General features: G+C 47.2%; 1 protein-coding gene and 1 pseudogene across 2 annotated transcripts; one reads left to right on the top strand and one right to left on the bottom strand.

Moving 5' to 3' along the window:
- Nucleotides 1-30,056: 30,056 nt before the first annotated feature.
- SCN11A (sodium voltage-gated channel alpha subunit 11) lies at nucleotides 30,057-97,083 on the bottom strand (the record flags this gene model as incomplete). Its single annotated transcript, XM_080934699.1, has 26 exons — nucleotides 30,057-31,087; nucleotides 34,012-34,282; nucleotides 35,406-35,506; nucleotides 41,035-41,176; nucleotides 43,726-43,779; nucleotides 44,996-45,265; nucleotides 45,671-45,772; nucleotides 49,221-49,394; nucleotides 54,291-54,445; nucleotides 55,302-55,416; nucleotides 56,912-57,016; nucleotides 58,388-58,783; nucleotides 62,858-63,211; nucleotides 65,076-65,255; nucleotides 66,706-66,944; nucleotides 68,374-68,503; nucleotides 77,280-77,453; nucleotides 78,333-78,530; nucleotides 79,511-79,652; nucleotides 81,613-81,679; nucleotides 82,888-83,061; nucleotides 85,768-85,862; nucleotides 87,726-87,854; nucleotides 92,287-92,371; nucleotides 93,651-93,771; nucleotides 96,817-97,083. The coding sequence occupies 26 exons, from the start codon at nucleotides 97,081-97,083 to the stop codon at nucleotides 30,057-30,059; spliced, it is 5,271 nt and encodes a 1,756-aa protein (XP_080790825.1).
- Nucleotides 88,486-89,842, top strand: LOC308434264 (regulator of nonsense transcripts 3B-like; annotated as a pseudogene). Its single transcript has one exon. The product of its transcript is annotated as a regulator of nonsense transcripts 3B-like (transcript).
- Nucleotides 97,084-139,079: the final 41,996 nt, after the last annotated feature.

The raw sequence follows: 139,079 nt of genomic DNA on the forward strand, positions 1-139,079 counted from the left end.
GGTAGATAGACAGGCAGACAGATAGATAGATAGATAGATGATAGATAGGAATAGAGAGATAGATATTAGTTTCCCCATTTGACCACATGCTGTGGTTGAAGAAGATTTTATAATTGGGCAAACAGGGTTGAGAGTATATGGAAGCTGTGGTGTTTTTGTAAACTTTTGTGAATTTCAAATTATGTCATAGTAAAGAGTCAAGTCTATTTTAGTTTGTTTTTTTAATATCAGTTCTGGAGATATGGCTTAGTGGCTAAGAGCACTGGCTGCTCTTTGCAGAGGACCTGTGTTCTATTCTCAGCATCCACATGGCACATATACAGACATGCATACAGTTAAAACACTCACACACACAAAATAAACAAACATCTGGGAAAGTCAAACTGGGCATGGTGGCTCAGATCTGTGTGTCGGGGGAAGGGTTGGGGAGGCAAGACGATTTGCTTCAAATCCAAGATCAACTTGGGCTGTAGTGTGAGACCCTGTCTCAAAAGACAAAACCATTCAAAGAATTTACTAAAAACATCATGGTTTTAAAATGCCAGGGCAAAGTGGAAGCTGGTAGAAAGGTCAAGGCACATCGAGTGGAGAAAGCAGAGGCTCATAATTGCTCTTGGCACTGCTGTTATTTTTAGTGTGTGTGCAAGTGTACATGTGTGTATGCATGTACATGTGTGTGTCATGTTGATGTCTCAAGTTCTACCCTAGGTCCCAAGGTTCTGTTGCTTGGGAGATGCTGTGTGTCATGCTAACAGACCCTCTTCCCCAGAGAAGCCTGCTGACTGGGGTTGAATCTTGGGCAGGGCATTTTGTTCAGCTGCCCCATTAGCAATCCCACCAGGGGAGAAAGGAGCAAAGGAGGCATCTCTTCAGTGCTCCCATGATGTCTGGTCTTGGGATGGGGGCACCTGTGGGTGCTGGTGAGACTGTTAGAGGTGGGAAGGAGGCCATTTCTGGAGTGTTCAGACCCCTGCTGTTGGGAGACTGGGCCAGCCACTAGCTGATGCTGTTGGCCGTGTGTGATGGCAATTATTCTAAAGCCTCTCCAGCACATCACTAGCTACCATTCCTCTCACCACCCTTCCAAAAGAACAAAGGACTCTCAAGGTTATCAAAGAGCACCCCCTGTCCCTCCCCGACAGCCTTCTCTCTGGAGCTTCTAACTTGAACTGCCAGGATCCTCCTGATTACATCATCTCTCCATCTCAGGCCACCACTATGACGAGGTCACAATATAACTTAAAGGAGCTGCTAACAGGCCTCCCCACAGTGCTCTCCACTCAGCAACTAGAATGTTCTCTATGAAAGCTTATGTCTGATCATGACGTGCCTCTCCAAGCACCCTTGTCTGTCCATTGCTGCTACAGTGAAGTTCCCGAGGCCCCGGGTGGTTTCAAACTCTGTCTCTATGAGTCTGGCACAAAGCTCTCACTTCTACACCCCGAAGGTCGCAGCACTTCCAGGTGCTCAGGTACCCCATACTCTTGCAACTAGAAGCTTTCTCGGACATTGCTCTTCCTTCTTCTCTCCCCGCTCACCTGCTCATTTTGACCCATCCTTTCGCAGACTAGACATCGCTCCCTCGAGAATACCTTCTCTGTGTCTCCACATTGATGGAGGCTGGATCTATTTGCTTCCTGATGCTGTGATAAACACTGTGGCCAAGGCAGCTCGGGGAGGAAAGGGTTTACTTCGATTACAGTTTACAAACCGTCATGGAGGGAAGTCAGGGGGGAACTCAAGGCAGGAACCCAGAGACAGGACCTGGAGGAGACTCTGAAGGGACACTGCTTACCGGCTAGCTTCCCCAGGGCTGCTTGGCCTGCTCTCTTATATGATGTAGTACACCTGCCCAGGGGCACGCCATCCCAGGTGGGCAAAGCCCTCCTACATCAATTGTTAATCAAGAAAATGTGCATAGGCTTGAGCACAGGTCACATGGAGGCATCTTCTCAATTGAGGTTCCTCTTCCCAGATGACTCCAGCTTGTGTTGTCAAGTTGACGAAACAAAAACAAGCAAACAAACAGAACTTATTGCAGATGGATTCTATACCCTCATGCAATTTCACGTGTCTACTTGCTCCATATGTGTACAAGGAGCTCACAATGGGGAGGCACAGCCACTAACCATGACAGTACCAGTGGTATCTCCTTTGATACAGCAAGTGATTGCAACTAGAGAACCGCTTCTCCAGCCTGGATGCTTGGAGTCCCGTGGCAAACCACATTCTCCATGACTGAACTTATGCGGCTATTCTTGGGCTTCCCGGCAGGATTTTATTGTTTTACCAAATAAAAAAGGGAGTTTTGAGAAGAAGACACAGAAACGGGTGCTTAACTCACACTGGTTATAAAAAACTCTTCGGCCACTTGTATCTTTGCGTCTTTGCTAGTTTCCCCACAGGTGACTCTGATAGCTGTCAGTGAGAGGCTACTGTTTCTGTCTTGATTAATGTTGTCAGCTTGATGGGATCTGGGGTCATGGAAAAGGCAAGCCTCTGGGCGTTTCTGGGAGGGAGTTTCTAGACTGTGTGAAATGAGGTTGGGAAGACACATCCTGAATCCTAGCATCCCACATCGTAGGAGCTCAGATGGAATAAAAAGAGGCTTCTTAGTGTCTGAGACAGGACTTGCTAGGCAGACCAAACTGGCTTGAATTCAGGGTTGTCTTGTCCCAGCCTTCCAGTGCTTGGATTACAGGAATGTGCTACTGTGCACAGATTATCTTATTCTTGTGTGCATGAATGTATATAAGTGAGTATGCTCATGCAGGTGTACATGTATATGAGTGTGCATTCATGTGTGTGTTCACGCATGACAGCCAAAGATAATATCAGCTGTCATTTCTCGGGAGCCATTTACATCTCCTCCTCCTCCTCTTCCTCATCCTCCTCATCCTCCTCCTCTTTCACATCCTCATCCTCCTCCTCATCATCCTCTTCTTCCTGCTCCTCCTTTTCCTCCTTCTCCTTCTCCTCTTTCTACAGCATTGGGTTATTTTTTTGGCGGGAGGAGACAGGATCTCTCCATATAGCCCTTGTTGACCTAGAACTCTCTATGTAGACTAGGCTAGCCTCAAACTCTCTACATAGACCAGGCTAGCCTCAAACGCACGGAGAACTGCCTGCTTCTGCCTCTCAAGAGCTGGAGTTAAATGCATGCCTCCCCACAGCACAGTTCACTTTCTTTTAGAGGTATTCCCATGACCTGAAATTCAAATACATAAGCCCAATGGAACAACCATCTCTACCACCCTAGAACTGGGATTACAGTGTGCGCCATCGTGCCTGAACTTTTCGGTGAGTTTTAGGGGTCAAACTCAGGTAGGGTATTTGATGAGGAGCCGGCAGATTGAATGGCCTTCATCCCCTCTGTGGGGAAGCAGGAACAGGGAGGTTGAGAAGCTTCACCAGTGATGACAAACCGTGAGTACTAGCAGGGACAAGGATGCAAAACCTCTTGTCCCGAAGCTCCAGACACCGAGCATTTCCTACTTGTGACACTCACCTCCTTCCCAGCAGTACCTGGTCTAAGAAACTGTAGCAGCGGTCAGAGTCAGAAAGAGAGACTCGTAGCCAACGTCTCTGCCTCTCTGCTTGCCCCACTCCTTGGAGCCTCTGACCCATCTCTGTGCCTGCTGTATATTCTGGACACAGGCTGAGAAGGTGGGGAGGAGCCCCGGGGGAGTGTGTACTTAGAGAGCCTGGCCTCTGTCAGAACTCTAAACACCAGAGAAAGGCCAGCAGTTTGGTTTCCATGACAACCTGCCCACCCCGCCCCTGCAGCTGCAGCCCCTCACAGGCCTTGTGGTGGATGCTATGCGTGCCCTGAGCTGGCCCTGTGCCTGCATCAGCCCCCACTGGGTTCTAGGGATATGGCAGGAGGGAGGGAGTTTGGATGCTCCTCTCTCAGAGTTGGAGCTTTGCTGGTTACAGTTCCCATGGGGACAGCTGTGGGCGCGTGCTACCTGTGATCAGATGCCTGAATTCAAGCTGCCCCACAATTTCACCAGCTCTGCTCGGCCCCAGAGAAGAAAGTCTGAGTCTGGAGTGCTTCCTTCCATACCCTAATTAAAGGGCGGTTTCAGCACTTGGAGCTAATCTTCTGGCTCTCTGGTTTTATCACACCCTATCTGTGCTAGGCTCCCTTGGCAACAGGATGACTAAGGCATCTCCATCTTTATCACAGGTCACTTTCTTGTCAAGAGCAACTTAAGGTTTGCATAAGTTTGAGGACATAGCCCATCACAGCGGGGATGCCATGACCAGGGAGTGTGAGGGGCCTGGTCACATTGTGCTCCTGTCAGGAAGCCGAGAGAGATAAATGTTGCCGCTCAGCTCACTTACTTGTTTCTTACTCTTTCAGGACCCCAACCTACGGAGTGGCACCATTCTCGTCTAGAGTGGGAGTTCCCTACCTCAATCGACTCAATCTAGAAACTCCTTCAGAAGCAGGCCTGGAGGTTTTCCTCCTGGATAATTTCAGAGCCTGTTAAGTTGATAATCTTAGCTGTCACGCTGCCCTTAAGAACTGCTGAGGAAGAGCTGGGCTGTTATTAATAATTACAGTGTAGCATGGCCCAGCATCAGAGCAGCTCAGAGATGGAGACTACGCAGGACTCCCTCACTCTGGGAAAACTTCAGTGATGAAGGGGACGCTGCAGAGGAGGGAGACCCTGCAGAACTAGAAGGGCATGCTGTAAGGACCACAGAGTTTGGGATGGAACCTGCCTGGGGCTGGCCGGGGCCTGAGCTGTCCATCAGACTCTGAAGAGGTAGAGCTACATCCCACGGGACAAGAGAGGTGAGTGGAGTATGTGGTAGTACACAGAATCTCTGCTCTCAGGAAGCTGAGGCAGGAGGACTGTGAGTGTGAGACTCACTCTCTAAACAACAGCATGGCAGACAACAACGGGTGTGTCACCCTGTGTGGAAGGAAGTACTCATGCTCCGAGAGGCTACATTTAAGAAGAAGGGAAAGAGCAGAAGGACCAGGGGCCACTGGCTGACACATGCTTCACTCCTGCTGCAGGAGACTGGTTCTTGAGGAATGTTCAAAGCTGAAGGGAAGTAGGGAGTGTCTTTGGTTCGGATCCGGGTGACACGATTGAGGGAGGCAGGCCTCAGGGAGTCTGGATAAACCCACAGAGAGCTCTAGAGCTGAAAGTCCTGCCAGCCAGTGTTGGCCTGTTTGGGGTGCAATGGCCAGGAGGAGTCACCAGGTACAGAGCAATGCTGGGCAGACATGACTGAGGTCTAACAGGCATGACCTAGGCAGCCATCGAGCCCAGATGGTCCCTGGAAAACCGACAGCCCCAGTGTGCCTTCAGGACCCTCAGGGCTGATCTGTGAGTCTTTCACTGAGTCTACATTCATCGTTTAGACTGTGAACCCTGAAAGGACCTTATTGCCTTGTTGGCTGTGGGACTCTCATGAATGGAAAGTGAGTGGGTTTGAATGAAGCAGTCTAGGTGCCAGCTCCTAAACTCCAGAGTGTGACCTCTTATGGGGTCACTCAACTGAACACGGGGAGGGTCACCAAAGGGTTGACAACAGTGAAGGGTTTTTGAATGCTCGGCCCCATTAAATTAATTCAGAATCAAAGGCCAAGACTCTAAGGTTCTCCTGGAATCATTCTGCCATGTTCTGTCCTGTGACTTCACTGCAGCCTTGCTCCTGACCATACACCCGTGTGCACCTTGCTCTGCTCACGCATGCCAGAAGTCACGAATGCTGTCCCAAACCTCAGCTAAGGCTCAAAGATATTCTCTCTTATGGCCTGCAGTGTTTTCCCTGTACGTATGAGTTCCTCATCTCTCACAGAAACAATGGTTTCATTATAGAAAACCGAGTTTTCATGCTTTCCTTCCATTGGTCCCCAGTATGTGAGCATGGAGTTTGTACAGCTTTACACTGTCCTGTGCCTTTAAGAACCACTGTTTGATGGCTGACTTGAGTTTCATTATAAAAAAAAAAAATTTCTTCAGTGAACTTGGGCTAGCCCTAAACATATGTCTACCATTTATGCCATGAATTGATGCAGAAACAGTATTCTCAGAATTGGTGATTATACATAGAAAATATCAATCCATTCTAAAAAGCATTGCAGAGGCCTCTCTGTGTCCTCAGTACAGAACATCTGGCCAAGATTTAATTCTCACGCAAAAATAAACAAGCTCATTCACCTCGTCTGTGTGTGTGTTTTCTTTCGTTTTTAATAAATGGTAATTTATGTGTATACCAAAGGATTGTTTAAAGTAAGTGTATGATTTGATATCAGCAAATCTTTGGTTCGTAAATCTATTTTAGACACCTGTGTATCATCAAGATTTGTCAGATATAAAGAGATTGTGAGTGGAGAAAATTTAAGAAGCCCTACTCCAGAAAGTCCTCTCAAGCTTGGGTCTACGCTCTAAAGTCAAGAGGCTGTAATAACAGCAAAAGAAAAGAAATTGCAAGGTTGGTACCGCCCATGGGAAGGGCATGGATTCCAGCCTTTGGCAGCATCTCACGGAACTATTAGCTTCTTTTATAGGAGAGAAGGCCAGGCTCAGAGATGTTGTGTGCCATGCTGGAGTGCATGGTGCCTGCTGACAGAAGTTCTGGCTTCCATGTCCAGCCCCTGTGAGTTATCTTCACCGAGCACCCTCCGCTGTGGTATCAATTGGCTTCTGACTGGGCCCTACCCTTGTAGGAAGACAGGGAAGATGAAGGGAGCTAGGGAAATGGCCTGGTTGTCATCTGCTTGCCTTGCAAGTGTGATGACTCAAGCTCAATACCCTAGTGGGGAAAGGGATACTTAAATCCCAGCGTTGGGGAGATAAAGACAGGCAGGTCTCTGGGCCTTGCTGGTCAGGCAGTCTAGCCGATTCAGTGACCTTCAAGCCAATGAGAGACCCTGTCTCAAAAAAAGGCGGGGAGTAACTGAGGCCTGACACCCTAAGTTAATCTATGGCTTCCACATATGTGCACCTGCATGATGCATACACACACACACACACACACACACACACACATATACACATACCTTCATATATGTGTATATACAAAGTAAGAACAGGTCACTCAGAAAGCCTTCTAGGGATGAAGTACCCTTCCCCCAATGCTCAGAGTCCAGGAAGTCTAGGCTCCTGTCACCTTGGGGTCAATGCATGTTGGAAAAGATGGTCTTTGAGTGGCTGAGGATGTAACTTGAACGGTAGAGTACTCTCAAGCTCCACAATCATTCTGCAGTTCTGTATAACGTGGGCCTGGTGTCTCATCCTGTTACCTTAGCACTCTGGAGAGAGACAGGAGGATAGCTGCTATCATCCTTGACTCCGGAGGAGGTTCAAAGCCAGCCTGGGTTACATGACTTTGCCTCAAGAACAAAGCCAAAGACAAGCTTGAGTCTTGGAAACTGCATCCATGTGGGTTCAAAGCAGAATCCCACTCGGTGAGTGGACAGGTTCTGAGAACCGTGAGGTTTACTTGGGATCATCTCCCTCCTTGGTCTATATCTTCTTCCCCTGTAAATCCCACTGTGAGGTGAACTCTCTCCTGTCTGCCAGGCACCGAGAACTTCTGGCTTCACTGTAAAAGCAGGTGCTACCTTTCCAGTTCTACAAAAGAGAAAGCAGTCTAAACCATGCAGCCATCACAAAGCAAATCTGTGCGCAGAACTCCATCCGCACAGCCCCTGGTGTAGACAGATTGACAAGGGGGTCTGGATATGGTGACAGGGCCACAGAGGACATAGCTTTTCAGGCTCCAGCAAGAAGAAGGGAGAAGCTGCCCAGAACTGGAGGGCTTCTGAAGTTGCAAACAAGGGTTCTTCCCTCCCCATGGGGCATTTTGCTGGAGGTGGCTAGCCTGGAGAGATGTCTCTGGAGTCTTAGAGAGTAAAGTCTGGATGACAGAGAGCTATGACTCAGGAGATCTGCCCTCTCCTGTCTGGGTCTCAGGATTCCTCAATGCAGGCAGCAAGCGTGACCTCTAAGGACCCCATGGTGTTTGGAACTGAAACAGTTGTTATTAGAACTGAGGTGCTTGCTGGTGGATTATCTCTGGGCCCCACTCCAAGGACCTGCCTGACTCAGGAGGCCAGATTTTGGGGGGATTCCCCTTTCCCAGTGCAGTAACACTGGGCTCCTGACCCATTTCCCAAGGGGTTCACTGGCTGCCTCTCCTGCCCTGGTCACCCAGCTTTTCTTGTCTCTGATATCTAAGACTCTCCACTCCCTCACTCGGGGCCAAAATGGCCTTTCGCTCTAGGAATCACAAGAGAGAGAGTGGGCACCACTGAGCACGTGCTCTCTCTCTCTCTCTCTCTCTCTCTCTCTCTCTCTCTCTCTGTGTGTGTGTGTGTGTGTGTGTGTGTGTAAGAGAGAGAGAGAGAGAGAGAGAGAGAGAGAGAGAGAGAGAGAGAGATCAACCTTGAATTTTATACCTTGGGCATTGTCTATCTTGGGTTTTTGTTGTTTTGTTTTTGAAGGGTCTTTGGCTGGCCTGGATTAGGCCAGGCTGGCTGGTCAGCAAACCCCAGGAGTCAACCAGAATCACCTTGGGATTACAAACCCACACAACCAAATCCAGCTTTTCCTAACACCAGGTCTGCACATTTATCAGACAAGCAGGAGTTATCTCCCCAGCCCTGGGTGGATGGTTTTTGTTTGTTGGTTTGTTTTAGTTCCAAGTTTACAGATACAAACCCAGAGCTCAGAAAGGGTTTCAGCCATGAGGCTACAAAACTTACAAATGCTGGAGTCAGTACCAAACCCTGGAGTTTAGCTGAGACCTTAGAGACAGACACAGAAGCACCGAAGGACTTACGTTAAACCCTCCAGGACCTTGGATGGTCATTGTTCTGTGGGAAGGTAGAGATGATATTCGTTTGGGATGCCTGTGGCTCTGTGGAGAGCAGATTCATTGATTTAGCCCCTAGTCCAAGCTCCTGGGAAAAGAGGGCTGATGGAATTAAAGAGATGCTGAGGGGTCACTGGGACAGGATGGATCAACTTCTCCTGCTGGGGTTCAGACAGAGACAGACCAAGTTCACAGAGGTATGAGCTGGCAGAACTCAGGAAGAAAAAGCCCCTTTGCAAGGACTGGCTGGGAACCCGGTATTATGCTCATCGGAATACTAAAAGAGATAAGTTTTGTTGTTATCCAAGCTCCCCAATACAATTGCCTGGGAAGTGGGCGGTGTCAGGAAGAAAAGCTACACACATTACGATCGTTTAAAATAGATTCATATTCTTTTAGATGGCAATTGTTTTGGAGTCATAATTGATCCCTGTTTCTATCCTTTCAAAGTATGAGGGAGGAAATAGTGAAAGAAACAACACCTAAGCCAGAGCCCCACCATGGAATCTAAAGCTGCTGCCTTCCAAACAATAGCACTTTTTTGTATAGAGCTTGGCTCTAAGGAAGCTGCCCCTCCGGGTGTGGATGCTGTCTTTGCAAGCTGGAGGGAGCGGCTTTCATAAAAGAAGACATTTAGGATGTCTACCCTCTCAGTTCTGAGCAGGAAGAAAGCTCAGAGTGGGCTGAAGGAAATGAGCAAGAGCGTGCCCTAAGAGCTGTGGCATGCCCAGGAGAGCTGGGAATCGGAACGCAACCGAATCTAAATGGACAAAGGAAATACACAGTGGATGTTAATGGAGATTTCAATCTAAGATGAAATTTGAGTACAAGGAACATTTCAATATAATATATATTTAATTGAAATGAACCACACACATCTTAAACCAGAAATGATGTTGCAGTTCCACGCAGGAGGAGAGCTGGTCGGCAGTCTTCCTTCTTCTCCCTCCATGACGTTTGTTTCACAGAGGATTGTTAACGCAAATATTTGTTGTATTAACGGTTTGATTAAGTGTATGAATGAAACTGAAATCAGTAGAGAAAGGTTTGACATATATAGTTTGAGGGGACGGGGGGGGGGGGAGGTAGCTCAGAGGGTAAGAACGTTGGCCTGAGCAAGTACAAGGTTAGGTCATCAGCTAAGCATGGCTGTATGAATCTGTGGCTCCAACACTGAGAGGGTGACTTCCTGCAGAGCAGAGAAACAGTGAGCTCTGGCTTCAGTGAGAGACCCTGCCTCAAGGGAACATGGTGAAAAGGGGAGTACCAACCTCCTCCCCTGGCCCCCATGCACTTGTACATGCCTAGAACACACACATACATTCACACACACACACTCACTCACACAGAATGTGCCTTAAATTATGCAATTAATTTCCTGTGCTTTCTAGGTTTGCCCACAGTGGAGACACATGACTTTGACGGTTGGAATAGATTGAAAGATGGGTGTGGAGGAAGAGTTCTGGGGGAAAAAAAAAAAGAATTTCCTGGAAGGGAGTTGGGGAGGCGCACGCTCTCTGGGTCAGGGACATTTCCCCGGAGCCAAGAATAAACCATGAAGGGGCAGCTGAAGGAGGATGCCAGTGACAAGACTGGGCTGCCACCAGGTGCGACCCGACTCCTTCTGAATAAGAAACTGTGGCAGACAAGGCAGCCATATTAATATTTATTGCACAGAACTTCTCTCTCTCTCTTTCTCTCTGTTTCTGTGTTTGTGTGCGTGTGAGAGAGAGAGAGAGAGACTGTGCTATGCAGAGCGTACATGAAGCAGATTTGGCCCCTCCCAGCACATTAGCTGCTACAATTGACCACAAAATAGAGGGTTTTTTCTCCTTTCACCTTAGCTCCACCAATCATTCACTTATACAACTAGGCTACATGTGTACACAATGGTGTACTGGTTAACTAAGCTATACTGTGTACACAATGGTATACGGGTTAACTAAGTTATACTGTGTACACAGTGGTGTATGGGTTAACTAAGCTACATTGTATGGGGCTATTGTGCACCGATTAACTATGTGCTACATTGTATGGGATTCTACTTTTTAATCCATATTTGGACCTCACCATTTCATATGTATCATGTTTAGATCTGTTCTTTTAGTAGATTATAAACTGAGGCACTAGTTTGGGCTGTGAGTGGCACCTTGGGAGTGACGGGTCCTCCGTTGCTAGCTATTGATTTGACTTTTGTGGGTGTGAAGAAAATAATTCACAATTGAGCTAACCTGAAGCATAGATCACAGAATCATGCCAAAGTATTTACTATATATAGAGTTTATGGGACTTTTTACTTTTTTCTACACTTTAATGGTGTGTGTGTGTGTGTGTGTGTGTGTGTGTGTGTGTGTGTGTGTGCCAGAGTACCCTGGTATACATGTAGGGGTCAGAGAACAACTTGCAGGAGTCGACTTTCCCCTTCTGCCATGTGAGTATCACAGATCAAACTCAAGTTGCTAGGCCTGGTGACAAATACTTTTACTGGCTGGGCCACTTGCCAGTCCTCAGGGGACTTTTACATTAGAGAGTCAGAGAGATTGATGGGGGAATAAATGGGATGCTGATTTTGAGAAGATCTGTATTATTAAGAATTTCAAGTCAAAATTTTCATTATTTATTTTTAAAAACTCCAGGGAGGGTGCACTGGTGGCCTCCCCCTGTGAGTCCAGAGCTAACTGTCCATGTGACTGTAAGGATGCAATGCTGGGATGGGAGTGGGGACCAAGGGCAGCCGGAGGAAAAGTGCACATAATGGGACTGCAATGACCTCAGAGATGCACTGGTCAGACATGATGGGAGCACAGGGGGCGTTCTCCATCACTTCTCTGTGCTTCCTGGCACTCAGCAGGTAATCCATATAAATATTTCCCTTAGACCTGGGGTGAGAAGGGGTGGCCAGGGTCCCGGATGAGTCCATATGGGACGTGTGAGGGAGAGGGTGGTTTCGGGTTGGAATCTGAAGTGTCCCCGAAAGTCTCACACATTGAAGGCTTTGTCCCCAGCCTGTGGTTCTATATTAAGAGGTGGTACCCAGAGTGAGGAAGTTAGGTTATTGTGGATGTGCCCTGGAAGGGAACACTAAGACACTGGCCTCCCTCATTGCTTTCTGGTTGTCTGGAGGTGGAGGAGATGTTTTTTCTACAACATGCATGACACAAGTCCTTAACAACAGGCTCGTGCAACTGTGGACTGAAACCATAGCCAGAATAAACCCCTTCTCTCTCACACTGCCCCTGTCAGTTGCGGATAGGTCATAAGATTGGGGAACGAGGCATCGAAAGAAGCCAATGAGCAGAAACACTGGAAATTCCTGCCCACTGAGGTTACATGCATCAGGCAGAGCATCGCAGGAAAGGTGAGCCGTGCACAGTATATGTAAGTGACCCATAAAAGGACATGGCTCTCCTGTCCTAGGGCCTTTGGGTTTCCACCTCTTTGACCCACTTCTCTTCTTGATAAGCTGCCCCTGTTTCTACCCACTATCATGTATGTGGTTGGATTCTTTGTCCTGAGACACCAGAGCCTAGAAATCCCAGCAGGTACCCCCTGTGTTTTATAACATGTCCCAGTAGCAGGAAACCGAACAACACAAGTAAGAATGTCTCCCAGAATCCCCTAGAGGAATGTCCCCAGAAAAGCTCCTGCCGCCTACCAGGAGCCACTCTGTTAACCACAGCTCACAAAATGAGACCGGAAGGGGCAGCTGGAGGGAAATTGTCTGACTACAGGCCATCAAGTGTATCTTACTTCCCAGGTCCTGACCTGGGCTGACAGCAGGAGAGGTGGCCATGGGTTTCAGGCAGCAGGAGTCACTTTCAGGAAGATTAGGACAAGAAGCTTCCTGAAGCTAGTTCTTCCCCTGGGAGCTACGTCCTGAACTAAGCCCAAAGCAACCTCAGTGGTCAGCTACAGAGAGGGAGAGGACAGTGGCCCTGATCAGATCGTATGAAGGTAGGTTATGGTGAAAGCCCACGTGCCCACCTTCACCTAAGCTCCCACTGCAGCTCCAGATACACTCAATTCTCTGGCTGGCATCTATTCGCTTGTTTGTCCGTTTGCTCGTAGGTAGAGTCTGAGATTGGCCTCAAACTCTCTATGTAGCAGAGACTGGCCTGGAATTCCTGAGCCCTCCGCAGGCCCACACTCTTGTGCCTGGCACTCAGCATCCTGAGAAGACATTGCCTCCACTGAGTAAGGCTTAGGCAGACACAGTGATGTACTTTGTCCAGAAGAGGGCCAGGTGAGATGCTGACTATGCCTGTGCTCTGAGCACATGGGAAGTTCTTGGGGAATCTTCTCAGGTACCTGACTCATGGCTCCCCCTGAAGTTGCACCCCAGGCTGTTTTGCAGTATCTCCTGACTTCTTGACAATTAAGGCACGGAGCCCTCCTTCCAGGGCTGAGTCCAGGAGCTCCTCGAGGAACCAGGGCTGCCCTTCTCTCTTCTTTGTACCCCACCCAACCCTTCAAAGTCTAGCAAAAGTGCACCAAGTGCACTAAATATTTGATACATCTTCACAGTGTTCAATACTCAGGGCTATTTGCTTATGACGCTTGGCTACCTCACAGATCAATCTCATTATCGCCTTCGATTTTATATGATTAGAGCCTTAGAGGAATGAGGAGTGGGGCCAAGGCCACCCACTAACTGTCTGCCTCCGTGTCTGCCCAGAGAGAGCCACACCCTGGAGCCACCGAGCACCCACAGACCAGCACAACCAGCTCCAGCTCAGCCGGTCTGTTTCTGGTCTTGAATCCAACTTCAACCCCGTGATTTCATTCTGAGAATAGATTTATACAGAAGGAGATTTTGGATCCCCCTTCAAGGTGTGTGACATGATGTGTGTCAGTTCAGAAGTACCCACAACGCCTTGAGGGAGAAGCTGAGAGGCTCAACAAACACTCAGGTGTCCTTTCTCTCAGACGACCCCCAAGCCACACTGCTTTCAGGCCTCACGCGCATCCCTTTCCGCCGTCGTCACTTTCTGTTCTACCAGAGCTGAACCCTCACATCGGCATCCCAGGCTGCAAGAAAGAGAGATGAGGAAAGCAAGACTTTAAGGTGCACAGACTAATGAATTTGTCTCATTTGAATTTTTAAACTGGGGATGCACGCCAAATATGTTTTGGTGGTCAGAGGTCAGAGGTTGATTTTCTCCTTTTACTGGGTGGGTCCTGGGATTGAACTCACTTGGCTTGGTGGCAAGTGCTATCTTGCTTGGCCATTGCTTGTTCTTTTAAAAGACTTCACGGAGCCTTATCTGGTGATGTCTATTTATGCTTTATAGCTGAAGCTTGTCGCATAAAAGTCTAAACTCAAGGCAGAATAGAAAGTAAAAAATAAGGTTGTTTCAATGCCTCCAATAAAATCAGGTTCGTGTTATTGTGTGTATATGTGTGTATGTGTGTGAGTGTATACGTGAGTGCAAGTGTGTTTATGTGTGAGTGTGTGTGAATGTGTATGTGTGTATATGTGAGTGTGTGCATGTGAGTACATACATGTGATGGTGTGTATGTGTGAGTGTGTGTATGTGTGTGTGTATGTGAGTGCATGTGTGAGTATGTGTTTATGTGTATGTATGCACAGGTACATGGGAATTCTATGCCACACATGTAGAGGTCCAAGAGCAAAACCCAAATGTCAGTCCTTGACTTTTGCCTTGTCTGAGCCCGGGTTCTTCTTCGTTGTTGGTTTCTGTGCTTCGTCATAAGCTTCCGGATCCCTGAGACCACAGGCACACGCCACCCTGTCTCACTTTGACATAGATTCTGGAGGTTGAAGTCAAGTCCTCCTGCTCAAGAGTCAGGCGCTTTGCCCACTGACCCATCTCTCCAGCTCCAGGAGTCTTTTAAGAGGTACAGGAAGGAAACTGTCTCAGTTGGAGTTTGCACTACTGCAGTAAAACACCATGGCCAAAAGCAAGATGGGGAGGAAAGGTGTATTTTTGCTTTACTGTACCGCATCAGTCCATCATCCAGGAGAGTCAGGACAGGAACCTGGGGGTGGGAACTAAAGCAGAGACCATGGAGGGGTGCTGCTTCACCGGCTTGCTCATCTGATTTCTTACAGCACCCAGGACCACCAGCCCAGGGATGGTACAACCCACAGTATGCTCGACCCTCAAACATTAATCAGTAGTCTTTTCTGAAGAGAAATAGAGGAGAGGCAGTGGATTTAGAGGAAGGAAGGAACTGAGGAAAGAAGGAGGAGGGAGGCTGTGGTAGGGATGTGTTGTGTGGAAGAATAAAATTTCTAAAGTTAAGAAAAAAGAAAACATTCCACAGACTTGCCTCCAGCCTTACCCAATGGAGACATTGTCTTAATTGTGGCTCAGTCTTCTCAGATAACTCCAGTATGAGCCAAATTGACAAAAGCCAGACAACAGGATAGGAGAGACTATGGAGTCTGATTCCCTGCCACCATTCATAGCTTTGCTCACGAGTGTCGGGCTTGTTCTTTGGAGCATTTCACAGAGACTAAGCTGTAGTCCCTTCTGCCATAGGAGACCTAGAGGGCTGCCAGTCTCTGCTTTTAGGCCTTTCTCCCACAGCAGCTGATGTGTTTATAAAAAGATAAGGGGGAGGGAGATATGTTCTATGGAGGTGTGGTGAGGTAAGGAGAAAGGGGGTGCCTATACTGAGGCATCCCTTCCTCCTGAGGGACCAGCCAACCACATGACAGTACAGAATAGAGTTTATTCATGGGGAAGGGAGTTAAGAGGGTAGTAGAGACAGACAGACAGACAGAGAATAGGTCAGCCATGAGCACGTGGAGAGGGGAGAAAGGAATGGGGAGAGAGGGAGAGCAAGAAGGGAAGAACAAGAATAAGAAAGAGAGAACAAGAGAGAGGGAGGGACCCCCTTTTATAGTGCATCAGCCATACCTGGCTGTTGTCAGGTAACTGTGGGACAGAACTTAGACAAAATGCTAACAACAGCCTTCCAGCAAAGCCAAGGTGGTACAGGAGAATAAACTTTGGCAGTGCCCGGACTTTCTGTCCCCAGGTCACCAAGCCTGCATTGATTATGTTTATCATAGTTGGTGTTGCTGTCACAGTCAGGTCAAAAGATAAAAACCTATTTCCTCACTGCTGGAAGTTCACAGTTGGATGTGAACCCCTGTGGGGGCACTAAAAAAAAAAAAAAAAAGGCAAAGGGCAGAGAATAGCTCAGCCAGTGGGTACCAGTTTGGAATGAGTTTGAGTCCCCAGCACATACAAAAGTAATCAGACATGGTGTATGCTATGAGCTGTGATACACACACACACACACACACACACACACACACACACAGAGAGAGAGAGAGAGAGAGAGAGAGAGAGAGATGCAGGGTCACAATCATCCCTCTGTATCTCTGTGTCTGTCTGTCTGTCTCTCATGTTTCATTTTTTTGTTTGTTTTCTTTTGTTGTTGTTGTTGTTGTTTTTATGAAGGCAGGGTCTCTCAGTATAACAGGCCTGGCTGTCTGGAAACTTGCTCAATAGACCAAGCTGGCCTTGAACTGGAAAAGGTCGGATTGCTTCAGTCCCCTAAGTGCTGGATTAAGGATGTGAACGCCATTGTCCGCGTTCTGCCTCTGTAACATTGTTGCACTGTTGCCAAACGTCAACCCGAGTTTGGAAGGGTCAGGGCTGTGAGCCACACCAGTATGATCCTCTAAGGATCTTGCCACCCCATGGGGTCCTTGCACCTTTGGGCAGCTGCAGTCTCAGACAGCTGTGGCAATGCTGTCCCTCTGACACCACAGCAGTAAGGCATCAGACTGCGTTTGCATTTTCTCAAGCTCCTGGGAGACTCCAGCATGCAGGGAAGCCTGAGAAGAGCTTACCTGAGGGCTGTGGAGCCCACGGCGGTTATGAAAAAGATAAAGAGGAAAAGGGATATACCCGGATTAGGTAGGAGGTAGGTAAAGTTGACAAAGCAGCTATTCCCAGGTATCTGTGCAGTGATATAAAGATTGCTTTCCAGATCCTCGGAGCTCAAGCGAGGTAGAATGATCCCCCTTTGCACCTCAGTAATTGGCAGGTTTGTGGACTTGGGGGCTGCAAGAAGGGCAAGCCATTGGGCTGGTACCACGGCCATCCGTGCCAGGTTTTTGGGTTGGGTTCCACACACACCCGGCCTGTCCCTGCTGCTAGCTAGATACTTGGAGACAGTGAGGGACCCTGAGGGCTTTGACAGCCCCACACCCTCCTTACAGCTTCCCCCTCCGGCCTGGGGATAAGGCTAGGCCAAGTTCCGTTCTCCACCCACAGGAACATTCTTGAGTAAAGAAATCCTCAGAATGTACTGACTGACCCTCTAAAAAGCCCCAGGTGGAGTTCAAATGTGTGTCATATGCTTGCAAGCCAATAGGTTCAAAGGTCAACATGCTTAACCAACAAGTATAAACTGTAACCTTGCTGATGTAACCTGTACCCCTAAAAAGTATAAAAACTGCTTGTTATAGCCATTTGGGGTCACCTTCCAGTCACTCACCACAAGGGGTTGATTGAGGGGTGACCCCTGCCTTCTGATTGCTTACTTCTCTGTATGTTTGGCGTGCATGTGCATATGTGCACTGTGTGTACAAGGTACCATGGGGGCTAGAAATGGGTATCAGATTCCTCCAGAACTCACAGACAGTTGTGAGATATCGTGTAGGTGCTGGGAACTGAACCCGGGGCCTCTGGAAGAACAGCCAGTGCTCTCCAGCCCCTTTCTTATTAAAACCTAAACCTCCCTCATATCAAGAACCCAAAGATGGAGTTGGAGGTTACCTGACCTCATTATTTATTGATTTTTCCCCCACTGTAGAACACTGAAGAACTCTGCCTCTCTCTGTGACTTTAATCAGCCTGTCAAGAATGGTGGCTGAGGCTGGCCTGTTGGGCCACCAGGGCCCAGGCTCTGACACTAGAAGACCTGGTCACAATTTTGCTGAACTTCCTGCTATAGAAGATTCATTCATTTAAAAAAAATAAGAAAGAAAGAAAATCCTTTAAAACCATTTGATACTTGGAGCTAAATAAAACTACGCTCCAGCTCCAAGTGAACTCATAATGGAGTCTAATTTTAAAAAGAAGCCAATTAATAGCTTTGTAAATATAAAAGGAAAGATCTCTTCCCCCTCAACTTCTTGACCAGAAGGCCCCAGAAGTTAGTGCTGCAAAAAATGTCAGATTTTGCTCTAAAGAATGGCAGGATGTCTGGGAGGAAATGACAGGAAATGACTCACGGAGGGCACCGGGAGACTGCTTGGCTTCACAAAGGGGCCCCCTGTGTAGTAATGCCTGGCTGCTGGCATCAGGCAAAGGCGGGAGGAATGTGTCCCGCCTACAGGAGGGGACATTGCCATCTTCTCCTGGCAGGGCTGCTCCATTGGGGGTTGGGGGGTGGAGGGCTGGCGGTGTGTTGGCTGGCGGTGTGTTGGCTGGCAGAACCAGAACGGCACCTCAGGATTTGGTGCTTCTATTATTTACAAGACAGAATAGCTGACCTCTTGGGGGCGAGGGGTTCTCTTGGCTCCAGTTTGAAGGCCCAATCCAACAAAGTAAGGCAAGGGTGGCAGCAAAAGCTGGAGGAGGCAGTGGGTCACATGACACCCATAGTCAGGAGGCAGAGAGCCTGTTCTCAGCCACGTTCTCCTTTGTAGTCAAATCCAGGAACCCAGCCCAGGAGGTGGTGCCCACCACAATTAACTCGAGACTCCCCAGCTCAATTAAACTAATCAAGATAATCCGTGAGGGGGAGGGCTGGGGGTGGGGCTGGAGTGATGGCTGGGAAGTTACTGCTCTTTCTGAGGACCTGAGTTCTGTTCTCAGCAGGGTCCATAACCATTCATAACCCTCGCCCTGAGGGATTCACGCCCTCTTCTGACCTCCACAGGCTCCAGCACGCACGTGGCACACCGACGTGCCACATACGTGTAACATTAATGAGTAATATTTTAAGAGGTAACCCCTCACAGATGTACCCAGAGGCTGTCTTCTCAGTGACTCTAGATCCTGTCAAGCTGTTTACTTCAACCACCACAGTGTCTCTTACATGTAATGGTCAGTCAGAAGACAGTGGCACTGGTCAGGGGACAACATGTCACCCCCGTGATGTTCTTTTAGGCTCCTGTGTAGGTTCCCTGTGATGGGTTAGGTGAGTTTGTTGCAGAGAAGACCCTGCAAAGACAATTTCCTCCCTGATTTCTTATGAACTAACTCAGGTCTGAATCATACGTGGTTGTGTATGAAGTCTAGAGATCAACTGTAGGAGTTGTTCCTCAGACACCACCTACCTTAGTTTTTTAACAGTCTCTCTCATTGGGCTGGAGCCCTCCAAGTAAGCTCAGCTGACCAGTCACTGGCCCCTAGGGACCCACCTGTCCCTGCCCACCCGGCACTAAAATTGGGGGTCCGTGTCACTCCAGCTTGCTCGTTAGGTTTTGTTGCTGTCGTTTTTGTTGTTATTTTCACATGAGTTCTTGATATCAAACTCAGGGCCGGGGCCTCACTCTCCCATGGCAAACCCTTTGCACACTGAGGACCTCCCCAGCCCAGCCTTAATCTTAGTCCGAAATCTCACTTTCTCCCTGGCCTCCCTGGACTTCCCTCTTCTGGTTCCCTCCTCGGTCCTGGGGCTGCTGCCTGTGTGAGGCAGTGGCTCTTTCCAGACCTAGGTATTTCAGGGATGGATGAGAAGAGACTCAGTCACCACTGAGGCACCAAGAGAGCAGTGATGGTTGACAGCTTCAGCCTCCCTCTATGCTTGCTGGTGGTATTATTTTTGAGAAGTTCCAGAAAGTTGGGCAGGTGGGGCCAAGAAGGTAGAGGCGGGTCACCAGGGGCTGCCCTTGAAGGTGACATCAGCCCCTGGTTCTCATCTTCCTCTCTCCCTCCTGCCTGTAGTAAACAGCTGTCCCCACCACCACACATCCCAGCAGCCACAGTGTTCCACCCAAATAAAACGGAGCCAAACAACCGTGGCCCGAATCTTCTTGGACTTGCGAGCCCTGATAACTCCTTCCTCCCTTGAGCCGTCTGTACCAATTATTTCGATCAGAGAAACAAAAGCTAAATGACCCAACTGAGTTCCTTCCATGAAGGCTGCAGCCCCGTGCTGTGTTAGCAAGCAGGATCCTCCTCGGGTGATCCACAAAACAAAATTTGACTACACAGGTATCCACACAGCTCTGGTTAGACGTCCACAGCTGCGTAAGGAAGTGCCCAGTGTTCAGCAGCTGAAAACAATAAAGGCTTATGACCGCTCGAAGCCTCTGAGAGGTGAGGATCTGAGAACGTCTTGGCCACGGGCCGTGGCTCAGGGCATCTCCCAAGACTGTAGTCAGGCTGATTGTAGAGACATCAGGCAAGCATCAAAAGACTGCAGGTCTTTCTCCAGTTATTCAAGGAACTGTTAGCAAGCTGCCATTACTTGCTGCTCAGGATCAGATGTGTCTGTGTTTAGGCTTGGGGCTCTCTGTAGAGCTGTTCATAGCCTGGTGACCTGAGCCAAGAGAAAGCCAGCCAGCAGGTATCCAAGGCAGAAGCCACAGTCTTTCTGTACATGTGTCTGTGCACATACGTGGGGCATGTGTGTGAATGAGCAGGCCTACATACATGTGTATGCACGCTCTTCAGAGGCCAATAAAACAAAACCTTTGAATGTTGTGCTATGGTTTTTTTCACTCACTAGTTCATTCATTCATTCATTTGTTTGTTTGTTTTGTTTTTGAGACTAGCCTAGAACTGGCCAAGTAGTCTAAGCCAGCTAACCAGAGCTGCCTCCCGGTTCTGCAGCTTGAAGGAACACGGCTGCCACTGAACACAGAAGCACAGCCAGCCGTGGGGAAGAGGCATTGGGAAGCACCTGACCACAGTGGGTTCCTGCTGGGCCTCCTGCTGCCTAGACCCAACGGGAAATCAGGCAGCAAGCAGGGCGAGCAAGGTGATACGATCTGAACAGGACTCTCTACAGACAGACATGAAGAGGGACAGGGGTGGGTCTGAGATGAGGGTGCAGTGGTTGGTGGCCTCTGAGCCTAAGTGTTCTCTCCTGACACATCCATGTTCAACAGAACTTGGGATCCCACAACAGAAGGTTCACCTGGCCATACCCTCATCAGCCTCCTGTCTCCCCTTTGGCTTCAAGGACCCTAGCAGCCTGTCTGTGACCAGTGCCCATAAAGCAGGTTCTTTTTTCCTGACTCAGAAAAGTCACCCATTTAGATTTGAGATGGGTCTTTCCAGATCACCGTGTGTTACCTGTGGGCCAGCATGTTCCCTGCTCCACCTTCACGTGACTGTGTGCCTGTTCAAGTATGTGCCTGTGTTTGTATGTGCCTGTGCTTGTGTGTGGCTCTTCATTCCTGTACATATATGTGCCTGTGCATGTGTGTGCCTGTGTTTGTGTGTGCCTGTGCATGTGTGTGTTTCTGTGCTTGTGTGTTTCTGTGCATGTGTGTGCCTGTGCTTGTGTGTTCCTATGCATGTGTGTGCCTGTGCATGTGTGTGGCTGTGCTTCTGTGTTCCTGTGCTTGTGTGTACCTGTTCTTGTATGTGCCTTCACACGTGTGTACCTTTATGTGTGTGTGCCTGTACATGTGTGTGCCTGTACATGTGTGTGCCTGTGCTTGTGTGTTTTTGTGCTTGTGTGTGCCTGTACATGTGTGTGGCTGTGCTTGTGTGTTTTTGTGCTTGTGTGTACCTGCACACATGTGTACTTTTATATGTGTGTGCCTGTGCACATGTGTGTCCTTGTGCACATGTGTGCCTGTGAAGTACAGGTCAAAGATTGATGTCAGGTGCCATCCTTCATGGCTCTTCTACCTTGTTCATTCACACAGGGTCTCGCAATCAAACCCGTAGCTTGCTCATGCAGCTAGTCTGGGTTTCTAGTTTACTCTGTTAATCCAATCCCCACCTTCTGAGGCTGGCATTGCTGGGAGGCTGCCACACTCACCAGGCATTTACATGGCTTCGGGAGATCGAACTCAGTTCTTCATGCTGGCTTGGCTCTTTCATTTTGGGGTTTAACATACTTTTTAGGGTACTAGGGGCCTATGGTGGGGTACTTTCTCATGTCCTCAGACTGATCTTTTTTTCACAACCCAGAATAACTATAAAATAAATGTAGTCAGCAACTGAAGCTTCTAGAGACTGAGTGAGAGTTGCCTCGGGAAGAGAAAAGGAGTGGATAGGAAACTCCAGGGAATGAAGAGATGCAGGACAGAAACTGCCAACCATGTGAATGGGGAAGCCATTCCTGGGCCCTGCCTGAGCACGTGAGGCCAGCATGGAACACCTGAAGCTGCTAAAGAAAGGTCTATGCTTGGAGGTGAAGTCAGATACGACCCTGAAAAAAATGGCCACATCTCTGTCACTTGTTCTTAATTTTGCATAATCCTTTGCATGCTGGTTAGAGCAGGTTTATTCTCCAAATGGCCAGAGTCCTCCCAGGATGTCTTTTTTTAGCCCCTGTGGTCGATGGTGCTTTTGCCTTCTACATTCCCCTCACAGACTTGGTGTGTCCAGAGACAGAGCTTGTGAAGATGAACAGATGAAGCCCAAGAATATCAACCACAATCAATGCTTGCGATTTTTACAAATGTCGAACCAGGCCCAGAAAGGGGATGTTCTTACTCAAGGTTTTACAGTAGATTGACAGGAAGAAAGAGATCTACCTGGCCTGCCTCTTAGAGAAAGGCAGGGAAGTCAGTAGAAGTCTGGGAGAGATGCTCACTGCAGGCCCCGGTAGCTCAGAGAGGAGCTAGAGCACTGATGAGCATGCTTAAGTGTAATGGACTCTCAGGCATTAAACTTTTACCAGAATGAGCTCACATGGTCTATGGGGAGAGAGAAAGTGCCTCTACCCCTTAGGGTACCTCTTGGGTGCAGAAAGCCTACAACAGCTACTGATAGAGGCTTCTTCTGGGAGGGAGGGAGGGAGGGCGAGGTCCCTGGAGAGGCCATAGGAAGGATACAGAGTGCTCAGTGGTCATGTTTTCTCACCAGTTCTGAGTGGATCCAGGGGCTGCGTAGCCAGCAGCTCTCAAGCAGCACGAGAAACACAGAGAGAAAAGATGGAGGGATCTCATCCCTGCCTTGAATCCACTCCTTCCCTCACCTCACTCACTCCTCAGTCTGTTCCCATATCCAAGTCACGACCTGTCTCTGGGTACCAGAACCCTGAATCTGCGTGATGAGGAGCTTAGACAGGGTGAGCCCTGTTTTCTAAGATCCAGCATTTCCTAACAGGGCTATCCTTGTTCTCACATAATAATGCCTGCAGACATGAAGAACCTCTCTACTCCCTTGGGCATCCTTCCTTGATGTGTTTTTCAGGCATGGAGGGTTAGCAGTCTACCTGTAACAGCAGCCAACTTTCCCTTCAGATTTCAATGAAAGAAGAGATCCAGAGGCCTGGGGAGATGACCACTGAGAGCTAGATTTTCAAAATAGGCTCCTTACGCTAGGTATGGCAGTGACAGTAAGCCCAGAGTTGGAGCAGTGGAGACAGACGGATCCCAAAGGTCTGCTGGCCAGCCAATCTAGGCCAAATGGATGCATGCACACACATATGCATGCTCCTTTAAGTTAAACTGCACATAGTTAAATAGTACATCTGAAGCTGAGTGTGGTAGTATACATTCATAATCCTGCTCTCAAGAGACAGAGGCATATAAACTCAGGCCATAGTGAACCCCCAACTGAAAGCAAACACAAAGTTACAACTTGACAAACTAGAAACTTGCCTCTTTACTTGTGAAGCTGGTACCACAGTCAAGATGGAGATTATACACATCCCTAAAAGTTTCCTCATAGAACATTTTTGTCCCTCTTTCAACCTTGTTCTTCCCCAGATCATGACTAGGTTGCTTTATATCATTATAGCTTGGTTTATATTTTCTAAAATTCTGTGTAAGACCATTTTGTTGTTTTATCTGTCACTTTCTATAAATCTCTTGAGACTACTTGTTAGCCCATTGTCTTGCTTGTTGAATGGGCATACCACAATGTATTTACCCTTTCCTCTGTTGATGGATGTTCTACTCAGGTTTTGACTGTTTAAAACTAAGCTGTTTCTACCTGAAGTACAAAACTTTGTGGGCATATGCTCTCATTTCTGTTAGGAACTGTCCAGTGGAATGGCTTTAGGCTTTCCTTGGTCAGTGTACATTTAACTTATGAGAAATAAGGAAGCTGTTTTCCATATGGACCACTTTCCAGCCCCATCTCCAGTGTTGTGGGGCAGTTTCAGTCACTCACTGTTCTGAGAAACAACAATTAGGTCAGATTTTATTTCTCCCCATCCCTCTTTCTCTTCCCTATTCGATTCCTCTCTCTTGCTTCTTCCTTTCCCTTCTTCTATTTTCTTCTCTTGACCTTTCTTCCCATTTAGATGAAGTCCAATTTATCAATTTTCCTTCATTAATTAGGGCTTTGTGTATCTTTGAAACTTTTGCCAACTCAAGATCACTAAGATTTCTGGTTTTCCACGGATGTTTCTCTTTCTTTCTTTTTTAAAAAGATGCATTTATTTTATGTATGTAAGTACACCATAGCTATCTTCAGACATACCAGAAGAGGGTACCAGATCCCATTACAGGTGGTTATGAGGCACCATGTGGTTGCTCAGGCCCTCTGGAAGAGCAGCCAGTGCTCTTAACTGCTGATCCATCTCTCCAGCCCCCCACAGACATCTCACACTGCTGCTGTCTATGGTCCACCTGGTGACAAGGCCTATGTGTAATAAGAGGGGGATCTCATTATGTATCCCAGATTGGCTTTGAACTTGTAATCAACTTGGCTGCTTCACTCCTCCAAGACAGAATTACAAAAGTGTGCTGCCCACCTAGTGCATTTTGGTATAGGTGTATACAACTACTCTTAAGCCAGTTGTGTGTTTATTTTTAAGGATCATTTCATTCTGTATACATATGTGCATCTCTGTGTGGGTAAACACACATGAGTTCAGGGCACGAGAAAGCCAAGAAGAGGGTATCATACTCTCTGGAGCTGAAGTTCCCAGTGCTTATAAGCTGCCCAACTTGCACGCTGTGAACCCCACTCGGGTCCTCTATGTACTCTTAACTGCCAAGCCTTCTCTCCAGCGCAAGTTATCTACTCCAAACTATTAATTTATGGTGGAAAACTATCTGGAAGTCTGACGAGGGTTCCTGAGTAAATTGAGTGTGAGGCACTCAAGTAACTCGGTTCCATAAATGATTGTGAAACACCAGAACTCAGCAAATGAAGGGAAAGACAAGACATGACTTGATGTTGTGCTGGCCCTGAAACTCTTCCAGGGTGACTGGAATTGGAGGGCTGATGGGGCAGATGAAGGGAGGCTAAATTAAGACTCACAAAGATGTGTCAAGGTGCCACCACTGTCTGACCAGCAAAACAGCATTCTACTGCCCAAGACTATAGCTGTGAGTCAGTGAGTGGTGATCTTGCCTAAGGGGCACAAGCCCTGGGTTCAGTCCCCAGCATTGCATTAACTGACATGGCCATGTGGCCTTCGATGAGCCTCAGTTACCTCATCTAGAAGAGAAAGACTAAAGACAATTTCTGTCTAATGGAGCTTTGGTGAAAACCCAGCCAGGTGTCAGGGATGGCATGGTGATGACCTCGCCCAGAACGAGCTCTCGGTAAATGTTAGCTCTCCCTCCTCGTAGCTGCTTTGATTACTCCTTGTGTGTGAGGGACAGGATTGCCCACTGAATGACCCCAGAGGTTCTATCCTGGTTGCCAGGCAACAGGCTACCTGAGCACGCTCTCTCCTCCTCCATCAAGAGGGAGATTGTGTGGGACTTGAACTTTTCCTAAGGTCTGGGGTGCTTGAAGCTGACATTCCAGGGCTGTTCCTGGCATAGCTGGCTCCTGAGCCTGGCTATTTATAAGGCAAATGCTTATCCTTGCCCTGTAAGGCACACAGACGAAAGGGCATGACTTTTGGTGCTTGGTGGGAGGGGCAGGGACATGGGGTTCTGACGCTCACACAACAGGTTGTGGTGTTGACCTTCAGCAGCCAGCCTACACCCTAAACTGGGTCCGCACTACCTCTCCAGGTCATGTCCCCTGCCTTCTGGGTCTGACTGTGCTCCCTGCCGTGATGTCAGCTGCTCCCGGGGTTTCGGACCCCTGTGCAGCAAACTCCCGCCCACACCTAACACTATACTTCTGTGCCTAGCTGCAGATAGACACCTTGGACCTGGGATTTTTGAAGCAAACAAAATCAGCTTGGGGGTTTCTTCCTCTCTAATCAAGAAAACAAAAGAAATGGGGGAAACCTTGGATCTCCCTCCTCTCATTGCCTTGGTAACGTGTTTGGGTTTTTTTTTTTTTTTTTTTCCTTTAGATGAAGTTAGTTGTTAGTGTGTGAAGTGTATGTGCATGCCATCGGGCATGAGGTGAGTGTGTGACAGAGGCAAGTGAAGGGACAGTATAAAGGGACAAAGTGTCGGGCTCTATCATTCCCAGCTGCCTTCCCCTCCTACAGGGTCTCTCCCTAAACATGGAGCCAAGCCAGTGGCCGGCAAGCCCTGGTGACGCTGCTGTTTTTGCCCCTGGGATTCCAGGCAAGTTTGGCCAGTCCCGGTGTGTGTGTAGACACTGGCACTCTTACCCACTGAGGCGCCTCTCCAGCCCCACCCCGGAAACTTTTTACTGCAGTCTGTCTTGCTATACCAGTCCCCAAGTCTAAGGGCCTCTCAGACTGTCCTCCTAAGGCAGCCAGCTGGTCCCACCCTCACAGACACACTATGTTGTCCCTGTGCCCTCCCTGGGTCAACTTTTCTTCTCCACCAGGGCCAATCAATGTCACAGGTGTTTTTTCTCCTCTCGGCCCATCTTGTCCTGGTGTTTTCGTTGCACCATCCGAACACCTTTAGTGCCTCCCCAGTACCAACTGGGTATAACTCACAGTGGTACTTGAGTGCCTTTATGAATTGTGTGTGTGTGTGTGTGTGTGTGTGTGTGTGTATACTCTTGTGTACAAATGTGTATGTGTGGCTCACACATGGGTGCACGTGAATGTAGAGGTCTGATGTCAATTCACCGTGTGTTTTAAGACATAACCTATCACTGACCTAGAACTTGTCAAGCAGGCTGGCTGTCAAGTGAAGCCCCGGTATCCCGAATCTATTTCCCCGGCACGGGGAGTGAAAGCACGTCCCGGCACACCCGGCCTTTCCTTAGAGTCGCTGGGGATTTAACCTACAGCCCTGTGCTGGCAACATGAAGATGTTACTGACTCAGCCACTCCTCCAACTCAGACGTTCCTTCCTGAGGTCCTGCTGCTGACTCTGCTCCAACCTCTGCATTTCCCCGCAGTCTGCTGGGCGAATCAAACTGCCTTATCTGTCCCAGTTCCCACCGTGCTGCTGGGGGCTCACACTCTGCCAAACCCGGCTTGTTAACACCCCCCCTTCCATCAGGCCCGCCCAGCTGCCGCTCTCTCCCCAAACCCTCCCCCATCAACATCCTGAGAGCAGAACGGAGCCCAGTGTCTGGCTCCTGTTAGATTGTCCTGTTTCATCACCGTGCAGACACTTGTGCGCTTCTCTTCCTAATTAGATGCTCTAAAGGTCAAGGGTCACTGGTTAGTGGCTGTTACACAAAGTGTGCCAGGTCTGTCCTCGGGATGAGCGTTGAATTAAGAAAAGCCAGATTTACCTGGGAGAGAGGAGACAGAGGACAGATGGGTGGGAGGTTCCATGTCTGTACAGATGTTTATTGGGACATCGAGTGTGTCCCCAACCCATCGGAAAACACCCAGAGCATGGTTTCACCCTTCTGGACTACATCTGATTTCTCAGCCCAGGGATCACAAGCATGACACTATCCTGCCTTTGCACGAGGATTTTGGGGTTGAACTCTGGTCCTTATGCTTACAGCATGAATACTTGACTGGCTGAGCTCTCTCTCCACCCAGCAGTGGCCTCCTAAGGCCCCTCTGTTATTGAGGTGCTTGCCCAGGGAGAGCCATTCCTGGGGAGGATTAGCTTCCAGGTCTCTCCACACTGTGGGGCACTTAGAAAGATCGAGTTGGGTGTTTGCTGCCATCTAGTGACGGGAATGGGCATAGTTCAGTCTGTGGCTGGAGCTGGTGCTTGCTCTCAGAGGCTGCTCTAGAAACCAACCCGTTCCTAGCTAGGGCTCATGTAGGTGTGGGTAGATATATGTAAGAGTGACTAAAGGAAAAATTAAGGTTTCCCAGTTAGAGTCTCACTGAATATATAAATTACACTAAGGGCAGGCCTCATACCCAGCAGTAGATGGCCAACATAAACTCAAGAGTATTTTGTAGATTTTTTAATTATATTGCTTTGCTTGGGCATTCTTTCATCTTACTGATCTTTTATTTGTATAATATGTTTTCCAAGTTTGTGTTTTCATGAGTTTTGTGTGTCTACCCTCTGTGCATACGTGTGTGTGTGTGTGTGTGTGTGTTGGTGGCATGTGTACATGCGTGCTTGCTGTTTTTCTGTATATTTCATTTTTATTTTTTTTGCCTTCTTTTTTATTTGCCTGTTTGAGAGACAGATAGGCAGACAGATAGACAGACAGACAGACAGAGGAGTTGGTTGAGTGAGAAGGTTGTGAGAACCTGGAAGGAGATGAGGAAGGGGAAAGTGTGACCAGAATATATTGTAGGAAAAAATTACTCTCAGTTAAGAGGGGGAACCTTTGGAAGGGATCTATAAGGTCCCACCTTCGACTGGCCTCTATACAAGGATCTATAAGGGCACACATTATTTAGCCTGCCCCATCTGTTACCACTCAGACCGGAAAGAGAGAACACTGAGACTTGAGGTCTTTAAGTCCTGCGTGGGACTCTCATGGCTCATCTCTAAAGGTCCCTAGTCCCACAAGCACCTCCATCCTCTTTCCATCAAGGTCCCACAGGTTAGTCTGTTTCTGTCACTGTGATGAATGTCATAATGAAAACAATTAGGGAAGGAAAGGGCTTATTTCAGCTTGGACTTCCAGGTAGCAATCGGTGACTAAAGTGAGTGAAGGCAGGAAGCTGGAGGCAGAAACAGAAGCAGAGACAGCAGTGTTGTCTTCTGGCTTACTCCCCAGCTCATGCTTTTATATACCCAGGTCCTCCTTCCTAGGAATGGTGTCGCCCACAGTGGGCTGGGCCCACCCACATCAATCATCATCCAGACAGTTTCTCACAGATGTGCCCACAGAGCAATCTGATGGAGGCAATTCTTCAACCAAAGTTTCCTCTTCTAAAGTAACTCTAGATGCATCAAGTCAACTAAAAAACAAGCCAGCATACCCTGTCTCTTTAAGGAGCTGGGATTATGGGTGGGCTGCCACCCAGATGTGATAGTTCCAGGTTCTCGTATTGCCCAACCATGTTCCCAACTAAGCCATCCCCAGCCCTCTGCTCTAACTCTGCAGGTACTTTAACCAGAGTCAACCAGACTTCTTGTTGGAACCAGGTAATGGTGGCTGGAACCAGTCCAGGCTGGCTCCTGAACATTTAAATACACCCATTTCTTCCCAACTCATTCTTGTAGCTTGGAACTAGACATGGTGGGGACATTCACGTCACAGAAATCTGTAACACTGAGACACAAGGCCTTTTCTTCCCCAAGAGCCAACTGCCAACTACCTTCCTGACAAGAGGACTGGCTCTGGACTACATAAAACCTCTGCTCACACAACCACCAAGCAAGAGGGACATTTCCGGCCCGTCTCAATGAAATGCAAAGTAGACGTTTCTTTTAGGTATTTATTAGACACCTGAGACAGAGATTAGAGCGTCTGAAAGTTGGGGTGCTAACTGACAAGTCAGAGTCATGCTTCCAGGTTTGAGCCATATGCCGAAATCCACAATGCTGGTAGAAACACCCGAAACAAACTGTTAACTTACTGCAGGGTTCTGAAATCTCACTTAACATGCAAAAGAGCTTCAGGTGGCAGGTCACATACTTAAACACTGAACAGACATGTTGGGGAAGGTACCGAGAACACAATCTGAAGTTCTCATGTGATCTTTCCTTCCTGTTTCTTATCTTTACATAATCTGAACTGTCCTTCCGTCCTTTGCAGTCCTTTCTAACATCTTCCCAAGAATCATTTAAAAATGGAAGCAACCTATCACCTTCTCCAGCCAAGAAAACAAATGAATCGAACGGCCTGTTTAGTAAGTCCGCTGTCTGTCTGCCAGAGGCTAGAGGCTAAACTGTAAGGCTGTGAGGTAGGGGTGGAGATGAGGGGTCAGTCATAGTGAACCTTGATCTTGGCCACATCCAAGCTAGACAAGTCTCCATTGCACAACATCTGGAGCGAGGAACTTGACCTGTCTTTGAGCCTCAGCTTGATCATCTTGTCCATGTGTTTCCGGTAGGCCCTCTGGATGACAGCGGCACACTGTTCCTCCTCCTTTCTCTTGGTGGTGGTGACTATGGGCTCATACAACCTCTTAAAAGGATTGGCCTCCATAAACTTCTCCTCCATCATGGATTTCATGGTATCCAAGCCGCTGGAGTTCCCAAGGACCCTGGTGGTGAAAGCAAAGAGAACATCCATGCAGTGGAGGCGATCGCCCATCACCATGGGCAAGTCCATGACTAGAAACTGAAACTTATTAGGCTTGGCCACACGCAACGGCTCAGGCAGGGCGTCGGCAAAGTCAGAGAGGGCCGAGTACTGGATGAACTGTGTTGCTTCAGGGTCAAACTTCTCCCAGATCTCATAGAAGATTTCAAAGTCGTCCTCACCCAGAGGGTCCTCGCTCTCCTCCGTGGCAGTATTGAAGTTCTCTAGGATCACGGCTATGTACATATTGACCACGATGAGAAAGGAGATGATGATGTAACTGACAAAGTAGACTATGGCGATCTGCGGCTGCTGACAGCTGTCTTGGGAGGAGGAATTGCAGTGGGCTTTTGAATCCAGCATGGGGTTGAGGAGAGTATCCCAGCCAGCTGATGTGGTTATCTGGAAGAGGCAGAGCATGCTGCCCGAAAAGGTTTCAAAGTTGAAGATGTCGTCGATCCCAGAGCTCTTCTTCACTCTGGAAAACCAGTTCATCCCAATGATGGCGTAAATGAACATCACCAGAAAGAGTAGAAGGCCAATGTTGAAGAGAGAGGGGAGAGACATCATCAAAGCAAAGAGCAGTGTCCTGATGCCCCGTGCTGCCCGGACCAGCCTGAGGATCCGACCAATCCGAGCCAACCGGACAATTCTGAAGAGTGTAGGCGGGAAAGGGATGTTACTGTCCTCCAAGCCAGAAACCATGGTACCTAGAGAGGGAGGACCAGTGAATTCCCAGCATGCACTCCAGCTTCAAACCCAGCCAGTCTTCTACCTCAGGATCCTGAGGGGGACAACTCGTTACACAACACCTTCTCACTCATACACAAAACTAGGAACTATCTACCTGTGTTTCGACTTGAAACATAATCTCCAAGGGCCATATCATTTTAGATGGGACTTTTGATGGGGGCTGGGATGCATACACCATTGAAGATAAGGAAGGAAAACATGGCAATTTATAATGGGCTATTATCTGTTGCATTTTCCTTTTAGAGCAACACCTGCCATGGATTTTCCCTATTTACCTCATGCAAATGGAACACAAACCCTCCTTTTTCGAACAGTGGCTCTTTCAGAGCACATGGGGACATTTCTCCTGAAGTATGGTTTAGGCCTTGATTGAGCTACAGAGAAAAATGGTAGAATCTGAGAGATCCAAGCTTATTAAAAGGGGTGGATGTTTATTCATCTGATTCTGATACAGCCCTCTGTGGTGAGGGGATAGCAGACCTGAGTTTCCTCTGCTCCAAAGATGCCCACTGGTCCCTGGTTGATGTTCTGCTCACCCTGAGGACCTCTGTGGTCTCACGGAACTCACACATGTTCTCTGCTGCGGACACCCCAGAAATGATGTCTCAGAGCTTTGCGCAAACTAATGGATATTTGGGCCTAAAATGTCACCCTGTTTTCTCATTGCTTACCCAGCAGGTAAGTGCTATGAGGAGTTAAGACAATTCACATTTTGGCCCAAATATAGAATGGCTGGAACATGCTTGCCTTGTGTAGACATGGTCTTCCCCTTGCTCTGAGGTCACTGGGGATCATGGCAGTGAAATGCTTTTGCCAGTCTCCTAATGACTACAGAGAACTCACTCGCTGAACCTCATCATCTGACTGTATAAAAGACCATCATGCTATATACAGTACACATGCTGCTTAGGCAGATGGTCCTAGCAAAGATGGTGCTCACTCAGCAATACTGGCTCTTTCCAGATCAGCCCCAAATCCTTCCTGGACCAATGTGGCCTGTGTGAATCCATCTTTTCTCTGAGAGGAGTTTTGGGTTTTCTGTGAACCACATGACTTTGTATTCAACTAAACTAAGTAAGCCTTACTTGCCAATTAGACGGGTGACTCCTAGACTCCCGCTCACACTCATTTTGCACTACTGTCAAAGCTCCGGAGGAAGCTTGGGGAATGTGTGAAGGGCAGGGGTTGAATGTGGACACATAAAGGCACGTGGAACTCTACACGTTAGTTGTGAAGGTTTTGTCCTGTGTTGGAGCAAAGTTTCTAGTAGCACATGTGATTTCCATCATCTAGGAGCTGAGATATCCCAGAGATAGTTCTAGAAACTGCACAGTGCCTGGCACATCCTGGAATGGGTGATGGGGTGAGAACCCTCATGGAAGGAAAGGCTCATGATGCTCCCTTTGGCACAGGGAGGTCCCCGACTCATCTCTCCACCATTATCTAACATCTATTGACATCAATTTCACCAGAACTTGGGATCAAGACTAATTAATAAGGATCATAAGTCTATTTTGCTGCCAACATATGAGCCTATTTAAACTATTCACATAAACCTTGCAGCTTAGATCCCAAGCAGACTCCCTGTACAATCTGTATTACTTGATATCGAGAGAAACCACACAGGTCTAAACCTGTGACACAGCCTTTCTGAGATGGGATGGAGCCTCCATTAGTAAAATTTGGTTCTCTTTGTCTTCATTGCTTTCTGAACTACGAGAAAGACTCTTGGGCCCTCCTGCACCATATGAAAGATGAAGTATAGTCAGACATAACAGCACACGGCCTATAATCCCAGCACTCAGGAGGTTGAAATGAGCTTGAGGCCAGCCCTGGCTGTATGATAAATTCCAGGTCAACCTGCACTAGTGTGATACCCCATCTTAACATTCCTCCTCAGAAAAAAAAAGAAAGGGGCAGAGTCAAATTAATGGATTAGTCCAATCAAATTTCAAGGACCCAAATAAACTCTAATGTCTTAGCCATGAAGAAGTATAATATTTAACAAGCACAAGGCTGAGTTTTGACTCTCAGCACAAAAGGAAGGAAGGAAGGAAGGGAGGGAGGGAGGGAGGGAGGGAGGAAAGCTAGAGAGATGGCCCAGAGATGAAGAACATGAACTTCTGTTGTAGTACTCTTGAGTTTGATCACCAGCACCCACACAAGGTATGGCCTGGAACTCCAGCTCCAGAGCTTCAATGTCTTTGGCCCTGGTCTCCTTGGTCACCTATACATATAATTTTAAAAACACAAAAGAAGAAAGGGGATGCATGTGTGCTGATAAACCCCTTTCTCCCATTCATTCTCTGCTTGATGCAGAGGGACTGTGGCTATGCAAACTCCACTGGCTATTGGAAGAGGCTGGCTGGAGTCAGAGCTGCTGAGACACATGCAGCCCATACACTGGTCCAAGTAAACTCAGGATTCAGGCTAAGAAGTAGGTACCGCTTCTCATGTAAGGCAGCCTTGATAGCTCAGTGGGAAGCAAGGGAACCCCTGGCCCAACAGCTACTCTGGTACCCCTGTGGGATTTGAACCCAGGCACCAACATCAGTGCTAAAGGCCAAGCTCCTAAAACCACAAACTGCCCATGGGGCTCACAGTAGCAGGGAAAAGATGGAATTCCCACTCGGCCCCCTGAGATGTCAGGAACCACCACCACAACTGTCAATGGAGATACTTTGTATCTCTCCATTGAACAAGCAAACCACCTTCTGCACAGAACATGCCATCCTTAGCCCCTTACTGCCACCCAGTTTTTCCAGATGCTACATTAAGCCTAATCTGTTGCTTTGTGGAGAAGCTTGATACACTTCCAAATGATTTTCGCTAGGGTTACTTCTGCCTCTCCTGGAAAGTCCTGGCTACTGGTTTTACTTACTAATGATAGAAAGAACCACGACCACACAATCAAATAAGTTCCAGCCATTGGTGAAGTAGTGTTGCCTCAAAGCAAAGACTTTGATGAGACACTCTACGGTAAAGATGACCACGAAGGCTATGTTGAGGATATCAAAGATTTTCTTCACATCTTTGGACTGGCTGTCTGATTCAGCCATCATGATAATCATATTTAGGACAATAAGACCCAGAATGATGACGTCAAAGACCTGGCTTGTGACCAGGTCGAAAACAAAGGCTTGACATATGTTCTGAGGAGGAAAAAGAAAGGAGAAAATTATGTCATTAAGACAACAAAAATTGTTTTCTCTTACAATGAAGGCAATTCCTTGACGTATACACAAGAACCCCTTTAAAGAACAAAAAATTCTCATAGCTTCCCACTGTGGCTGGGTAGCTACTTTATGTGCTTAAGCTTGTATTTTCACTTCAAGACAAAAACAAATCAAAAATATCCCCTGTAACAATACAACTTTGATGTGAGACTGAGATAAAACGGCCCACGTACACTTCAGCAATATAAAGAGGATGTCTGCATCTGCATTTGCCCAAGATATGGACGCAAAGAGAGTCTACATCTTGGGCAAAATGGAACAGGCATCTCCAAGGCTCTGGTTACCAGTTCAGAATAATTGGAATGTCAGCAAAACTCTGCAACCATGCAACCCTTAAATGTCAGTGTTTAATTCTAGTTGGAATAGGTTAGAAAAACAGCATCCCAGCAAGTATTAAAGATGGAGAACTGGTTGTTTCATAGTATGACTAGGCATGAAGTTGGGCACTGTCTCCTTTTTTTTATGTTTTAAACTTTTTAAGATTTATTTTTGTTGAGAGTAATGATGCCATGTCTTTAGTCCAGGCATGTGAGAAACAGAGGCAGGGGGCTGGCTCTCTGTGAGTTCAAGGCATCCTGGTCTACATGGTGAGTTCCAGGTCACCAGAACTACCTAATTAGACTCTGTGTTAGTAGAAAAATAAATGTATTGGTCAAGATGAACATTAATGTCTAACTTTCCTAAGGACTTGGGTGCATCTTGGTTTTTTAAGTTCTAAGATAACACATATAGATTTTTTTGAAAATCCTGGAGTCTGGTGAGATGGCTCAGTGGTTAAGACTGCATACTGCTCTTGCAGAGGACATAATTCATTTCCTTCGATGGCTCACGACTGCCTTTAATTCCTGCTCTGGGGGATCTGAGGCCCTCTTCTGCCCCCCGAAAGCACTGCACTCGCTTGAACCCACAAAGACACGCATACACAAATACTTTTAAAATAATAGAAAGAATACTTCCTTTAAAAGTTAACAGGAGGCTTTTTAGAAACCTGTGTCCTCAGATCACGTATATTACACATGTTAGAGTCAATTGCTCTCACCAGGGGCCTTGGGATGGGCTTTTGAGGTTTCTTGGTTCCTAACTTTTTCATTGCATTGTAATATTTCTTCTGTTCTTCTGTCATAAAAATGTCTTGGCCACCTAAGTACATGGAGAAATCGAGAGTCAATTAGCCTCTGCTAGCCATCTTTGCAAATCAAGCCCTGAAGCTTTAGTAACAAAGTTACATGTCACTTTTATCAATAGCTCCTCTTCCAAAGGAACTTGAAAGGATCTGGACTCTGGGACCAGAAGGAAAATTGATTTTAAGATAAGGGATAAGAAAGGAATAAGGTCATGTCAGTCAGTTATGGCTCACTTCTTGGAACACATAGATCCCACATTTTAATGAACATCCTACAGAGTCTTTGAAAAAAAAACAAATACATTTTATTTGGGCTGTATAACTTAAATTATATAGACCTATAATAAAAATTAGCAATAGAAATATTAGAGTAAAATTCTATAGCAGAGGATGGCTAAAATAGGGAAGAAGGGAGGACCAGAGCACATATATATACATACACACACTTACACATGTACGTACACATGCATGTACACATGTGTGAACATGTTAGGTAACATAAAACCCACAATTAACTAATATGCCCAAACAAATGGGTAAAATATTAAAAAGCCAGAAAATACTATGTAATGACACTAAAATTACTTAAGTAACTAATGTACCATTATAAATAAAAGTTAATTAAAATCTTTTCAGAATAATTCTTAAGAAGAAACATATGGGTTTTAAATATTTTCACTACTAATAAGAAAAACAAGCTAGAAATCCCATTTCTAGAAATTCATTGGACAAAAAAATAGAAATATCAGATAAAGTAGAGCAGAATTCTTTAGAAATATGCAGCTGGACCTGTATAGAAGTTTGAAGAAAGAAAAGAAAGGCTCCAGACTCTGAAAATTAAGAAACAAAATGGTAAGTTAGTCCCAAGGCACTGCTGGAGACTGGAGGGATGGCTCAGTGGTTAACACTGAATAGCTCTTCCAGAGGAGCCAAGCTTGGTTCACAGTACCCATGACCAGCAGCTCACAACCTATTTAACTCCAGTTCCCAGGGATCCTATTCCCCCTTCTGGCCTCTTCATATACTGCACTCATGTGTGTACTCCCTGTCCCCTTCCCCATACACAATAACATCTTTCAAAAGTGTCCCTTGACAGTCAAATCCAATAAGAAACACAATTCTCACTAGCAGTGAAGTGTTCTTGAGACTGTAATGCAGGAATGCATGTGTTTAGTGTGAAGACAATGAGAAGCTGTGGATATTTAAAATATTTGTTTTGTTTTGAATTATGTGTATGTATGTTTTGTATGGTTATGGTCATGTGACTGTAATTACCTACAGAAGACAGAACAGGGCATCTAATATCCTGTAGCTAGAGTTTATGAAGGCAGTTATGAGCTGCTGAACCTAGGTGCTGGGAATCCAGCCTAGGTCCTCTGCAAGAGCAACGTGTGCCCTTAACTCTGACCTCCTCTCCGCCCCCTTATTTAACTTCTGAGCCTCCTTCCCAGCCTCTACTGTGGAAATTTTAATGTTATCAACCCCTGTGCTCTTGAGACCAAGTTTCTCAGTGTAGAAAAGAGAAAGAAACACATCAGAAGGGAGGGGAGGTACCATTAGATGCCCATTTCTACATCTGTGTTTCCTTACAGCTTTGAACTTGAAGTAGCTCTCTATGGAAAGACCTAGAAACAATGACAGGCATCTACAAGAATGTGGTTTGAAGAACCTCAGGATTCATCGGTAAACTGGCCAACAACAGAAAGAGGGTTCAACTTAACCCTGGGTCTTCCTGTTGCTCCAGGTACAAACTGTTGTTAAATCAGAGGGACTTATTTTATTTGGATCCTGGTTTGGACCCAAAACTGTAATAGAAAGCAATTTTTTAAAAATAAAAATCAATAAATCTTTCAGAAAAACTAAACATAGTTGTGAATCTTATGTTTAAAAAGTTGGTGATCTTGGGTAAAGAACTTATTGATCTGTCTTCTTGAAGAACTTAGAAATCTAACAAGAACAAACCAGTAGAGGGAAAGAGATAAAGTAGATAGATCAGAGCAAAAATTAACAAAATAGAAAATAACAATGTAAAAAAATTAAAGAAACTAGGACTTTGTTCTTTGAAGAGATAAACAAGACTAAAAAAATCTCTTAGTCACTGTTAGTCTAAGAGGAAAACCCAAATTAATAGACTAGAGACAGCAAAAGGAGCCAGCCTTCCATGCCCATGACATACAGAGAGTCACCCTCCAAAAACTGCCAAAAGGAAACGCATTATTTTGTGTACTAATTTAGAAAAACAAAACCAGACATGCAGGTAGCTCATATATGTAATCCTGGTACTTGGGAGCAGAGGCAAAAGAATTGTTATGCGTTTGGAGCCAGCCTGGGCAACACAGTGACTTCTAGGCTAGCCTGCCTCAAAAAAAGCAACAACATTAATAGTAATGGTGATGAAGAGGAGGAGGTGGAGGGGAAAGAGGAGAAGCAGGGGAAGAGGAGGGAAAGGAGGAGGGAGAAGAGAGGGAAGAGAAGGAGGAAGGGGGAAGAAGAGGAGAAAGAGGAGAAGAAAGAGGGGGAAGAGAAGGAAGAGGAGGAGAAACGGAGGAGGAGGGGAAGAGGAGGAGGAAGATAGCAGCATTGTCTGGCTTAACAAAGAAAATTAAATGGTATGTCAATCTAAATAAGTACAATTTGATGAATTTGAAGAATTTGTTCAAAGTTTTTTAGGTAATGTAATGACATCGTGGTCATGTTTGAAATCAGCCATGTGGGCAAATACAATGGCTCAGCAGATAAAAGTGCTTGCCACAGGAGCCTGGAGACCTTTGTTCAATCCCCAGAGCCCGCATAAGAACTGTGGGGAAGAACTGACTCCATGAAGTAGTCTTCTGACTTCTACATGCCCCATGCCTGCCAGCACACCACACACGTGCACATACAATGACAATAAATGAAGTTTAAAAATAACTTCACAAAAAGCTCGAGAATAGCCTGACAATCAAAACAAGCCAGCAGACTCCAAACACTCAACTCTTCTTGGGACTGTTCTTCGTTTTTATGTGATTAAAAACCAGTTTGAAATATTTATGAGCAAAATGAAACAAATCCTGCAGAAGGGGTCTATGGGGGCATCAGCGGCAGGAAGATGTTCTTTGGTAATAAATATTATGTTGGGTGCTGGGTATTTTAGGTTCATTCTAGAATGTTCTTGTTCACTTTTGAAATTTTCCATAATGCAAAAAAATAAAATAAAATAAAAGGATGCTGCAGTGTGACACACACAATTCCAACAGAGGGTTAAGTCGGCACTGCGAGGCTGACACCCAAATTGCTGGTATTGATTGCAATCAGGACACACGCATTACAGAGGGGATACAGAACTGCTCCCTCCTCCCCAAGCAGCACAGGCCGTGCCACAACCGCACCGGACTTCCCCAGCAGACACTGAGAACAGAACTTGGCTGCAAGGTACATTTCTGATGAATTAAACAAGATCGGCAGAAAAATATAAACAAGCCTTAGCACCGTCATAAAAACAATGACCAAACACTGAGCTGAGGGGTCGGAAGTGCCTTCTGCTCCTAAAGAAGAGAAAATTCAACTGGGCAGGGAGGGTGGTAGTGGGTAGTGTTGGCTGTGCAAGTGAGGACCGAAGTTTGAGTCCCCAGAACTCACATAAAAAGCCAGGTACGGGGCTGGGTATTGTGGCTAAGTGGTAGGACTTGCCCAGCATGACTGAGCCACTGAGTTTCATCCCAAGACTGAGTGTGGCAGCACAATCCCAGCACCGGGGAGGTAGAGACAGGCAAAATCAGTGAGGTCTGGTTTTAATGAGAGACTCTGCCTCAAAAAATAAGGTAAGAAATGCTGAGAAAGACATGTACACACACACACACACACAACCAGAAACACACAGACATACACAGAGACACATATACATGCACACAAACAGATACACAGACACACAAACAAGACACACACAGATATATACACAAAGAAACTCAGACACATACAAACAGAAACACACACAGAGATACACACACAACCAGAAACATACACACAGACACAGAGACACACAGACAGACACAGAGACAGACAAACACATACAGAGACGCACATACAGACACACACAGACACAAAGAGACATACAGAGAAACTCAGACACATATACACATACAAACAAAAACACACACAGACACAAATACACAGAGACACACAGACACACAATTAGACACACACAGACACATACAGAGAAACACACACATAGACACACACAGACACACATACATGCACATAAACATGAGGATAAAAAGCAAGTCACAAAACAGACTTAATAGATTGAATATGCATAAGAAAAGAATGTCAATTTGTCTTTAAAATCTCCAAAAGATGTAAGCAGTTGATCCTGACTAGTGTTAGGACCACTGATCTATAACGAACAAGGCATGTTATAATCACTAATAATCAAGTACAGAAATATAAAACCATGGTGTAACGTTTTCTGTCTCTGTCTAGGAAGCAACTATAAATGCTAGTGATGGTGGTGAGGGCTTAGTCCCAGCCGTTCCCAAATCTGGGAAGTGACTGGGCAATGCCTCTAATGTTTTCATCCCAGGATGTTCTACTAAGAATATAGCCAGAATTGTAAGGATGCTCATGATTGCTTAAGCCATTGAGAAATGTAGAAATTACTGAGACGGTTACAAAGAGAACAACCAAGACAAATTATGGTATATAATTCAACTCCCAATTCAACTCCCATGGCGTGTGTGTGTGTGTGTGTGTGTGTGTGTGTGTGTGTGTGTATGTATCTGTGTCTGTGTGTGTCTGTCTGTCTGTGTGTGTCTGTCTGTGTGTGTATGTCTGTGTGTATGTATGTGTATATGTCTGTGTATTTGTGTCTGTGTCTGTCTCTGTGTGTGTATGTATTTATCTGCATCTGTCTGTCTGTGTGTGTGTCTGTGTGGGTCTGTGTGTGTGTCTGCCTGTGTGTGTGTCTGTGTATCTGTGTCTGTCTGTCTGCATGTGTGTGTCTGTGTGTGTATGTGTCTGTGTGTGTGTCTGTGTATCTGTGTCTGTCTGTCTGTGTGTATATCTGCATCTGTCTGCCTGTGTGTCTGTGTGTGTCTGTCTGTTTGTGTGTCTGTGTGTGTGTGTGAGTGTCTTTGTGTGTGTGTGTGTGAGTGTGTGTCTGTGTGTGTGTCTGTGTGTGTCTTTGTGTGTATGTCTGTATGTGTATGTATGTGTGTGCACACACACCCAGAGAAAAGGACTTCAGGTGTCCTGTCTTATCGCTCTCCATCTTATTCCCATGAGACAGGGTCTAGCACTGAACTTAGAGCTAAGCTAGAAGCCCTGAGGCCCTCACATCGCTGTGCCCACAGCACAGAGATGTTGGGATTAAAGGTGTGCACCACCACCCCTCGTTCTTGCCCTTATCTCTGAGACCACTCTGGTCTTTTCTAGGCTAAGGGTGGTCTCCCCAGCTGCTCCTGAGCACGTCCGAATGGCTGCCATGAACAACCTTCTTTCTGCATCAGAATCACATTCCCTCTAAGCATTGGGGGACCCAGGTGAGACCCAGCCAGGCCAGCATGCACACTTATCTTTTTCTGCTGCTGATTGAAGTTGTCAATAATAACACCAATGAAGAGGTTCAGGGTAAAGAAGGAGCCAAAGATGATAAAAACCACGAAGTAAAGATATGCATAGAGATTCGCCTCAAAGTCCGGCTGCTCATCTTTCTGTTGGGGACATTTTTAAAGAGAGAAAAACAGTTACTGAGGGGGGAAAATTTCAAGCTGCCCTAGCTGCCTTGCTCAGAAGACCAGAGTGGATTTCCCCAGCAACTTTAACCACATAGCATCCTGCCAGGAGTTATGTACCTCTGAATGCCCCTTCTTTGGGTCCCTTGCTAAGCTCCAGATGCATGCACTGGGGAGACAGGAGCCAGGACACTTGGGCTGTTCTCCCAGACAATGAAGAGCATTAACGGATAAGTGGGGAGGGTCATGGTGGTGTTTGTCTTTTGAAAGTCTCCCAAATGCCTGCATGGATAAGCCGTTTACATGGGTCCAACACAGGATAAATCTACCTCAGGCAGAGGGGACAGGACTTCACAGCTGGTATACAGCCGTTTCTACCCCTCCCTGATGGCAACATTCTGCCCATGGTTGCGTCTCCTCACTTGTGAGTTGTCAGTGCCCAGCACACCTTCTGGGAGGTGGATTCTCAAGACACGTGAGTGAACAGGCAGATGGGTGAGTGAGCGGGTGAGCTTGCATATGGTCACTAGCTGATGACAAGCATGCTTTCCCAGCTTAGGGCACACCTCAGTGCACACACAGCAATACACAATCCTGCTCAGCCCTGCTTCTCCTTTTACTTGCTTATTTCCCCATTTCTTTCTCCTTCCTTTCTTTCAAGTACATGTGCTGTGTATGTATATGTATTTGCATTGCATGTTCATGTGTATGTGTGTCTGTGTTTGCACACACGTGTGCGCAAGTGCACCATGGCATGTCTGTGGAGACCAGGTACTGGTTCTCTCCTGCCATGTGGATCAGAGGGAAGGAACTCGGGTTGTCAGGCTTGATAGTAGATTACCCACGCAGCCTCTGACCCTCTCTCACTTGAACCCAGAGCTCACCAGTACAGCTAGTCTACATAGTTGACTTGCCCCTGGAATCCCATCTCCACTTTCCAAGCACTAGAATTCCAGGCAGGGAACATTCCCATGCCAACCCAGCATCTAGGTGGACTCTGGGGAATCCAAACTCTGGTCCTCATTCATGCACACATATCACATACACACATACTCAAACAGTAAGTTAAAAATTAAACACTTAAATTGTGTGTGTGTGTGAGTATATATATATGATATACATAATCATGAGATACAAATATTACAGTGAGTTACAACATTAACGTTAAGTCTCTACTATTAGCTTTGGCTTTCTAGAAATGAATGTTTGTTAATGGACTGAGAATTAAGCTAAGTGATTTGTTGCTGTGCACTATCTACATAGAAATGCCCATCTGTTGGGTGATGATGAAAACCAATAGCACGAAGACTCTCCTTCCTCAGTTCTGCATCTCTCCTGCTCCCAGCCCACCTGTCTGTAGCCCCCACTCCACTTCAGCCACCAGCTCTGTCGATCCCTCAGTCCAGTGACCACAGATGTGTCAGGATATAAAACCGACCAAACTCCCCATCCTGTTGTTTCCTGACTTAACTTCCCTGCTCTCTGTAAGTCTCTCCTCATCCTTCTGCGAAACCAGACAGGGAACAGGAAATAGGCTGGACTGCCAAGAGCATTTCCAACCCTGAGACTCAGTTCTGACTTTCTCTTCCGCTGAAATTCTGCAGTCACTTTTGCTCTCTTAATGCTTCCCCGGTTAAGACACGCAGACTCTGGAAGGTGGTTTCCTCCTGTCCATCACTGGCAGACGAGCTATAGACAAGTGGGAGTACCTTGCTAGGACCTTAGTTTCTATCAAGTTGACACAAACTAATATCACCTGGGAAGAAGGAACCTCAACTAATGATTACATCGATCCGACTGGCCTGTGGGAAAGTTGGTAGGGCATTTTCTTAATTCCTAACAGATGTAAGAGGATCTATCCCTAGGCAGGTGGCCCCAAACTGCATAAGGAAGGTAGCTAAGCAAGCCAGGTGAAGTGTGCTGGCTAGTTTTATGTCAACTCAACACGAGCTAGAGTTGCTAAAGAGAAGCCTCAATTAAGAAATTGCCTCCATAAGATAGGGTCGTAAACAAGCCCGTATCAAACAACCCACTGTGGGTGACGCCCACCCCTGGGCTGATGATCCTGGGTACTAAGAAAGAGGGTGAGCAAGCCATGGGGAGCAAGCCAGTAAGCAACATCCCTCAAACATGGCCTCCACATCAGCTCCTGTCTCTAGGATCCCCTGGCTTATGTTTCTGCCTTTGTTTCTTCCCCCGATGGTGTGATATATAAGCCAGACTAACCATTTCCTCCCCAGGTTGCTTTTGGTCATGGTATTTCATTTCAGCAATGGTAACCCTAAAGAAGTTAGAGGAAGTGAGCCAGTTCCCCTGTCCCTGGACTCTACAGAACACTGGGGTATCAGACACGGAAAAAAATACATAATTGATCTCTTTATCAGGCCATATCTGTACCATAATTTTGTCTCCAGAAGCTGGATGTGGAATGGTGAAGCTGCCCTACGGGAAGTTAGGGGCCATCTGCAAACTCATAGTATCTCCGCTTAGAGCATAACATTCTAGAACACAATGAGACATTAACTCACCCCTCTGGAATCGACAGCTGCATTCATAATGTCCAGCCAGCCCTTATAGGTTGCCTGAAACAGAAGAAGAAAGCTCGGACACAGCCGTAGACCTTTGTCATCAACAGAGGCATGGAACACAAAAGTCAAGCCCTGTGGGCAGCTGTGTGTGTAAGCTGACACACCATCCTGCCCCAGAGAGAGGTCCCCTGAGAAGAACAGTCACAGACCCGAGAAGGAGTGTTGTGCCTAATCTCTTTATTCTTCAATCGACGTCTACACAATAGGTTGCCAGGGAAGAGCCAGGTAAGGTTCTTCCTGATAGCACAGGTTTTGTGCTGCCTGACTAACACATGGCTGCTGCTGAGTATTAACAATGCCCTGACCTGCACCAAAGGCTCTCGCTTCTGGCAGGTGCTTTGAACAGCAAGCAAGGTACCATAGAAGACAAAGCAATCTCGACATAAAACCCTGAAGGGGGTGTTACTGTGTGTGCCGGCTAATCTTCATTGTCAACCGGGCTGGCCTGGAATCACCCAGGAGACCCACATCAGGGCATGTGGTGAAGGTGTTTCTGAGGCTGTTTAACTGACGCTGGTGAGTAAATGGAAAAGGAGCACCAGCATCTCGGTCTCTCCTGCCCACTTCCCTCCCGACTGTGGAGCCAGTGGGACCATGTTCCTCACACTCCTGCCGCGGCATCTGGACAGTCCTCACCACCGCGTCTTCCCCCACCGTGGTGCCTGCAAAAATGGCCCTGCCTTAAGTTGCTTCTGTCGGGTACCATGGATTGAATGAGAAATGCCGCTCCGCAAGCTCCCGTGTTTGAACATTTGTTCCCACCTGACGGGCACTTGGGGGAAGATTCTAGAACTTTTAGGAAGTGGAGCCTTGCTGAAGGAAGTGCGTCACTGCGGGTGGAATTTGAGGGTCTATAACATGCCTGCAGATGTATGTAGCGTATGGATGTAGCATGACAGCCAGCTTCCTGGTCCTCCCACCATGTCCTCCCAACTGTGATGGAATACATTCCCTTTAGAGCTATGAGCTAAAATAAAACCTAAGAAAGATTTTTTGGAAAGAAACTTTTTGTTTGGTATTTTATCCCAGCAACAGAAAAGTAACCACTGCGCCAAGTGCTTTTGCCAAAGAAATGAGAAAAGTAACTAAGTCGGAGTCTCCGGGTGAAAAGACTCTGCCCCACCCCCACCCTGTGAACAGACTGCTTTTAGGGACTGATCACTCTCCCAAGCTTCCTCTCCCTGGATGCAGACGGACCCACAGCACTTACCACTTGCAGCAGGGCGAGGTAGGCATTCCCCACATTGTCAAAGTTGACATTTGGAACCTTCCACGAGTAATTACTAGCTTCACATCGGTTCCGGTTTGGAACTTCGGTATGATCGACGTATTTGTTTATGTCCGTCCCGTTAACGCATCTTCCAAACTTCCCAGAAAAAAAATTTACTCCCAGGATACAAAATATGAGCCAGAAAATGAGGCAGACCAGCAAGACGTTGAGAATGGCGGGTATGGCACTGATAAGGGCGTTGACGACAACCTGGGGGATGCAAAACAAAGGAAAAAGTTACAAACAGGGCCCCCCAACATGTTCTCTGTCTTCCCAGGGGAGACCCAGTATGCAGGACAGGGCCCCTAGAGTTCTCCTGTCTTTATTCTGAACGTTCCTCTCCTGGTCCTGCTTTCTACTCATATGGCCACCAAGGATGACCTCAGAAGTGCCCTGTGACAATGGTGTCAGACATGTAGGGTGTGGCTTTCCCTGACTGCACGGTGAACAGAGCCCTTGGCTGGTAAGAGAATGCCCATTCAGTCTTTTCCTCCCTTCTCACAGTCCAGGCTCTGGTCTAGTTGAGCGGGACCCCAGTAAAGTCTTAAGACCAAGGGCAGTTGGCTTCTTCCAGTCCCAATAGCTGGGTTCCCGCCCATCCACCTGTGCATGTACCTTCATTCCTTCAAACTGGGACAGCGCCCGAAGAGGCCTCAGCGCCCGGAGAGTCCGGAAGGACTTCAAGCTCGGTAAGTTCATGAGACTGAGCACAGACACCTGTAGGGGGGAGGCTGCCAGGTGAGGACAACATGTCTGGTATAAACTGGCACTACTTGTAATGTAATCAAATAATGCGAAACTTTCCCCATAATGACTATCCCAATTAAACAGTTGGTGGAAATTAGAGATTTTTGATTTCCAACATTCTTCCCAACACAGCTATCCCTTGAAAAAGAAAAAAAAAAAGTTCTCAACTAATGAATGACGCAAATTGTCACTTTCAAATGCATTTTCGTGCTGGCTCGTGAAATTAGTCATGATTCCCACATACCAGCAACCCGGGCTTCTCCTGTGAGGTTCTGTGTCCTTTGCTGACACTCACCTTTGGCTGTCATTTCCTCATGATTTGTATTATATATTTTATACACCATGGACAAATATTAATATGTCGGGTACACAAGAAATGCTAAGCCCTGAGGTCTGATTTGTCTTAATTAGAATTTCAGCACTGCTGAGAAGAAAAGTCCTACGTGTTAGTAGAGTTGGGCTTACATATTTCTGTGCTTTAGGTTCATGTATTTCTACTCCAAAATCATTATAAAAATCATCTGGAATCTTTTAAACATTTTTTCCATTTGTTAATTTATCGCAGGGGGCCGGGGTGGGGGCAGGCACTGTATGGAGGTCAGAGGTCAGAGGGAGACTTGTAGGAGTTGGCCCTCTCCTTCCATCTTACAGACTCTGAACTTGGGTCACTGAGTCGGGTGGCAAGCACCTTCACCTGCTGAGCTATCTCCACGGCCCTATTGTGTGTCATCCTGATTGACTTGTATGTAATCTTGGTGGTTTTACTAAGAATGGTCCTCAGGGCTCATATAGTTAAATGCTTAGTCCTCAGGGAGTGGAACTGTTTGGTAGGATCAACAGGAGGTGTGGCCTTGTTGGAGGAAAGTTTGTCACTGGGTGGACTTTGAGGTTTTCATGCCAACCACTGTGCTCCCTGTCATCATAACAATGGGATAAGCTTCTGACACTGGTTAAATGTTTTCTAAAGTTTGCCACAGCCTCCTCTCAGTGGGGTCTCCTCTCAGTGGTAAGCCTGCCACAAATGAGGGGATTAGAAGTTCACAGGGTCACAGGGTCGCAGGGTCACAGGGTCAGTTCCTTGTTTCAGGCATGGGGATCCTCGCCACAGTCTGTGTGGTGTCAAGACCAAGGCTGGGACTCGTCCACAGAGTGCCTCCTTCAAGAGTCATAGGCACGGGATTACAAATTTATTTTCAGCTGTTTATCTCTGCTCTTGGGTTTTTTTCTGTTTGCTTTCTTAGCAAGACTGGGCTGGTGTTGGGTTGGGCCTGCCGTCCCAACAGACAAGAGGTGAGTCAGGGGAACTGGGGTTCCATGTCATCCTCAGTTTCATGGAGAGCTTGGGGCTAGCCTGGGCTACAGAAAACCCCGCCTCAAAAACAAACAAATAAGCAAGGGTTATGCTTGGTCTCGTTTGGAAAATTTGCAGCTTCCCTCTTCTACTCTTCATGACAGTAAGATTAATGTTGAATTTATTAAAACTTAGTAAAAGGTGCCCGTACAAATCACCCCGGGCTGCTGGTAATTTTTGACACTGTGATTTTAGACCACTCTTTGATATCTTTAGGGATTGCTGCTAGGTTTACACTACTTATTTTGACTTGGCTGAATTTACATTATTATAAATCTTCATTTGGGCGCATTTTTTTTTTTTTTGTCTTCCTCAGTCACTCTCTGCCTTGGGTTTTGAAACAAAGTATCACCCAACCAGAGCTTAGGAATGCAGCTGGTGAGCCCCCATCCACTGATCCCTACGTCCTCAGAGCTGGGATTACCCCGCTGGTAGACCCGCCTTTGGGCATGAGGTCTTCACCTTTGCACATCAAGCACTCTGCCAACTGAAGCACCACCCCAGTCCCTTCCCCACCTCCTTAAATGGAAGTGGAATCTGTGGGTCAGTGTGCGTGATGCATCTGTGGGCGCCCTGCACGCAGGAGGGAAACATACTAGGTCTGACTCTCAGCCCTACTGCTTCTCCCCAGGAACTCTTGAGCAGTTCCCAGCCTTTCTGGGTTATTTTCTTCCTCTGAATACAGGTGGGGGGGATAATAGTCCCCTCCACAGAGAGTGACTGTGACAAGAAGAAAGAAGACATTTATAGATGGCAGAAAACGAGGCTTTTGGAAGTTTTCTTTTCTCTCTCTAAACATAACATGGTGCCATCTTGGGCTTTGTACCTGGTAGCCATGGAAACTAAAGCAAACTGATACAATGCTAGCCAGGTCTGTGGACACTCCCCAGAGAGTGGAAGAAGGGAGACCTGAAAATCCCTTACCTCAGCACAGGTGATCTTGGAGGGGCTAGAGAACATGGGAGTGGAAGTTTGATTGACAGCAGGGCTCCATGATACACCTTCCTAGGGATGGGGCGGAACTCCGCCATGATGCAGATGTTCTAGGTCACTCACAGTCCGTGAGAAAGCCCAACGGACTCCTCAGTCTCCCCAAGTTGGACATGGAGGTTGTCCTTTGGTCTACTGGTGTCCATCTGGGGTGAGTAGATGCTGTTGGCTGTTTCTCCTCAGGAAAAGCATCGGAGTACGGCCCACTATCGCTACTGTTAACTTCAGCACTCCAGCCCCAGTCACCCCAGTCTGTCTGCTCTATGTCCTGAAACAGGCTTCAGGGTTCTTTCTCTGTGATGTGGCAGAGGGTAGACGGCAATGCCATGGAAATCAGGACCTGCCTCATGATCTGACTACTGCTCTGCTCTGAGAAGCCTTTAAAGAGAAAAAAAAATGTAAAGTGGGGGGGGGCGGTGTCTGGGGAGGTGGCTCAGTGGTTAAAGTGCTTGCCCTGCAAGCATGTGATCCAGAGTTTGGATCCCCAGAACTCGGGTAAATGTTGGGTGGGCGTGGTCTCACCCTGTCATTCTAGCCCCAGAAGGCAGAGGCAGGGGATTCCTATGGCACACAGATTAGCCACATCAGTGTGCTCTGGATTTGACTGAGAGGCCTGTATGAATAATAAGATGAAAGAGCAAGCATGTAGATGGATCCTGACATCAATCTCTGGCTCCCACATGCACGCACGCACAGGTATACACATACAAAAAACATGCATGCACACATGTATACCATACACATATGAAAATAGAAAAAGATAGAAAGTTAGAAGGAGAAGGAAAAATAGAGGATGCCCAAAGTTCCTCTGGGTTGGACACAAGCGTGGTTCAGAGAGAGAGGTGGAGGAGGCCATCATGGAGTCGGTTGGTCAGTGTGTTTACATGAGCATGAGAGGCAGGGCCCACGAGGGCTGGACAACAAGAATGGACAGATGACAGCAGTAAGTACTGTAACGGTGCTAGGATTATTTTGAGAGGCACCCATATGAGGACAGGAAAGGCAGCTTCCTTACAGTGAATGTCCTGCTCTGATCCCTGCCTCAACCTGAATAAGGTACCTAGGCAGTAAACTTACCACCACAATGAGGGAATCAAGCCAGCACCAGGCACTCGTGAAATACCTCCGGAATCCAAAGGCCACCCACTTCAGAATCATTTCCAGGAGAAAAATAAATGTGAAGATATTATCAGTACACTTTAGTAATTTCTCAACTCGGGGCCGGCTGGAGAGATTGACATCTTCAAATATCTGAAAAAATAGAGAATGGTCATAGGCCAGGCTGAACATTTGCAGAGCTCCTTTATTTAGTTTTTTTTTTCATATTTTATATGGCTAGAAACTAGTTGGTGTCTTGGTGATAAGGTTTTGCTATGCGCAGATTAAGGCAGGTCTTTTCCAATAAAATGGATTGCTTGTTAAATGATATGGAAAATTCCAAGTCCATAGCTCTGTTTTCTTGGTGATCTCAGGGTCTCTCCACTGGCCCTCTATGATGGCTAATGTGACCAAGTTAGCAGGTCTGGAATTACCGAGGTGACGCCCCTCTGGGCAGGTCTGTGACAGTCTGTAGTTGGGGTTTGATGGAGGAAGAAATACCCTCTCTATGGGTGCTTCTATCCCATGGGATCTTGAACTAAAGAAGAAAAGCAAATTGAAGGTCATGCAATATGACCAGTTGCCTCATGCTCCTGCTGCTGTGACAGACTGAACCCTCAAAGTATGAGCCAAAATAAACTCTTTCTCTCTGTAGTGGTGATGAATTTCAATTGTCAACATAGTCTTGGTGTTAATTGTAATTAACACACCGCCTTGAATTATCTGGGAAGAGAATCCATGGCAGAATGTACAAAGCAGGTTGGCCTGTGGATGTGTCTGTAAGGAATAGTCTTGATAGAAATAATTACTGCAGGAAGAGCCAACCCACTGTGGGCGGCACCATTCCCTGTGCAGGGAGGGGATCTGGAATTTTATGTGTAGAGTAGGAACCAAGTAAGTAGAGATGCACTCATCTCTCTCTCTGCTCTTTACTGAGGTGCTAGCTTGTTAGGACTGGCTTGTGGTCCTACTAGCTGCTTCAAGTTCCTGCTTCAACTTCCCCACAATGTATTGCAACCTGGAATCATGAACTGAATTACTCATTTTTCTTTAAAGTTGCTTTTGTTGGTTGGGGCTTTTTTATCATAGCAACGGAAATAAAACTAGAACACTTCTTTAAGTTGCCTCTTTAGAGTGTTTTCCATATTAGTGAGAAAAGCAACTTGTATATCCCTAGATATAATATCATCTTCCTACACAGTAGACCAACTCATTTTCTGGGCTTCCTAATCCTTTCAATTCCTGCCAAATGTATCTTTCCAGTTTTCCCTGAAATGCCTGTGGCCTAGACCACCACTTTAACCCTCCAGGCTACCTGACAACTGTACTCAGTGCCTTTCCTTTGCTTTCCTAATTCTATTCTCTGTGTCTCAGCAAGCCTGGAGTCCATCACTTCCCATGACTAACAGCCTCGCCCATTCACCACACACACACACACATATACACCACAGACACACACACACATACAAGCCACACCACAGATACACACACCACTCACATATAAACACACACATACACATATATACAAACACACATATACAAATGCACACACCACACATACACTATACATGCACATAACACACATATACCATACAACACATACACGCACACATACATATACCACATGTAAGCCATGCCACATACACACACACACTACTCACACATACACAAACACATACACATGGCACATACACTCACCACATATATACATACACATACACTCACCACATACATACATGCATACACACACATACCACATACACTCACACTATAAATGTATACACAATATACATATATCACAACACACACACATATGCATGCAAGCCACACCACATACACACAAACCACTCATACATTCACACACATTCACACACCACAAATACACACACACACACACACACACACACACACATACACATGCAAGCCACACCACATACACACACACCACTCACATCACATACACAGACATACACACAACACATACACACACTTCAGATACTATCATTTTGTAACTGTTTTGTGATACACTAAAATTGATAGCCTCTAAACCAAAGCTCCTGGTGCAAAATTCTTTGACTGTCCAACATCCATTAAGTGTGATTATGAAATGAGACCTGATGCTGACCCTTTTCTATGATACATCTAAACATTTCCCTCACCCGATGTGTGTGTGTGTGTGTGTGTGTGTGTGTGTGTGTGTGCCTGTGCGTGTGATTCTGCAGGGCCTGTAGAGTTAGGGTATGACCTATCATTTCAGCCTTTCTATGTCATAAGAATGAAGGAAATGACAGAAGGGGGTTTAGAACCAACCCTGCCCTCGACACTTAGGACAATACTGAAAGTGGGCAGGAAACCAGTCCCATGTTGGACATAAGGTAGGGCTACATCCTAAGGGCAAAGGAATTCAAACGAATCCAACCAACACACTTCCACCTACCAAGTAGAGATTTGACTAGAAAACAGCCCTTGTGTTGTTTAATAGTAAAATATCTCCCACAGACTCTTGTATTTGAACACCTGGCTCTCAGCTGCTCTGGCTGGTTTTGGGGTAGTGGTAGTTCTTGAACCTTCAGGAGGTTGGGTGAACTTGAAGGAAGGGTAACTCTTGTAACCCTGAGCCTACACGTTTACAACACGGTCCCACTTCCTCTTAGCGCTCTTTTCTGCTTTCTGATCCCTTATGTTCCCTAGTTCCTGCTCCTGTGGCAGAGAGCCATCCCTCACCAAGTTTGGCCGCACCTTGAACTACAAGCTAAAATGTACCTTCCTGGGTTACTCATGCCGTGGTTTTGGTCAGAACAAGGTGAACACAGCCCTGAATCTTCTCTCTCTCTCTCTGGTTCTCTACTCAGCCTTGTGAACTTGGAGGAGCTGACATTCTATGGGAAAGTGTCCTGTTCCCATGAGGCTGGGCTGAGCTCTGATCCCTTCAGCCCCTCCTCCTCTGGACCTCTCACAACTGTGGTCTACAAATAATCGATGCACCCATCCTCCTATCTGTGCTCCACGCTCCTGGAGACCAGACACTTGCTTATCTACGTTATCTGTATTTAGAGTTCAGGCAGATCTGGGCAGCATTAGAGGCTCACTTTCTCTTCAGAAAGCTTAGCCACAGGCTATCGAAGCAGATCAGAGAGATGCAGCTGAGTTTTAAAGGCCCCCGTGTCATACTAGGGCCAAGTTTGAATAAGAGGCTCTTGCCACTCCCGCGTAATTGTTCAAACCCATCTGTCTCAGAGTCTTACACCCACACATCGCCTTGGGAACTTATTACTGATCCAGTAGTTTGGAAGGGGCTTAAGACTCATCTTTTCAAACAAGCTTTTCAATGGTGTTGATGGTGTTGGACCTTAAGCTGTAGGCACTGGTGATGGGTCAGATTTTTCCTGTTCTCCTCCTTATCACATACAGTAAGATGGACCATATCTTTTGCCTGGTGTTCTCTACGTGGAAAGTTCTCTACTGCTCTGCCCAGCCTACACCTGTCTCTCAGAGTAGGAGTGAGGTCTCTACCCACCGCTGGTAGGCCTCTCTGCTTGTGTCTTCTTTCCCTGACACCACAGGTCTGTCTGTGGCCTTTTGACAGACTTCCTGCTGCCTGGCACCATTTATAAGAAATAAAATAAATGCCACTGTGGTATTCATGACACACAAGCACAGAGATGCAACTGCCAAAGGCTCAGAACCAAAGTCCTTTAGAGGAGTCCTGGGGATGGTTCTAAAGACACCCACGTTTCTGTGTGAGAAACAATTTCTAGGGCTGTATGCAGAGCCTTGGGATTTTTGCTGATGCCAGTCCCTGGAGAGCATGCACCTGCTCTTTCTCTTAGAGGTCACAAAAGTGGAAAGCATCAGACGGAAGGCATGGGACTTAAGAACAAGGCCCGTCAGAAGCATCTCTGTTTGCTACAAACTAATTTCGAAATGATCCATCACTCCAAATCAAGAAAGATTCTGTTCACTTAGCATGACCCATAGCAAAAGTTCAGTTCCATGTCTGAACCTTCAGGGGAGACACAAGACAGAAGGAGAGGGAGACAGGAAACTGAGGAGAGGGAGGTGGGGAAGAGGGTGGAAATGGCTTGGGGGTGTGGCTGGCAGGAGGGAGGAGGGAGCAGAAAGGTACTGGGGACCCTGACTCACTTATGTATCTTCCTCAGGGGGATTTACACTGCACCTGGACCAGGAAGAATCAGGTGCAACATCTCCTTGTCCCTTAGGGGCCACAAGTGATAGGAAATGTCAGAGCCAATGGTTGACCTGGATCTGTTTCCGGTATCCAGAGTGGGAGCAATATTCCTGTAGTATCTTATTTTAGAAAGCCACACCATGCCCCATAGATGTGTGGCCATTAGTCACATATGGGCAACACCCCGAGCCCCTCCATATGTAGAGGACATGATCTATGGTCATGTAGGCTCAAGACAGATCTCCATTTTAATGAGGTACCTAGAGTCCTGAAGGGCTTAGCCAATAAGCTTTCCTTCCCAGACATTCCTCCCCACAAAGGTATTTAATCTCATGCCCACCCTGAGAAGTGGGCCTGGTTTCACCCATTCACTTTCTGCTATGACAATAAATATCTTAAAACCAGAAAGAAAGAAAGAAAGAAAGAAAGAAAGAAAGAAAGAAAGAAAGGAAGGAAGGAAGGAAGGAAGGAAGGAAGGAAGGAAGGAAGGAAGAAAGAAAGAAAGAAAGAAAGAAAGAGAGAAAGAAAGAAAGCCACACCATGATCTTCAGGGAAAGTGAATGGGGGGACTGTCTGAAGAAGTCTATGGATATAGTGGAAGTATCTAAGAATCCTCCAGAAATGTGGAGCAGGTACACAGGCCAAGTTTAAGGATGAGACATTAGAAAGTACTTTGGAGAACTGGCCTGAGGTAGCCCCTTGACCAGGGAAAGCTTCAGAGAGGGACTCTAGACATTGGGTGAAACCCTGCTCAACAAGGCACTAGCAGTGAACACCTCCCTTTGCTGCCATTTCCCACAGTGGGGGCCGGGAAGCAGTGCCCCCAGCTGCCCAGCCTCCTCTCCAAAAGCATCCTTTACCAGCGCCCCACTGCTCAGCAGGATGACAAAGATTATGAAGCTCTCAAACCAGCTGTGCTTCACGATTTGGTAGCAGGTTTTCCGAAGGTTCCACCACAGGACCCAGGGGGACTTTCTCTTGTCGGTTTTGTGGCATAGAAAGTGACAACTGAGACCTGAAAGGAAACATTTGTAGCATTAGTGTCTTAGAGCGGATCAAGTTAGCCTCCTGGCTTCCTGCCTTGCCTTATGAACTGCAGCTTCCCGGGTCAGAGATGGGGGCAGGGGCGCTCAGCTCTTCTGGCCAAAGGAAGAGATGAAGCCACAAAGTAACAGACAGCTCTAAGCCTTGCCTGTTTCCACTTGGACTGCACCATCTCTCTAAAAGAAATGTCCTCAGGTTAGCCCGTTGGTTCTCCTTGAAGGATGAGCCACATGAGGCAGAACCAACTTGCTCAGCTGAGCTCCAGATAGATCTGCTGACCCCCTCAACAATACCATTTGCACAAACAAAGCCATCTACCTACGGGTCAACTGATGTGGAGGTCGGTTTGTCATTGGGGTGGAGAGGTATGTAACATACAAGTAGTGTCCACAGGGTTTCCAGAAACGAGGTGCGGGCTTCCAAGGCTATGTGGACTCAAGCTACATGTGGAAGAACTTGATTGATTGTCAAGAGGTCTACAAGTAGCCTTCACTCTCAGCATGCATGCCTTTATCACAGAGTGCACTACCTTTCACACACCTCATTCCTTTCTTCTCCATCCCTTCTAATAGTGAATGTCCTAAGGACACTACAAAGTAGCTGATGTGCTGCTCCAGCAAGGTCTCCAGAAGAGCTTTTTGGATACTTTGTTTATTGGGCTGTGTGGATGGAGCATGTCTAAACCAAGAGTTTCTTGAAATTCTCTCTACTAGAACCTAATTATCTAATGGTAGTATCGATAGAAAAGAGGCAGCCACCCGAACCACAGAGCTTCAGAGAACACAAACCCCATTCAAAGGCTACGTGCAAAAGCTATAAGTACTTACCCCTGGGAAGGCATCTATCTGGTTGCTTTTTGGGGGGAACTGTTCTCTGTAGATGACTAAAGATATTCAGGTCAACTGTGCTGCATTCCGAGAGCATGCTCACTGAGTCAGACTTCTGCATGTGAGGGCAGACGGAAGAGACAGTCAGCTGCCAAGACGGCCAACCAGACAGAGGCTTTGGGATGTAGGGATGTTAGTATACACGGCTCATCTTGGGACTTTTTGTTACGTTCTCTACCAACCTTGCTGCAGGGGAGAATGATCTCGTCTCAGGGGCTAAGAAGCAGCCAGGTACTTATGTGCACATTAGCTCCACCCTTCCCTCAAACAAATCATGAGCCCAATAGGCTGCCAATTAGAGCGGTAGATAATAAGAAAACTACTCTGCTGAGACTAACTTTCAGCTATCCCAACTCACAGAGTAATAGGTTGGGCCAGTGGCTCTGGCTGATTTAACCCTGTAAGAGACATTCCAGCAATGCTTAGAGACATCTTTCAAAAAATAAAAAATAAAAGTTTGTGTGTGTGTGTGTGTGTGTGTGTGTGTGTGTGTGTGTGTGTGTTTTCAGGCAAGAGCATATTCTTAGGTGTTATTCCTCAGGATTCATCATGGCTTTTTTGATACAGAGTCTCTCATTGGCCTGGAGATCAATAAATGGGCCAGTCTGGACTAGTGAGCCCCAGGGATCTTCCCAGTTCTGCCTCCCCAGTGCTGGGGTTAGAAGCATCTACTACCACGCCTGGCTCCTTCTTGTGATCTCTGGAGATCAGGCTGAGGTCTTTAGACTTTCTGCAAATGAAAGAGTTAAAATTTCAAGTTGGCCCCACTGACCCTGCTTTAAGGACAAGTATGCTTCAAGGCTAAGAACAAAATAACTTGTTTAAAGAAATGGCCCAAACCCAGACCAGCTAGACTCCATAAGGTCTGGGCTGGCCTTGCAGTCCTGAGAGAAACAAAGTATGAAGGTCAGTGTGCCCCAAAATCGAGTGGCCTAGAGTTGAATCATGTCCAAAATGAATAGATTGTGCCAATTTGGAAAAAAAAAAAAAAAACAACAATGAAATTGCTATGCACCCGTTGCTAACTGCCTATGTAATTTCCCCTATAAATATGTCCCCCCAACTGAGTTCAGGGTCGACTCCTCTATCTCCTGCGTGAGATGCGTGTCATCCCCAGTCTCTGGAAATAAACCTCTTGCCTGATTGCAGCAAGATAGGCTCTCGGTGAGTTCTTGGGTTCTCATATCCTGGTACTTGAGTGAGGGGCTTCCCCAGTCCAGGGGTCTTTCACAGCAACCTGCCAAATGGTCCATTTCCCCAGAACTAGAGACACTTTAAATTATCACAGCTAGTGGGATACTCCCGGTATCTCGTAAACAGAAGCCAAGAATTCCTGGTAGGCACTTGAAAGTTCACCACAGTTGGTGGTCCCCCTGCCCCAAATGCTCATGTAGGAAAACTACACGGCACTGACTCACACGCTTGATTAAGACTCCACCCTGGACATCATTCCTTCATTCATCCTGCTGTCGCTCCACAAGCCCGTTCTGGAGACTCTGTGCAGAGGAGTCACGTTCTCCCCACAACCATACCCTGGGACCATTCGTTACCTTTCGAGCACTCTGTATGGTTAAATGCAGGTCTTCTTCAGAAAACACATCCATCTCAACCCCTTGGTCATCTGGGCTGGTGAGCTGCTTACCCTCCAGAGGGACCTGAGACACAGAGTGAAGTTAATATTGCTCCGGACAGATCACCTGACATAAAGCAAGTTTGGATTCTGTCCCTGAAAAACCCAGTGTGGGACTATAATGGGGACACTACTAAACAGAACAGGAACAGGAATGTATTGTAAAGTTCCTTAAGACTTGGCTTGTCCAATTAACTCAGAGATAAAATATCCCTGTGTGTGTGTGTGTGTGTGTGTGTGTGTGTGTGTGTGTGTGTGTGTGTGTTTGCATGTACAGATCTCAGGTCTTTCTGAATTGTCTTACCACCATACTTTTGAGACAGAATCTCTCATTGAACCCTGAGCTCACCAATTGGCTAGACTGACTGGGCAGCGTCAAGGATTCCTGCCCCATCCACGTCTTCCCCATGATCAAATTACAGACACTTAGCATCATTTTGTTTTGTTTTAATGTATGTGCTGGGGATCCACATACTTCACCACTGAGCCACCTCCCAGCAGCAATGTGGAGATTTAAAATGCTCAATAGCTAACTAGCAAATCACTTAATAAATAATACTGGCTTATGTTGCCACAATTTAGTAAAAAGTGAGATTCACAATGCACGAATAGACAAAGAGTAAGAAAGATGAAAAGCAATTTTTATCCTTTGAATATAGAGGGTTTCTTAACAACATCACACAATGTCACCTTGGCAAAATCTGGAATCACCTGGGATATGAGCCCTGGGCATGCCTCTGGGGGTTAATGCAGGTGAGAAGAGGGCCCACTGTGGGCAGCACCATTCCCTGGCTGGAATCCTGGACGGTGCCAGTGGAGGAAGGGAGCTGAGCATGCACACAAGCTGCCTCCTGACTGTTGGATGTGATGTGAGCAGCTGCTTCTGTCTCCTGCTGCCTCCCCTGCGCCACTGCGCTGGGCTGTACCTTGAGCTGTGAGCTGAGATAAACCTCCTTCTTTACTTGATTTTGTAAGAGCATTGCATCATAGCAACAGAGCAGGAAGCTAAGACACAGAGGAGGTGGAAAGCAAGGGTAGCAACTTGTTAAAAAAAAAAAAAAAGAAAGAAAGAAAGAAAGAAAGTTTGGCATGGTGGTCTGCATGGATGTCTAAAAACAGATCGTGGTGGCTAATCCTGGGTACCAACTTGACAGCATCAGAACCTGCGACAGTCCAAACTGCAGGTTACTCCATGGGGGTAGGGGGGTTCTAACACCTCCCACCATGTTGCAAACAGAGCCCTCATTAGCCCTCCTAGGGTTAGCGTGGCGAGTCCGAGAACGTTTTATAAATGTGTGTCTCTGGGCAACACCTAGAACGTGACAGGTGCCGAGTGCCCAGCCCTGTGGTGACTATAGGTTCCACCCACACCACGAGATGTGCCTGCCTTCCATACCTGAACGCTAGGCTGTGAGGTGGGCGGGGCACCACATTCACCACAACATTCCACGTCATCCTCTTCCTCTGCCAGTGGGGCCAGCGGAGCCCGGGCCTGCCCGCTGTACAAAATCATCTCTGCGTCACACGCCTTCCAAGGCCTTGCATCCGGGAGGACTGTATCTTCATTCTCACGAGCAAAGCTTCCTGTTGCCTCTTGTGGCTTCGGCGAGTTTTGCCTCCTGCATCTCTTGCAACAAAACCTCTGAAGAGCCTGCATCATGAAGGAGAAGGCCCGGCGGAACCGATCCAGGGCTAGCTGCACTTTGGTTTTCCTGGTCTCTCCTTCTGGGTTCCCATCCTTCTCCTCATTGCTGAAGGAATTGAGCAGCAAGGCAATGAAGAGGTTAAGCACCTGAGGTGAGTAATAAGGGAAGGTTAACAGGGGGAGAGAGGCTTTGAGCTTCTAGAACAACCTTTCCCTCAAAGCTCAATCCAGTCAAATAAGACTTCCTGCTCTCTCCCAACAACGCTCCCTACACCGGATGAGGCAAGATGGAGCCAGAAAAAAAAAAAAAGACAAGAGACACAGAACATGCAGAACCCAGACTCGGGAAGACTAATACCACGTGTTCCCTCTCATAAACAGATCCCTCCTTTAAGGCTTCTTAAACGAGCTTGTATTTTAGTCCTCAAATAGAAAAGTACAAGATAGAAAAAAATTGGTGATTTGGAAAAAAAGGGCTGAGGTAATGAGAGATTAATTACATGTGACATAAGAGAAAGAGCCCCACTGGGCTGAGAGGGCAAGAGCTCAGGAAGATGGCTCGGCAGTTCAAGTGTCCGGGACCCACATAAATGCCAAGTGGGCATGGAAGCCACAGAGACCGAGCTAGGAAATCTCTAGAGGAAGCTGACTAGTCAGCCCAGCCAGAGAGCTCTGGGGTTCACTGAGAGATCCTGCCTCAAAGAACAAGACACAAGAATGGTCAAGCGTGATCTCTGACAACACCTCTGACATCACCTCAGGGCCTCTACACACCTTCAACACACACACCCAGGCATACACATGTGCCTGCATAGACAGGTGACCACACACAAATCAACTGACATACACACTCAGGTGACACACCACATACACATGGAAATAAGAAAAATATTCTACGTTATGTATATAAATGTCACGATTAAATTTATTATGTTTTGAGTACTAATTGTTAATTTAATATGTTTTTATTTCTTTACTCTTCTGTGTGTCTGAGTCTCTATGTGTCTGTGTCTATGTATGTCTGTGTGTGTCTGTCTGTGTCTCTGTGTGTGTCTGTGTGTATCTGTGTGTGTTGTGTGTGTCTGTGTGTGTCTGTGTGTGTTGTGTGTGTCTGTGTGTGGTTTGTGTTGGTGTGTGTCTGTGTGTGTTGTGTGTGTCTGGGTGTATACACAGTGTATACCCAGGTGCTCTGAATTTTGTTGTTGTTGCTGTGTGTACCCCTCACCATCTCCTCTCCCTTCTAAGAGGCTGCCTGCTGAAGCAACCCTCCAGCCCAAGTAAGATTCTTCCTAAAGCAAGCATCTCTACTTCAACATGGAGGTTTTGTTGGGTTCTGTCAACCTTCATCGGCATTTGATGGTTTTGCTTTTCTGGGTTTTTTTTTCTTTTTATTTTTAAAAATTATTTTATTGGATAGTCTCTATATTTACATTTCAAATGTTATCTCCTTCTTCCCCACTCCCATCCCCATCCCCCTCCACTTGTTTCCATGAAGGTACACCCTCCCCAGTCACCCTCTCCACCTTAGTCAGTGCCTTGGCATTCCCCTGTACAGGGAAAACACACCTTCACTGGACCAACGGCCTCTCCTCCCATTGATGCCAGACAATGCTATTCTCTGCTGCATATGTAACTGGAGCCATGGGTCTCTCCATATGTGCTCAATGGTTGGTGTTTTAGTCCTTGGGAACTCTGGAGGGTTTGGTTGATTGATGATGTTCTTCTTCCCATGAGGTTGCTCCTTCAGTCCTTTCTCTAGCTGCTTCATTGGACTCCCCGTGTTCAGTCCAATGGTTAGCTGCAAGCATCCTCAGCTGTATCTGTATGATTCTGGAAGGGCCTCTGAGGAGGCATCCATATCTGATTCCTGCCTGTAAGTACTTCTTGGCATCAGAAATAGTCCTTGGGTTTGGTGGCTGTATGGGGTGGATCCCCAGGTGAGGCAGTCTCTGACTGATGTTTTCTTCAATCCCTGCTCCTCTATTTGTCCCTGTATTTCCTCCCATGAGTGTTTTTTCTCCCTTTTAAGAAAGACTAAGGTATCCACATTCTGGCCTTCCTTCTTTTTGAGCTTCATAAGGTCTGTGAATTGTTTCTTGGGTTTTCAGAGCTTTTGGGTGACTAATATCTGCTTATCAGTGAGTGCATACTATGTGTGTTCTTTTGTGGCTGAGTTACCTCACTCAGGATGATAGCTTCTGGTTCCATCCATTTGCGTAGAAATTTCACGAAGTCATTGTTTCTGGTAGCTGAGTAGTACTCCATTGTGTAAATGTACCACAATTTCTGTATCCATTCCTCTGTTGAAGGACATCTGGGTTCTTTCCAGCTACTGGCTATTATAAATAACACTGCTATAAACATGGTGGAGCATGTGTCCTTGTTAGACATTGGAGCTACTTTTGGGTATATGCCCAGGAGTGATATAGCTGGGTCCTTAGGTAGTAAGTACTATGTCAGATTTTCTGAGAAACCGCCAGACTGATTTCCAGAGTGGTTGTACTACCCTTCCTGAATTTCAAGTGGCCTTCTCAGGGCTCTCGCCAACTCCTATTAGTGATGCCCTGGTTTCTGACCCTTGTGACACTTCTGTGTAGATACCATTTGTTAGGAACTTAGGACAAAGCTATCTGTGTGGACAGTTACTTACGTCTGCCCCATGACCTCTACTGTTCCAAGTCCAGGGTTCCTTATGCATATCCCTCTGTCTCTCTCTGTCTCTCTGTCTCTGTCTGTCTCTCTCTGTCTGTCTGTGTGTGTGTGTGTGTGTGTGTGTGTGTGTGTGTGTGTGTGTGTCTGCATGTTATAGGGGGTACATTTATAAACCCAAGGTCAACCTCAGATTTTGTTCCTGTTATTTTGATTTTTCAAGCCAATATCTCTCCTTGGCCTGGAGCTCACCTAGGCTAACCAGCAAGCCTCAGGGATCACCTGCCTTCTCATTCCTACCACACTGTCACAGAAGTGCCAGCCACCACGTCTTTGTTTCCATTCATTCCGGATGGGATTTAGGTCCCCGTGTTTGTGCATCAAGCACTTTTCCATGTAAGTGCTTTGCCTTCTGCACATATTTTAAGAATGAAAAGTTATCCTGTGTTCCCCCAGTGAATACCTCCGTCTATCTTATCTACCAAATCGAGTTATGGGGTTTTGCCTTAGCCCAGCGGTTCTCAACTATGGGTCACGACCCCCACAAGGCTCGCATATCAGATACTTACATCACTATTCAGTAGCAACTTTACAGTAGCAACAAAACAAATTTATGGTTGGGGTCACCACAATGAGGAACTGTATAAAAGGGTCGCAGCATCAGGAAGATTGAGGACGACTGTCTTAGCCAATCACGGATCAGGAGGACGTGATTTTTCTTACACCAAGCATCAAGGATGGACTGGCCAATGGGCAGAGCCAGTAAACAACACAAGACACGTCCTGTGTGTTAAGGAGGTTTTGTCTCATGTCTATACCTTCCTCGGGTCAAGTTTAAATTAATATTCTTTTTAGTTTCATTTTTATGTGTATGAGTGTTTGGCCTGCACATGACTGTTCACAGTGTGCTTGCTGAGAACCGGAGGACTCCAGAAGAGGCATCAGGTTCCCTGGAATGGGAGCTGCCATGTAGGTACTGGGAATTGAATCCCGGTCCTCCGGAGGTACAGCCAGGGCTCCTAGCCAGTAAGCCACCTTTCCAGACCCATAAAAAGGAGAATTTTAAGATTCCATTGTCTCTACTTTGAATAGCAATGGACACTAGTGTTGTTAAGAGACCAAGGCAGGGGACGTGCCTACCACACACTGCCTCCATGGCTCACAGACCACTGTGAATAAAGACTTAAGACCCAGAAGCACTGGACGAAGACAACAGGAAGCCAGTGCCTTCTGGACACAGCCAGGCAGCTGCACACACAAACTCACAGCAGTTATGACAGCATACACCCTCCCGTGCAAGCCCCAGCGGGACTAAACCCCAACCTGGAGTGGGGGAGGGGCCATGAAGTCCCACCTCCAGACCAGGAGAGACTAGAAATTTGTTAGTTGCTGTAAGAGGGTCAGTTTCCTTTAAAAGTTTGCTTCTAGTAAATTAGCCACACTTCAGTGAAAGACCACACATCCAAGAGTATATGAGCATCATAAGCTAGACTTGATGGATTAAAAAAAGAAGACAGAGTTGGGCAGGATGGGGAACGAAAACACACTGAATGAGAAACCCCGGCAACTCACCACAAGCTTGCCAATCACCATGATCAGCACAAAGACAACGATACACAGCGGGGAGCCGTTCTTCCGCATACATTCCCACATGTTCTCGATCCATTCCCCACAGAGGATCCGGAACACCACCAGGAAGGAGTGGTAGAAGTCGTTCATGTGCCAGCGCTGCCGGCTCTGCTCCCGGGGGCCATGGGTGGTCTTGTTAAACTTCGTGCCAAAGAGCCGCATGCTAACCACGGAGAAGATGAAGACTACAATGGTCAGGACCACGGTCAGGTTTCCGAGCGCACCCACGGAGTGGCCGATGATCTTGATGAGAGTGTTTAACGTGGGCCAGGATTTGGCTAACTTGAAGACCCTCAGCTGTGAAAGCAGGGAACAAACCAAAGGAAAGTTACGCTCACACACACGTGCCTCGAGCTCGTCCCTCAGTCTCAGCGCTTTAGACTTTTAAAGCCCACCGCACCCACCTGCTGCATGGCCACCAGCTTCTGATCTCAAGTACTACTTTTTCATTTAAATCTTTTTTTTTTTTCATTTTTAAAGTTTTATATATATTGATCCTTTGCCTGCAAGAGTAAAAGCACCTGTGCAGTATTGGAGGAGGCCAGAAGAGGGAGTCATGTCCGCTGGTACCGAAGTTACAGACAGCTGTGAGCTGTCATGTAGGTTCCGGGAACTGAACCTGGTCCTAACTGCAACACCATTTCCCTAGCTCCCATTTAAATCTTTTTGAAATTATATTTATCCATTTATTTGTGGAAAGACACACACACACAAACACACACACACACACACAAACACACACACACACACACACACACACACACACACACACACACACACACACGGTGGTGATCCTAGTTGGCCTCAGCTCTTATTGAAGGGTTGTCCAAATCAGATCAGACCATAAAAGATTGTCTCGGTTGACGAGTCCACTGTGGACAGCATCACCCACCTACACGGTTGGGCTTGTGCCGTGTAAGAAAACTGGATTAACATGGGCCTGTGAGTGAGACATGCAGTCAGCCAGTAAGCAGCACCCATCCCTCCATGGCTTCTGCTCTGATTCCTTCGCCGTGAATGAGCTCCTCCCCTGACCTCCCTCAGTGATGGACTACAGAAATATATGCCAAATAAACCCCTTCCTCATCTAAGTTACTCTGGGTCAGATTTTCTGCTTTACCACAGAAGCAGAATGGAACAGCCGTCAAAGCAAGGGATTGGTATACAAAGTAAAACTTGAAGACGTCGGTTCTCTCCTTCCACCGAAAGGAGAATAGAAAATATCTTGTCCTGGAGCTGGAAAGATGGCTCAGCAGTCTCAAACATGTGCTGTTCATATAGTGCAAAGTTTGTGTAGAGATTTCCACGCTGGGTAGCTGTTACCCAGGGGCTCTGAAGCTGGCTTCTGGTTTCCCCAGGTACCTGCACACATGTGACACACTTGTAACAAATACATACAACATACTAACACATGCATACATAGACACACACAGGTGATGCACACACACACAACTTTTTAAAATTCATTTTAAGAAATTAATCTAAACTAGCTGAGCACGGTGGCACACATCTGCAATCTCCGGCCATGGGAAGATTGGGAATTTGAGGTCAACCTGGGCTACCTAGGGAAGTGGATGAATACAAATTTTGTCCTGGAGTTAAGAAGTGATAAATTAAGCTTTAGTCCAAAATAGTTGTTGAACCTACTCAAAAAAATTTTTTTTCTATTCAGGATATTAGGTTACACTGTGAAATAAAAAAGTGGGGCCAGGGCCAGGTGTGGTGGCACATGCCCATAACCTCAGCACTGGGAGATGCAGGATCACAGCCAGCCTGTGCTGTATAAGGAGTACCAGGCCAGCCTGGGCTACATAGCAAGACCCTGTCTCAAAAGGGAAGAAGAGAGAAAAAGAGGAAAAGGGATAGGAAGAAAAAAGAAAGGGAGGGGAGGGGAAGTGAGAAGGGGGGGAAGAAGGAGTGGGGAGGGGAGGAGAGAGGAGGGGAAAGAATGGAACAGGTAAAATGACTCAGTGGACAAAGGCATTTCCTGACCTCAGTTGGAGCCCCAGGATGCACAAGGTCGGAGAGAGCATCACCTCTCACGGTGTCCGTTGACCTCCATTCGTGGAACACTGCACACACGCATACAGGCACCCACACGCGTGCACACGATAAAAGTAAATGTTAAAAGTAAAAACAAAAATGAAGGAAAGCGCCCTACCACTCTGAGGGAAGCCAAGAAGGATCGATTGCTATCATACAGCCTGTTGTAGAGCACGTCGGCGAGACTCAGGAGGGCCACGATGCTGTCAAAGATGTTCCAGCCGTGCCGGAAGTAGTGGTAGGGGTCGAGCGCGATAATCTTGAGACACATTTCCGCTATGAAAATCCCAGTGAAGACCTGCAATGGGACGAAGGACAAAGCTGTGCTTTGGAGGCTCTTGCTTAAGGACGGTCTGAGGGTTCCTGTGCATGTGAGTGCTTCCGGTGCATGGTGGCCCAGGCTAACCTAAGGCTCAGGCTCCTCGCTGCATCCACCAGGAGGCGCTAAAAGCAAGGTCTGCTGACTGCTGGGGCAGGGGCTATGCCCCCAAGACCCAGATCCTGCCTCTAGCTACATTTCTGCTTTAAACTGTTTTTATTGTTAACTTCTTATGTTATCATACAAGGCAATGTGTTGGGTAACATTTTGATACATGCATGTCATATACTCTTCTTCATCTTCCTCCCTGCTGCCTTCCCCAGCTGCCCTCCCTCCCCCACTGCCTCCCCCCACCCTCCCCCACTGCCCTCCCCACCTACCCTTTCCTATTCCTCCTGCTCTGTCTTGCTAGCTGCCCCACACACACATACCCTAGAGAAAAAATACATAAAACTGGAGGGTTTTCTTATTTTAAAATTTAAAATGTACGGATTGCATTTTCAGTTAGAGAAATGGTTCTTTAGAAGAAGATTGGCTATTCTGGAAAGATTTTCAATCCATTAATCCATTAGCTAATTAGAATAAAGCATCCACTGACTAATTGTTGTTTCTGATATATGAGAGACTCGATTTCCCATGAGAGGGGGAAAAAAAAAACAGCCTCCTACAGGAACCACGAAAGAAAGTGAGCAATCGTTCAAAGTCTGACTTCCTCCTTATCTTAGGTTTCCCAGTTTAGCCGAGGCTCACTCCGTTCAGTAAGAACCAGGGACATCCAGGAAGTCTACCCCATCCTCGCTCTCTCTTGGGAACATCCACCTATATGTATCTTCAAGGCTTGGCTCATCTTTCCTGAGATTTTACCTATATACCAAATCTACATTGTTTTGTGACTCAAGGAGGTTACTATCGTGGGTCTCTGGAGATGGCTTTTTCTTGCAGGAACAGATGATGTGAGGCAGGGTCTCATGTAGCCCAGGCAAGCACTGAACTTGCTCTGTCACTGAGGATAACCTTGAACTTCTGGTCCTTCTGCATCTACCTGCTGAGTGCTGGGATCACATACATGCATCACCACACCCAACTTATGTGGTGGTGCTGTGGACTGAACCCGCGGCTTCGAGTACACTGCCAACTGAGCTATACCCAGCTCCGGTTTAGCATCTTCTCGGTTTTCCCTAACACCCACAACGTTACTTTTAGGATTGTCCACTATTGCTTCTCCCACACAGCTAACGAGACCTTTAGAAGGCCCACAGGGTACCATGGATGTGATGTGCGCAGAAGTCAGACCCAAACTCATCTTTCACCTTTATCCCGTTTACAGAAACCAAGGCTGCAGTTTGGGTTAGGGTACTGAAGGCGCTTGCAGATCAAGAGACCTATATGACTCAAGATTCTTTTACACTTTACAAGAGCCGGAGATTACCCAGTTTCCTATTTTCAGCACGGTTTTTAGGTAGTCATCCATGTTGTGGTGTTCCATGGCCAAGAAGACGGTATTGACGATGATGCAGATGGTGATGGCCAGTTCGGTAAAGGGATCCGTCATGATCATCCGCAGGACCTTCTTTATGCACAGCCATTGAGGGTTGCAGTCCCACACCAGGTATTTAGATGCCAAGTTCTTCCCACATGGGAAACAAGGCTCCTGGGATTTTTCTTGTTCTGGAAGAGGATGGAAGAATCAGGTGTTTGCTCTGAACCAGCCTGGCTGCAAACACAGTGCAGAGGAGATGACCTCTGAGTACAGCTGGCACGTGGCAAAATCGAGTACATCAGACAGGGATCCAGAGGCCAACACTGATTGGCTATGAACCCATGAGAGAGACAGAGGTGAGCATAAGCTCTGCTTTCTAAGAAAGCCCATGGTGATGAGGGATGCCAGGCTTAGGAGAAGAGAAGGTGAGGTACGGGCAGAGACAATTGAAGGTACTGTGGGGGTTAGTGTTGATTGTCAATTTGGCAGGATCTAAGAATACCAGGGGATAAATGTCTGGGCGTGTTTGCGAGAGAATTCCTAGATACTGGGGGTGGAAAGACCCACTCTAAATATAGAAGGCCCCATTTCTCAGGCTGAAGTTTTGAATTGAATGAAGAAAGTAAAAACACCAGCAATGCATTCTCTCTGTGTGTGTCTCTCTCTATATCTCTCTATTCCTCTGTCTCTCTCTGTATATTTCTGTATCTCTCTGTCTCTCTCTATCTCTCTGTCTCTGTATCTCTGTCTCTCTCTGTCTCTCTCTGTCTCTCTCTCTGTCTCTCTCTCTCTGTCTCTCTCTCTGTCTCTCTCTCTCTCTGTCTGTCTCTCTCTCTCTCTCTCTCTCTCTCTCTCTCTCTCTTTCTCTCTCCTTCTTGACTGTAGCCACAGTGTGACCAGCTGCCTCTCATCCCTGCCCTCCATGCCCTCCCCATCATGATGGAGTATACTCAAACTGTGAGCCCAGATAAGTCCTTCCCCCTCTCTTCCTTCAGTAGCTCTGTCATGTTATTTTGTCACCGGTGTTCTGTCAGCCACTTGAGCTCAGGCCCTTAGGCACCCGTACCCCCGATTTGCTGGGTACCATTTCAGAGACACACACAGGCCATGTAGTAAGTCCTATGTGCAAAAGACCCCATCTACTCCCAGTCTCTCATGGTCTTGAGTATCTATACCTTTCCTGGGGCTCGCTGTTTGATGTCACCCGGGACTAGCACAGGGTCTTGACTGGTCTGTGTGGTATTCTTTGTCCCACGCCAGATTCTTAGCTCTAACTTTTGAGGAAAAACTGTCACCTTTTGGTCCTACATGCTGCCCTGTTGGCTATTCTCATTCATCCTCCTGAGGCTGGCCAGCCAGCTTGTGAGGCGCTGTCTGTGTTCTCAACTGAAATCTCTTCCTCCCTCTAACCAACCACAACCTAGAGGTCTAGTGGGGGGGCACATACCTCCCAGGAAGGCCCATTTCACTCTTTGCTTGCACGCTCCTGAGATATGGGGATGATAACACAATGGGAGGGTCCCAGGAAGCTTCCTCTATGGAGGACTTCTGGAGGAACTGGGGATGAGGGAGATGAAGAAATCCCAGAAGTTGGCTCTCCCAGAACTCAGAACTTACCCTGCATGGTGATGGTTAAGATACTGACGGCACTCAGTGCTCTCTGCCTGTGAAGGGGATCCACGTGCTCATCAAAGAGATCCACTGGCAAGTTTTGGGACAGTCGCTTCGTTTGCTCAAGAAGCTGCGGCTGTAAGAGAAAGCATGGCAGACCTTCTAAAGGCAAGAGTTGGACACTCCCCAAATCTCATAAAGACGCCAAATGAAGATAAGGAGCATTTTATACGAAGAGGTCCACAATATCAGATTGACACATCAGGCATTCGGTTTTCCTTGCCCGTGTGGAACAGGTCAAAGAAGTACAGTTTGATCACTCACTGTTCCTATACATGAGCATTTGAGTCTTACCTACAGAAATCTTTTCACTTTCTACAAAGGGCAAACAAAATACTCTCTGCCCTAGTGATAAGAATAATGTTTACTAGTGAGGATCACCCATACCTCATTTCTGTCTACCCAGAGACATGTGATCCACTCAGTATCTTTGCTGGGAGGCCCCACAAGCACCTTAACACTGATACATCCAAAATGGAACCAGCCACCCCTAAAACATGTCCTTTCTCTTCTCAAAAAATCACCTACTCAATAAGCCACAAAACCTACTAAACTCAATGGCCAGGCATCACCTTCTATAGGTAAATTTGCTTGTCTCTCTTTATCCTTGTTCTTGGCTGTTTGCTATGGATTCAAATGCTCCCTCCCAAAAGGAGAAGGGAGTCCTCTGAGACCCAGAAAATGAAGGAAACCCCCACATTTTAAGATACGTGAAAAGCTAAACAATTTGCAAGGCCCAGCCATGTGGTTTTTTAAAAAATATCTTCTTATTTTGCATCCGGCATGTGTCACAGCACATGAGCAGAGGTCAGAGGGCAACTTGAAGGGATGGGTCCTCTCTTCCTATCCCACCATAAGGGTCTAAACAATTAAATTCAGGTTCTCGGGCTTGGGAGCACATTCTTTTAACCCTGAGCCGTCTTGCTGAGTTGCTTCCATGAGATTATAAAATTAGTAGTTGCTGGGAAGAGCAGACTTGTTGAAAGCAGACAGTTGTATATAGACATTGTATATAGACTTCTAGATAGAGCTTCTGGAGGCATCACCCTCACTGGGGCAGGCTTTCCAATGATACAGATGTCTTAGAGTCCCCCCACGTGCCTATAAGAAAGCCCAATAAAATTATTGACTCACCAAGCTAGGCTTGGGTAAAATCTTTCTTTGATCTGTCATTGATGCCCTACCTGGGTGAGAAGATGTTTTATTCCCCCCAGGAAAAGTAACACATTGTTCCGGGCCCTCCCTTGTGCAGGCTGCTGCCACCTCTTATTTGGGTTACCGTGGCAACGTCTTAATTGGTTTCCTCTAGTGTCTCCTCCAACTCCCTCTCTTCAATGTGTTTAGCTCATTGAAAAAGAAATTTCAGCCTCAGACCATGAGCTTTAAATCATTATAACTAAGCTCAAACACACCCTCATTAATCAAAATAGCAGCCATTACAATCAACATGTTTTTGCCAACAAGACCTAAGTTTGTTTGTCCCCAAGGCAAATGAATCCCTGTTCCAGAGTTCCAGGGACTCCCAGAAAGCCTCCTCTGCATCCTCTGGCTGTGGAAGTGGTTTCCCTGCAAAAAGATGTCAAAATGCTTGAAGATTTGATGGTAGGCTGGTGGAATCAGGTGAGACAAAGTTGTGATGCCCCAGCAGTTTAACTTTCACAGAGTGGGTTATGTGACATGTGCTCAGGCATTGTAGAAAACCTGGGCCCCTGCTGTTGAGCAACGCCAGGGTCAAGTGGTGTAGTTTGGGCACATGCACCTCCTCTACTGAGCACACTCCTCAGATGTAATGATTTCGCTTCAGGAAACTAAAGAGGACCAGACAGGCAGCAGACCACCACACAGCACCCGGAACCTTTTCCTGGCGCAGATTTGGCTCATGAAAGTGCTTTGTGGTCACTGAGTCATCACTGGCTGTGCTCCAAATGAGAGCCACTGTTCCTCAGATGTCAAAATCCAACAGAGAAACCGGTCCACCGTTGTGGAACCTAGGGGCTCAAAACAGCATGTTCTTCAGATTTTCAGTCAGCTCACACGGCACCCACTGATGAGTCATTCCAGCTCACCAGTGTGCTCCAAATATCAAACGGCCTTGAATGTTCATGTCAAGCCCACTGACCACTTCTCTTCAAGTTGGAAGAGGATGGGCTTTGATGATTGGCAGGCTGTGATGGTGGCTGTCAATCAGCCACCATTTTAACTCAGACTGGCTGGCCACTAAGCTCTACCTCTCCAAGGTCTTGCCTTACAAGACTTGTTGAGCCGCCACTGCACCATATATTCACTGGGGGTCCCTGGGCTGGTCACCAATGTTGTAAGTTATCTGTACTGCTTTGCAACCCATTTTGAAATCAAACAAGATATTTGGCTAACTTGCCCAAAGGACCCAAGGGATTAAACATACACACACAATTGTATTTTTTAATCTCACATCTTAATTTTTGTAATAAGTTCACTCACTCAAGCCTGAATTTAACAATTTGACTAGACTAGATGGTGAATAAACATCAGGGATCCTCTGGTTTCTGCCATCCCAGAACTGAGATTAAAAATTCACACTGTTGTGCGCTGCTTTTACATGGGTCCAAGGTATCTGAACTCAAATCTTCACTCTTGCACAGCAAGCATTTTCTGTCAGCACCGTGATGGGTTTTGATGGCTCTCTTGAAATACAACGGAAGCTTTTTCCACCCAGGCTACATTAGTCCACCAAGCCGTGTTCCCAAATAAGACTTCAGTCAGTCAGAGTGACATGCATCCCATTGGCAGGATTGCCAAAGAAGGTCTTTATGGAGATGAAGCTATCGTCTACTACCAAATAAAACCAGTGACAATTTTTTTTTAAATAACCTAACTGTAAAGTCAAATTCAGTGAGTTTTCGTGGTTTCTGAAATATCCTCCTTAACCTGAACAAACAACCAGTCACCCCAAAACCACCTCCTCACAAATCTTTCTTCTCCAGGTCACCTGAAGCCCTTGAACAGCTACTACAGAATCATATAAGAATAAAAGACTTGCCTATAGTGAAATAACAAGACAGGGGGCATAGGGGTGGGTGGTGGGAGCTTTTGGTGCCACTTCTAGGAATTTGACATTTGTCACTGGGCTCGAACAAGGACAGAGGCTCAGATGAGAATGGCAGGAACAGTGAGCAAGGGGCTTTGTTTACTGCTTTGCTGAATCACTACCTTATGTGATCTCTTTGCTTTCTTCTTAATCACTATCTTATGGGATCCTCTTGTTTTCTACTTCACTCGACTCCTTCCTCTTTAATCTAAGAACTGATCATGTGTTTTGGATGTACCTAGAATGATATATAAAAGCAGGCCGGACAGATATAAAGCCACTTTAGCCTCAATACAGGCTGGAATCATATGATTAAAGAAGAAAAAAAGAAAAAGAGAGAGATAGACAGACAGACAGACAGAGACAGAGAAAGAAAGAAAGAAATTTGGCCTATCTTTGTCTTCATAGCATAAAGCAGAGGATCTCAACGTGTGGACCACAACCACTTTGAGAATGTAATGACTCTTTCACAGTAGTTGCCTAAGACCCCAGAAAACAGATATTTACACTATGATTCATAACAGTAGCAAAATTACAGTTATGAGGTAGTAATAAAAGTATTTTATGGTTGGATGTCACCATGGCGTGAGGAATTGTATTAAAAAGTCACAGTGTTAGGAAGGTTGAGATATCACTGGCATAAGGTAAATATAAAATACACAGCAAGTAAAAATATTTATCAAGAAAACATAAAGCAGGAAATGAGCATTAAGATGGTGCACAGAAGCAGATCCTTGCTTGTTCAAACTGTATTCCAATAGCAAGCAGTAAATGTCAACAATGCAAAATCAGTTAATTTTGTATCAATCTACATTCAAGATTTTAAAAGCACACATCTCCAATTGCACCTTGTGGTCCACACCTCTAATCCCAGGACTCAGGAGACAAAAGCAGGTGGATCTCTATAAATTTGACACCAGCCTGGTCTACATAGAAAGCTCCATGACAGCCAGGGCCACACATTGTGACCTTGTTGTAAGAAAGAGAGAGAGAGGAGGAGGGAGGGAGAGGGAAAAAAGAAGAAAAGAAAGAAAAGAAAGAGAGGGCAAAAAACTAAATAAAGTTTTAAAAATAGGTGTGGTGGCTCACACCTTTAATCCCAGCATTTCAGAGGCAGAGATAGGGAAATCTCTGTGAGCTTGAGGCCAACCTATTCAACATAACAAACTTTAGGGCAGCCAGGGCTGCATAGTAAGATCCTGTCTCAAAAAAACAAACAAAAACAAAAGCATGCATATGTTGCTTAAAACACTTCAGTTTCCCAGGTCTTACCCTCCACATAAAGACTGAACAAACTCCTTGGCTTGGGTTTTAGCCTTCTGTCATTGCTCCCATCTTACCAATATGCACATGCACACACTCACATATGCACATACAAATGTGCACACACACATACACCCACAGATATGCACAAACACACACATACAAATGCACACACATACATACATGCATTCATACACATACACAGACACACATGTGCTTTTTAACTGGCCATGGTCTCCTACCTATCTTTGTTTCCAGGACTTGGCACATGTTGCTCTTTGCACCACCCTGCTCTTCCTTTTGCATGGTAAATCCCACTGGACTTAGGCACCCCTCTCTTGGAAATCTTTTCTGATTTGCTACTCCTTCATCATCACTGTTCCTCCAACTCCATTTACTTCTAGGTTGGTTTGTACCAAAGAGATGTTGTTAGTTTGATTGCCCTATGCATATGTCCAGGGCCTCACCTCAAGCACTTCCTCTAGTAACCCCAAATCCCTTTCCCCTGCCCCACTTCACAGCAAGTCAAAAACACAGCAAAACTATGATCCTTGGTCCCTAGCAATCTTTAACCAATGATGGACTAAGATTAATATATCTATATGTAAGTCTAAAAATAAGACAGATACAGAGATAAAAAGACAAACAGACTCTAATAACCTAACTCCATGGGGTTCAGCCTACAGCCACCTTGGGTTAAGCAGCTCCACCATGTGCTTCCTTCCTGCCCACATAACACAGTCTACTCTACCAGGAACATCTGCTCAGGTAACCTACCTGCACCCTAATGCCTTTGGCTTTGATTCAGATGGAGCCAACAGTCACACTGTCCTTTACAAATCATCTGTACCAAAGGACACACCCTTGCCTGTCTGTAGCTAATCTTAAAAAGTTCCATTTGGAAGAACCTCAGGTCAGGCTCACTTGCTCAGCTCTGGGTCCTACCCTGGCCTCAGTAAACTTTGCACGACCATCACTGGTAGTCTTCTCCACTTTAATACCAAAACTGATTGAGATAATTTGATAAAAATGAAATGGAGCCCAAGGCCCCTCCTCCCATATAATGTCCAGCTCATCTTTACCCTTTGCATCCCAGCCACTTAACTCCCACTGCGCCAGAGCCTGAACACCAGACATTTCTGCTGGGTCTTGAGCCTGCTTCTTATAACTGAGATATGGAGTCTTTCTGCTCCTGGGATTTCTTTGTCTGCATCTTTTTTTTTAATAAGAGTCTTTTTTTAAGATTTATTTATTTTTTATGTACCCAGTATTCTGTCTGTATATATGCCTGAACACCGGAAGGGGGTGTCAGATCTCATTATAGCTGGTTGTGAGCTGCTATGTGGTTGCTGGGAATTAAACTTGGGACCTCTGGAAGAGCAGCCCGTGCTCTTAACCTCTGAACCATCTCTCCAGTGCCATGCCTGTGTTTTTGATCTATCTCTGTTCCTACCTCGATAAGCCTGAGTACTTTGGCTTGTATTTTAATAGTTTTCTGTTCACTGGCCTCTGTGTTACAGGTAATTGCATTATTAACAACTTGATGTCTTCCTGTGAGGGAAAAATACTTGTTAAGCTTTTCAGGTTGTCTACCTCCATCTCAGCACACACATACTAGTCATGGATCTATAAATCACTGGGTTCAGTCTTACAGAGATCTGGGTGTCTTTTGAGCATAGAAAATATTAGAAAATTGATACTTCTTACTTCACTGAAAAGCTAGCTCTAGAGATGGGATTTGGTGTATCCACTTTAGATCTAATCATGTTTGTTTAAGAGTTTTCGCCAAAGCCTCCTTTCATGACTCTGAGACAGAAAGAAGAACATCAACCACCAGCCCATGGAAAAGATGTTACATGCAGATAGGAGGTAAACCATTTCCAGTACCAATATTATTATCTCGTGGTATTTACATTTTTCTTTTCAGTTTTTTTGTTTTGTTTTGTTTTTTGGGGGGTTTTCCTGTGTGGCCCTGGATGTCCTGGAACTTGCCCTCTAGACTAGACTATGCTGGCCTCAAACTCAGAGATTTATCTGCCTCTGCCTCTGCCTCTGCCTCTGCCCCTGCCTCTGCCCCTCTGCCTCTGCCCCTGCCCCTCTGCCTCTGCCCCTGCCCCTGCCCCTGCCCCTGCCCCTGCCTCTCTGCCCCTGCCTCTCTGCCCCTGCCTCTGCCTCTGCCTCTGCCTCTCTGCCTCTCTGCCCCTCTGCCTCTGCCTCTGCCTCTCTGCCCCTCTGCCCCTCTGCCTCTGCCTCTGCCCCTGCCTCTGCCCCTCTGCCTCTGCCCTGCCCCTGCCCCCCTGCCCCTGCCTCCCTGCCCCTGCCCTCCTGCGCCTGCCCCCCTGCCCCTGCCCCCCTGCCCCCCTGCCCCCCTGCCCCCCTGCCCCCCTGCGCCCCTGCCCCTGCCCCTGCCCCTGCCCCTGCCCCTGCCCCTGCCTCTGCCTCTGCCTCAGAGAAATTAGTGCCCACAACCCACTGAAATCAGGTCACGAAAAATGACCTTTGAAAGGGCTCTAATGGGACAAGGGAAGGACATCAACTCCCTCTGTTTGCCACTCTAGGCATTGTTTACAGGACTCAGAACTAAAACTGGACTGACCCCCTCCTCATATAACCTGTGTCTCACACACCATCCTCTTAACTACCTGGGCTCTCTGGCTGTTGCCAAAAGGAGACCTGACAGCTGCTCGGGGTGCACACCCGCCTTCATAAATGACACTGCTTCCGCACCAACAAATCCCAACTGGCTTGAGGTGAGGCTCAGAGATCAGACAGGAAGTCAGCCACAAGCCTCCTCCTATGTGTGGGCTGCTAGTTCCTTTTCATAGTGTCTCCTCCCCTTGAATGTGTCTTTCCTTCTCCCTCATACTTGACATTTTTTACACTGTCTTTTAAATGTTTTACTCACCGAACTTCCTTCCCCCCCCCCCCGCAACCCCCAATCAAAACAAAATGTTCCGTGTAAGCATTCCCAATGGCTCTCACCCTACAATAGCACCATCTGTTCCTGATACATGTAGAAGAAAAATACCTTTCAGATGCTGTGGAGAAACCCTGGCCCAGATACCATTTTTAACAAGAGTCCTTCCTCTCTTTTCTCTGGCTCCCTTCCTCTGATGTCCTGAAGCTTCCCAGTGCTTCTGTTGCTCACTTGGGTGCAGAATTCCTGGCAGAGGGCCTAGTCACCATCATCCTGAGCCAGCGCTGTACCCATTTCCTCTCACTGGCTCACTCTGACTCTCCCACCCAAACTCCTTCCATTCTGTCCACCTTCCTAGGAAACCTCTCGGTTTTTCTCTTCAACACAATCACCTGTTTACATCCTCCGAGGAATATTTGTTTAAAGTTTCTCCAGGAATGCATGACAGCAATCACATGATCAAGCGACAGTCAATCAAGTTAAAACTCTCCTGCTAAGTGACCAGAGGACACCCTCCTTAATGGTCCCTGAACTGACCCCCTCTAACAGCAACCAACCTCACCTCAAAACAGTTAAAGAGTTAACCCCCTGTTCCCTGCTTTGTTTGACACCCTCTCTCATTACCTCTCCCTTTCCTTTTTTTGTTTTCTTTTTTTTTAGGGTTTGCAAATCCCTATGAGTTCACAGATTACTTTTTCCAGCTTGTCAGTGAGCACAGAAAGAAATGTCTTGCAAAACAATCTGCCTCACCTTGGACTAACAATTTTAGGAAGGAGAGAGCGCAGGAGAGATACACAGCCAACCTGACGGCTATAACAATTTCCTTATTTCTAAGCCCCCCCACCCCCCAACATTCCGCCCCTATAGAGGGTGGCAGCCAGCTTTGTTCCTGACAGACCCTTCAGTTTCCTGCAGAAGAAATGCTGCCCCTCACTGTGTGAGCTAATGAACACAGCCCTGTCTGAAGGTCAGGCTCTGGTCTCTTTCTGCCTTTCGTCTCTTTTGGCTGCCTCAGATATCTAATAACCCACAGGCTTGTATATTCAAAGACTTTGTCACCAGACAGTGGTCTTACTTTTGGAAGGTTACTGACCCTGCAGCATGGTGCTTAGCTGACTGGCATAGTCCACTATGGGCGTTACTGACCCTGCAGCATGGTGCTTAGCTGACTGGCATAGTCCACTATGGGCATTGAAGGCCATACCTCCTGCTCCAACTCTCTGCTTCTTGGTCATTTGCCACAGTGTGATCGGTCACCATGCTGCCTTGTTCACCTGCTGACTTAGTCTGAGCCTTTCTTGAAGCCATACCTTCCCTGCCAGGACACACTGGAAGTCCCTCAACCTGAACCAAAATAGTTCTTTAGTTGCTGAAGTTGTTCCACTGGGAACTTTGTCACGGTGACAGAGCATGTAAGTCTCACACAAACCGTGACTGACTGCTCACACATATACCAGAATCACCGCACAAGAGGGCTGAGTGTGCACACAAGCACTCAGATGGAGAAACAGGCAGCAGGGGAGGAGGGAAGGGGGGTCCTTTCATCCGGCCATTGCAGAGCCTGGAGGCACGGTAAAACTGTCGATCCCCCAGGAGAAGACTTACATTCTTAGAGGCATCGTCCTCTGAATCAGACGCTGAGGCTCGGGCCATCTTGGACCCTCTCATAAAGAAGGACTTTCTTGTCTTACTACCAAAAAACTTCCTCTTCTTTGGGGAAAAGGACGAAGCTTGAAGGGAATTGAGGGAACTTCGGTCAATTCCCATGGCAACCAGAGCCTTTGAGAGAGAGCAGAAACAATTAATGGACAGATTACACCTCCCTGTGGAAACGCAGATGGCCTCAACCTCAGGGAGCTACTCTCCCCTCTCCTGTCACACTGAACCCTATAGGTGGCCCTTTGACTCCTTTGAATGCTTCACTGGCCTGTCATTTATCTAGGGAGTGGCTTTTGTTTGGTTTTGTTTTCTAACACTGTTGTCCAAGGCCGGGTTAATTCTCACATGCTTCTCCATGACGGATCCTCAGCGCACCTAGAATGTGCTAGGGACTCGGTGTATATTCATGCCTGGGGACACTGAGGACTTCCCATGGGATTCCACTTGACAAAGCTGAGGTATGCAGAAGTCAGCAGAGAGTAAAACTATTGTTACTACCCTGAAAAATCTTAGGGCCGGGGAAGAGAATGTGTGGCAAGGAAACTTCTTGGGATGGGGTTCAGCTGGGATGGGATTCAGCTGGGATAGATGGGTTTCCAGGAAGGGAGGAGCAAGACCACCTCCAGTAATGGAGCCCCAGCTTCTCCCCAGTAAAGGTTCTAAAGAAAACCACCGTCGGATTTGCATAAGAAGGTTTGCAACAGGGCCTAAGTTTGCACATAAACAAGTTACATTCTACGGCCAGTAATTTGTCAGAGTTCTAGACGGTAAGGTTTTTAGAACCCAAAAAGCATAGAGGCCACATTCTCCAGAACCCTGAATCCAGATCAGTTTGAGAATAACATCAACACAGCAGCCTGCTTAGGGCTCAAATTCTCAGTAAAACACAGGGCACTAAAGGGCTGAGACCTGGCCCCAAGACGCAACCTTCAGCCTCCCTCACAACGTCACTGGGTTCCCCAAAGGCCCCTGGAGCTGGTCCTACTGACTAAGGCTGACCTCCTTCTCTTCCCTCAACAGCTGCTGGGCTTCCTGAAACATCTTCTCCTTGGCCTCCGTCTCGGCAGCCACATTTCTGTTCTGTTCTTCATAAGCCATGGTGACAACAGCCAGGGTCAAGTTAAGCAGGTAGAAAGAGCCCAGAAAGATGACCACCACGAAGAAGAAGACAAAGTAGATCCCAGAGGTCCGAAGGATCTGCAAGGGGCAGAACACAGTGGATCAGTGTTGTCCCTTCCATACGGTGGCAGATGCTTAGGTCTCCAGCAGGTGCGTCTGTCTAACAATAGCCCAGGGCAGCTACAAATGAACCGAACACAAAATCGTACTTAAAATATGAGATATTAAAGATTTACTTAGCCTTATGTGTATGTCTGTGGTGGTGTGTGCTGTGTGTGCGTAGCCAGAAAAAAAAGGTGTCAGATCCCCTAGGGCTGGAGTGATAGGCAGCCATGAGCAAGCTGCTGGAAACTAAACCAGTGCTCAACGGCTGAGCCACCTCCCCAGCCCCAACTGTGCGGTTGAGAGTGAACTTTGTGAATGACAGTCACCACTGCTGCACCGACTCGCAGAAGAAATACATGTGGGGGTCTCAAAACCTGCAAGTGAGCAGCCCTGTGTGGCCCAGGACAATTCCTCTCAGTCCACTGTGATCCAGAAAAGCCAAAAGCCAGACACCCAATGCTTCCAGCCTCCAGGAGACACAGAAACTCCTAATGTCCTCTCTTGCAGTGGAACTGCAGTACATTCACAGAGAGACCAGTCTCCCTGAGCTGACTGTCCAGAACTTTCTCAGGGATGTCTGTGAGTGTTCACAGTAGAAAAGGCAGGGAGAGAGAGAGAGAGAGAGAGAGAGAGAGAGAGAGAGAGAGAGAGAGAGAGAGAGAGAGGGAGGGAGAGAGGGAGGGAGAGAGAGGAGAAAGAGAGAGAGCATGCTAAGGGTGGAAATGCGGACAGTGGGTAAGGCATAAAGAAAGATTTGTTTGTGCTCTTATTTCCAGCATCCTGTTTCATTGTCTTAGAGTTTCTAACACAGTTTATGAAGCAGGATTCAATGGTACTGCCAATTCAGATAAGCAAGGGATGGCCAAGGAGCTGGAGGGTAGGCTTTAAATAAACGATAAATGGGTGGTGAGTCAGAATGGATTGGGAGAATCGGAAAGAATATAAATGGGAACCTGTCGATAAAGCTTCTCCCAGGAGTCTTGAGTCATAACCCGGAACATGGCGAGAAAAGACCAGCCAAAGTTGTCAAAGTTCGTGTAATTATAGTCTGGGTTAAATGTGGTTTTATTGCACGTAGAACCATTTGGACAGGATCTAGATGTTAGAGACGAAGGAACTGAGAAAGATTAGATTTCCTGCTCCCCTCCCCCCAGCCCGACTCCCTCAAGAAAACAGAGAGAATGACCGTCTCCTCAACTCCCTCTGCCCGCTGAGTTTCCCTGATGTCCCCTCAAGGACTCTCATCAACTATCCCAAGGGATTCATGATGAAATCATGTTAGCCAGGTGTTCACTGAAGGATTAAATGCCGATCCAAGGCACTACAGCAGTATAAACCCACATCCCAGAGCTGCAGGGACCAGCACAGAGCTGCACAAGATGGGACCTGTCAACATCCCATCTTGGAAACAGGGGCCCCTCAAGAAGCCCCACCTTCTCCATGAGGAAAGACTGAGTTAGTGGTTGCTGGGGAAAGGACATAGCCACTGGTAACTAACTCCCAGCCATGTTCCGGTAAGCAACCCTGAATGAACTCAGTGGGACACACACACACACACACACACACACACACACATACATACACACTACACACATACACACACACACACCACCCACATATGCCCACACAGACTCATAGCACATATACATACACCACATACCACACACCATACCACACACATACACACACACACACACACACACACACACACACACACTACACACACCACACATACATACACTTCTCAAATACATACCACAAAGGAAGGATGGAACGTATTGAAAGGAGACATGTTTCAGAGGGAGGAGGGCAGTGGGAATCCCTAAAATTCGTTATATATGGCATGACACTGCCAACAAATAAAATGATAAATCAGAAAACAAAAGTGAAATTGGAGAAAAGAACAGAGAAAGAATGAACTTTGAGATAATGGTTATTCGCATAATTTAAAATAAAAAAAAAAAGGTATACATAATATTTCCTAAGTCCCCCTCCTGAGCCCCTCCATCCTGCCCACTACAAGCACAGTTAGCATTGGTTTTATCAGCTTCCGGTTCTCCATGGAGAGAGAAACACATTGATTTCTTCACTCATCCACATGTACCTTTTATAATAAATTCATGGGAGTACGTCTTACCAATCTCCTATAGCTTCCTCATGACAGCATATCGCTGCTTTCTTATAGATTAATAGAGCTTACTCTGTGCCCAAAACAAGGAGGTATTCCTATTACTTATTTAACTATTCACCTTTGAAAGACTTGAAGATCCATTCCCCCAATTTAAAATATCATTGAATTTTCTACATTTTAATTGTGAGCTACCAATTCTGTGTAACAGGAAGAAAACCTGCTGGCCACACTTGGAAATGATTTGTTGTTGTTTGGGGGGAGTGAGGTGTTTTGTTCTTTGAGACAGGGTTTCTCTGCATAGCCCTGGCAGTCCTGAAACTCGGCCCATAGACCAGGCTGACCTCAAACTCAGAGATCCACCTGCCTCTGCCTCTCATGTGGCACCACTGCCCAGCTAAACAATAGTTTTCATTTAAGTAACACAAATCCACACTTGTGTAAGCCAGTCTTGGAAGCACATGCCTACCGTCCCAGCTATTTGCTGAGGCAGGAGGATCCTAAGTTTGAGGGGAATGTAGTGAGACTTTGTCTTTAAAAGCAAAAGTTAGGAGCCTAAGGTAGAGTTAACACCACTGGCTGCTCTTCCAGAGAACCAAGCTTCCATTCCTAGCTCCCATGTGGTGGCACACAACCACCTGTAACTCCATTTTCAGAGGATCTGGCGCCCTCTTCTGGCCTCTATGGGTACTTCAGGCACATGGTACACATACATGCAGGCAAAACACCCATACACATAGAAATGAATAAAATTTTTTAAAAAAATAATTGAAAACTAAAGTAAATAAATAAACATGCTTAGATGCTGGAAAGTCATCACAAGGAACTCCCACCACTGTACTAGTCAATACATGAAGAACTTTGTGCTCATATCCCAGAAGCTCGCGGTGTGGTTGGCTTGGGAAGGCCACGGCCTAGACCTCTTACCTGCTGCCGAGCCAGGTGCCACACATTATAAAGTCTTCGCTGTCTTTTTCCTTTACAAAGCAATCCTCTAAGAGAAGAAAGCCACAGAGAAGAATACGAGCATGAGAAAAGAACAGCAAATAGCAAATATGCCAGACCACTTCCCAAACGGCTGGAATTTAACGCTCTGAAGTGATCAATATGGGCATCCAGCGAGGGATGGAGCCTTGGAGAGAGAAGAGGAAGGAAGAAAAGAAGGACGAAGAGATGGGAGGATGGACCGTCACTGTCATCTCCTCCCGCTTCAACCCCAGATGGGCTGGAGGCTGGTGCTGGGCAAAGCCAGACGAGACTCAGCTATGACTGGTGTGAGCAGACGACAGCAACATGAGGTTCAGGACTCATTAAAGAGGAGGAAGTAGAGGCTGGAGGGATGGCTCAGTGGTTAGAGCGCTCTTCCAGAGGTCCTGAGTTCAAATCCCAGCAACCACATGGTGGCTCACAACCATCTATGATGGGACCAGATGCCTTCTTCTGGTGTATCAGGAGACAGCTACAGTGTACTCATATGTAATAAATAAATCTTTTTTTTTTTTTAAGGAGTAAGTTGGAGGTCAGGGCAGAGGAAGTGGGCACAGAAGAAGTGTTGGCATTATAAAATAAATAAGTAAATACTGGAGAGGAAGGAAGGGTCTTAGAAATTACTGGTCCCTCTGGATGAATCAGGTATTCTGAACACACTCTGAGAACATGGCAGTGAGCTGGGGTCTGAATGTCAGAGAAGGCAGCAGCTGCTGCCCTGTGGACTTGGCTTTGAGACTTTCCTTTTCCAGAGAAACTCGAACAATGAGGTGATTCTCTACACAGTGTGTGTGTGTGTGTGTGTGTGTCTGTCTGTCTGTCTGTCTGTCTGTGTGTGTTTGTGTGTGTGTGTGTTTGTGGGTGTGTGTGGTGTGTGTGTATGGTGTGTGTGTGTCTCTGTGTGTGTGTGTTTGTGGGTGTGTGTGGTGTGTGCTGTGTGTGTCTGTGTCTGTATATGTGTGTGGTGTGTGTGTATATGGTGTGTGTGTGTGTGTGTCTGTGGTGTGTGTGTGTATGTGTATGTGTCTGTGTATGTGTGTGTGTATGTGGTATGTGTGTGTGTGGTGTGTGGTATGTGCTTTTGAGCACATGCATGTGTGTCTCAGGATGTACAGTCTGGCCTTGCTCCTAAGGACAGAGTAGTCAAACCATAGGCGTGGGGGAGTTGATGCAAACCAACCGTGCACAAAAACAAAGGGTAAAGCGGGAACTTACCGTTGGATGCAGGGTCAGGGCCACAGTTGTGCTTAATACATTTCTGGTTCAGAATTCCCATGAAGAGCTGCTGACCAACCAGGGCAAAGATGCTGAGGCAAAAGAGAGTAAGGACCATCACGTCTACCAGCTTCTTCACGGAGCGCAGAAGGGCGCCTACAATGACCTTCAGACCTGAGAACATGAGACATTGGAGAGAAACATCCCTCAGCCCCTGACCAGACAAAGGCAACAGCCAAAGAGGGCTCGACCAAGGCGGGGGGACAGGGCTGTCAGGGGGCGGGGCTGTCAGCAGCAGGCTGGACATTGAGAAGTGATCTGCTTAAGGTTCTAACGCCCTGAGCTCCTAGCCTTCGGTACCATTACCAAAGCACTGAACCCTAGGTCTTCACCCCTGCTCTTTGCCTGTCTCGGGCTGCTTTGAGGAGCCAGTGAGAACACTTTGGGGGGGAGGGGTCGTGCCAGACAGATGCAGGAAACTCTCCTGGGTTTGGCTGTGAAGGCACCTCCACAGATGGGGGTCACGGGAAGCCCACACCAGAGAATGGCACAAACTTGTAGTTATGGTTATTAATTATTGGCAACTGTCTGGGTACAGAAAGGGCTGTGAGGCATAGCTTCACTGTAGGAGCAGAGGCACATGCTAGGGCAGGGAGGGTGTCTACATCTAAATGCCGCCTAGAAGCTTAGACTGTCAGTGATGTTAAGGCACATTCCTTCCCACTCAGCAATTCACTGGAGAAATTGTTACTAAGCATGTGCTACACCTGCGGCAAAGGTACAAAGTAGATTATCTTGAGACTCACTAGCAAATGCTTCAGACTGGGTCTGCAAGCAGAGGCTAGGAAAAGCCCTGATTCTGATTGGTAGCATTTAGAGGCTGTCTCGTATGGATCCTAAATCCCCCTTACCCCTGCAGACTTCAAGCTAGAAACAGGATGCCACTAAACAGTCTAGGATCCCTACGGAAGCACGGAAGACCCCAAACATTCAAAACAATGGGTCCTGTGTGGAGAAGCGATGATGTCGGGATCACCATACTTGATCTCAAACTACATGACAGGGCCATAGTAACGAGGCAGCCAGAGGATGTGAGGTCGCCAGCAAGAGAGAAACAGGGGACTGGGAGATGTTTACCCAGGTACAGCCTCCTCATTTTGACAATGTATCAGAGACAGAGATCAGATAAGGGATGTCTGTTTCTTCAACAGATGATGGTGGGGAAACTGGGGGTTCACATACAGAATGTCAAAACTCAGTTTGTACCTCTGCACAAAAATCTATTCAAGATGGATTAGAGTCGTTACTGTAAGACCCGAATCTCTGAATCTGTCCGAGAAAAGCAGGGGACAGCAACTCCCAGTGCAGATGTAAGCGGTGAGAAGAGGCCGTAGGCTTGGGGAGACGGGAGCAAGAGCAAAGGACAGAAGCATGGCAGAGAGAGAGGCAGATGACAGGACAGGACAAACCTTTGCCAGAGCACAGCTGACCGAGGGATGGGATGGGAAGCTGAGAACTCAGAGCTAAGCACTCGTAAAATCCTCCACGACTAAGTGGGCAAACAAATTCAGTGAAGATAAACATTTAATTGTTCTTTTGTTCGTTCACTCATTTGTTTATTTGAGACGGTGTTTCTCATAAAGAAACCACTGTCCTAAGATAAGAGACATATTTAAATTAAGTTCAATGTGACTTAATTTTTCACACCCTACTTTAAAAGACACCGCTGTCGTAGAATGATTTGACGCGGTCTTAAACAGAAGAAGACATGGGAAATTTTCAGGTTCAAGCCCTTTTGCCCGAATTAAACTTTTCTCGAAATCACTTTTCTTTAGTGTGCATTCGGTGACTGGCCATATGTCTGGATTCTGGTTGTGTTAATGGCCCAGGGAATTAAAAAATCCCAACGCCTGGATGGCTGCCTCAGAGGAATAACACGAGAGGATTCTTTAGGATGAGACTGGTTCCTGTTATTTCAAAAAGAACAATAAATGGCCGATCTGTATATGGGGGAAAATGCTCAGAAATTAGCCGTAAGGAAATGCCAGTTGAAAGTTCACTGAAAGAAAAACACTTTTTTGAGGGGACATGAATGTGTCAGTGTACAGGTTTGCTTCTGGGTACCCCTATAGGAGGCTTGGGAGGGGGAGGGAGGGAGGAAGGGAGGGAGGGAGGGAGGGGAATGATATAAGGGGAGGAAGGGTTGGTGTGAGGGAGGTGGGGAGGGAGAGGTAAGAGAAGAAATGGAAAGGGAGAAGAAGGGAAGAGGTTGAAAATGGAGAGAAGGAAGGAGAGAGGGAAAGAGTCAAGGGGGAGCTAATAACACCTGTAGGAGCTGGAGGGATGACTCAGTGGTTAGGAGCACTGACTGCTCTTCCAGAGGTCCTGAGTTCAAATCCCAGCAGCCACATGGCTGCTCACAACCATCTGAAATGAGATCTGGTGTCCTCTTCTGGTGTGTCTGAAGACAGCTACAGCACACTTACATATAATAATTGGTGGAAATATAAATGAACGCAGACACTATGGAAATCAATTTGGAGGACCCTCAAAACCAAAGGCAGACCTACCACACAACCTTGTTACACCACTCCTGGGTGTATGTACACCTGAGGTCAGCACACAGTCGAGATTTCTGACACCCATATTTAAGATGGGGTCATCCACAGGAGCAAAACAGCTGGCTGTGAGCTGCCCTACAGGGTTACCTGAAACCAAACCCAGTTCCTTGGGAAAGCAGTAAGAGCTCCCACCTGCGGCCGCCATCTCTGCAGCACCCCACCCCCACCCCCCACTCCTCCCACCTCCCATCCTGCGCTCTGCCCGGCCCAGGACTGGTTTAATGCCAGGGAGCATTTCAGCTGAGAGCCAGAGGCTTACCTGAGATGACCGAGATCGCCTTCAGAGCTCGGAACACTCGGAAGGTGCGAAGAGCCGAAAGGTTGACATTGCTACCTGGAAAACAAATCGCGATCCTAGAAGACAAAACACAGGGAGAACCCAGGGCTGCTAAGCATGCTTACATTACACAGAGGTCTCCTCGGAGGCCAGAGATCGGCAGCGAATGTCTTCCTCAGTCGCTACACCTTACCTTTTTTTGAGGCAGGTCTCTCACTAAACCCAAGGCCTACCCGTTGGGCCGAGTGGGCAAACTGGAGGTCCTTGCCTCTGCCTCACTGGAGCACGTAAGCCTCGGTCTTCAAACGTAAAGCCCTGAGGTGACTAGATGACCAGCGCCCTCTAGCACCAGGCCAAGTGCCAACCACAATGGCTGGCACAAATGCCTTCGAGAGATACACTGCTGTCACGCTGGCTTGATTTATTCTATCTACTTCATCGCTCAAGTGTCAAAACCATTTTTCATAAGGAAGAATCCTAATACTCAGCCTGAGTCACCTACAACTAATTCAAAATGGACCCCTGGGCATTGGACTGAGGTTGTCAGGCCGGGGTGGCTAGTACCTTTACCCCTGAGGTTGGGGATGTGGCTCAGCGGTAAAGGTACTAGCCACCCCGGCCTGACAACCTCAGTCCAATGCCCAGAACCCACATAAAAAGCCAGACGCAGAGGCACACATCTGTAATTCCAACACTCCTATGGCCCTACAGGAAGCAGAGACAGGAGGATCATCCAGAAGCTCGCAGACCGGCTAGCCTGGACTATGTGGTACAACATGAGCGGTCCTGTCTCAACAAGACAGAAGGTGAGAACGGACTCCAGGAAGTTGTCTTCTGACCGCCACGTGCATTCCATAGTATAAATAGTTGGGCGGGGTGGGAGGCCTTGGGAGGTGATTCAGTGGTTAAAGTGCTTTGCCTGCAAACATGAGGTCCAGAGTTTGAATCCCCAGAGCTCATGTAATAGTTGGGTGGGCATGGCCTCACACTTTAATTCCAGCCCTGAAGGCAGAGAGACAGGGATTCCCCAGAGCAAGTAGAGTAGCTATATCAGTGAGCTCTGAGTTTGATTGAGAAGCCTGCCTGAATAATAAGACGGATGGTTCCTACAACAAACTCTGGCTTCCACACGCATGCACGCCCATGTTTATGCATACAAAAACATGTCTCAATAAACAACACAAACAAAAAGCATACATCCCTTTCTCCTACTTATAACCCTCCCTAACGTCCCAGTTCTGACCCTCCGAGTAAAGACTGAATGAACTCCTTGGCTTGGTTTTTAAGATCTTCTGGGATTGCTCCCATCTCACCAATACAGACTCTGCCACCATCCTCCAAACACACACACACTGGACTTTAACACAAAGATCCCAAGTGGGAAATCACCACCACAATTCACTCAACATTAAAATTAAGAGCCCAAACTAAAAAACTTCTGGAATGAAACTCTTTGTGATCTCATAGTAGCCAAATATACTTTCCAGAGGTCTCGGTTCTCCATACATGCTCTGACACCAGTACTGCAGACCCTGTCCTAGTAACTAACACTAATCCCACCAACCATGTTGTAACCAACATGTTGTAACCAACATGTTGTAACCATGTTGTAACCAACCTTAATCCTCTCTTTTCCCCTGAACTCTGAGCCTCTTGAAGCTGTGCGGCTTTTCTGTTACTTTGTGTTTTGCTTTTACATCCCTGTGTTTACAGAGCCTAGCACAGAGGAGCCACCATTGGTCTGTTACAGGCGGGTGAGTAAGCGGAGGCGCACCCCAGTGGCTTCCTAGTGTTCCTCTGCATCAACCATTTCTACCCTGAGAGCTCCTTAACTTCAGGCCAGGCCGCTATTCTTGTAGATCCACACAGTGTCCCAAAGGAAGCAAAGGGATGTCTTTACCAACCCAAGTACCTCTCACAAAAATCTTTAACAGTCTTACGCTGTTCCAATGACAATGAAGTCCAGCCAGTTCCACGGATCTCGGAGGAAGGAAAACTCATCCACAATGAAGCCTCTTGCCAATATTTTAATCACAGCTTCTAAAATATAAATCCCAATGAAGACGTATCTACAAAGAAAATCATTTAGAAAAAGAATTGATATGATAAAGGACGAGGAAAGGAGCCACCTAGGGATGGGCCTTGGAGGTGGGTGTTGGCCCGGCATGCATGAGGCCCTGAGTTCGAGCCCCAGTGCCACACAAACCAGGCTTGGTGGTGCCTGCCTGTAGTCTTAGCGTCACTGAGATAGAATAGAAACAGGAAGGTCTGGGGGGCTGAAGAGATGGCTCAGAGGCTCAGGGAACTGCTTGTTCTTCCGGAAGACCAGAGTTCAGTTCCCAGAAGCCACATGAAATCTGACAGGTGTCCGTAACTCTAATTTTGGGAAGCCAGTGCCCTCTTCTGGCCTCCATGAGGTGTACAGACATACCTGCAAGCAAAACTCCTGTACACCTAAAATATATAAATAAAAATAAAATAAATAAATACTCTAAGTGTAGAAAAATAAGAGTTGAAAGGAAAAGACAGAAAATGATGTCCCACATAAACACTGTTAATAAAACTGAAACACCAATTCACAGTGTAAAAAATATATATATTAAAATTTTCCCCCGATTTGTGAGAGCTCTGCCCTAGAGTCATAGGTGCCTGGTGTAATGGCTTAGCAGCTGTGCCATCGCTCTAGAGAGCGTAACCGTGGCCATGAAGGAAGAAAAAGATCATGGCCCAAGGAGAAGCGAGTGGCCCTGTTAATGCCTCAGGGAACCACAGGCAGCTACCTTGGAGTCACTGCTGAAGACGCTGAGGGGAAAGATAGGCAAGATCACAACAGAGACAAGAAAGAAGCTTTGAGTGAGGTGGTAATTCGAAGGTTACCTCCCACTTTGACCATGGGGCAGCTTCAGGAACATCTTCAACTTATGCCTGAGCATGATGATTTTGAGTTATTTCCTAATAATACTGGTCTTTCTATATGGCAGAGCATATATCAACTTTAAAATCACAAGAGATTCTTCCATTCAGGGACAACTTTGATGGCTATGTATTCCTTGACAACCAAGGTCAGGAATATCATGCTATAGTAGAATTTGCACCATTTCAAAAAGCTGCAAAAAAGAAGGTTAAGAAAAGAGATGCAGAAGTTGGGACTATGAAGGATGATCCAGAATACAGAAAAAATTTGGAGAGTTATGCCACAGACAATGAGAAAGCATCATCTACTCCAGAGATGCTGCTGGAGGAAATTGAAGCCAAAAGTCAAGAATTAATAGCTAAAAGGACAATCCCACTGTTGAGCTTCCTGAAGAACAAGCAGAGAATGAGAAGAAATGAGGAGATGGGAAACAGAGAGAAAAAGACAAAGAGAAAAGAGAAAAAATGAAAGGAAGAGGAGAAACAAAAAAGAAAAGATACGGGAAAACTAAAGAAGATAGAAAGAGTTCCAGAAAGGAACAAGATAAGGGATGAACCAAAGATTAAGATACACGAGTTTCTGTTACAAGCAGTGAATCAGAAAAATCTCCTCAGGAAACCAGAAAGGGCAATGAAGAACTTGACAACAGACAAAACCAAGAGACTGGACAAAGAAAATCTGAATGAAGGAAGAGCCGGCGGGCACAGCTGCACTCTGCCCAGGTCTGATGATGAGAGTGTCAGAGACTGCAGAGAGAGGGACCGGGATTGTGAAAGAGACCAGGAGCGAGTGGAGCAAGAAAGAGAGAGCCTGAGGCGGCAAGAAGAGCGCCAGAGACAGCGACAGAGAAAGAGAAGGCTTTTAAGCAAAAGGAAGAAGAAATAAAGAGAGAGAAAGGCACTTCAAGATAAAGGAAAGAAGAGTAAGAATACAGGGGAAAAAAATAGGGAATAAAAAGAGGAAGTGGTTAAGAGAGACCGCATAAGGAACAAGGCTCGTCCAGCAATGCAGTTTTACCAACCAGGAGCTCGAAGCCGAAGTCAACTTTGTCCCGCCGATGAGAGCATCAAGCCTGGAGATTCCCCAGTAAACAAAAAGCAAGAAAGTGGCATTAGCCATAGAAAAGAAGGAGGAGAGGAGTGAGAAATTCAAACGGCCATGGGTGAAGGAGGAGAGGAGTGAGAAATTCAAACGGCCATGGGTGTCCCGACTGTCCAGGCAACCAACAAACATGAACTATGCTGTCCAGAAGAGCCTTCAGGGCAAAGGAACAGAGAACAAGAAGAGGGGTCACTGTGCTGGTGGAGCACTACAGAGGAGTGTGTCTGGGCAGAAAAAGATCCCAGGTCAGAATCAAGGGACCATTTCATTGTTTTCTACAGTTTCCTCAAGTTAATATTAATGTCTCGGGAAAAGATGGTAGCAAGCAAAAATTGTCAAGTAAGGGCTTAACTTTGTATGACAGCTAAAAGGAGCAGGTTCAAAAACCAGCAGGTCTTCCTAACCCTGGCTTGGAGCATCTTGGTTCTAAGTGTTGTTGGGATCAAACTGCTTTGCGTTGTTGGTGTTGAGTGTTGACTCTGTAGTGCAGAATCAACAAGCATGTGACCTTAGCACAAGCAGAGGGGAGGACAGAGCAGATATGGCCGATGGAAACAATGTAATAGTCATGTTACATCTGACTCCTGTGACCAAAGCTTTCGTAATTACAGCTTGTCTTACTTCTGTAGACTTAGCATCAAAAAAAAAAAAAAAAAAAAAAAACTTGTAAACATCTCATTTTTGCCTTTAGCATTTTTTCCTATTAATAGGTAAAATGTAGTCCTTGATTACTGACGATCTGGTCTTTTTTTATCTTAGGTCTGATGATTTGAGTGCATACCCTCTCCAGGAAGGAAACTACAGCAACGTCTGTTCCTGTTATGGCAGCTTTCAGCCTTAGCTTGTTTTCTAATGCTGTCAATAAATTTCTACTTCAATCAAGTAAAAAAAAAAAAAAATTCACATAATCTCATTCTGTGAGCAAGACTGGCCTTGAACCCATAATGCTTTCGACTCTGCTTCCAAAGTTCTGGGATGGCAAGTCCTGTCAAGAGTCATATAAAGAACTGTTTTAAAGATTTACTTTCATTTATGTTTATGTGCATGCGCACACCTGTGGGCATGCGCACAGGCCTGCAGGTCACTCAGAGGCCAGAAGGGGGCATCAGATTCTCCAGAGCTGGAGCTATATGCAATTGCAATCTATCCAGTATGGGTGCTGGGACCTGAAAGAAGAGTGACCTTCCGTCCGCTGAGCCTTGTCTCCAGCCACCATGAGCTCTGTACTTTTCAAACCCATTTTCTTCAGACCAAGTCTCACTCAGTAGTCCAGGCTTCCCTCCCATTTCTGAGCACCCTACTCCACCTGCTGACTGCCAGGAAGGATGGGTGTCTGCCACTGTGCCTGGCTAAGACAAACATGTGGCCACAGAAACTGTTGAATGTAAAATGTGCTTTGGTTGGTTTCAATGCTGACGGCGGCAGAGTAAACCCATACAAGCTTGTCGGGAAACATTCTGTATATGGATGTGTACTCAAAATAGAAAATGTAAATACATTAATCACAAAGGCAAAATATAAATATAAGGTCTGAATATGTACTTAAGAGCATTATGGTGCATATTTGATTCAGGAAGATCCTTTCTAATCATCTATCCCTAGAAAAATAGCAATCTAAAAGTAGCTGTATACAGAAAGATGGCTGTGAGGAAACTAACGCTAAAAACCAGAGGCTTTGAGTAACTACAGTTTACCAAGTAGACTGTTACATAACTATCTAAATAGATCCCCCATTGAGCCTTGTGGGCACGAAGAATTTAAAATCCAGACACAAAAATGTATGTGTTCAGAGGGGAGGCATAGTATCTAAATTCACGCATTTATGAAATTGCCAAAAAACAAAGAATGACAAGTTCGTGCGTGCTGTTTGCTACAAGTATCGTTTAATTCTTCTAAGGACTTTTTTTTTATATCTACGAAAATAAAATCAGCTCTGCCAGCATTTATGTTGGAGAAGTGAGATCCACCCCCTCCCCCCTCAACTCCAGTTTGAGACAGCCATTCTTTGAAGCATACTTTTTGTGGTTTGGAGTGGTGTTTTGGGTTTTTGGGGGGGTGATGGTTTTGGTTTTGGAGAAAGGTTTTACTGCAGCCCAAGCTGGTCTTAAGTTCAATATCTATCTGAGGGTGCCCTTGAGCTTTCTGAGCCTCCAGCCTTACCTCCCAAGTGCTGAGACCACAGTGCACACCTCTGTGCTAAGTTTCTGTAGTGCTGGGAATGGAATCAAGGGCTTCAAGCAAACATCCTACCAAGGGAGGCCCTCAACTAGCTTTAAAAAAAAAAAAAAAGGAGGGCTGGAGAGATGGCTCAGTGGTTAGAGCACTGGCTGCTCTTCCAGAGGACCTGAGTTCAAATCCCAGCAACCACATGGTGGCTCACAACCATCTGTAGTGAGATCTGATGCCCTCTTCTGGTGTGTCTGAGTGCAGGTACGGTGTGCTCATATAGAATAAGTAAATCTTGTGGATGCAGGGACAATACTCACTCGGGGATGTCATTGCTTCTGTCCATAGAATTAGCCATGAACATACAGTTGATGATCACTGTGCAGATGATGAACATGCTGAAGACTGTGACCAGGACTGGTTAAGGCACAGACACTGGGGGAGGTGACAGAATGATGGGGGGGTCTCTGAGTTCGCATGCAAATACATCTGTTCTCTGTCCCCACCTCTGGAGAAGGTTTAACTGGCCCTAGGTTGGGGATATCTGTAGCTCACACCTGCAATCTCAGCACCAAGGAGCTGAGCACCAAGAACATCTATAGTTCTACATCTATAGTCCTTGGGTCACAGAGGGTCTGGGGCCAGCCTGGACTACCTAAGACCCAGATGCCATTGTGATCTGGGGACTCCCCACAGAGTCAGCAACCACAGCCTTAACTGATTTATCCTTGTTGAGATTCTGTAAGCCCCGCCCCACCTGGCACTATAAAAGGGGCTGGCTGCCCCTCACCTCACTCTCTTGTTCTCTTGCTCTTTCCCCCCATCCCCTCCCCCAACCCTGTGTGCTCATGGCTAGCCTTTTCTTCTCTACTTCTCTCTCTCTGCCCCTACTACCCTCTTAACTCCCCTCCCATGTCTGAATAAACTCTATTCTATCCTGTACCCTCATGTGGCTGGTTTCTCAGAGTGAAGAGATGCCTCCACAGAACATATCCCCCGACTCTCTTTATCTTTTTCCTAACAATCCTCATCCCTTCCCCGGCAGCGGCAGCGTGAGAGGGAAAAGCCCAGAGTGCTGCACGCTAAGCAGGCACACCAGCTTCCTGGCCCTTCCTCTTTCCCTTCTTGTTTCCTTTCCTCTTTCTCCAGAGAGTTCTTCTCTACTGTGCCACCTAAATAAGAGTCCCTCCCACAGACCCTGTTTCCAGGAACCAGGTGTACGGACCCACACTGGCTTCCCTCTCTCTGGTCTAAAACAGCCTAGCCTCTTCTGTGCTCTCTTAGACTCAGATGCCTCTGGGTGTGTCTCCTCCTGAAGCTGAGGCTCCCGGGCCACAGTTGGTCACACACTCACCACCCCACACAGTGTCAGACACACTCCAGAAGCACTTTGGGAACAAAGACTATTTGTTTCCGCTGAAAACGGAGCTGGTCGAGCGCACACTGAAGCCCTGTGTTCAACCCCCAGCATTTCGTAAACTGTGGAGGCATGCCCCTATAATCCCAGAACTTGAGAGGCAGAGGTGGGAAGATCAAAGTTTGAGGTTATCTTCTGCTACATGGGGATTTCAAGCATAGCCTGAGCTACAAGATCCGGACTCAAGTTAACAATAATAGTGACAATAGGACACACACGGATCCTGGCACTTGCACAGGTTTCCCAGCCTGGACCTGGAGAAAGGATATGAATGGACAGAAATACGAATCATTAAGTTTCTGATGGGATTAAAAGGCCCCAGAATGAACAAGGCCCGCTTGGCACTGAAGCGGTAGATTGTTCTCTTCTTGTTCAACACCATGAACGTCTGTGAAGAAAAAAAATCACAACACAAAAATTAACATACCAGCAAAACAACGTTCTTCCAAGACCCATTAGAGAAAGTTCTAGGGAACCACATCCTAATGATGGCGGTCTCTGGTGGCAGAATTATTGACCAGTTACCCTGTGACTCTGGAGGCCACCTGATCATCAGCCACAAGATCTGCGCAGTGCAAGCCCCAGGGGAACACGCCCCACAGACTTGTCCACAGGCCAATCTGACAGAGGCATTTTCTCAACTGATTTTTCTTCTTCCCCAATGACCTTGGCTTGTGTCAAGTTGACAAAGAACTAGCCAGCATACACTCGTGTCCTCGGTTCTTCTTCCCGACACGTGTCCCTGAGCACCAGGAACAGAGCAGCCCTGGACAGCCGCTTGTCACTCGTTAGCTTCTGTCATCCACCCCAAACTCTCCCTTTCCCACTTGACAGCAGACCTAGCTGATCTGAGACTGAGAGTCACAAAAGCCATCTCATCACCACAAAAGAGGGCCATTCCTGTATCCCATCTTACTGTCCCTCTGGTGTGAAGGGAAATCCCACTTAGCCGTATGGTCTAGCACGCACTTTCTCGGGTTAGGAGGGCAGAATGCCCACGGCCAAAGCTAGAAAAGCATTGCAGAGGTTCACAGCAGAACATTCCACCTCCTCCTCCCCTCGGGAGTTGCTGGGCACGCTGACTGGGAAGCCCTCTGTCTGTAGGGAAAAGTACAGCCATGTCTGTCAGTCTCACCTTCATAGTAGTATGAAAGGGCCATGGGGCTCCTTCAGTGCTGGGAATCTATGAGCCCAAGACTTGTTAGAAGGGCTCTGTGCCCTTCCTTTGAGTAAACAGACCATTTCCGGGCAGAGAATGACCTCTTTGAGTGCAGTCTATCTCAGATACACACACACACACACACACACACACACACACACACACACACACACACCCGATGACACAGGGAGGACAGTCACCCCTGACAACAGGGGGAGGCCCTTCACCGCCAACAACAGGAGGTACAGTGCAGTTCGGCTCCTGTGAACTTGGCTCTCCAGAAGCTTCCTCTCACTGCCTTAAATATTTCAGCTAATGGTGCATTTAACAACACTTGCCAGAGCGTTAATGACTAGAAGGATAAGAACCAGCTCCTCCTACCTGCCCACTGACACATCTCCACCTCTTTCCTCTGTAGAAGCCGCTAGGGGAGGGGAAGGCTAAGTTGCCAAGAACTGAAGAACTCTTGAGATTAGTTCCCACTTGCTTGACCTTACAAACCTTCCGTTCCTCATCTGTAGGGTAGAGCGCTCTCAAGTCACTGTTGAGCGAGCACACATACCCTGTGAGGTGTGCGGGGCTCAAAACTCGCCTTCCAGTTCAAAGGACAAGCCCAGACTAGGAAGAAGTGGCCCTAAAACCAGAGCCTGCCCTCTGGGAGTCTGCAGCTCACAGGCTACTGCCTGTCCTGAGGGCTTCCTACTCAGATCCAAGGCAAAGAGAATTCATTCTCCCAGGTAACTCTCCCCTGACAACCGCGCCTCCAAGAAGCGCCTGGGATTCTGAGGCACAATGAAAGGAGAAATGAGGAAGTGTTTTTATTTTCTCCTTCGTTTCTCTGTCCTGGTGTTCTCTCAATGGCCCCTTCCCCACTTGGTCTGGAAACTTTGATGTTCCCACTCATCCCACTCATGTACCCAGACAACAGAGGTCACGGGTGTCAGCAAAAGATGCTCTTAGCATCATGGTCATTACACTAAACATTTCCCCAAGCTCCCAGCCTTGGTCTGATGAGGTAGGTTTCCCAACCCCCACTGGTCCATGATGACAGCAAGGCCACCTGGGCCTTTCAAAAGAGGGAATTCTCTGAGGGGCAGGTGACCTCATAGCCCAGGCTTTCAAGGAGCCAAGGAGAGCCCAAAAATCAGATTTTCTCATTCTGAAGTCATTCTAGAATTTCCAGCAAGAATTACCTCTGAAAGGGCTGGAGTGATGGCTCAGTGGTTAAGAGCATTGGCTGCTATTCCAGAGGACTTGGGTTCAATCACCAGCACCTACACGGGCTCTCACAAGTATCTATAGCCCCAGGTCCAGGGGACCTTACCCCCTCTTCCAGCCTCCGCGGGCACTGCACACACATGGTACATAGACACACATACAGACAGAACACCCATGCACACAGATAAAAACTAACTTGGAAAAAGAAGAATTCCATATAGGGGTGGCGGGACGGCTCAGCAGTTGAAGACACTTGCCAAGCCGGATAGCCTGAGGCGGATCCCGGGGTACGGACCGTAGGAGAGATCCAACTCTGAAATCATCCTCTGACCTCCACACCCGTGTCCATGACACATGCATACACACATACATACACCAAATAAACAAATAAAGGTAAAAAGCCTAAAAACAGAACTATAGGTAAATCATAGATAAACCATGGAGGCTTCCATATGTAGATGTGCATAGAATTGAATGTGGCCACTTGATTAACACGAAGTTAGCCTTCAGTGGCTGAGCACCTACTCAACTATCAGTTTGACCGTCATTAATCTCACTTAACAGCCTAGAAAGCACAAATGTTTTGTAAGGTAATGCTCTTGCTGAAAGGGGTGTCCCTTCCCTTCGAGGCGCTGTTAATCGTTGACGTCAGTTTGACTTACAATTTCCAAGGCACTTCCACGGCACGTCTTGCCTTGGAGTAGGGAGATCAGACATGTGTTCCCACTCTAGAGATAGGAAGCGAGGATCTGGGAGGCCATTTGTCTGGAGTCATGAGGCCAGACTTAAGCAGTGGCCTGACTTTCTCTCCTCGCTGACTGCCATGATCTTTTTGGACATGATTGTCTGTGTTGACCTTTAACCTTTTGTCAGAGTCAGACTCATCTCTCTCCCCAACACATGAATTAGAGGAAGCAGGTAAGAGCTACAAAGACGGGGTAATGACACAGGAAAAGAAGTGTGCCTGCCTCCCACCCACCCAAGGACTGGATTCAGAGACCCAGCAATGCACTCGTGAGCACGGGAAGAGGACGCCCTACCCCCGTGTGAAAGTACCTTATGGTCTTTGTAGAACGGGTCCAGGTCTTCCAGGGGCTTCGCTATAAGCTCAGGGGGAACCTCACCATAAAGCTTAGGTAACTTCCTGGAGGCTTTTAGGTCAAGCTGAGGCCGAGGCTGGGGCTCAGCCGCTGCCTTGTCTTTGGATTTCTTCTTCTCCTTTTGGATGGCGATCCGTTTCTCTATTGCGGCCAGAGAGTCGGAAGTGAAGGGGCGGAAATTCCGCTGATCTGGGAAGATCACTGGGTAGTACCTCTCCTCCATCTTTACCTGTGGCACAGACATGTGTGTCAGAAACACGGCTCTCACAATGGGGATGGAACTCAGCTTGCCCTGCGGCTGACTCTCAAGGAACAGCGTCCTGGAAGTCCACAGAAACAAATGTTGAGGTGGCAGGGTTTGGGTGTCAGCTCTCTGTGGGGTAGACTAGAAAGGGCTACCATACTGGCACAGCAGAACCTTGGGGCATAGACTTGACAAGGGACAGGAAGAGCAGACAGACTTTGCATTCTGTATGCTTTTCATGTTGTAGAAAGGGTCCTGTGTGTGTATTGTAAGCTGGGCCTCTAGAAAAGCAGCAAATGCTCTTAACCACTTAGCCGACTCTCCAGCCCCAAGGGTTAGCATCTGAACACACAGTCACATCCAACCAATATTTTAAAAGAATTGGAGAAATAAAAGCCCCAGATTCATAAAACACTGACTCCAAGTCTATATGAGGGCCAGGAGACCCACCCCCACAGAACAGCAGAGAGAAAGAACCAAAAACCATGTGCCCAGCACTGCCAGAGACCACAACATAGGTCGCTACAATAGTCCTTTGGAATATACATGGCTGCTGAGACCAGAGCTGTAGTTACCATGAGACACAATCTCCATGGTACATCTGTTGGACCTGCCACAATACCACACACTCCTGTGACCCACAACAAAAGAACTACCCTCGGGATCTAACATAGCTTATATTGATTCAAAATACATTTATCAAAGGAAATAACAAGGGGACTGGAGAGATGGCTCAGTGGGTTAAGGTGCTTGTCACTAAGGTTGATGATCTAAGTTCACTCCCCTAGACCCATGTGGTGGAAAGAGAGAACCAATCCAATTAAGTTGTCTGCTAACTTCCACACCATGCCATGGAATGTGGAGGGGAGAGTGATGTGTATGTAAAAAAAGAGAAAGATAACATTCCAGGTATCGGCACCAATGTTAGAAAAGGGATAAAGAAAGTGGTGGGGGGGGGGGGATATGGCCTATGGAAGTGCAGTGAGGCCTGGGGCAAGGGAATGCCTCTGGGGGACCCATGTTGGGAATCCGCGCCCCAGGAACCAGTCACATAATAGTACAGTACAGAATAGAGTTTATTCAGGCCATGGGGAGGGGAGTTAAGAGGGTGGTAGAGGCAGAGAGAGGAGAGGACTAGAGAAGTAGAGGAGTAGTGGCCGGCCATGAGCACGTGGAGAGAGAGGGAGGAAGGGAAGGGGAGAGGAGGAGGGCGCAAGAGTGGAAGAGCAAAGAGCAGGAACACAAGAGAGAAGGGGCAGGCAGCCCCTTTTATAGTGTCAGGTAAATGGGGTGGAACACACCTGGGTATTGCCAGGTAACTGAGGGGTGGGGTTTACAGAATCTCAACAGAAAGGGATGTGTTAAAATTTAGTTAAAGATATAACAAGGAAACTACTACAAAATGCCATTTGAACTAGCCCAAACCTCTGGGCGCATCTTTAAGAGAAACTGGTTCTTAGAAAGACTTTCACATGAAAACAGGAAAAAATGGGGCTGGAGAGATGGCTCAGTGGTTAAGGCCTCTGGCTGCTCTTCCAGAGGACTGGGTTCAATTCCCAGCAGCCACACAGTGGCAGATAACGTTCCATAAATTCAGCTCCAAGGGATCTAACACCTTGTTCTGGTCTTGGGCGTTTCAAGCATGTAGTGTACAGATGTACATGTAGACAGAACACAGATACATATGAAATGGTTGTTATAAAAAAAATTTAAATGTTTTAAAGTTGAGCATTTGTCCATCCTGACACAGCAGTTGATCCCAACGCTGGGATATAAGGAAGACGGTGAAACAAAGCAGCCGACTGCTCCAGGGGTCAGAGAGTCACCAGCAACCAACCCAGGAGAGATCGCAATGGATGAAATGCTATATAAGGAATTCAAAACAATGAGTTTTTAAAAGATCAATGGCTTGCAGAAAATAGTGGAACACTTAAGAAAGACAAAATAGGATATGAACAAGAACTCAATACAAAGATGGGTATTTTTAAAAGCTTAAGAAAGTCTTGGAAACAAAATGCTCACACCCTGCAGGTGGGAAGGGAACTTACTCAAGTCGCTGTGAGATTAGGATGGAGGCCCCAGTGAGAATAGCGCTACCGTACGGACCAGACACAATACGCCTAAATTCACACACTAACAACTCAAGGAAAGCATGCAACAGAGGTAACTACACACCCGCAGTTACTGGGCCATCCTTCACGGTATCCAGCATTGGGATCTAGTGTGTCTTTGAGTGAACTCTATGTGTGTTGCCTGCAGCAAGACAGGATGGACTAGGGACGACCATGTTCATTGACATCGACCAGACGCAGGCAAGTATCACCTTTTTTACTCTCTGATGCAGATCTGGGGGGGGGGGGCGGGGGGGAGAATAAAGAGGGTTATTGAGGAAGAGGAAAGAAATGAGGGGAGGGTAAGAGAGAGTCAGAAACTGGGTCAACGGTTACTACTTGCACACATGACACCACCGCAGTGGCACCCGAAGTCCTGTGCAGTCAACATGCAGTAACGAAAATATTGGGCTGGAGACATGGCTCAGTGGTTAGAGCACTGACTGCTCTTCCAGAGGTCCCGAGTTCAAATCCCAGCAACCACATGGTGGCTCACAACCATCTGTAATGGGATCTGCTGCTCTCTTCTGGTGTGTCTGAAGACAGCAACAGTGTACTCACATACATTAAACAAATAAATAAATCTTTAAAAAATATTAAAGAATAAATAAGCAGAAAAATATGGATGACAAAGCAGGAAGGGCCGGAAGAGGTGGAGAAGTAACTGTCAGTAAGCTCCGTTCTTCCTCACACCAACAGACACTTCAGCTTAGTAAGTGAAGAGATTGAGAGTTCAGACGTCAGTAAACACTGAACTGGTAACAGGCCACATACGGGGGCGGGCGAAGAGCTGACATTATTCCGTGAGCAGAGGGTGGGTCTGTGTCCTAGACCGTGGGAATCTCAGCATGAAGGCACTGGTTGGTGTCTGCCCCGCAGGCTCTGGGCTCTGTTTGAAGCCTCTCTAAGTCACGTGACCCGCTGTGCAGTCACGTGACCCGCTGTGCTATGCCAGCTCAGTCATCCTTTCACCCAGCTCCATGCCCTGAGGTGATCCACATTTAGCTCATGGTTGTGTCTAGACAGTGAACTGCACTCACAAGTAACCCTGAGGGAAATAGAGAGGGGTCAGGAATATCCCCCTACCTCCTGGTCCTGGCCACCAACCACACTGGTAGTGTCTGTTCTGGCCCTGCCTGCCTTCCCTCACCGGTCCAGTACGGAGTGTTATAGCCCCCGCCCTCACCAGACAAGAATTACACCATTGCTCATTTCACTGAGATCTGCCTGCACCTTCTCACAAGGTCCCTCTAGTAAAACAGCCTCAAAATGCCGGATTTGGAGGAGCCATCTGTTTCCTGCCTCGGCCAGCATCGCCATTCACTCAATGCCAATTAGAAAACACAAACAGGAAATGATCCCCCACAGAGCCACAGCACCGAACAAAGGCAGGGTTAAAGTGCTGGCTTGTTCTCCTGGGTCTCCTTTTCACAGGACTGTAGTTGTCACTTGCACGGAATTGTATGTGGTCACCTGTTCACTGAGCCCCCTGCATTACAAACACCGGTTAGCAGTGCTGAACCTGTCCCAGGAAAAACTGTGGTGTGTCACCTGCGTCATCTCATACTGGTCTCGGAAAACAGTCTCATGAAGTAAATGTCCTGCCGCCCTCTGAGAGGAGAGCTCCCAACCGGTGGGTTTCATTTTCTCTCTAGGCAGCCGTGTGGTCAGACACTCACACTTCACCCCAACCAGTGGGAGAAATGGCTGGGGAATCATGAAATTTCCCACTAAGCTTACTTAGGAGGGCATCCTGATATACTAGAATGTCAAGGGTCACACAGACACTCATGAGTTGACAATGGCCGTAAGCTAAGCTCTCCGAGGGTTACTTGGGAAAATCTAAAAGGTAGGCAGTATCACAACATCGAAGTCAAAAGCCTTGCCTCTGGTCCTGTGTGCAAGTTCTAGAGACCCTCAGGCCCAATCAAGAACTTTCCAGGTCTCAAGCTTTTGGCTGTGCTGGGATTCCACCCGGCTGGTCATCCCCAAGGAAGGCAGGAACACATGGTCAGGAGGAGAAAGCCACCCGGCCTCCAGGAGGGCCAAGCAAGGTCTGTGGCTCCTTCACTGTGTGTGACATACCTCCCATCTTTGTCACAGGCATCCCGCTGCCCTCTACCACGTCACCTCACCTATCCGCCAAGGCTGGTAGGCTCCATGATACCTCCTTGTGCACAATGCATGGTGGGCTGGCCAAAGTCTTAGCCATGGTTACCCCTAAGTCATGTTTATTTACGTAGATCCCAACGAAAAGAGCATCACTTCCCCATCAGTAGATTCCTTAAGGAACCCAGGAAGCAAGTGAGCGTGAGCACGCGTTCACACAAGCACCCCCGTCCAAAGCCAACCGCAAGATTAGCTCTCCAACCACGAAACCGCACAGAAATTTCTGATTACATGTCCTGGGGGGGGGGAGCAGGAAAGCCCCCCAGAGTGCGGAGCCCCTGCCAGAGCGGGGCAGCCAGCCCCTCCTGCCAGCTCCTCCCGCTCTCTGCTCTCGGTGAGAACTGATGGCGGCTATGACACCTGACGGTGCATCCCCTACCTGGGCTCCACCTGATTCCAGTGGGACATGGTTACAAAGGGGTTTGGTCTCAGTCCGGCAAACACACAGGCTCTCTAAAGAGCAAGTCCTGGCTGAAAAAGACAGGGGATTGGGATCGCCCCAGCCCGGATGCTTACCTGTCTTCTTGGTAGGGAGGCTCAGGGCACTGTACGACTCCACAGATTCTCTCCACAGATTCTCGCTCTTGGCAGTGGGCTAGAGCTCTGGGAGGGGCAGCTGGGTAGCTGGGTGGAGCCTGAGGAGGGCAGCAAGCGGGAAGGGAGCCAAAGTGATTTTATAGAGTCGTGAAGGAAGCCTTGTAACCAGAGAAGTGACTGAGAGAGTGCTTACTTACATCTTGCCTTTAATCAGTGCTTAATCTAACTCTGCAAAAAGCATCATTAATAAAGAAACAGGTTGGTTTATTTTCTCTCCTTAGCCTCATCCAAGAGTGTGAGGGAAGAAAACAGAAAATCCTCTCAGAAAAGCTACACTGGGCTCTGCCTGTCTGTCGGTCCTCACATAACATGCTGGTCCCATGTTATGTGAGGACCGACAGAGTTATGTGAGGGATCCAGTCAGAATCCTCCTACCCTCCCTTCCCTTGTGCTGTATGTTTGCTTATATGGGAGACACAGGGATGCCAAGATGACTCCCTTGGCCACCAAAACAACTCTGCGGAGGTCCTGTCACCAAACCCTGAGTCTCTTCCACTTGAGCCGCTAGGTTGTTGTCTCTGCAGAGATTTAAATCTACCAGGAATTAGATCATTGCAGCCCTGAGACCCCAGAGGAGAAGGTTCTTGGTGCAGGGACGGTAGTCAATGCTGCAGCTCACAACCAGTCACGCTGCAGGGAACCCGTGCAGTTTGGTGCTCAGCCACAAATGGTCACATCTGCCTCAACCTCAAGATTCAGGCATCATCAACTCAGGCGTGGAATGGGTGTAAGAACCAGAGGCTGGGGAGGGTCACACTGAAGCGGGGTCTTCTGGACGTGACAGGACCGGCGGACTCCTGACCACCATTCTGGGATGAAGGTGGGAGGGGCTCATGAACCCCCACTCCTGGCTGAGGAGATATGGATGGTTGTGGGAAGAGAGGGAGTTTTCTTTAAGGGTGTGGCCTCTGATAGATCAAGCGTGCTCCAGTGAAGGCCATGAGCATGGGGGGGGGGGGGCAGCACAAACTGCACTTAGTGAGTTATTAAATAGAAAAAAAAAAACATATTCAGGCAGATCTTATGTTTGAGGCCAGCCTGGTCTACAGAGCAAGTTCCAGAAAAGCCAAGACTGTACAGAGAAAGCCTGTCTCAAAAAAACAATAATAAAAATTAAAATTTAAAAAGTAATATGAAGTTGTGAGGGCCGGGGATGGATCTGGAATGAACTGGGGGAAGAGTTGGGAAATAACCACAACAGCTGTTCGGGCGTGTGAAGACCGTCTACGTGGAAAGTGTCACGCTGCAGACCATTCCCGGGACTGCCACAGTCATGAGATGCTGGGCACATATTGAAGTTCCCAGGTCTTAGCTTTGTCCCTATAGAAATCGGATGATTCTTCTCAGAGCTTTTAGTGTTAGGAGGATGTGACCGTAACTGGCAAACACTTAACAAACCCTAGTCATAATGCCTGTTGGTGTGTGTATGTGTATATGTGTGCAAGTGTGCATGCTCATGCGCATGTGTGTATGTGTGTGAGTGTGCCTATGTGTGCATGTGTATGTATATGTGCATGTGCATATGTGTGAGTATGCATGTGTGTATGTATATATATGTGTGTATGCATTGTGTGCGTGTGTATGTGTGTGTGCATGTGCATATGTGGGTGAGTATGCATGTGTATGCATGTGTGTATGTATACATATGTGTATATGTATGTATGCATTGTGTGCATGTGTATGTGTGTGCATGTGCTTCTGTATGCATATTTCATGTGTATGTACATGCGTAAGTTTGCTTGTGTGTGCATGTGTGTATGTGAGTATTCATGTGTGTACATGTGTAAGTGTGTGAGTGTATATGTATGTGTGTGAGTGTGCATGTGTGTGTGTGTGTACATGTGTTTGTGCATGTATGTGTGTGTGTGTATGTGTGTGTATCGTGTATACAGGTCAGAGGACAGCATCTCATGTCACTCCATAGGCACTCTCCACCTTCCTTTTTTTCTTGCTTTCTTTTGAGACAATCTCCCCCTGACCTGGATCTCTGTAAGTATTTAAGATCCCTGGGGGCACCGAGCCCCACAGATCTGCCCGTCTCCACTCTCCCAGTGCAGGCTTAAAGCACACGCACCCATATCCAGCTTTGCCTGCTCTTTTTTGTTTTTTAATATTTTGTTTTGTTGTGGTTTTTAGATAAGTTCTCACTATGTAGCCCAGGCTGGCCCCAAACTCACAGAGATCCACATGTCTCTGCCTCTACTAGATTAAAGGCATATGCCTCCATGCCCAGTAATTATGCATAGGTATCTGTGTCTGCAGGTGAATCCGTGAATCTGTGCACCGGAGTGCCCCTGCTGTGGTCAGAGGCATTTGCTCTCTTGGAGCTGGAGTCACACACAACCGTGAGCCACTGTGCTGGTGCAGGGTGCGGGAAGGACTGAGATCATAGACATGGTGCCTGTGGCCTGGGGTGGCTTACACAGCCCGGACATTGATTTAAGAATGAATCGAGTCTTCGAATGATGGCTGGATAGCTCTCAGAATAAGAGACTGGCAGAGAAGAGAAACCCTGAGTCTCTAAGCATGTTTTTCTGTGAATGGAAACGTGTGCCTTTGAAGAGGTAGGAGGCCTCTAAGCCCATTATCTTAAAAGGCTCCTGTGGGTTTTTTTTTTTTTCTTTTAAAGATTGGAGAGATCAGGAATTCAAGGCCCATACCTAAACATAATAAAAGCAATTTATTGAAAACCAACAGCCAATATGAAATTAAATGGAGAAATACTTGAAGCAATCCCACTACAATCAGGGACAAGACAAGGTTGCCCACTCTCCCTGCACCTGTTCAATATAGTACTCAAAGTTCTAGCTAGAACAGTAAGACAACAAAAAGATCAAGGGGGTAGAAATTGGCAAAGAAGAAATAAAGGTATCACTATTTGTAAATGATATGAAAGTATACATAAGCAACCCCAAAAATTTTACCAGAGAACTTCTTTTTTCAAAGATTGATTGATTGATTGACTGATTGGTTGATTTAATGTATGTGAATACACTGTTTCAGACACACCAAAAGAGGGCATCAGATCCCATTACAGATGGTTGTGAGCCACCATGTGGTTGCTAGAAATTGAACTCAGGACCTCTGGAAGAGCAGTCAGTGCTCTAACCACTGAGCCATCTCTCCAGTCCCAGAGAACTTCTACAGCTGATAAACAACTTCATCAAAGTGGATAGATATAAAATTAACTCAAATAAATCAGTAGCCTTCCTTTATACAAATGATAAACAGGCTGAGAAATAAAATAGGGAAACAACTTCCTTCACAACAGCCGCAAATAATGTAAAATACCTTGGGATAACTCTAATGAAACAAGTCAAAGATCTGTATGACAATAACTTCAAGTCTCTCAAGAAAGAAATAAAAGATCTCAGAAAATGGAGAGATCTCCCATGCCCATGGATTAGCAGAATTAACAAAGTAAAAATGGCTATCCTGCCAAAGGCAACCTACAAATTCAATGCAATTTCCATCAAAATCCCAACACACTTCTTCAAAGACATGGAAAGAGCAATTCTCAAATTCATCTGAAAAGGCAAAAATCCCAAAATTGGGAGAAACAATTCTCAACAGTAAAAAAAGAACTGCTGGGGTTACCTCAAGCTCTGCTACAGAGCAATAGTGGTAAAAACTGACCACTCTGTAGGAAGCTAGCCACCAGACTGTGAAGACACCTAGCCCTTTACAGGACCCATGGTTGGCGGAATCGGGGCCTGGTGACAACAGTCAGAGCTGACTTAAAACCTACATGAGTGAGTCACCTTGGAAGCAATTTTCCATTGTCAGCTACGGTTCAGTCTCCTTCCACTTCCAAACTGTTCAAGGGCTGAGCTTGCAACGTTCTGCAGAAGGCACCCACCAAGACAGAAAAACCATGGGGGACAAAGCAAATCCTTACAGTGGAAGGGAGGCTGTAGTAAACAAGAGAACTACCCAGCGTGGAGTTAGCTGAAATCAATCACAGGCTGAGGAAATGTGTCAGGCACCAAAAGCAGCTGGTGTGCCCAGAGATACCATAAAGGGTAGTTCTCACAGAGAGATAACTTAGCAAGGACCCACGTACAAAGCCAGACGTGGAGTAACTGAGCTCAGTTCCCAGCACCAGGATCAGGAGGCTCACAGCCACCTGTAGCCGAGCCACGGGGAACCTGATGTCCTTTTCTGACCTCCATGGACATACATCTAAATATTTAAAAATGAAAAGAAAGGTCACAGTGACAACTGGAACACTGGCGAGGCAGAGACACAAGGACCTCTGAGACTCACATCAGCCGGCTTGGCAGAACATCAGGCCCCGGGAGCCATCATGGCTCAAAACATAAAGTAGCTTCTAAAGACTGTCCTCTGATCTCCATAGACACTGGCACAAGCAACTGCATGCCTGCACTTATCAGGGGGTCAGACCCCAGCTCCTGCACCCCCTTGCATGACGGTGGTAAGGGACACTCCGTCCTCTGACTCAGAGCTCATTATTTGACCTGTACTTAAATTTTCATGCACTCCACTTCCCAGTTGCTGATTATATTCTTAGTGCTTCTTCCGGTCACACATTATTGAATCCTAACCTTAGCTAATACAAGCATGGGCGGGGAACCGGGGTGTCGTACAGAATTCAAGGGTTATGAAACCCCTCGTGGGGTCAAATTCAAACTGCTTGTCTCTCTCTCTCTCTCTCTCTCTCTCTCTCTCTCTCTCTCTCTCTCTTTTGTGGCTGCGTGACAGCCCCCCCTCCCCCCTTCTCTTTTCTCCCTGTGATCCTGGCAGTCCTAACAGATACACAGACTCTGCTATGGACACTACGTGTTCGCCTCTTTCATTTCCAGATGCAAAACTCCTAGAGAAGGGCCTGGCTGGACCCAAGCCAGAAGCCTGAACCAATGTATAGAAGGAAGGTGTTAGGATCATGCGCAATCCACCAGATGGATTAAGAAGAAATGATTCTTACAGAAACCCCAAATTCAAGTAAGGAGATGGCTAGGTCAGCGTAGTGCTTGCCTGAGTTCAAATCCCAGAACCCACATCAAATATCCAGGTACAAGCACGGCCCACCTGTAAGGCCAGTGCTGGGAAGGACAGACACAGGGGGATCCCTGAAGCTTGCTGGCCAGCCAGTCAAGCCAAATGCATACACTCTGGGTTCAGTGGGAGATTCTGTCTCCAAAAGACAAAAAACGATGGTGGTGCTGGAGAGGGCTCAGTGGCTGGGAGCACATGCTCTTGCAGAGGACCTGACTTTAATTTCCACAGCCCTCCACACTTCACAGTGTGCACAGGGGGAGAGGCAAGCTAAATCAAATGTCTGCGGCTGTGGTAAGAGTTAGCATCCACACGTATGATCTCCTACCTACCACATCACCACCCTACACAGAGGCGAATGTTCCATATACATTCCACACTTTGTGTGTGTGTGTGTGTGGTGGGTATGTGTGTTTGTGGGTGTGTGTGTGTGTGTGTGTGTGTGTGTGTGTGTGTGTGGGTATGTGTGGTGGGAGGGTATGCATGTCTGTGCGCACACATACAAACAGGCTTTCTCACTGAACGTGGAGCTAGGCTGGTACCCAGCAAGCTCCAGCAATGTTGCCTTCGGTGTTGGGATTACAGGTGTGTGTGGTTACAGCTGGTTTATTACTGTTGTCTTAGTTAGGGTTTCATTGCTGTGAAGAGACACCAAGGCAACTCTTATAAAAGACAACATTTAATTAGGGCTGGCTTACAGGTTCAGAGGTTCAGTCCATCATCATCAGGGCAGGAAACATGGCAGCATCCAGGCGGGCATGGCTCTGGAGGAGCTGAGAGTTCTGTCTTGTTCTGAAGGCAAACAGAAGCTGGCTCCCATGTGGCTAGGAGGAGGGTCTCAAAGTCCACCCCCACAGTGATATGCTTCCTCTAACAAGGCCATGCCTACACCGACAAAGCCACACCTCCTAATAGTGCTATTCCCTGGGCCAAGCATATTCAAACCACATTTATTACTGCTGTTGTTGTTGTTGTTGTTGTTGTTGTGGGGGTGCTAGGGATTTGAACTCAGGTTCTTATGCTCACATAGCAAGCTCTCTTACCTGAAGAGCCATCTCTCCAGCACACACTCGACATTCTTCATTCCTATCACACTACCTCTAATGAACAGTCGCTGCAATGGCTTACTGGCTTACCAGAGCAGAAGCCAGGCAGGGAAGAGATTGTTGGAAGAGGGGCAGGGACTGTGTAGGCAGACAGGCATGCTGCCAGCCCGGGGCTGGGATAGGTGGCCAAGTCTATATGAAAGCCCAGTGAAGGGACTGGCTAGAAGTCAAAAGGGATATAATCAGCTTAGGAGTCACAATAAACTTGTTGCCATGCTAAATAGCCTTTAGATATCTCCATTTACTCTGGCTTTATTCTTCTTGGCTGGCCCTAACTGAAGAGGTGGGGGAGGCGGAGCCTTAAAGGGCAGCACCACCAGATTTATGAAGGGAGAAATGAGCAGGTCCACCCTTGCAACAAAATCTCTGTGGAAGAACCTGAGCTCAGACCCCTAGCAACCAGGTTAAAGCCAGAGATGAGGCAGAAGGCTCCCAGGAGCTGGCTAGCCACAAAGGTGAGTTCGGAGCACAGTGACAAGACTCTGAAACAATAGAGTGGACAGAATTGAGGAAGACACTCAAAGTAGGCCCCTGGTGTGCACGGCTGTGGACGTAAACACATGTGCATGTGCAGGTGCACATGCACTCGTGCACACACATGAGCATGCATGCACGTACACACACACAGGCACTCGTGCAACACGCACACAGCACATACACACCAATTTTCTTTTCAGTGTCCTGCCATGAAATCATACATCTGCATGAGCACACCCTGGGGAGCACTCCCTGGGGAGGACTCCTTGGGGAGCACAGTGGAGCTGAGCCGCCATGATTGGAAGACACACTCATGATTGTTAGAACTCCTGGGGGAAATTTTTAAGGCATCTGGCAGTGAATCCTCAGGAGCAGGGGCGGCTCATCGCTGAGGTTTAAGGTCAGCAACAGACGATTAGGGTCTCAGGACAGACCCAGGGCCCCTCCTCCCATCCTCTCAGCCTGGAGTTAATTGGTTAATACCCAAGCCTATCGTGAGAATCTGCTGTGCCCACTCTGACACTGGGAAAAACAATACCTGCCACAAACATCTTCTGCCAGTAAAGTGACTCCACCCCAAATCCGTCAGGAAGCTTGACCCTGTGACCATGTGACAACATTACAATTATATTTTCTTTTAACCATTGGAAGTTCAAGGCTGCTGAGGAAGGGAGAGCTAGTTTTCTTCAGTGGTGTGACCCCCCTGCTAGATTGCTCATGCTCCCATAGTTGGTCCTAACCCCTGTGCATTATGGGTAGTTCTAAGACTCAGTGCATTTGAAAAAGATGGCAGAAAGAGGAGGAGGAGGGGAGCGGAGGAGGAGGAACTGAAGGAGGAGAAAGGAAGAAGCAAGAGGAGGAATGAAATGGGGGAAAGGGTAAGAGAGAACCAGGGAGGACTTGGGGGTATAAAACTGGAAATAACCAAATACATTGTGCAAGTGTATGAAATCCTCAAGGTACAGATACAGGTTTTAAGAATTGAAGAGCGGAGAGTCGTCTCTGCAACGTCTTTCCTACCCACTCCTGATGCCTCCCTTCTAACTCGCTTCTGACCCACCTTAAACCAAAGTTTAAGGTGCAGCGTGTTACTGGAGTTTCTGTGGGGGACAGAGCGAGAAGTAGATTTCCCCTCAGACTTCCTCAGACCCCCTAGACCTTCATGTTTTCCTGTTCTCTCCCATGATCCTCCTGTTCAGCAGTGAAACATGGCTCCCAGCATCTCCAGCATAACATTTGTTTGTTTCCTTGTTTTCGGGCAAAGGCTCAGGTTTAAGACAAAGACCCAGGGTGGCCTTTAACTTGTTATGTACCTGAGGGACTGTGGGGACTGCAGACATGTGCCACCACACCCAGTGTATGTGACACCGGGCTCTAACCCAGAGCTTCATGCCTGCTGGGCAAACACCCTGCCAATTGAGGTACATCAACATTACTGCACATCGTATTTAAAAAATTAAGTTTAATTAATTAAATTAAGTGTGCGCACTTTCCACAGTGCATACTTGGAAGCCAGATAATAACTTTATGGAACTGGTTCTCTCCTGAGTTCCAGGGATCTAACTCAGGCTGAGAGGGTTTTGTCTTTATCCACCGAGCCATATTATAGGCCCCTGAACGTAACACTTTTGAAGCTGTCCCTCTCAGACTGAGTATGGTGGCTCATGCCTATAATCCCAGCACCCAGCAGATGGATTCAGGAGGATCACAAGTTCAAAGACAGCTACGTGAGTTTCTACCTAACAACAACAAAAATAAAAAATAAGTAAGTAAAAAAAAGGCAGGGGCTGGAGAGATGGCTCAGCTACTAAGGGGACTGGAGACTCTTGTACAGGACTGAAGTTCCATGCTCAGCTCACAATCACAACTGCCTGTGAGTCCAGCTCTGGCCTCTGTACACACATGCTCACAGGTGCACACACACAGAGACACACAAACAGATACACGCACACACCCACACGCACACACATGGGTACATATATGAATGCACACACATATACACCAGCACACACACACACATGCACACACACACACACACACACACACACACACACACACTTTTCACATGCATAGAGCCCTGGTTCTTAATCTCCACCACAGGCAGGTTATCTGTTTCTTTTTCTTCCTTCCTTCCTTTCTTTCTTTTTTTAAGTATAGAATAGAGTTTATTCGGGGTTTGGGGAGGGGAGTTGAGAGGGTAGTAGAGACAGAGAAAGGCGTGGGAGGAGGGAGGCTGTCCATGAGCTGTGGAGAGAGAAGGGGAGGGGAATGAGAGAGAGAGGTGGAGGGGGGAGAAGACAGAGTGAGAACGAGAAGGTAAGAGAGCAAGAGAGTATCCATTTCTTTCAAACAAATAAAATGCTTTCTCAAAAGAAGTTGCAATAAAGGAGAGGTAAGCTCAAAGCTCGGTCATTAAAAGAGGCTCCGCTCACCACTAAAGTGCTGACGCTGGCCCTCCATCATTTGGAATTAGCTGTGAAATTGGTTTTTATTTAGTCTGTCATCACCTTATATCCGATTTAGAAATTTAAAAAGATTCTGGAGCCAAACATGGTGGCACACGCTTGTAATCCTAACACTTGAGGGATGGAAACGGAAAGATCAATTCAAGGCCAGCCTGAGCTACATAGAGAGTTTCAGGCTAGCCTAGGCTACCTGAGACCTTCTCTCAAAACAAACAAAACTGAAAGTGGAAATTTTAGTAAGTTTTCTGTTCGGGTTTAGTCTGTAATACAGCTTACTCAGAGGCTGGCTGATGGCGGCTAAGCGACTGCAGGTTCTGTCCAGCTGAGAATCAATACTAACCTGAAGACTACCCCTGGTTCCCTCTGGAAGATGGGTTCCGTCCTCATCTCTTCTGCCTTTAAGCTACAAACCTGCTGCTGCAGTTCTGCCAAATATCCACTCAGGCCATTCTCCCCTCCCCCTCCCTCTCTTCTTCATTCCTCCCCCTCCCCCTTCCTCCTTCATTCCTCCCCTGACCCCAACCCTCCCCTCTCCCTCCTCCTCCTCTCCCTCCAATCCCCCTCCTCCCCCTTCTCCTCTCCCTCCCCTCCCCACATTCACAGGAACATTTGTCACTGGTTCAAACCACCTCTTTTCCGCTCTGACTTCTGTTAGGCTCTAAGCCTGTCCTACATCATGAACCCTGATAAGTACCATGTCCCGTCTGTCTGTCATAAATAACCTGGTTAGGCCGAAAGACATCCAGGGTAAAGACTGTGTCTCCTCCCCAAATTCTTCAACACCCAGCCTAGAGGTCACCCTAAGTCAACATAAAGGGACTAAAGACACTGCTGGCTTGGTAGAGTGTTTGCCCAGCCTGTGAGAAACCCTGTGTTCATCCCTAGTGCTGCAGTGTAAACCAGGGGCCAGACCTGTAATCCAAGCACCCGGGAGCTGGAGGCAGGAGGGAAGGGGGGGAGAGGGGGGAGAAACACTCACTAAAAGCTTGTGTAATACAAGGAAGAGCTGAGCCTCGGAACAAAATTCATTTAAAAGGGCAAAGGAAACACTAGATGGCTGTTAATGGTGAACTGAGTATGATAAATTATTACTTAAATCACTTGGTTTCGCTCTTTGTTGTTACGAACGGTTAATTGGAGGGAAGAAAATGCTTGGGAGAAAAGCCTCAGAGCTGGTCCTGCCTCTGTGGGGGTGGGAAAGCCTCCTGCGGACGCTGGCTCTGGCTTCTCCAGGGCCACACAGCCACCGTGCAGCCCTGCTAAATAGAAGACCTCTGTTCCGTTCCCAGCCTCCCGCAGGAGCCGGGAACCATTAACCCGCGCGCTGGTCACTTGCCAAGCTTGAGCCCCTAACAGAGGCCCACAGAAAAGAGGATTGGAAAGGTGCACCCACCCTTCCCTGATTGGGCCCCATCCTACATCTCACCACAAAGAGAGCTAGTGCTGGACTGGGGAGGCAGTTCCGTTGATAAACCGCTAGCCGTAAAACGCTCGCCGCACAGGCATGAACACGTGGGTTCAGTCCTCCGAGCCCACATGTAAAACAGGCTGTGGTGGCATGCTCGTATCCCAGTACCGCGGTCCCAGAGGCAGGCGCATCCCGGGGCTCACTGGCCACCTTTAGGTGAGACATGGGACAATAGGAGACCCAGACTCAAAAACAAAGCAGTGCTGGAAAATTGAGCATACATTCGAGAGCACTGGCTCACAGTTCCAGGCTGCAGCATGTCACTGCAGAGAAGCCACGGAGGTAGGAACCTGAAGCACCCGGTGACATTACATCCAGACTTCAGATTCTTATACGTGTATAAGATCCCCTGAAGCTAGAGCTTTGGGGGATTGTGATCTGCCTAATGTGGGTGCTGAGACTTGAACTTGGGTTCTCTGACCAGAGCAGCAAGCACTCTGAATTGTTGAGCCATCTCTCCAGCTCCCGTCAACATTCTTGAATTGTACACTAAGGAAAGAAAGAAGGAGGCAGGAAGGGAAGAAGAGAGAGGAGAAGAAAGGGGGAGGGAGAGAGGGAAGAAGAAAGGGAGTGAAGACAGAGGAAGAGAGGAAGGAAAGAAGAGGGAGGGAGGTGAGAGAGAGAAAAGGAAGAGAGAGGGAGGGGATTTCTGACAATAACCTGCCAGTCTTAGCTTTTATTAATAACCTTGTGGTGGGTGGGAGAAGAGGCAGGCAGAGTGGGCCTGATAACATCAGCAGCAGAGAGAGAAATTCAAGAACACACAGAGCTGTGTGACAGAAAAAAAAAAATCCCATGCACAATGTTTGCTTGACAACACTTGAAGAGTTTGAGGAACACCATCTAGGAGCCAACATCAAAATGTTGAGATCCGAGTGTCTGTGAGATATTTAACAAACACGGTGGAGAGGCAATCTTGTGATCGCTGAAGTAGAAAGGGAGGGTTCTGAGATGCAGTACAGGTTAAAGATCTGAAGTTTCACTTACATTTTGTAATCTCATGTTTAAAGAATACTCCCCACCTTCAGTTTTATCGCCAGGAAACATTAAAAACATTTCCATCAACCATAAGCCTCTGAGTAAAGCTTTCATTTCAGGAGAAAAAGCTTTCTCACAAGCTTGTTAATTAGACTCACAGATTCTCCTCATAAATCAGAAGTCGACACCAATACCAGATGTGTATGGGGTTGGTGTGTGTGTGTGTGTGAAATCAAAATGCTAACAAAGACAAGTGTGTAAGAAATACTTAAGTACTTTTATATTTAAAAACCACAGTGCTTAAGAAGCCTGGAATATTTCCATCACTGCCATCAAAGCAGCCACCACAATAGATAAAACAATGAAAGGTGAAATTTTCAAAACGTTTTAAAAGCTGCAGTGATTTAAAGAGCAATGTACGAAAGAAACAGGCACCGTTTGCTCTTAGGTCTCTTTCATGGTGACGTGATAGAACAGCCCAACAAAACAACTGAAGGGACAAGGAACTTATGGAGCTTGCAATTCCAGGGGACAGTTCACCACTGCAGGAAAGTCACAGTGGCAGAAACTTGAAGTGACCCTACACAAGTCATCCACAATCAAAAGCATAAAGCAATAAATTAGTATATGAATGATTGTTCTCACCTCCCTTTCTCTACTCTTACACAAGTCAGGATCCTCTGCCTAGGGAATTGTGCTGCCCACAGTGGGCTGGGTCAGACAATAAGCAAGCCTATCTGTGCAGACAGGTCCAGCATCCATAAGCTAATCTGATCTAGACAATTTCTCATTAAGACCTCCTTCCCAGGTGATTCTATGTTGTGTCACCAACCATCTCAGGCTGGAAGAGTGTGGGAGAAGCAGTTTTCACTAGCACATCTCTGCAGAGCCCTGGAGACTGGGTGCTCCCTTTCAGATGACCACACAGGATGAGGACAGCAAAAATCCTAGGGCCCTGTAAAGTCATACACTCAAGAGGAGTCCAGTGTCAAGGTGTGGCCCCAAGAGCTGCACCTGAAACGGAAGGTTAAGGAAGCCGCTGGCAGACTCAGAGGCTTGAGGAAGCCAACACAGCCCTTTCTTGATGATTGTGTATTAGAACTATAGATAAAAAATCCTAAAACAATGAACATCTTTAAAATGAAGTACAAGAGACTTTAAAGAATGGTTTACCAAGGCCAGTGTCAACGTGACTTCCCTGAGGATGCACTGTCCCCCAGAACTCTGACTTCCCTGCGAGGATCCATTTCCCCCAGAACTGTGACTTCCCTAAAGGATGCACTGTCCCCGGAACTGAGAACCAAATAAACCCTATTGTTCCTTAAGTAGCTTTTGTTGGGGGTATTTTCTCATAGCAACAGGAAATCAAACCAAGATACACACATACAGCATTAACAGATTTAGACACATATGAAGAGAAAAATCAGTAATCTGTAAGGTTGTCAAAAGTAAATTACAGGAAAATACCACACAGAAATACAAAATGATACAGAAAATGTTTAAGATGGATTTTTATATTTTCTCTTTCTCCACCCTTCCCCGTGTGTGTGTGTGTGTGTGTGTGTGTGTGTGTGTGTGTGTGTGTGTGTTTGTGTGCGTGTGTTCGTGAGCATGTGCCCATGGAAGCCAGAAGAGGTCAGGAAGTTGTGGCCCACCAGATGTGAATTCTGGGAACCTCTGGAATCAACCACCGATCCATCTCTCCAGCCCTTGATGCAAAGATTTAAAGAGTCAGGGGGATGAACGAAAAAGGAGAGAGAGTAAGAAAATAGCAGTGTGGAAAGCATTGTGAGAATAATGGAGAACATCGTGAAACTGACAGAAAAATCACACCTCACAAATCCTAAACAAAGCCAACAGTTTAAAAAATTAATGACAATGCACATGAGCATGAAATATTGGGACTTCAAAAGCAAAGTCTGAAACCCCCTGGAGAAAAGACAGATTGTGTGCCCATGAGTGGCAGTTTAATTGGTGACTGGCATCTCAGTAACAACAGCCATACCCATCAAACAACAGGGCGAACTGGCTAATGTGCCGAGAAAATGGGAGAAACACTCAAAACTGTCAACCTGGAACTCTGTGCTGATAAACCCATCCTTCAGGAACAATAGTGAGGTAAAGACAGTTTCAAACAAGCACTAAGAAAAGTTGAGTCACCAAGAGATTCCCACTGAAGAGAATAATCACACAAAGGCTTCAAGTAGAAGCGTTGTCTTACATGGGAAGTCTGCGAGGCAAGGGGCAGTGAGGAAAACACGTTAACACATGGAAGAAGCTTAGCAAACTTTGCGGGCAGTTCCAACAGTCACAATCATATCTGATCTGAGGCGAGAGAAAGTAGCTACAAGTCCAATGCAGGATGATAAAAACATTTTAGTTGCAAGAGATTAATGGCGTTGAAGCATTCAGAACCCTTTGTGTAGCCTAATTAGGCAGGAGGATTAACATGCTGACTGACTTTAGCATGCTAATAAGTTGCTAAAGAAATCAACAGAGTGTATAGCTTTTCCCAAGCACGTTGAGAGGGAAATCATAAGAAGAAGAAGAGATATCAGGCACGGGCGTTGTGGGTAAAGTGAGATGAGCTACTAGTCCATCAGAAAATGGAATGGGAGGTTAGGAGACTGCTGTGCAGAGCTGAGGACCACCTCTTAGCGCCCACATCATGAGGCAGGCGCATCTCGAAAGGATGTAGCTGCAGATAGGAGAGGGGACAGAGATGGGAGGGTCACCGAAGCTTCCTGCCTTCCAGTCTAGCCAGGAAAGCTTGGGCTCCAGGATCAGGGAGAGACCTACATCCAAGTCTAGACAAAGAAAGATTGATAGAAGACCCTCAGTGCCCTCCTCCAGCCTCTGAGTTCATGCACAGATGCATTCGCGTGCGCACACACCTGACAACCAGATGTGGCGGTGCATCCGACAGTCCCAGCACTCAGGAGAGAGGACAATCATAAGTTTAAGGGCAGCCTCAACCGCACAGCAAGTTAATCTGACCTACGTGAGACCCTGGAGGGGGGAGAGACAAAAACTGTGATTCCACTAGATAGAAGATGGAGTGGAGGTGGCTTGCGGGGGGGCGGGGGGGGGAGCAGGAGAGCAGGGGGAGGATGGGAGGTCGTTGAATGGCTACAAAGTTTCCCGGCTGGAATAAGCAAGCCTGCAGATCCATCTCACAAGCCGGGTCTGTGCAGTCTACACTCTTAGACCCCATACTTGAAAATGGTTAGGACTGTGTGACACGCTTCTCTTGATTGCATTTGGAATCGCCTGGGAGACATGCCTGTAAGTTCCTCTTCGTTTCCAGAGAGGTTTAACTGAGGAGGGGAGACGGTAGGTGGCGCCATCTCTTCGACTAGAATCCCGGACTAAATCAAAAAAGAGAAAGCAACTCAAGCTCCTGTATAGTCTCTCTGCTTTCTTGTTGGGGACACAGTGCTGGCAGTCACCCACACTCCTGCCTCTGTGCCTTCCCACCGTGACAACTGTAGCCCTTAAAGCAACAAGAAAAGTAAGTAATGTAGATGGTGAGTTTCCTGTTATATTAATTTAACCACAACTTTAACATGCGGTTAAGAGGCAGGACAATGGCTCCGTGGCTAAGAGCACTGGCCGATCTTCCAGAAGTCCTGAGTTCAATTCCCAGCACCCACACAGCTGAAGCTTCAGTCTCAGGGGATTTAATGGCTTCCTCTGGCCTCTGTGAGGACGGCGTGCACATGGTACGAAAACATGTACAGACAGACGGACAAACACACCCATATACATAAAGCACAGTAGAGCTTTTTAAAAGTCAAATATGTTTAGAAAACAGAAAACCAAGGCAAGCACCATATAATAAGGGAGCAGAAAGTAGGAAAGAGCAAAGAGATTACAAGCAGCTCTATTAATTTTTACTAAAATCCTTAGGTTGTAGATGTAGCTCAGTGGGAGAAGATTGCCTTTCATGCACAGAGTGCTGGGTTTGAAACTCAGTGCCACAAGACAAATACGTCATAACAAATAAAAATCCAGTTGTACACCCCACAGTTACCTGGCAACAGCCAGGTATGCTCTGCCTACAGTTACCTAGCCCTATAAAAGGGGCTGCTTGCCCCTCCTCTCTCTCTCTCTCTCTCTCTCTCTCTCTCTCTCTCTCTCCCCCTACTACCCTCTTAACTCCCCTCCCCATGACGTGAATAAACTCTATTCTGCACTATACTGTCGTGTGTCTGGTTCCTCAGGGGGAAGGGAACCCAACATGGGTTCCCCAGAGGCACCTCTCTTACCCCCATGCCTCACCACACCTCCATGGAGCACCCCCTCATCTTTTTCCTAACATTGGTACCGAAACCCTGGACGACTCTTTTCTTTCACCCATCACACGACACAGTGAAAACAGAACAACCTAGAAACATGGAATCGAAGTTTCTTTGCGGGCTGCTTCTTAGGGTTTACCACGTTTGATTTAAAGAGAGATTGTCTTGCTAAGTAGTCCTGACCCTACTTGTCAGTCACCCGCACCGATGCCTGGGGTCCAGTCTGTCTTGCAAAGTTGCCAGACTGTGTGGCATCTCTTCCTGGGGGACTGGCTCCCCCATCTGCCCGGCACCAGGCTTCCCCGGTTTTCCTCCTCCCAGCATGGGATTCCAGGAAACATTCCAATCTGTTCATCTCTCATGGCCAAAGGTGGGGAGGGGCACAGCATCTCTTCAAACTATCCAGTCCAGCCAGGATGACTATAACCTGCCACTGTGCTGACCTATTGTGCTGGCTACTGGGCTGGTCCCTGGGCTTGTCACTGTGGCTGTTTCCTAAGGCCACATTGAAACTTGACGCTACTTCCAGCTCTCTGAGCTTCTTGGGGTCAAAGGGAGACAGTTCCTTATAGAGTTTGCTCCCTGGGTCAGGAAGTGACATTTCTCAAGAAAAACACAGTGGAGAAGAGGCTCCCCTCAGAGGGCCCTGTAAACCCAGGGTGGCTCACAGTAGGACTTCCTGAATTAGGAAGATGAAAAAGAAAAGGAAGAAACGAGTCAAATCATCGGTAGCCTTGGAAACTGAGTTCCCGGTGAAGGATTTGGGCACTGCTGGGCGTCTTCCGGAGGGTGGGGGAGGGAAGGGTAGAGAAAGGCAGGGCTGTTCAGCCAATACTGAGAGAGTGAAGTGCTGAATCCCGGGAGACAGGCCACTGTTCTCTGTGTTAGAAATGTTAGGGTGTGTGTGTGTGTGTGTGTGTGTTTATTTATGTATTGTAGACCTATGAGTGCTCTTTTGCCTATATGCCTGAATGACAGAAAAAGGCTTTAAATCCCATCACAGATGGTGGTGAGCTACCATGTGGTTGCTGGGATTTGAACTCAGGACCTCTGGAAGAGCAGTCAGTGCTCCTAACCACTGAGCCATCTCTACAGCTCTGTTATATTTTGGTTTAAAAAAATATGTCTAATGCTAGAGAGACAGCTCAGTGGATAAAGTGCTTGCTGTGGAATCCTGGGGACCTGAGTTTGGCTCCCCATGTGGAAGCTGGGTGTGGTAGCACACGCTTGTAACCCCAGAACTGGGAAGGCCAAGACCGGAGAATCCTGGAGCTCAGTGGTCAGCCATCTGGGCCTTCCCAGTGAGCTTCATGTTCAGTGAGAGACTGTGTCTCTAGAACAATCAGATGGAGGGGAAAATGGAGGAAGATATCCTGGCATCTGTCCTCAACACAGGTTTCTATCAGCAAGTAAGTCTCCCCCTCCCAATGTGCACACACACAGAGACACATACAGACACACACTGACACACACACACACACAGACACATACAGATACACACTGACACACACACTGACACACACAAACACATACAGACACACACAGACACATACAGACACACACTGACACACACACACACACACACACACACACATATCCATGGCTATACGATACATATGATAATCTTTTTTCATGTAGCTTCACCTCCCAAAGAGCAAAACAGATTATCTTTGATTCTTTGATAAATTTAAGTCCTGTGCATGTGAGTGCAGTACCTGAGGAGACCACTAGAGGGCGCCAGATCCCTTGGCGCTGGAGTTAAGGGACTTTGCACCACTAGACCGTGGGTGCTGGAAACTGAGCTCAAGGCCTCTAAGAAAAGAGCAGTAAGACTCTAGCAGCTGTGCCACCTCTCCAGCTCCTGTGGTAAAGACGTCAAAGAGCTGACATTCCCCAGAACTGGCATTAGGACCTACCAGAGGGTTCTAACAGCACCTTGCGGAACCAGGGCTGAGACATCAGGGTGGACGAGAGCACACTTTGACCAGGACTGCTCAGCTATGCAGTTCCTCTTTCTGGAATGGCCACATGGAATAAAGCCCCGTTGCTGGCCATTGGCTCTCCTCTTGTTCAACTGGCCTATTGAGAGCAGAATCTGCTGCAAACGACTGTCAACCCCCAGATGCTGGGAGGAGACTGTAAACGCTTGCACAGGAAGTCAAGCGCCTGGTGTGCCATCTCCCAGGACTTCAGGTGACCACGACCTCCCCTGCAACCATGATTTCCTTTCTACTTTTCTCTCCGGGCTGACAGAAACGTGTGTGGCTGCAAACGCACACAGCGAGGACATGCAATTGCTTTTCCCTAGTCAGACCATAGCTTTTCAACAGTTCATCCTCTGAGAAATATTGCAAGATGCTGATGTTTTCCAGAAAGTTCTAATCTTGAGCATAATGCAGACCACCACGTACCATGGGGAAGAGTCCTTTCATCTATAGGCCCTGTGGGTTACTATGGATGTATACATGCATGAGAGAGTGGGGTGCACAGCATAAACATGTCTGGAGAGAGGCAAAGTGCTTGACCCATGGGCAGGAAGAATCAGGGGCCTTGGTGTTGAGTGCACAGCACGGAGGGTGGAGCAGTCAAACTAGCGAGGTGCCATATTAGGGCAGAGATGGTTGGTATTTATGTAATAAAAAGTTTACGTCATCACCCTTGACATTGTGAAGCCTGATACATTTAAAATGTCTTCAGGGGCCAGAGAGAGGGCTCAGTGGTTAAGAGGGCTTGCTGTTCTTCCACAGGACCCGGGTTCACAGCATTCCAGGGATCGGATAACTTTTGGCTGCAGGTACCATATACATGTGTGTGTGCGAGCATACACACACACACACACACACACACACACACACACACACACACACACACACAAAACAAGTCTTTAGGGATGGAGAGATGGCTCAGAGACTAAGAGCACTGACTGTTCTTCCAGAGGTCCTGAGTTCAATTCCCAGCAACCACATGGTGGCTCACAACCATCTGTAATGGGATCTGGTGCCCTCTTCTGGTGTGTCTGAAGACAGCTACAGTGTACTCATATACATAAAATAAATAAATCTTTTAAAAACACACACACAAACAAAAACAGAAAGACAAGTCTTTAAAATAAACGTGGTCTGCAGGATGTTGTGTGAATAAGCCCTAAGGAGCAGCCCTCAGAGAAAGTGTGTGAAAGTGTGTGTAGGTCTTCACGTTTCTAGGTTGTTCTATATTGTGTCACATGACAAGTATACAACTGGATTTTTATTTGTTATGACGTATTTGTCTTGTGGCACTGAGTTTCAAACCCAGCACTCTGTGCATGACAGGCAATCTTCTCCCACTGAGCTACATCTACAACCTAAGGATTTTAGTTTAGAGTAAAAATTAATAAAGCTGCTTGTAATCTCTTCGCTCTTTTCTACTTTCTGCTCCCTTATTATATGGTGCTTGCCTTGGTTTTCTGTTTTCTAAACATATTTTACTTTAAAAGTGTTTTGTTTTGTTTTATGTAGAACACATTAGATTTCCTGAGACTGAAGCTACAGCGACGTGGTTGCTGGGAATTGAACCCAGGTCCTCTGGACGATCTGCCAGTGCTCTTAACCGCAGAGCCATTGTCCTGCCTCTTAACCAAATGCTAAAACTGTGGTTAAATACATATAATTCGAAACTCACCATCTACACTCTCCTGATATCTGAACCTAAACCTCACAGCAGGACCCCAAGATGAACTTGAGGTGTCACCAGGTTTTTGTGTGCCTCTTCCCGGGTCACGGTCCACACAGAATAAGTCACCTCCCTCTGTCCCTCACTATCAGTTGTTTTCTTAATTGACTGAGGAGCTCCTCCGTGGGTGAAGCACCTTCTGTGTAAGTGTGAGGCCCTGGGCTCAAATCTGCACCTAAAAATCAAGGTGTGGTGACTGGAGTGTAACCCCGCCGTGGGGAGGAAGAAGACAGACCTCGGTCCAGCAAGTCCAGATGAATCAATGGGCTCCAGGTTCAGGGAGACTCTATCCCAAAACATAAGGTGAAGAGCAAGACAGAAAGACACCTCCACAGAGACACAGAGACACAGGTGAACACTCACCCATACATGCATCACACACACACACACACACACACACACACACACAGCTGAAGCCATTCTGGGCCCTGTTTGAAGTTGTGATGACCCAGAAGCTAAGCGCCGTGGGTTCCCTGCTGCCTGCTCTGTATCTCCACACCGGGACCTCCTCACAGCACAGAATTCCTGTGACTTTTAATGGGTGTGCAGAGCATTTGTTTGCACAGAAGCAAAGGAAATTGGCTTCTGCAACAAAGTGCACAAGCCTCCCTGGCTCCTGAAGGCAACATTTTTTTTTTCTTAATGGTTTAATGGGCCTGAGTAAACATTTGGTAAGCCCCTGACTTAAATGGGGAAGCCTGAGTTTGGATAATCCAGTCCTGCAGTGCTAATAAGGTGGGGTGGGGGATGCTGTAAAACCACTGCTTCCACAGGAACCCAGGGAGAGGAGAGCACCCTGCGGCCGGTTCCATTGAAATGGGCTTAAAGAAAGGCTTTGTTTATTAAGGGAAGAAAATGTCTCTGAGAGTCAGGAACCAGCACAAAAGATGCCGAGAAGATCCGCTGGCAGGCAGAGTGGCGTGGTCTGCGTATGGTTACACAGCAGTGAAGGAGCAGCTGAGAAACAGGCTGGGGTCTGCAGGAAGTGGTCCACGGGAAGCACCCTCCCCCCAGGGTCAGGAGCCAGGCAGCCCCATGTCCTTGGGTACCAGCTATTTGGTCTTAGAGGAATCTATCTGGCCTGGATAGTCATGGGCACCTAGTCAAAAATGCCACCATATGCCTCCCTCAGTGTGTGTGTGTGTGTGTGTGTGTGTGTGTCTGTTATACCATACTGGGGATAAAACCTGGGGTCTGTGTGAGCTACTGAGCCACAGGAATCCTGCTCCTGGCATCAATGGTGACTTACTTCATTAGCTCAATAGTAAGTTACTTCATTCGTTCTCATGATAATCTCACGGGGGGGGGGGGGTAAAATCTGACTTCTCTTGTAACATGAGGAAATCTGTCTGCGGCGGACATCAGTGAAAGATGTCAGCAGGCATGAGGCAGACCCAGTCGGGGTAGACCGCTGCCGACGAGGCCAACAAGCCAGACACCATCGCTGTTGTACGGTTTGTTTCACTTGTAGTACCCGAGAGTGAGGCTTTGTGGCCCTTCCATCAGCTGATCTCCAGGATTTCTCCTCCACCCCAGTGGGTTGACATTTGTTTGTTTGTTTGTTCGTTTATTCTGCCTTTCCCAAAAGTGATCTGACCAGATCACCGAGGTTAGACCTTAGGGTACTGGGCTTCAGGGTCATCCAGCCAGGGACTGAGAGGAAGCAGGACACTGGGGGCTAAGGGAAGGTTAGAGATGGAGTCCTAAAGGACACTGGGCCCCTGCAGCCTGCCCCTCCCAAGCTGTGTCATAGAAGCAAATTACTTAACGTCTCTGTGCCACAGTTCGCTCATCAGAATGTTTGTTTGTTTGAAGATAGTGTCTTAGATACCCCAGGCTGCCCTCCAACTTGCTATGTAGCTGAGGATAACCTTGAACTTCTCCTGATCCTTCTGCCTCCACCTCCCAAATGCTGGGGTTACAGACAGTACCCTATTACTTGGTACTCCTCATCCGAAGTTAATAATTGCTCCTGCTTTGTGGGGAGCTTATGAGGGGGCAGAAAAGAGATTTCTATGGGTTATGACTGCCGGTTTTTCTGGTCCTAATCCTTTGTCCCTGGTGACAGTTTTGCCATCCTGTGATGAGGAGACAAAACCTTTTCTGTCTGAGTTGGTCACACGGGGTCAGAAGACAAAGTCCTGCACCACAGAGACTTGGCTATGCTCTTTCCCACGCATTCTATACTGAACCGGCCTCTGCTGATGGGAAGGATCTATTCATCGACTGTTCCCAAGAGAACGGGCTAAAGGAAGATCCCGCTGGTCTCTAATTCGTTTTTATCCTGTTGCTTTGGGAAGGGCTCCACTGTAGCCAGCCTTCTGCAGCTCTCTGTGCACTCCCTCACCCACCCCCACACCAACTAAAATATCTTAGATGCAGATTCAAGAGGGACACGGAGAGAGGTTGTTGGGGTGATGGAGTTTGTCAGAAGAGTTATTGATGCCACAGGCAGACAGACAGACAGACACAAGTGTAGGAATATCTCTCCATCCCACCCTAACCCGCCCATAGTCCACACCCACGGAACTGGTACACCATTCAGCCTTGCTATTCCATTTTCATGATCTCCAACTGAGCCTTGGGAGCAAGCCTGAAGATGGCGGACTGCCTGCCCTGCAAGCCTGCAGCCTCTGTCCCTCACGATGCTCCGTGCAAATGGGAGTGAAGTCAAGGCTCGTTTTCATATACAATTGAGACTTTAAAATAAGAAGAGCACAGTGTTAAATCAAGCTTGGGCCTCCTCATTGTCTTCTTCTCCTTCTCTTCTTCCTCCTTCTCCTTCCCCTTCTCCTTCTTTCTTTATTTTCCTTAAAGATTTGTTGATTTATTTCATGTATGTGAGTTCACTGTGAGTCACTGTCTTCAGACACACCAGAAGAGGGCATCAGATCCCATCACAGATGGTTGTGAGCCACCATGTGGTTGCTGGGAATTGAACTCAGGACCTCTGGAAAAGCAGCCAGTGCTCTAACCACTGAACCATCTCTCCATCCCGCATAAATCTTCTAAATGCATGCCCTGTGTGATTCACAGCACACATGTGCGCACACACATGCACAGACACACATACTTGCACACATACGCACACACCCTAGCCCTGCCTGCCTCTCTGTGACTTCCCTTGAGTATACAACGTTAGTTCCAGCCATGTTCCCTGCCCCCCAGCCCTGGCCTGGACCACATCAATCTCTCTCACGTTTTAAACCTCATGCCTGTCTTCCCACCCCTGGGCCAAGCACCCACATCGGTGGTCTATCCCATGCTCCTACTCTCTGACAAAGTGGCACTCACGCCTGTTCCCTGGAAGGTCCCCCTCCCTTCAGGTATCAGTTGGGCAGGCCTCCCCACTCTGTCTGCCTCTCCACCCTGACCATTGCTCCCTCTGTGGTCCCAAGCATCTGTTCAGCAGAGTCCAGCCTGCAGCTCAGGGGTCCTTGACTCTCAGCAGATCCTGCTCAGAGGTTTGTGTGGTAACTGTACCCTCAAGACCGTTGGTAAATGGTGCAACACAGTTCAAAGTTTGTTTTTATTGCAACTGTGCTGTTAGAATGTGAGAAAATACAAATATAGACGAACCAAGTGGCTGGCCATCGTGGGACTTCAGCTTTTAGTAACTCCTACTATAATATTATAATTCCTAATGTACCTGGAGACTGGGAGGCATAAGGACAATGAGAAATAAGACAATATTTCTTCTTAAAACAAAAATCATTGAAAGCTGGGGTGCGGCTCAGTGAACAGGGTTCTTGCCTGGTGTCCAGAGAGCCATGAGCTCAAGTCCCAACACCATGCACACTGTGTGTGACAGCACACTCCTGCAATCCATGCACACTGTGTGTGACAGCACACTCCTGCAATCCATGCACACTGTGTGTGACAGCACACTTCTGTAATCCATGCACACTCCTGTACAGCACACTCCTGTAATCCATGCACACTGTGTGTGATAGCACACTCCTGTAATCCATGCACACTGTGTGTGACAGCACACTCCTGCAATCCATGCACACTGTGTGTGACAGCACACTTCTGTAATCCATGCACACTCCTGTACAGCACACTCCTGTAACCCATGCACACTGTGTGTGACAGCACACTCCTGTAATCCATGCACACTCCTGTACAGCACACTCCTGTAATCCATGCACACTGTGTGTGATAGCACACTCCTGTAATCCATGCACACTGTGTGTGATAGCACACTCCTGCAATCCATGCACACTATGTGTGACAGCACACTTCTGCAATTCATGCACACTCCTGTAATCTCACATTCAAGAGGTAAGGCAAGGAAGTTCCAGGGCAGCCTGAGGGTATGTGAGGCCATGTTCCTTCCCACCACACCCACCCACCACACCTACCTACCCCAAAACTTGGCTGCATGTTCTTTAGAACTGTGAAGAGGTGGGTGCCTGTGTCCCTTCCCCTGAGCTGCATTGAGTCCACAAGAGGCTGAGGTGACCATCACCCTAGTTCAGAGAGAGGTCCACCTGGTCCTCTCAGGATGTTCAAACAAGGCTGGGTAACAGACAGAGCATCCTAAGCCTGTCCTGCTAAAGAGACCACATCTGGGTGCGCCAGCCAGTGGCTCCTGAGACCCCCTGCCATGAGCTAGCCTGGGCACCCTGCCAGGCGAGTTTAATCTGCAGCCCTTGTCTATACATTCTCCCTAGCTAAAGCTTCCAGAAGCAGTCCTGGGAGAGAGTTCAGCCATTTCCACCCCAGTTCTGCCTGAGCCCCTGACTCACACACAGAATCCAAGAGTGTGATAAAATGCTTCCCCCTTGATTGTGAGTTCTGGCTGATTTGTTACCTGGCAGCAGTAACATGATTTCCTCTTACACTTTCAGGGGGTGGGGGGTGAGGGGGTGTCCCTCAGCTGCTGATAAAAAGGTGTTGTTGGGGAGGACCATCCTCAGAGAAAGCAGGCTTGGGGGAGGACCTCCTTCCTCTCCCTCCCTTCTCTCCCTCCCTTCCTCCTCTCCCTTCCTCCTCTCCCTCCAGGGCTGGTTACTGTAAGTGGGTTTACTTCCGGATTTAATTTCCCAATCTCTGCCCCTCCTCTCTTTCTACTGGATGGAATGGTTGGGAGATTTCAGGAAAGCATGTGTATTCAGGACAGCTGTGAAGCCCCCTGCCCACCATCTGCTCCCTGCCTGGCCTTGGCAGGTCCACCGGTCAAAAGCATTCTCCAGCCCAAGCCATTAGCTCCCCAGAGCCTCCCACCACTGCCCCCTCTCCTGCTGCTTGCACCTTTCCAATAAAAGCATCGCCTCCAGATCACAGGAGGATGCCCCACCCTAATCGACTTCCAGGCATTAAAGTTTTACTGAGATGATCTCAGAGGTGCCCCTGGGGAGCAGGGGTGGTACCAAGCAGCACTGTTACCCATGGGGCTGTGGTGCCTACAGAGTGCTTCCAAAGCCCGGGACCTACATTTTGGAAGAACACTATAGGAAGCCAACAGAACAGCTCAAAGGAAGGCAAGTGTTTCTTCTCCTGCCCTACGCACTGGAGCAGAGGGCCGGGCCCCTTGGGTCTTGGGTCCCCATTGTATCTCACTGACCTGTGTTGTTGGGGCACAGATGGAGAGAGGCAAGGTGGCCCTTGTTGATTTGCTGCCCACAGTCGACTCGAAGCCTGTTCAGACAAACTCGCAAGGAAGGGCACAGAGTCTGAGCCCAAGAAACCAGCAACATACAAAATCCTCTGAAACCAGCAGGTGCTCGGCACAGGAAGTGGCTACAGACAGGCCTTGGGCTGCAGGTGCATGTAGGAATGAGTTCTGGATGGTTCCATACAGAGGGAACTGGGGTTCCAGCTTACCAGGCTCATCCCTCCCCTCCTCCTCCTTCTCTGAGAGCTTTTTTTGCACCTCACACCTTGTATCTGAGGTGATCATAGAGAGAGAGCTGAAGATACGTTATTTTGTGTCATACTGTTTGCAGGTTTTTGTGGGTGTTCTTTCTCTCAGTCACACACACACCGCAGAGATTAAACCCAGGACCTCAGTCATACTAAGCATGTAGTCTGTACCATGCTACCTGTCCCGCACAGCCTGATAAACCGGTTCCTTCTAAACAGCAAAATCATCCTCATTGTTACCATATCCCATTGAAGCTTTTTTTTTTGTATCTTTAATCTCAACCCTTTTTATTTAGCATGTGTTTGCACATACATATGCAAACGTGTGTGTACCTGTGGAGGTCAGGGTACAGTTTGTGGGGATTCGATCTCTTCTACCATGTACTGCTGGGGTTTGAACTCAGGTCATCAGGCTCGGTGGCAAATGCCTTTACACACTAAAGCATCTCACCAGCCCAATCTCAAACCTATAAAACGTTTATTATAGTCATCTTTTATTATAGTGATCCATGTGTGTGGTGTGTCTATGTCTATGAGTGTGCATGTTATACACGTGTGTGTTGTATGTTCTGCATGTGTGTGTTGTGTATTATATATGTCTATGTGTGTGCATGTTGTATATGTGTGTTATGTGTGTATATGTGTGTGTTGTGTATGTGTGTGTATGCTATGGGCAGGCATGCATTAACACAACACGTGGAAATCACAGGACACTCACAGGAAGTGATTCTCTTTTACCCCATGGGCCCCAGGAATATAACTTAGGTCGCCAGCCATGGTGAAGGACACCTTTATGTCCTGAGCCATCTCTCTAGCCTCTCAGTGTTTGCTTTTTGTTTGGGGTTCTTTGTTGAGACAGAGTCTCATGTCCCTCCAGACATTACATAGCTGAGGCTGACTTTGAACTCCTGAGCCTCCTGCCTCCCAAGTGCTATGATAACAGCCGGCTACTACCACCCCTAGCTGAATCCCAAACCTTAGAGAATCCCCCTGAGAGCCTCACATTTCCCTATGTGGTGGGTAATTTACAACATCCCACTCTAACCCTTTCTCTCAGTACTTCAGGACAGGTGAGCTTCCACCAACTTCTCTGGTTTCTCTTTGCTCCTGCCTGTGCTGTCCCGCCTGAGGGCTTCCTGTACCTTTCTCCTGCCGCTCTCCTTGTCAGTTCTGTGGTGCTGAGCCAGCTCCATCCCTGACTCTCAGTAGCTGTGGCCACTGCTGAGCTGGTCTCAGCAAGCCCTGGGGAACTGGTTCCTCTGTGTCACAGGGAGAAGACAGAAGAGACATTTCCTCTCCTCCAGGCTCCACTCTGTCCCACAAGGGAGCAGGGTTAGCAATTTTGAAGCCAAATTCATAATCTTCACTAAGCACACAACACATCTGGGGCGCTTTCACGCCTTGTGGGGTCTAAAACTTTGATGGGGAAGATTGAAGGCTTAGCGAACGTCTATTTGATGATAAAATGGGTCCTGGGGAAAAAGACCACTTAAGGCAAATCTACTTCAATGGGACGTGGCATTTTATAATACGCAGTGAGAATAAGGGGGCAGATGGAGGCTTCATTTTAAAAAACTGAAGCTTAAGATCTTTGAATTATTATACATTTGGCCATATTTTTATTATAATTACATCTAGGGACAGTTTAGGAAGGATAGAAGGATAAATCAAGACCTGTTTGGGGTTCACTGTTTTTCCAGAAGGCAAACGTAACACAGCTACTGGGGCAGGAAGATGGTTAGAGCCCACTCTGCCCCTACAGAGTACTGGAGCTTGGTCCTCAATGCCCCGTGCGGTAGCCCACCTCTGACTCCAGCTCTAGGGGACCCGATGCCCGCCTCCAGCCTGTACCGCTGTCTGCGCTCACCCGAATACACCCACACACATACAAATAATTAAAAGTAAGATACATTTAAAAAAGACAGCTAACTCTGACACCTTTGCTCCTTAGGTGACCTTCACGGCTGGGTTTTTTTCCTTTTAAGATTGAATTATTTTTATGGCATGTGTATGCATGTTCCATATGCACGTGGTGCCCACAGGAACCGGAAGAGGACGCTGGGTTTTCCCTGGGACTGGAGTTGCTGATGGTTGTGAGCTGCCAGATGGGTTCTGGGAGCCACATTGAGCATCTTGCCCAGCTTCCTACAGCCAAACTCTGCAAAGTGGTCAAGGGCTTCTCCAGGACCCTCCTGCAGCTTCCTTGTGCGGCTGCCTTTCTTCCCTTCAGCTGCAAGCAGACGTTCTGCCAGACCCTCATTTCCTCAGAGACTTTCTAATAATTCCCGAGTCCCTGAGCCATCATCCCCACCTCCCTTGGGGAAGCCCGGCATCTGTTGTCATGCCTGCAATTTCACTTTGCGGTTGGTTGGCATAGTGATCACAGCTTGGGCACGAGCACCAGAGAGGAGCCACAGCAAGCCGTGAGTGGGGCCAGCTGTGCCAGGGTCTGTTCCAGTGAACGCTCACGGGTGCTGACCTCTGCTTCCTGGCTCACGGTCACGCGTGTCCAGTAATGAGTGTTCAGTAGTGAGCTTTCCCTGCACTCAGAAATAGGGGTCAGCACTTCCAGTTCTCGGCGAAAGGGTCCATGGGAGAAGTTTGAAGATGGGCTCACTGCAGGAGGGCATTCGGCTCTGGACTATGTAATGCTGCCTTCAGGCAGAGCTTAGACCCCGGTGCTGCGTCCCACACCTACAACACTGAGAATGTAAACCAATGCAAAAATCTGCTCTGTGCTACTGCCATCTGCTGAATATAGCGTTCTGTCATTGTGATGCACTCTGGGGACAGGCAGGTTGCATGCATGTGGCCTGGGGACAGGCAGGTTGCATGCATATATCAAGTAGGCTACCTCAGCTGTAGATTTGTAAGAGCTGAAAAAGCTAAAAATCCCTTCTTTATTTTTTTAATTGAGACATGGTCTCCTGTAGCCCAGGCTGGCCTTGAGGATAACCTTAAATTTAATCCTTCCTTGACTTCCCTGAGCAAGGAGATTACAGATGTGTGCCACTGGCTGTTTTATATGGTGCTGGGGTCTAACCCAGGGTTTCGTGGCTGCTGGGCCACGAAACTGGAAGTGCTGACCCCTATTTCTGAGTGCAGGGAAAGCTCACTACTGAACACTCATTACTGGACATGCGTGACCGTGAGCCAGGAAGCAGAGGTCAGCACACGTGAGCGTTCACTGGAACAGACCCTGGCACAGCTGGCCCCACTCACGGCTTGCTGTGGCTCCTCTCTGGTGCTCGTGCCCAAGCTGTGATCACTATACCACCCACTGAAGTGCATCTGGAGCCCTACTTCCTGTTTTGTTTACCTTATTTGTATGGGGTTTTCCTGTATGTTTCTATATGTGACCCTGACTCCTGTGGGAAGCCAGGAGAGAGTACTGGATCCCCTGGAAATGGGGTTAAATAGTTATGAGCTGCCAAGCGTATGCAGAGACCCGAACCCAAGTGCTCAGACAGAAACAAGGGATGCTAGCTTTTGGCCTTCTCTCTCACACTTCGTATCCTGCAAGACCAAGCTAACCCAGAGCGGGTTGCATACACCTTTAGCCAGCACTAAGGAGGCAGAGTCAGTTGAATCTGAGCTCAAGGCCAGCTGGGTCTACAAAGTGAGTTCCTAGTCAGCCAAGGCTACAACACAATGAAGCCCTTTGTCAAAAAGGGGGGGGGGGGGGAATCCACAGTCAAATGTCCTATGAAGGATATCGATTCCCTCAAAGTGGTTCTGGTCTTTGTGTGTGCCTCTGGTAGGGTTCAGAGTAGAAGCTGAGAAAACTCACTTCAGACACGGAAGCTTTATTTTCTGAGCATTCAGAGGGGACAGGTTTGGGATCTGAACCCCATCCCCAAAGGGAGGTTGTATAACTTTATAGAAATGGAACACGAAGCAGGGGGAGTGGGGTGCACTGTTGCATTGACCAGTTAACAGTGACTGGGCCTTATCCGGGTCACCTGGTTTCAGGGTCCGTGAGTCAGCTTTTGAAGCCACGTCCCTCCAGGGCTCTGGTCCGGAATTTTGGAATAAGGGGACAAAGCAGTGGGCAGATTGCCCACAGTCAACTGAGTCAAGACAAGCAGCACATTTACAACTTGTGTGTCGTAGTTTAGATACCGGGTAACAGCGTCTTCCCACTGACACCCAGGTTCACAGACAAACATCCGAGGAAGCGGGACAGGAGTGGGGTCTGGGTCCTGGGAACATGAAGTCCGATTTGACCCTGCCAGCAAAGAGGAACTCATTTCCGAGATGGCTGGACTCAGGAAACGACCTCCTAACACCCCCACCCCCGACTCTATGTACCTGAATCACATCTTTGACTTAGCATTTCAGCCTGTTAGGTGGCACCAGGGACTAAGTACTGTCTTCTGTAACCCTTCCAGCTGACAGTGGGATGCTGTTCCTGGGGGCCCAGGGAGGCTGAAAGGCCAGAGGCTGCAATGCGGCATCTATCAGGAGCAGCCGATTGGCTAACCCTGCTGGAAGACAGGGAGCCGTCCCGTCAGCTGGACTGGTTTACAGCAGCTTCCAGCAAGTCCAGGGCTCGGCAGCTTCAGTCCACAGGTGGTCTGTCAGCCAGGTGACAATCTGCTGAGACATAGAGACTAGGGACAGAAGGCAACATTGCCTGGGAACTGGGGAAGGTAAGGAATTCCAAGACCAAGGGGGAAATCCCATTGTCAAGACTAGGCAGGTGTGTTCAAACTGAATTCCATGTGTATGTGGCTGGTAGATCCAAGTCTTACAGTTTTTTGGTTCCCTGAAGCTTCTGTGAATTTTAGTCTACAAAAGGATGTATGTTAGTATTACCGTTGTATTAAAGTCCATACTTGGGGCAGTCAGTTCTCCCATGGCCTCTGCCCAGGCTCAGGCCAGGTCTTGGCAGTGAGTGAAGCATTGGGGCAGTTAAGCCCAGTGGTCACCACATCACAACCCAGGTGGTGACCTTTGTGGCTGTGCCCATCTCTTCTTGGAGACCTTGGTGGTGGCTCACTGTTAGGATTTGGGCGTCTGTCTCGATAAGTTTAAACATATTAATGCCATACTCAGATCTCTGACAGGTTTGAGAGCTACTTCCAAGCATATGAGTTAAACTATGTCCATTTTACTTATCTGTCCTAAACTGTACATTGCAAACATTAACTGGGAGAGTAAACATTTAATTTTATAATTGTATCCGCATTTCGTATGACTTCAAATGTATTTCTGAACATAGTAAAGGCTTTGATCATTTAAGGAGACCGACTGTCAACTTTTTTTTTTTTTTAACTACAGTGGCTTTGAGACTAGGACTTTAGGTTCCATGGTTTCTTATATCAAAATAAAACTTTGATCTATAAACAATAAAGAGACTGGGAACTATTCTGACATTTATATGTGTATATTGTTATAGTTTCCTGCATGGTCTAATTTACAAAAAAAAAAAAAAAAAAAATCAAGTCTAAGCACATTGTTAAAGCAGTGATCCTTAACCTTTAATTTTGCAAGCCACCAAAAATTTTTTTAAAAGTATAAAATCTCTCAATTGTGTTTTTGTAATATTAACATAAAACTCCTAAGACACAGAACATAAGCGTAATTTGCAGAAGGCAAAACCAGGTTCTGACAATAAAAAATATTAGCGTTTCTAAACTTAACACCAAGTGGGATATTTTCTCGTTGCAAAGCTTGGCTGCCGGCAAGAAAAGCTCCTGTGTACAGATGGATAGAGGGGCAGCTTTAACCCCTCGGTAGAGAAACATTGTTTCAAATCCTACCTTCTATAAGTCTGGTTTTTAACAGGGCAGGAGTTAAGATTTAAGACTAGTCAGAAATTAAAATGTAGTGGCTACAAACTTTATAGACAGAACTCTCCTCAGTTTTCCCTGTTGCAGTATCAAAGAACACCTTGCTACCTGCTGAATCCAGCTGACGAGGCAGGAAGGAAAGGGTTCATTTGCCTTACATTTCACATTTCACAGCACTGTTCCTCATCCAAGGAGGTCAGATCGAGAACTCAAGCAGGGCAGGATCCTGCAAGGAGGAGGGGTGCCTCCTGGCTTGCTCAGTCTGCTTTCTTAGAGAACCCGGGACTACCAGCCCAGGAATAGCACCACAATCGGCTGGTCCTTCCCAGATTGAAGACTCATTTAAAAAAACATGTTACAGCTGGGTCTTAAGGAAGCATTTTCTCAGTCAAGACTCCCTTCCTTTCAGAAAACTCTAGCTTGTTTCAAGTTGATGTAAGACTAGCCAGCACAACTGACCTTGTCAGTTAACACACAAACACATCACTATTAAGCCACAACCCTTCCTTTCCTTTTTTCATCATTTATTCATTTAAATTCTGATCGCTACCCCCTTCCTCCAGCCCTCCTCACACAGCCCCTCCCCTCATCCCCTTCTCCCAGACGGTGGAAGGCCCACCCTGGGTTATCAATTCTCAACACATTAAATCCCTGTAGAACTAGGTGCATATTTTCCCACTTAAGCCAAACAAGGAAGTCCAGCTTTGGGAACAGGATCCACAGGCAGGCAACAACTTTAGCAATAGCTCCCCTTCAACTGTTGGGGGGAAACCCTTCCGGCCTTATTCATCCGCAAGATTTTACATTAAGAACATAACTTAGGGGGCTCCCAGAGACTGAAACACCAAACAGCATACAAGGGCTGGACCTAGGCCTCCTGCACATATGTAACAATGTTCAGCTTGGTCTTCATTCAACAACTGGAGTTGGGGCTGTCCCTGGCTCTGTTGCCTGCCTGTAGATACCGTTCCCCTAACTGGGTGTCTTGTTTGGCCTGTGAGAGAAAATGGCCCAAATCCTCAGGGATCTGAAGTGCCAGGTGGGTTGGTACCCAGAAGGAACCTCCTTCTCAAAGGTAAATGGGAAAAAGGAAAAGGGAGAGGGGCCATGTGAGGGGGTCCAGTCAGGAAGTAGATAAGTTAATGGAAAAACAAAACAGATTAACTTTAAGAGCCACACAATTTTTACAAATTTAAACACTAAAATTTCAGTCCCTTTAAAATAGCCAATTTCTTTCTATATCCAGAGACTCTGAAGTCTCAACCATGGGCTCCAGTAGAAGGAAAATTAAATACTTTCTTATTTCAAGAGGGAACACCTGGGCACAGTCTTGGTCTAAACAAAGCAACACCAAACTCCGACAGTGCAAACAACTCGATGTCCAGTATCTGGGACTCACGATCTTCTGGGCTTCTCCAAAGGGGTGTGTCACTCCTCCAGCTCTGCCCCCCAGATGGACACACAACTCATCTTCCAGGTTCTGACTGGCTCTGTTCCCAAGCTGTTTCTCTCGTATCTCCGAAGTGTGGGGTCTTCTCCAACCATGCACACTCACCAGTAGACTCTCACAGACTCCCTTCACGGTGCCCAGCCTCAGCTTTCTTGCTTGACCCCTTCAGTCCAGTCCTGGACCATCACCACCATTCACCAGTGTCCCCTCCTGGCCTCACAGAGCTAAGCCTCAGCCGCTGTCCATGACCCCTTGAAAAGCAGTACCACCTGGGTGAGTCTTAAACTACCCAGTTCGGCGGCTAGCATGAGGTACAATCTTGGCCACCGTTGCAATCTGTGTGCCAAGTCGCAAACATTTTCTAGATCACACCTCAACAACGCTGGTCTCACAGCATTCCTCAGGTCCAGCTTACCAGCACCGAGTAACCCTGCAACACAAAAGGTTTCACTTTAGTAGACCTGCTATCTTGTTAATCATAAGCAATTCTTTGACCTCAGCTAACCAAAGCCAGAGAATCATAACTCAAAGTAACAAATGGCCTAGACAGTCTTTAATCTTCCGTCTGAAATGCTACAAGCCACACCTCCACCATCTGCATTGCCCCCAGCATTCCTCTCTCCCAGGCTCCCACATAACTCACTGAGCTCTTTGAACCAATGCCTTCCCGAGGCCCACGTTCCAAAGTCTTTCTACTGTCCTTCCCAAAACACGGTCAGGTCCACCACAGCAACACCCTCCCTGCTTCTGGTACCAACTTGCCTTTGGCAGGGCTTCTGCTGCTATGAGGAAACACCGTGACCAAAAAGCAGGTTGAGGAGAGAATTCATTTGGCTCACACTTCCGCAGCACTGCTCATCAACAAAGGTACTCTGGGCAGGAACGCAAACAGGGCAGGAACCTCGAGACAGGAACTGAAGCAGAGACCATGGACTGGTGCTGCTCACTGGCTACCTCTGCATGGCCTGCTCAGCCTACTTTCTTATAGAACCCAGGACCACCAGCCATGGAATAGCCCCACCCACAATGGGCTGGGACCTCGCTGATCAACCACTCATGAATAAAATGCCTTACACCTGGATCTTGTGGAGGCATTTTCTCAATTCAGGCTCCCTCCTTTCAGATGACTCTAATTTGGGTCAAGTTGACATAAAACTAGCTGGCCCACCTATCTTTACCTTTTTTTTTTTTTTTTTTTTTTTTTTTTTTTTGAGGAACTTTCAAACCTTTCCCCATAATGGCTACGCCACAATCCATTCCCACCAGCCATGTTAGGGCTCTAGCTCTCCATAGCTGTATCTTGATTTAGCCTTTGTAGGGGATAGTTTTTTTGTACATTTCTTCCACAAAGGATGTGAACATATTTTCATTTGCTTATTAGGAAAAATGGCTATTGGACAGTTTTTGTTGTTGTTGTTGTTGTAATAGATATTTCTATATTCTAGGTGTGTGTGCGCGCACACACATTTGGGCCATGGCATGCATGTGGACACCAGAGAGCAAGTTGGAGAAGTTGATTCTCTATCATGTCACATCTTAGTATCGAGTTCCAGTTGTCAGGCTTGGCACCCAAGTGTCTCTACCCCCGGACCATCTTGCCAGTCCTGCTGTTGTGTGTGGGTGTTTTGCCTGTGGGTATGTATATGTAGTACATGCGTGCATTTTGCCTGCAGATGTCACAAGGGGACATTAGATCCTCTCAACCTAGAGGTACAAATGGATGTGAGCCACCAAGGGGTACAAGGAACCAAACTTGAGTCCTCTGCAAGAACAAGTATTCTTAGTCACTGAGCCATCTCTACAGCCTCCTGCTTTTGCTCTTGAGACAGGATTGTTACGAGCCCCAGCTGGCTGGTACCCACAATGATCTGAATTAGCCTCCCAACAGCTGAGATCACAGGCATGCACCACTCACCTGGCCCAAGCATAGTACTTCCGAGTTATATTTTCCCAACATCCTGTCTAGGATTGTTGAAGACAATTTATTTAGCGTGTTTATTATTTTAAGAATAGGACATGTTAGGAGATAGTTGCCCGAGTTCAGCCATGAGTCCTCTTTGCTGGCAGGGTCAAATCGGACTTCATGTTCCCAGGACCCAGACCCCACTCCTGTCCCACTTCCTCGGATGTTTGTCTGTGAACCTGGGTGTCAGTGGGAAGACGCTGTTACCCGGTATCTAAACTACGACACACAAGTTGTAAATGTGCTGCTTGTCTTGACTCAGTTGACTGTGGGCAATCTGCCCACTGCTTTGTCCCCTTATTCCAAAATTCCAGACCAGAGCCCTGGAGGGACGTGGCTTCAAAAGCTGACTCACGGACCCTGAAACCAGGTGATCCGGATAAGGCCCAGTCACCAACACTAATTGGTCAATGCAACAGCCCACCTGCTCTCTTTACTTTTTGTTCCCATTCCTATAAAAATGTTGTACAATCTCCCTTTGGGGTTGGGGTTCAGATCCTGACTCGGCTGCCTTCCTACATGCTCAGAAAATCCAGCGTCCATTTTTAAGCTTCTGTATCTGAAGTGACCGAATCTTTAGGCTTCACTCCAAACCTAACATTGGGTTCCTTGGCCTGCAAGCCAAGCACTGCCACCTGTAACCTGTGCTTGGGACCCCTGCCGGTGAACCTCTAACCTGACCTGGTCCATTCTGTGGAGCAGTCTGAGACCCAAAGGAGGAGAAGCTGGATGTGGTTGAGGCCCCTAGGATCAGAGGAGTCTCCCAGACTCCCGTTTCCTCTCTGGTTCCCACTGATGGAATGCCTGGCTCTGATCCTGGTCCCTCTGGTGGGACATCTGGGTCCCTTCCTTCTCTCCAACCCTATTAGTTGTCCTTGACATGCTAGCCTGTCTGTGTCTGTTAGCTTGTGACTTCCGCTTTGTTCAGTTGGTGGTTGCGCTGTGTTTCCTATTTGGAAAAATGGGCCAAACTTCGTCTGCTGGCCATTCACCCCTGACTTAGAAAAAAAGCAACAAAAAAGGCTGAATCTAGACAATAAAAATTTATAATCCAGCACTGTTCTTGGGGTCCTGCACCTGCAACAGGAGCTAACACCTTAGGGAAACCCGGTGTCAGTTGGACTCAGCAGTTGCAAGATTCTCCTCCCTTATATGACAACAAAGAAAAGGAAGGAAAGTTTACTCTATCTATCTTAAATGTATATGTGTGTGGCCACTACATCCTTATTTCTGACTGGTCTTAAATGTATAAGCTTGCTAAGTTCTTCACGTCCTGGTTATAGTTGATTGGTTTATAAGTTATTATGTATGGTTAAAAATCTGTAACAAAATGTTGGCTTAAAAGGAGTAAGGCAGGGTTTGAGCCACTCTAGGCCAGCAACACAGCATGAGGGGACCAAGAACATGGGTCTCCAAAGATCCTCGTAAAGTGGGATAATCTTTTTATGTAACTCCTGCCCTGTTAAAAACCAGACTTATAGAAGGTAGGATTTGAAACAATGTTTCTCTACCGAGGGGTTAAAGCTGCCCTTCCATCCATCTGTACACAGGAGCTTTTCTTGCCGGCAGCCAAGCTTTGCAACGGGAAAATATCCCACTTGGTGTTAAGTTTAGAAACGCTCATTTTTTTCTCTGTCAGAACCTGGTTTTGCCTTCTGCAAATTACGCTTATGTTCTGTGTCTTTACTTAGGTGTTTTATGTTAATATTACAAAAACACAATTGAGAGATTTAACCTTAAAATTTCAGAGGTTTACAAGATTAAAAGGGTTAAAATATGCTTAGTCCTGTTTTTGCTGCTATTAAGCTATAATACACTTTAGATTTTTACAAGCTGCAGGTTTTTAATAAATTAACTCATACAGAAAGCTTATGTTTTATAAAGATAAGCACATATAAAGATCAGAAAAGTTCCCAGTCTCTTTATGAACTGTTTATAGATGAAAGTTTTAGTTCTGATATTAACAAGCGCTTCAGCTCAAAACTAGGAAGCATAATGTCCTAGTCTCATAAAAACTATTTAAAAAACACAAGTTGATATTAACCTAAAAAAATGATCAAAGCCTTTAACATGTTCAAAACTATATCTGTTTAGTTTAATATGTTCATGCTAAATACTAATATAACTAATTGCAAGACTGAGCTTTACTTGGCCTCCAGTTTTATGTTTGCAAGGTATAGTTTGGAACAGATAATTAAAACAGACATTGCTTAACTCAGATACGCCTGGTAGGAAGTAGCCCTCAAACCTGTCGGATCTGAATATGGCCTTTAATGTTTAAACTTACAATGGAAACTCCCAAATCCTAACAGTGACTCCCAAGGTCTCCAAGAAGGAGACTGGCATAACCAAAAAGGTCACCACCTGGTTTGTGGTATAACCAGTGGGCTTAACTGTCCTCATGCCTTGCCTGTTGTCAGGGCCTGAGCTGTGAATAAACGGGACACTGGAGAACTGATTGCCACACGGCCAGTACTGTAGACAAGGTGAGGTCAGTCCCTCG

This window comes from Micromys minutus (assembly GCF_963924665.1).
Source record: "Micromys minutus genome assembly, chromosome: 21".
Lineage (NCBI taxonomy): Eukaryota > Metazoa > Chordata > Mammalia > Rodentia > Muridae > Micromys > Micromys minutus.